General features: G+C 49.8%; 8 protein-coding genes and 1 long non-coding RNA gene across 11 annotated transcripts; 4 read left to right on the top strand and 5 right to left on the bottom strand.

The window, feature by feature from the left end:
• The first annotated feature begins 14,905 nt into the window (after positions 1-14,905).
• Positions 14,906-21,326, top strand: Mrpl4 (mitochondrial ribosomal protein L4). Its single transcript, XM_034510782.2, has 9 exons — positions 14,906-15,149; positions 15,236-15,302; positions 15,426-15,576; positions 18,054-18,105; positions 18,972-19,089; positions 19,641-19,747; positions 19,839-19,948; positions 20,030-20,106; positions 20,721-21,326. Exons 1-9 carry the CDS (start codon positions 15,093-15,095, stop codon positions 20,864-20,866), a joined length of 885 nt encoding a protein of 294 aa, XP_034366673.1. The 5' UTR covers positions 14,906-15,092; the 3' UTR covers positions 20,867-21,326.
• Positions 21,327-28,809: 7,483 nt separating this feature from the next.
• On the top strand, positions 28,810-38,802 carry Icam1 (intercellular adhesion molecule 1). The gene is made up of 7 exons (XM_034510900.2): positions 28,810-29,028; positions 31,630-31,887; positions 35,469-35,783; positions 36,199-36,486; positions 36,963-37,220; positions 37,317-37,565; positions 37,656-38,802. The coding sequence occupies exons 1-7, from the start codon at positions 28,965-28,967 to the stop codon at positions 37,826-37,828; spliced, it is 1,605 nt and encodes a 534-aa protein (XP_034366791.1). The 5' UTR covers positions 28,810-28,964; the 3' UTR covers positions 37,829-38,802.
• A 613-nt stretch (positions 38,803-39,415) lies between these two features.
• Icam4 (intercellular adhesion molecule 4 (Landsteiner-Wiener blood group)) lies at positions 39,416-40,588 on the top strand. Its single transcript, XM_034509654.2, has 3 exons — positions 39,416-39,838; positions 39,943-40,248; positions 40,390-40,588. The coding sequence occupies exons 1-3, from the start codon at positions 39,469-39,471 to the stop codon at positions 40,506-40,508; spliced, it is 795 nt and encodes a 264-aa protein (XP_034365545.1). The 5' UTR covers positions 39,416-39,468; the 3' UTR covers positions 40,509-40,588.
• Positions 40,589-41,530: 942 nt separating this feature from the next.
• On the top strand, positions 41,531-49,006 carry Icam5 (intercellular adhesion molecule 5). Its single transcript, XM_034509653.2, has 11 exons — positions 41,531-42,293; positions 43,184-43,453; positions 43,582-43,902; positions 44,432-44,719; positions 44,935-45,189; positions 45,283-45,531; positions 46,036-46,278; positions 46,358-46,636; positions 46,727-46,966; positions 47,480-47,743; positions 48,527-49,006. The coding sequence occupies exons 1-11, from the start codon at positions 42,212-42,214 to the stop codon at positions 48,787-48,789; spliced, it is 2,754 nt and encodes a 917-aa protein (XP_034365544.1). The 5' UTR covers positions 41,531-42,211; the 3' UTR covers positions 48,790-49,006.
• LOC143443405 (uncharacterized) lies at positions 44,714-47,636 on the bottom strand. Its single transcript, XR_013112364.1, has 4 exons — positions 47,550-47,636; positions 46,218-46,951; positions 45,032-45,152; positions 44,714-44,861 (listed from the first exon to the last, which is right to left on the bottom strand). It is a non-coding gene; the product is annotated as an uncharacterized LOC143443405 (long non-coding RNA).
• Positions 49,007-70,136: 21,130 nt separating the features above from the next.
• Positions 70,137-75,477, bottom strand: Zglp1 (zinc finger GATA like protein 1). 2 transcript variants are annotated; one of them, XM_034511059.2, is made up of 5 exons: positions 74,992-75,477; positions 74,084-74,434; positions 71,034-71,116; positions 70,612-70,705; positions 70,137-70,432 (listed from the first exon to the last, which is right to left on the bottom strand). In XM_034511059.2, exons 1-5 carry the CDS (start codon positions 75,309-75,311, stop codon positions 70,303-70,305), a joined length of 978 nt encoding a protein of 325 aa, XP_034366950.2. In that variant the 5' UTR covers positions 75,312-75,477; the 3' UTR covers positions 70,137-70,302. The 2 variants fall into 2 exon arrangements, 1 of the variants encoding a protein (XP_034366950.2); XR_013112363.1 differs by having other exon boundaries at positions 70,375-70,432; positions 70,612-71,116.
• A 104-nt stretch (positions 75,478-75,581) lies between these two features.
• On the bottom strand, positions 75,582-81,295 carry Fdx2 (ferredoxin 2). The gene is made up of 5 exons (XM_034510313.2): positions 81,133-81,295; positions 81,008-81,062; positions 80,812-80,918; positions 76,107-76,194; positions 75,582-75,990 (listed from the first exon to the last, which is right to left on the bottom strand). Exons 1-5 carry the CDS (start codon positions 81,278-81,280, stop codon positions 75,834-75,836), a joined length of 555 nt encoding a protein of 184 aa, XP_034366204.2. The 5' UTR covers positions 81,281-81,295; the 3' UTR covers positions 75,582-75,833.
• A 628-nt stretch (positions 81,296-81,923) lies between these two features.
• Raver1 (ribonucleoprotein, PTB binding 1) lies at positions 81,924-97,870 on the bottom strand. Of its 2 annotated transcripts, none has more exons than XM_076939793.1 (13): positions 97,591-97,870; positions 96,112-96,178; positions 93,084-93,553; positions 88,362-88,553; positions 88,153-88,282; positions 87,832-87,932; positions 87,237-87,321; positions 86,729-86,940; positions 86,337-86,642; positions 84,300-84,374; positions 83,714-83,857; positions 83,326-83,409; positions 81,924-83,237 (listed from the first exon to the last, which is right to left on the bottom strand). In XM_076939793.1, exons 1-13 carry the CDS (start codon positions 97,807-97,809, stop codon positions 83,091-83,093), a joined length of 2,232 nt encoding a protein of 743 aa, XP_076795908.1. In that variant the 5' UTR covers positions 97,810-97,870; the 3' UTR covers positions 81,924-83,090. The 2 variants fall into 2 exon arrangements, with proteins under 2 accessions (XP_076795908.1, XP_034366198.1); XM_034510307.3 differs by having other exon boundaries at positions 87,237-87,324; positions 97,591-97,863.
• Positions 97,871-111,191: 13,321 nt separating this feature from the next.
• Tyk2 (tyrosine kinase 2) lies at positions 111,192-137,854 on the bottom strand. The gene is made up of 25 exons (XM_034510094.2): positions 137,733-137,854; positions 134,456-134,606; positions 132,993-133,212; positions 129,859-129,982; positions 129,484-129,631; positions 128,966-129,129; positions 126,488-126,854; positions 125,506-125,706; positions 125,263-125,420; positions 122,309-122,417; positions 122,010-122,205; positions 121,819-121,922; positions 121,542-121,718; positions 121,362-121,449; positions 120,319-120,446; positions 118,084-118,219; positions 117,845-117,999; positions 117,285-117,435; positions 116,971-117,068; positions 116,250-116,442; positions 115,814-115,932; positions 114,785-114,957; positions 114,407-114,524; positions 112,409-112,519; positions 111,192-112,328 (listed from the first exon to the last, which is right to left on the bottom strand). Exons 3-25 carry the CDS (start codon positions 133,198-133,200, stop codon positions 112,194-112,196), a joined length of 3,561 nt encoding a protein of 1,186 aa, XP_034365985.1. The 5' UTR covers positions 133,201-133,212; positions 134,456-134,606; positions 137,733-137,854; the 3' UTR covers positions 111,192-112,193.
• Positions 137,855-138,254: the final 400 nt, after the last annotated feature.

The raw sequence follows: 138,254 nt of genomic DNA, 5'->3' as shown, positions 1-138,254 counted from the left end.
GAGCACACGGCACAGCCTGTAGGCACCTCCACAGGTTAAACAATGTCCTTTCCAAGTGCCCAGTTACTCTAACCTTCTTCTAGGCAGCTTAGCTAGTTTCTATTACTTACTCTGACCTAGTGAATCTGGTCAGTTTTAGGGACTTCCTGAAACTATTTTGAGTTGTTTATTTATGGAGCTTCACTGCAGGATGGATGGATTGTTCCAATCTCAGAGGAACTGTTACAGAAGTGTGGTGTAAAGACTACTTTGGCCTTGAACTTTTACTGATAGGCTTGCCTCTGCTTCTTCATGCTAGGGTTAAAGGTGTGCATCACCACTGCCCAGCTGGTGGTTAATCTTGATTGTCAATTTGACAGGACCTAGAATCACTTAGGAGACAAACTTTTGGGCTTGGCTGTGAGGTTTCTAGACTGGTTTAACTGAGGCAGGAAGTCCAGGAACTAAATGTCAGTGTTACCATCCTTTGGCTGGGATCCTGACTCCAATGATAAGCAAACAAACTGAGCACTGGTTCTTGCCTTTGCTTCCTGACTGTGGCTGCCCCGGTCCCTGCCACCATGCCTTACCCTCAATCTGGGAGCCAAAATAAACCCTTCCTTTCTCAGGTCGCTATTGTCAGGCATTTCTCCCCAGCAATTGTAAAGTAACTAATACACCAAATGTTGGGGAGCCCTTTGGCTCCAGAGTGACCGTCCTGAGCCCAGACATCATCACAAACTCTTCCAAATCATGAGGCCTAAGTCTGTTTTCCATCTGTGGGCCTCCACCGCCCTCCCGCCCCTGCTTTCTGTTCTTTGGTGGGAGGATCATGTTGGACATGAGTCTGTGCTTGGTCTTCCCAGCCCCAGCATGGGGAAAGAGGCCCAGGGCTGCAGAGAAACCTTCCAGATGTTGGTCTTGGCGGCTGCAGAGCAGAAGATGCTTCTCTCAGCCGGCTGTGGGCTTGGTGCCCATTTTCAAGTGAGGAGTGGATGGAGGGGAGAGTCTGGGTGGAGATTAGGCTGCCACGTCTGCACCAGATGTGATCTTGGCCCTGGGAGCCTGGAAAGGGTGGGATTTTGTGTTCAATCCCAGGGAGGAGGATGCGGTGGAGGAAGCAGAGACATAGTTCGCAGTAAATCCCCACCATCCTTACCCAGTAAAAACAACTGAGCTGAGAATAGCCGCACATCAGCTCTGAGGAGGCTGAGGAAGGATTGTGAGTTTGAATCCAGAGGAAACTACATACAGTATTCATGTTCACACCTTGTCTCAAAAATTGAAAAAAAAAAAAAAAAAAAGCTGAAAAGCTGAAGTGGTGGTGCACATGGTGGTATATGTCTTCAGTCCTACCACTCGGGAGACTGAGGCAGCCTGGGCTTCGGCTACACAGTGAGTGCCAGGACTACACAATGAGACCCTGTCTCAAAAAAAGTTAATGCATCTTAGAATTTTTACTCCTGTGTGTTTGCGTAGGTGTGTGGGTACTTGTACCACAGAACAGCTTTCTGGAGCCCGTTTCTTCTTGCATTGGAGGGTCACCAGGTTTGGAGGCAAGCACATTCACACACCGCATCGTCTTGCCAGCCCAGGAAGGTCTGATTGTGTGCAGACAGACACCTGGCTTCCCAAAACCGCAGTCTTTTAAAGTTCACTCTCTGCCTTGCCAGTTGCTCAGACAACGGTAGCTAGTGGAAATTATTATGCAAATAGGTCCCCCCAACTCCTGGGCCTGCAGGAGGCTCCTCCGCCCCAGGTTTGGCAAGTCACCCACAAACTGAGCCCAGAACAAACCCACAGCAGGTGTTCCTTGTGGTTGGTGGGGGAAGGGAGCAGTTAGGTCAGATTGTCTCCCATCAGACTCCTGCCTCCCACCCAGTGACTGACCTCCCAGTGTCTCAACTCTGATCTCTGGTTTTAATGAAGGGATACAGGGAGCTGAGAGAGGCCAGACATTGGGAGGGAGGGTCCCTCCATCTTCCATTTAGGACCCCTAAATTGCTGTGATGCTCACAGCCAGCATAGATGGGCACTCTGAGAAACCAGGTAGGTTCTGGCTCCACACCAACAGGAACAGAGGTCACCTGCACTTGAGTCTTTCATCCACTGGTCAGGTCTGGCTGCGACTGCTTTTAACCCACTTCTCCTCTACCAGGCTTGGACCCAGGTGGTCAAACTTTGAGCTGTTCCACCACTACCTCCTGTTTGCTTGTTTATCTGTTTATTCATCTATCAGTTCACTGGGCTGGGCTGGCTGACAGCTGAGTCCCAAGGCTCTTCCTGTCTCCACCCTTTTCCAACACGAGGGTTGCAATCACGTACTGCCAAACCGGGCTTTTTATGTGGATTCTGGGAATCCAAACTCAGGTCCTGCTTGTGGATCAGGCATTGTACCTACAGAGAGGCATTGCCTCAGCCCTATTTAATGTTTGGTTTTATTTTATTTTATTCCTAGCTGTCCTAGAACTTACTTTATAGACCAGGCTGCCTTCAAACTCATAGAGATCCAGCTGCCACTGGCTTGCAAGTGCTGGAATTAAAGGCATACACTACCACACCTAGCCATATTTATGAAATTTTTGAGACAAGGTCTCATGTAGCTCAGGGTGGACACAAAAATCACTATTAGCCAAGGATAGCTTGGAACCCCCGATCTTCCTGCCTCCACTTCCCATGTGCTGGGAGGACTGTGACACAGTATCCAGTTCATGATAGCTGAGGGTGGAACCGAGAGCTCAGGCCAGCAGGGCCCATACGCTGCCAACTGAGACACAGCAGCCGGCCTTGTTTATTATCATCAGTGTATTTTTAGGCGACACTTCTCATTTTGATTGATTTCTGAGACACGTATTTATTTGCTGCATGCATGCCACAGTGCAGGTTTGGAGCTCAGAGGATAACTTGTAGCAGCTGGTTCTCTCCTCCTCCCTTCTAGAGTCCCGCATGGATCAAACTTAGGCCACCTAAATTGTTCAGTGTGCTCCCTAACCCTGGGGGACACGGTGCTGGCCCTTATTTTGGTTTTGTCTCAAGAACCCAGGCCGACTTCAAACTCACTAGGTAGACAAGGCTGTCCTGGAATTCCTTATCCTCCTCTCTTCATTCCCCCCCCCCCCCCCCAGGGCTCAGGGGTGCACCATCACCCTTATTTTGTATTGAGCACTTTTTTGTTTGTTTTTTTGTTTTTTGGAGACAGGGTTTCTCTGTGTGGCCCTGGCTGTCCTGGAACTCACTCTGTAGACCAGGCTGGCCTCGAACTCAGAAATCCTCCTGCCTCTGCCTCCCATGTATTGAGCACTTAATGGATCCCAGGCACCTGTCTTATCCAACTGGGCCCAGTCTTGTAAGAAACAAAACCCCCTACCTCAGAAAGGCTAATTTCCTAGTGGCAGAAAAAACTAAAACAAACAAACAAACAAATAAAAAACAAGAAACGGAAAAAAGCCAGGCACAAATGTACCAGCACAAATGGTCATCCCAGCACTCCAGATGCTGAGGCAGGGGAGCAGTTCTAAGCTACTTAGTAAAAGTAAAAATAGGCTGGAAGATAGTGGGGGAGGGGGCGAAGGAAGGAAGAGAGGATGAGGCTGGGGATGATGCTTACCGGCAGAGCACTAGCCCTGGGTTCATAAGGCGCTGAGTTTCAGCCTTGGTCTGAAAAGAAGAAAAATGTGGCGAGGTGGCGAGGTGGCGAGGTGGGTAGACTTGCTGCACAAGCTTGCCAACCTGATCCACACGTGGTGGTACACACCTGTCACCCAGCTCTTGGAAGGCAAACAAGGTGGATCTCCAGGGCTGGTTGACAAGCCTGTCTAGCCAAAAACAGGCTCTCCGGGTTCAGTGAGAGACTTAGTTGAAAAAAAGAAGATGGGGTCAGGGAAGTGGCTCACTGCGTAAAGTGTCTACTTAGTGACCCTGACGACCTGGCTTTGGATCATCAGAACACACATGAAAGCAAGACATGTCAGAGGTCGTCCTCAGACCTACACACAAGTGCTGTGCTGTATTCATCCACCCATGAACACACACAAGATAAAAACCAAACAGAACCAAAGCAAGAAAAGAATAGAGGGAACACAGGATGCCATCTCACACACACACACACACACACACACACACAGAGTCAGGATCAGCAAGATGGCCCAATGGGTAGAGACATTTACTTCCCACCCCCAAGTCTAATGACTTGAGACTCAGTTTCTGCCAATTGGTCCCTGACCTTCATATGAACGCCATGACACTGACATGCACACACTAAATAAATACAGTTTTTAAAAAATAATACAGAACTAGCAGTAGTGATGCAAACCTTTAAACCCAGCACTGAGGAAGCAAAGGCAGGAGGATCTCTGTGAGTTCAAAGCCAGCATAATCTACAGAGCTAGTTCTAGGACAGCCAAGGCTACACAGAGAAACCCTGTCTTGAAAACCAACCAAACAAAATAATATAAGCCTAGGTTGGCTCTGGTGGCAGAGGTAGGAGAATATTTGTGAATTCTAGGGCAGCCTAGTCTTCATAGAAAATTCCAGAACAGCCAGGAATAGAGAGCCACTGTCTCAAAACAAAAAGGAAACTTATCTGATATTAAAAAAAAATGAAATCAACTAAAAAAGTAATTACAAGACATCATTGGTTAAAATGTAATGAAAATCCTCGAGAGAAATTAAGCAGGGGCGGCAATGTGGCACGAAGGGAAGGGGTTTCAGTCAAGTTGGCCAGGTTCCAGCCATTAAGCCATTAGGGAGATTGAGAGTGGACCGGATCCAGGTGAAAAGAACACATGACCAGTGCAAACACTAGGGTGGAAATGTTCTTGGCAGAGGTGGGCGTGGCTTCAGCAGGGAGTGGGAGGAGACAGCGCCCAGGGCGTCAAAAAAGGTAATGTGATCTTACAGAAGGGTAAGGAAGGTTTAGGGTAGGAAGAGAGGCCACAGAGAGGCTCCGTAGGGGAGGCTGTGTGAGTGGATCTTTCCTACATTAGATGGCTCAGTGGGTAAGATGGTTGCCAGGCAAAACTGAGGACCTGTGTTTGGATTCCCAGGAACCACACAAATGTGAAGTGGGCATGGAGACAGAGCATCCCCAGAGCAATCTGGCTAGGAAGACTAACCATATCAAGGAACTGTGGCTTTGATTGACAGACCCTACCTCAAGATAAAAGGTAGAAGAGCCGTGGACATCAACCTCCACAAGCACCCTCCCCCCACACACACCACACACACTCACACATACCACACACTCATACATACACACACATACACACATCATACACACACTCACACATACCACACACATACATACACACACATACACACATCATACACACACTTCACACACCACCTACCACACACACTCACACATACCACACACTCATACATACATACACACACACATCATACACACACGCCACACACCACCTACCACACACACTCACACATACCACACACTCATACATACACACACACAAGTACCCACTCACATGCAACCATGAGTAAACACATTAGAATAAACAAAACAATCGCAGCTCCAAGCTTACCACTTTTCCTGAGGTTCCCAGCCAACAAGTGGCAGCCCCCTGGATTTGTCACTGAGTCTAGAAGAATCCAGGGCCGGGATGGACAGTGGTAGCACACGCCTTTAATCTTAGTACTTGGGAGGCAGAGGCAGAAGGATCTCTGCGTTCAAGGTCAGCCTTGTGTACAGAGAGAGTTCCAGGTTAGCCAGGACACACAGAGAAACCCTGTCATGAAAAAACTAAAGGACAACAACAATAACCAAACCCTTCAAGGCCATTGGGTCAAAATTCATTTGGCTGTGGTGATGGCTCAATTAGTTAAGCAGAAAAAAGTGAGGATCCAATATGTGGGGGCTGGAAAGATGGCTCCGTGGTTATGAGTACTGGTTACTTGCATTAGGCATGTACATGGCATATATATATACATGCATACACATATCTGTCATCTATCTATCTATCTATCTATCTATCTATCTATCTATCTATCTATCTATCTACATACCGACCTACCGACCTATAAGAGGAGTGAAGTGGCTCATGTCTGTAATCCCATGGTAACTCCATGATGGGAGACAGCAACAGGCAGGTCACTGGAAGCTCTCTGACCCGCATGCCTAGCCTACATGGTGAAAGACAGCAACAGGCAGGTCACTGGAAGCTCTCTGACCTGCATGCCTAGCCTACATGGTGAAAGACAGCAACAGGCAGGTCACTGGAAGCTCTCTGACCCGCATGCCTAGCCTACATGGTGAAGTTTCAGGCCAATGAGCAGATGTGGCGTACCTGAAGTATGACATCCTAGACTGGTTTCTAACCGCTACATTCATGGCCACACATGGACATAGACCCAATAATTTATTCAAATCTTATTTGCTAAGTGACCACAGAAAGCCAGACTCTTGAGGCAGTGACAAAGGCATAAGGTGCTTGTCACCAAAGCACGACCTGAGTTAGAGTCTCAGAACTCACATGGTAGAAGGAAAGAACTGACAAACAACTGACAACAAAAGTTGTCCTTTGACCTCCACTGAAAGTGACTTTTGCCTTTTAGGAGAGTCCAGGCTTTATTCTATTCCTTTCTATACATTCATTTTTTAAAAATATTTTTAAAGATTTATTTATTTTATTTATATGAGTACACTGTCACTGTCTTCAGACACACCAGAAGAGGGCGTCAGATCTAAGAGCCACCATGTGGTTGCTGGGAATTGAACTCAGGTCCTCTTGAAGAGCAATCAGTGCTCTTAACCACTGAGCCATCTCTCCAGCCCCCCATACATTTATGTGAATGACGTGTGTGTGTGTGTGTGTGTGTGTGTGTGTGGTGTGACTTGATATATATACACTAGCATACATGCACCCTCCCATGTGTCTACCTGCAGAGGTCAGAAAAGAACATTGAATACCTTTCTCTGTCGCTCTCTCTGCTCCATTTCCTTAGGACAGCTTCTCTCACCGAAGGGTAAGGAACCATTTCTGCTAGGCTGCCTGCCAGGGAGCTCTTAGGGACCACTCATCTCTGCACTGCAGTGCTTGGGTTACAGGCGTGAGCTGCCACTCCCAGCTCTCGGTGGAGGTGCTGGGTATTTGAGCTCAGGTCTACATCTGGCAGGACAAGTGTTCTTACTGGCTGGGCCAGCTCCCCAGCCCCTCCCCCAGCCCCAGCTTCTACAGCTGTATTTATTCCCTCAGCCAGGCATACATTTTATCTTCAGGTCAAAGTCCTTATTATGGACATGGGGTGGGTGGGCGGTCTGGGAACGGAGCCAGTGGGATAGTAGCTGAAACAGCTAGGGTCCATTCCCGCTATCGCCAGGGTGGAGGAGGAGTCCTCACATAGATGGTTGTCAATTACAACCAAGGAAGGCTCCCTACAGCCCTGTCCCTGGGCAGGAGTTCTTTGAAGAACCCCCAGAGTGCACTGACCCCTCACCCTGTTCTGCTCCCTCATTCTTTCCCCTGGAGCTGTCCCTGCAGGACACATCAGGTGGCAGGTAAGTCATTAAATGACTACTTCACATTCCTGAGCCAGCGGGACATAAAAGCAAGATTTCCCCCCCTCCCCCAACAGGCAAACAGGACAATCTTCCTGGGAAACATCAACTGGGAACTGGGTGTGGTGGCACTAGGCCCAGAATATAGGAAGCTGAGGCAGGGGGATTAGTATAAATTCAAGGCCAACCTGGATCAACTTGATCCCATTTCAAAAAAACAAAGGCCAACAACAGCCAAATGAACCTGTAAACCCAGAAATGGGGAGGTGGAGGCAGGAGGATGAGGTGAGGCCTTTAAGCCAGCGAAGGCCACATGAGACCATGTCTCAAAATAAAAGAACAGAAAGGGCTTGCCAAAAGCTAGATGAGCTGAGCTGGGTGCCTGAGAACCACACAGTGGAAGAGAACCAACTCCCACAGGTGACCTCTGACCTCCACATGTGTGTAATGGCCTGCATATCTGCATACATAAATACATGTAATAAAACTGTAAAGTTCATATATGCATATGCATTATGTTAAGTATAGAGCGGCTACCTGTGAAACATGTAGTAATGTGTTTAATTTTTCACAAACTAGGGAATGCAGGAGAAGGCACAATGGGTAAGGTGCTTGCCACACAGGTAAGACCAGAAGCTGGATGTGGTGCCATGCCCTTAATCCCAGCACTGGAAAGGCAGAAGCAAGAAGATTTCTTAGTTCCAGGCCAGCCTGGTCTGCATAGTGAGTTCCTGGCCAGCCTGGGCTCCATGTGAGACTCTGTCTCAAAAATAAATAAGCTGAGAGTGACTGAGGAGGACAATAGAGGTCAACCTCTGGCCTCTGCACCAGGGCCCTGTGCACGCTGAAGTCTTTATACTCTGTGTCTGTTCTGTATTTGTTTATATGGGGGCACACCATGCCACGGTGCACACACATAGAGGTCAGAGGACAACCTGCAAGAGTTGGTTCTTTGCTTTCCATTGTGTGAGTCTGAGGGATTGAACACAGGTCGCCAGACTTAGCGGCTGGACAAGCTGAGCCACTGCCAGTGATGGGGCCACAGGTTGATACTACCACCTGCAGGTCCTTTTGTTTTTGTGCAGTGTTCTTTACCATGTGTGCATGCTAGCACACGCCTGTAAGTCCAGCACTAGGGAAGTAGAGGCAGAAGTTGGAATTCAAGGCCAACCTGAGCTAAACAAGACCCTGCCCAAACAGACAAACCTAGATAACTACACACACATGGAAATGAGAGAGAAACAGACAAAACCAGTGGAATTCCACAAAATGAAGCATTCAAAAGCTTTTTTTGAAAATTATTTTTAGAGCTAGGTGGTAGCGGCATGCCCCTTTAGTCCCAGTACTTGGGAGGCAGAGGCAGTACTTGTGGTTCCAGGCCAGCCTGGTCTACATAGGTAGTGCCAGGGTAGCCAGTGCTATATAAAGAAACCCTGTCTTAAAAACAAACAGATAAACAAACAAACAAAAACATTGTAGGGGCTGGAGAGATGATTCAGAGGTTAAGAGCACTGGCTGCTCTCCGAAAGGACCCAGGTTTAATTCCCAGCACCCACATAGCAGCTTGCAATTTTCTGTAACTCCAGTTCCAGGGAATCTGACACCCTCACACAGACATATAGGTAGGAAAAACACATAACATAAAAATAAATTATACATACAAAAATTAGACTTTTTTTTCATACACATGAGTGTTTTGCCTGCATGTTTGCCTGTGTACTATATTCATGAGGTCCTTGGATGTCAGAAGAGCATGTCGTACCCTCTGGAACTAGAGCTACAGATAATTATGATAGATGACTGTGAGCCACCTTGTAGGTGCTGAGAACTGAACCCTGGTCCTTTGGATAAACAGCCAGTGTTCTTAACAGCTGACTCATTCCTCTAGCCCCTAAAAGAACTTTCGAATCACAAAATATTGGGGCTGAAGAGAGAGGGCTCCAGGTGTAAGAGTGCTTGCTGCTCTTCCAGGGTTTGTTGGATCCACATTTGGTTCCCAGGCCCTGCATTAGGTGCCTTACATCCATCCATAACTCTATCCCTGGAGCTCCTTCACCCTCTCCTGGTCTCTGTGCCCACTACTCCTGTGTATAAAGAGCCACGCATACACACATAATTAATAAATAAAAATGGCACCAGGCAGTGGTGGCACACGCCTTTAATCCCAGCACTTGGGAGGCAGAGGCAGGCGGATTCTGAGTTCAAGGCCAGCCTGGTCTACAGAGTGAGTTCCAGGACAGCCAGGGCTACACAGAGAAACCCTGTCTCGAAAAACCTAAATAAATAAATAAATAAATAAATAAATAAATAAATAAATAGCCAGCTGTGGTGAGACACACCTTCAATCCTCGCACTTCAGAGGCAGAGGCAAGCATATCTCTGTGAGTTTGAGACCGGGCTGACCTACACAGGAAGGAAAGCAATGCAAAGAAACTAAAAATACATTAAAACAAAATAAAAACCACAAGGTAAGCCGGAAAACACCATATATGAAAGGGAACCATCAGATGCAAATTGAAACCACAAGAGGAAGGCATCACTCCTCAGATAGAGGGACCATAGGAGAATAGGCCAGAGAGCGGGAAGCTGCTGAGGATACAGAGAAAGGGGAACTCACTACTGGGGAAAATGAAAGAGTAGGGCTTTTATGGAAAACAGAAGGAAGGTTCCTCAAAACACTAAAAATAAAATGAACATATGACTCTGCTGTCCCACACTGGGGACGTGAGCAACAGATATTAATTTGCTGTGTCGTGGAGATCTCAGAACGTCCGTGTCTGTCTTTATTGCTCATCGTAAAATGCATTTAACATGATTATGTGTGTGCTTGATGTGAGAGAGGTACTTGTATATTAAGGGATTCAGAAGACAGCTTTGTGAGGGTGGTTTTCTTTCTTTCTTTCTTTCTTTTTTTCTTTTTTAAGGTTTTTCGAGACAGGGTTTCTCTGCATAGCCCTGGCTGTCCTGGACCTCATTCTGTAGACCAGGCTGGCCTTGAATTCAGAAATCCGCCTGCCTCTGCCTCTCAAGTGCTGGGATTAAAGGCGTGCACCACCACTGCCCGGTGAGGGTGTTTTCTCTTCCACATTTATGTCAGTTTTGATGAACTCAGGTTCTCAGGCTTGTGTAACAAGCGCCTTTAACCACTGAGCCATTTGCTGATCTCTGGATTTTTTTTTTTTTTTTTTTTTTTTTTTTTTGAGAAAGCATCTCACGTGACCAAAGCTACCCTGTAATTCACTATGTAGCCAAGGCTGGTCATCTTCCTCCTGTCTCTGGAATTAATAAGTTTGTATCAACACACTCAGTTAATGCAGTGCTGGGAATTGAACCCAGAGCTTCAAGCAGGCTAGGCAAGCACTCTAGCAACTAAACTATAAGCATTGTGACAACTGAGTGATAAGCACCATGTCAACAGAGCTACAAGCACTGTGTCAGCTAAGTTATATGCACTAGAGCAACTGAACCACAAGTACTTTACCAACTCGACTACAAGCACTGCACCAACTGAGCTCTTTCCTCAGGTTCCTTTCATATTTATGCCGGCTGGGTGGTGGTGGCGCACACCTTTAATCCCAGCACTTGGGAGGCAGAGGCAGGCAGATTTCTGAGTTCGAGGCCAGCCTGGTCTACAGAGTGAGTTCCAGGACAGCCAGGGCTACACAGAGAAACCCTGTCTCGAAAAACCAAAACCAAACCAAACCAAAACAAAACAAAAAACATATTTATTCCAAGTTAACTGAGGTCCTTTGACAGATGAATGGATAAAGAAAATGTGGGCATAGGGTGTGGTGGTAGAGGCCTGTAGTCTCTGTTAAGCTAGAGGGTCATACAGGAGCAATATAATTAAAGAGCCCCAGCCTGGAGGCTGGAGAGATGGCTCAGAGCACTGGTTCCTCTTCCAGAGGTCCTGAGTTCAATTCCCAGCAACCACATGGTGGCTCATTACCATCTATGATGTGATCTGGTGCCCTCTTCTAGCCTGCAGGCATACATGCAGGCAGAATGTTGTATACATAATAAATAAATAAAACAAATTTAAGGGGAGAAATGCTGCATGGCTTCTTTAAAAAAATGGGTTTTTGTTTTTTTTTTGTTTTTTTAAAAAAGAGGCCAGCCTGGGCTGATAGTAAACCCTAAGGTAAGGCCAGCCATATGCTAAAACCCCACTGCTAGCCCCAGCGTTGGGGGAGTTGGTGAAGCTGAGACAAGACCCTCAGGTTCACTAGCAACCCAGCCTGGCTGACTCCAAGAGCTCCAGATTCAGTGAGAGCGCCTGTTTCAAAAATTAAGGTAGAAAAAAAAAAGTGGGCAACCTTTACTCCTGGCACTCAGGAGGCTGAAGTAGGATCGATGTTAGTTCAAGGCCAGCCTGGTCTACAGAGTGGAGTTCCAGGATAGAGAAACATTGCCTCAAAAAAAAAAAAAAAAAAAAAAAAAAAAAAAAACCCAAAACCCAAAAACCAAAAACAAACTAAGACAGAGAGGACTGAGCAGGACACTCACTTGAACCTTTGTGCATAGGTGCACTGTCCACTCGTGTGCCCACGTATACACAAGAGTGGAAGGACTAGGCATGACCTCTACAAAAGAAAGAATCCCGTGGGGCAGTGGTGGCGCACGCCTTTAATCCCAGCACTCGGGAGGCAGAGGCAGGTGGATTTCTGAGTTCGAGGCTAGCCTGGTCTACAGAGTGAGTTCCAGGACAGCCAGGACTACACAGAGAAACCCTGTCTCGAAAAACCAAAACCAAAAACAACAACAACAACAACAACAACAACAAAAAAAAAAAAAAAAAAAAAAAAAAAAAAAAAAAGAAAGAATCCCAGCACCTGAGAGGCAGAGGCAGAGGGGTTTCTAAGTAGACCTCAGCTTACAAAATGAGGCCCTGAAAGGAAAGGGAAAGGAGTGTATATAGTTGATGGAAGATTATTCAGCCATGAAAAGAGTAAAGCCCTGTTGCTATACATGGTGGGTGATATCACCTACCATGTATAACACATGTGTAAGTGACCAGACAGAAACACACGTCGAATTTTCTCACTGGTGAGGAAAATAAAAGCTGGTTACAGACAGCCATGGTGGTGCAAGCCTTTAATCCCAACACTCAGCAGGCAGAGTTTGAGATCTGTGAGTTTGAGATTAGCCTGGTCTACATAATGAGTTCTAGGCCAGCCACAGCCACATAGTGAGACATACTTTTTGCACATGCGGATCCTCCTTGACAAGCAGGAGGCCCTGGACTCCAGCCTCAGTACCACATGAACAGGGCATCGTTCCACAAGACAGTCGTGCCAGCACAATCGGAGACAGGAAGATCAGGGTTCGTGGTCATTCTCAGCTACATAGTGAGTTCCAGCCCATCCTGGGCTATATGAGACAAGTCTGAAAATACATATATCCTGAGCTATATGAGAGACAAGTCTGGAAATACATAGTCTGATTCTAAATGCAAAGACAACAACAAAAACCTACACACATTTAGCTTAATTACACACATTTAGCTTAATTCAATAATTAAATTGTTCAGGGTCTGCCCTGCCAGTGTGTCCTGGCCCTGACTGGCCTGGAACGCACTGTGTAGACCAAGGTGTCCTGAACTCCTCAAGGTCCACCTGCCTTGGTTTTCTGTTGTCTCTTTGATCTCAAGGCTCCTTCAATATTAGAATCCATAATGCTGGTTACTGCATTCTCATCTCGTGCTAGGAACTTCCACCCTTTGTATTCCTCATTTACTAAAGTCTCTCGGTTTTCCCATTATCCAGGTGATGAAAAGGAGGCTGGCTTAGACTGGAGTCCGAGCTCCTAGTGGATGGCAGTGAGCCAGGCGTAAGCTCTTAGCGCCCCCTGGAGGTCAAGTGTGGAACAGAGACAAACCATAAAGTCCATCACTTTAGAGCGATTCTTAGTGAACTAGAGGATCTGAATCTGTTCACCAGGTGTTTTGTTTTTTTTTTTTTCCTGCCTGAGAGAGTCCTAGAAAGAGTGAGAGGGGGCGGGATTCTGGCTTAGATGTGAGTGGAGGGACACAGGGCTGATATGAGGGATTTGGAGGGACAAAACCAGCCCTGGGGGATCTGAGAAATACTGAAAGCTTTCTGGAAGGTCTTTCATTTACAGAACCAAATGCCTTTGGAAAGAGGAGGCTAGAAGATTTCAAGGTTACATACTGAAGTTCTGTCTCAAATAAATAAGCCCCATAGGGGCTGAAGCAATGGCCCAGCCTGTAGAGTACCTACACTGCACAAACCTCTTTCATCTTTAGCACTAAATAAGCCGGCATGGTAGCACATACTTAAAATCCCAGGACTCTAGAGGTGGGGGGCAGGAGACTCAGAAGCTCAAGGTTGCTCTTGACTACACAGAGTTCAAGGCCAGCCAAGTCAGACTCCTTCACACACCAACAAGGGAGGAAGGGAAAAACAGATAAAATTAGATTCACCTGGGCATGTAAGCCTAGTGGTGCATACGACTGGCAATTCAGCACTCCAGAAGCTCAGAGAGGGGACTCTGAACTCAAGGTCAGCCTTGGCTACAGAGAGAAGACTTGGTTTTGTTTATTTGTTTGTTTTTGTTTTTGTTTCTACAAAGAGTAGGATGGTGTTTGAGATGGCTCAGCAGGCTAGGTGGCTTGCCACAAAACTGGATGGCCTGAGTTCAGTCCACAAGGTGACAGGAAAGCAGCAACTCCCTTGAGTTGTCTTCTTACTTCTACACTAAAAGACAAAAATAAACTAAAAAAATTAAAGCCATCTATAATGGGATCTGGTGCTCTCTCCTGGCATGCAGGCATATATGCAAATAGAGCATTCAGAATTGCAAAATATTTTTAAACAATAAATAATTAAAATAGACATCTATTGAAAAAGCAAAGAATAGAAGCCACATGTCATGGCACACATCTTTTTATTTTACTTTTATCTTAATTTTCCAGACAGGGTCTCACTGACTGTCCAGGAAGTCTCTTTGTAGACCAGGCTGGCCTCGAATTCCTGTGTTGCGCCTCTGCCTTCCGCGTGCTAGAATTAAAGGCATGCACCACCACGGGCCAGCCCAGCACACATCTTTAATCTCAGCATTCAGGAGGCAGAATCTGGTGGATCTCTCTGAGTTCTAGGCCATCCTGGGTTACATAGTGAGTTCCAGGCGAGTCAGGGGTAAGACCCTGACTCTAAAAGACAAAAATCAATTCATATCAATAATGGTAAAGGGAGAGAAAGTTAGACACAGAAAAAAAAAATGTAGGCAAAATACGGAGTGTAGCAGGAGGCTTGTCCACTGTCGATCAAAAGATTAATGCTTATTAGCCAGGTACCGCCCAGGTATGGGCGGACCCTCCATCTATCTTTGAGGTTCATTGGCTAAAGTAGAAACGCGTCTCTGGGGTCAAGCAACTTTATTGGTTTGCTTCCGGGCTCTTCGGTGTCGGGGCTTCCGGCTGTCAAGTAGCGCTCACTCACATCCTCAGGCTTCGGAGCCTGATGCTGATGGTGGCGGAATCGCCTTCGTGACGTGCGCCGGCGCATATGTGACGTTATCAGTCGTCGCCGCGAGCGTCCGTACGGGCAGTGACCGCCTGCGCTGCGAGATTTTATCCGAAATGCTGCGGCTGTGCCAGGCCGCTTCCCGGGCCTGGCGTCGACCCTCTGGCTGCCGGGTAGGGCATCGAGCTGAGGTCAAGGTCGGAGGTCAAAGGTTGAGAACTTCCGAGAGCACCTCTAACTCCCGCCTGTCATTTTCCAGGTCATCAACTCGCTAGCAGAAGACGCGGTGCGGCCAGCGGAGGTTTCAGAGCCGGGAGACGGCGCAGGTGAGACGGCCGGGATCATACCTTGACACACAGAGCTGGGGAAGATGGCACCGAAAGTATTGAGTTTTGATTCTGACCATTGACCGCTCATTTTTCACACACACCCCCGTCCTCCCTCGCCAGGTCTCCCAGATCCTGTGTTGCGCAAGTGCGAGCTCCGGATCCCGGCGCACCGGCGCCCGGTGCAAGCCTGGGTCGAGTCTCTCCGAGGCTTCGAGCAGGAGCGCATCGGCCTAACGGAGCTGCACCCCGACGTGTTTGCAACTGCGCCCCGGTGAGTGCTGGGTGCAGTGGGAGGACCTTGCTCTGGTTTCTCCACGAGACAAAAAGGGTGATCAGTTTCCCTGCTACAGGCCTGGAGGGCGAAACACACGGCCCTGTTGCCATCCTGACTTACTACTACATTCTGCCTTGCTCCCTTGTGCTTGGGTCCCCGTTTTGTCAGCCCTCAAGAAGTTGATGACAATTAGGTAGATTAATCTACCACACAGAAAATTCTCTAGAAACGTTTTATATTAGTGCTGCGGTTGTGCACAGGTGGAGGGCTTGCCTGCACGCACCTTGCTCTGGGTTCCCTTCTGTAGAATACAAGGTCATGGTGACCCACACTTCTAATCTCAGCACTGTAGAGGTGGAAATAGGGGGATCAAGAAACTAAGGGTCAAGATTGCATAGTTAGTTCCAGGCCAGCCTTGGCTACATGACACCATAAGTAAAAACAAAAGTACTAAATACTGGGCTGGAGAGATAGCTCAGCGATTAAGAGCAGTGACTGCTTTCCAGAGGTCCTGAGTTTAATTCCTAGCAACCACAACCATCTGTAACAGGATCTGATATCCTTTTCGGGTGTGTCTGAAGACAGCTACAGTGTGCTCACATACATAAGATGAATAAATAATTCTTTTAAAAAATTAATAAATACTTTTAACATGAATTGGTTGTTTAAAAAAAAAAAAAAAAAAAGACAGCTAAGAAGGCCAGATTTGTTGGCATGTGCCTGTAATCCCAGCATAGGAGAGGCTGAGACAGGATCTAAGCATCTATACAGCTGCTCACAACTGTCTGTAACTATAGTGTTACAGGAACCGATGCCCTCTTTGGCTTTGTGGACACCAGGCAAGCATGTGATGCACACACCTACTTATATATGCAGGCAGAACACACACACACACACACACACTCATAAAAAGTAAACTCATTTTTTTTTGTTTTGTTTTTTTGAGACAGGGTTTCACTGTACAGCCCTGGCTCTTCTGAAACTCATCCTGTAGACCAAGATGGTCTTGCACACAGGGATCCTCTTGTTTGCCTCCCTAGTGCTGGGGTTAAGGTGTGCACCACACCATGCCAGGCTGCAGTTTACTTTTTTACCGTCTCCATGATGAACTTAGGGTTTTTGTTTAATTTTTTAGCCTTTTGGGGGGTGGAGGTGGACTTGTATATGTGGCAGTAACGACAACTTGGAGGGCCTGGTTTCCTCTTTCATGGTGTGTGTGTGTGTGCTTGCTGTGTGTGCGTGTTCATGTGTGTGTGTGCCGATGTGTGCACACAAGTTTGCCTTGCTGCAAATGCCTTTACCCACTGAACTGTCTCATTGGCCAACGGGATTGCTTTTTTTTTTGGACATACTGCCCCACACAGTAGGCCCTAATAGTGTTTGTCCACTTTATACCTGAAACACAGCTAGTGTTGAATGCTGAAATGACAAAATACTTAGACATATCAAACTAAACATATTATAAAGGGCTGGGAGACAGTAAAGTACCTGCCTCACAAATAGGAATCCCTGAGTTTGAACCTTAGAACCCACGTAAAGCCGAATGTGGTATCTGTAATCAAAGCCCTGGTGCATGGAGATGGGAGGAGAAGACAGGAGCCGGGTGGTGGCGCACGCCTTTAATCCCAGCACTTGGGAGGCAGAGGCAGGCGGATTTCTGTGTTTGAGGCCAGCCTGGTCTACAGAGTGAGTTCCAGGACAGACAGGGATACACAGAGAAACCCTGTCTTGAAAAGCCAAAAAAAAAAAAAGAGAGAGAGAGAAGACAGGAGAGCCCCTGGAAGTTCCAAGGCTAGCCAGTGGAGCATCAGCAAGCAAGAGAACCTGTCTCAACTGAGTCAGAAATCGAGGATCACACCCAAGGTTTTCCTCTGACGCCACCTGATACCAGTAACTCTCACCTGTATATCTGTACAAGTGTTTGCCTAAATGTGTCTGTCTGTCTGTCTGTGTACCACATGTGTGATGTGTGCAGTGCCCTCAGAAGCTGGAAGGGATCTAAAATGGAGTTAAAACCAGCTGTGTGCTGATTTGGTTGCTAGGAATTGAACCTGGGTCTCTACAAGAGTAGCAAGTACTCTTAACCACTGACCCATCTCTCCAGCCCTCCTGAGTACTTTGAGGTTGATCCAGCCAAGGCAGGAGCATTTCAGAGAGAGAAAGAAAGAGAATACAACTCCACTCTTTGGTTTTTAGAGGTGGAGTCTTACCATGAAGTACAGGTAGGCCTTTAATTCTCTATCCTCCTGCCTCAGCCTCCTGAGTACCTGGATGATAGGCATAGCCATCAACCCTTGCTGGACTTGTGGTACGGAGACTAGCTTGAGTTGAGGTGGTGTCACCTGTGGTCAGAGAAGAGTAGAGGACGGAGGTCCAGAATGTCCGGAGGAAGAGCCAGGTTTCCTTTACTGGGATGCACATGTGGGTGGGTTTCAACTGGGTGTCCCTCTTAGGTCTCCCTTCCCTCTCTCCAGGCTGGACATTCTGCACCAGGTTGCCGTTTGGCAGAGGAACTTCAAGAGAATCGTGAGTGTCCTGAGTAGCATGGCAGAGCTTCCCACTGGGCTCAGTAGCCTGTGAGTGTGCTCTCTGGAAACAACCCAGCTCAAGCCTTGTCTGCCTGTTCGAGTCGGGCAGGTCCCTCCTCAGGTTGTAATTTAGCACCCATCCCTGTAGCTGTTATGGTAGAGAAGCTGCCCTGGAGAACTCAGAGTCTAGTAGAAGTGAAGGAACATCAGGAGTTGAGTTGGCACACATCCTTGGGAGCAGTCTCTCCAGAGAGAGGTACTGAGTGCGTGGGTACTGGGTACTGAGCTCAGAGCCTCAGGGGCTGGGCAGTTGCTTTGTTAATAAACCCCCACCATCCATCCCACGTGGGAATTTCTACGATGAGCCATGTCACCAGATCTCACTAGAGATTCTAGACAGGTACTCTACTACTGAGCCGTGCTCCGGCCAAAGGAAGTTTAAGTTAGTCTACCTATAGGTCTGACTTAACTCTCAAGGCAGTGCAGCTACAGTAGAGATGAGTGGGGACAGTATGTGTAAGTGCTGTGTGGAGAGGACTGCACAGAGCCTAGCATTACCATTTAGTCAGTGAGAGCCAAGTTTTGAGTCAAGAACATTCAAGAGTCACCAAGGAGCCAGGTGCAATGGTCCATGCCTGCAGTCACAGCCCTCCAGAGCCTGAGGAGGGGAATACAATTCAGAGTTAGCCTGAGCTATATATAGTGAGGCCTTGGTCCTCAGAAACCACAGCCCCTGTGAACTGCGCAGCAGAGCTCTGCTTCTCAAGGTGGGGGGACTCTGGTCTCTACGTTTCCCTCACTTTCCCCTTAACAGTCTTTACTGCCATTTGCCTGAACCCTGTCCCCATCCTCCTGTACCCACAGAGCTATGCTAAGACCAAGACCAGGGCTGAGGTGAGTGGTGGTGGCCGCAAGCCCTGGCCACAGAAAGGCAGTGGCCGTGCCCGGCATGGCAGCATCCGTTCTCCCATATGGCGAGGAGGTGAGTGGGGCCCAAACGGGACGGAGTTTCAGATGACCCTTGTTATGCAAGTGCCCAGCACTGCCATGATAGGGGACAGCTGAATCCTCAGCTTACTTAGCCCCCTGGGGCATGAGAGCCCTGCACTACCAAGCCTGGGTTATGCAGTGCTGGGGGTGGAACCCAAGGTTCTTTGCTTACTAGGCAAGCGCTCCACCAACTGGGCCATAGCCCCAGCCCCACCTTCCCTTTTGCTATCTGTTTGTTTTTTCTTTTGAGACTGGATCTTGCTGCATATCCCAGGCTGGTCTTGAACTCACTTTTTCTCCTTCAGTTTGTTGTACTGGAGTTGGATGAATGTACCTTCATGCCTGTCTACAGTCCATCTCCACCCAGTCTCCTGTCTAGTTTTTCCTTGCCCACTCTTCCATGGTACCTAGCAGGATCTTCTGGCCCCTCCCACTCTCCTGGCTACTGTTCATCACCTACTCCAACACCTGGTGCCAGCCATCCAACAGATTTCTGACATCCCAGACCAGCAGTGACTAAGACCTCACACACTGTCCCTGCAGGTGGTGTAGCCCATGGTCCCCGGGGCCCTACAAGTTACTACTACATGTTGCCCATGAAAGTGCGGGCACTGGGCCTCAAGGTGGCCTTGACTGTCAAACTGATGCAGGTATGGTGCAGTGCAGCTGGGAGGGAACATGGCTGGGCCCTGTGATCCCTGGGCTCTGCACTGGAGCCCAGGGTCCTGTTTTTCTCCATAGGATGATCTACACATTGTGGATTCCCTGGAGCTACCTACTGCAGACCCCCAGTATCTGACAGAGTTGGCCCAGTACCGACACTGGGGGAGTTCCGTGCTCCTTGTAGACTTGTGAGGACACAGGGCAGGGTGGGGAAGGGGCAAGTCCCCTGTGTCCTGCCTGCCTCACCTCTCAGCCTCCATCTGTTCCAGAACACATGAGGAGATGCCCAAGAATGTCGTGGCAGCCACCTCGGGGCTCAACAGCTTCAATCTGATCCCTGCAGTTGGTGAGTGATGGGTCCAGTCGCTACCCCAGAACCCTGGAGTAAACTGTCACAGATCCTACTGTTGATCATGGGCAGTTCAAACCCTGCACCTGTCACAGCATGGCTGAATGGCTTGTCTAAGAATTTACCATTTAGTTGTGGTGTTAAGGTGAAAACCAAGGCCCACAGCCTTATGTGCTAGGTATGTGCTCTACCTAGAGCTACTCCCCCAGCCTTCAGCTGCCCCAGTGGTGCCTTTCTGCAAGAAGTATCCCAAAGTCCTATCTGTTAGAGTCTGTTCCACATAATGCCTGCAGGGGGCGACTGTGAGCACCGGGGTGAGAGCTGGTCTTGCCTATCCTCCACTTTTTCCTCCCCTCACACTGGCTCCTGCTGATTCTGGTCTCCCAGTGATACAGTGTGTTTATCCACTTGCTGGGTCCTCATTGGGATGTGGCATGGGTGTCACACTTGAATTTCGGGCAAATGTGAAGCCACTTAGTTGTTCAGCAGCTGATGTGGGATCTGAAAACTAGCAGTATGCCCCAGAGGAGGGCAGGGTCTAGGCTTCAGGTAAGATGGGCTCGGACTGGACTAAAGGGCAGTCACACCCTGATCTTGCCCTCACATCCCAGGCCTGAATGTGTACAGCATGCTCAAACACCAGACTCTGGTCCTCACCCTGCCTTCCGTCGTCTTCCTGGAGGACAAGCTACTCTGGCAAGATTCAAGATACACAGCACTCTACCCCTTCCGCTTGCCCTACAGTGACTTCCCCTAACCCTGCCCTGGTCACCTAGGGGCCTGCCCCACTTGGGGGTCAGGTCAGCAGCCATCCTGCAAAAAAAGCAGTTTTCTGGAAGCTGTTGGACCTTGTTGCCAGGAAGGGACAAATACACAGAGCCAAGATGGTGCCTACCTGTGACCTCTTTTGTCACATTAAAAATAAACCTTATTTTTCACAAGACTTGGAAATGGAGCTGGTCACTGCTGTGGGATCCTGTCAGCTCTTAGGCTGTTCATCCAGTGCTGGGTATTGTTGATGCCTCTCCTCCAGGGCTTACAACATGACTGCCAGGAGGAATTCCTCCCCCCTGAGGCAGATATTGAAGCTTGCACAGGTGCCAAGCCAGCCGCAGCCAGTCCTCTCACCTCTAGAGGGTATGCCACCTGGATGCCAGGCAGGCTCAAAAAGCCAGTGTCTGTTCTTATGATAAAACCAATAAACCTGTTTAAAGAGACCACCCTGTATTCTCATTTTGTTCTTGTAGTTGTGATGTATGTTCTGGATAGGGTTTTTCTGTGTAGCCCAGCTGTCCTAGAACTCCACGACGATGTAGACCACGATGACCTGGAACTCACAGAGATCCTCCTGCCTCTGCCTCCCAAGTGCTGGGATTAAGGGTGTGCACTACCACCACCCAGCTGTATTACTCTCAGTTTAAAAAAAAAATGGGGAGCTGGAGAGATGGGTGGGTAGAGAAGAGCACTGGCTGCTCTCCCAGAGCCCTGGAGCTAGAGTCTCAGCAGCACGGGGCAGCTCACAGCTGTCACCATCTCCAGCTCCAGGAGAGCCAGAGGCCCTCTTCTGGTCTCGCTGTCACCAAGTACAAACATGGTGTACAGGCATGGCGTGAGCACAGAGAACAGAAAGTAAAATAGTTAAAAGTGAAAAGGGGTTACATGAGAAAAGATTTTCCTATGGTACTGGATGTAGCCACTCGAACTATGAGCTACACTCCTGGCCCCTCCTTGAGGGTTTCTCTACAGGGACTGTATCTCCCAAGTACAGAGATTACAGGCATGCATACACAGCTGTGTCTGTCTTGTTTTGTATGTATTTTTTTCTCAAAAAGAACAGATTTATAAAGGAAAAGTGAGATTTTCATTGTATATATAAAAGGGCTGGAGAGATGGCTCTGCGGGCTGCTCTCCCAAAAGACTGGTTCGATTCAGCAACCACATGTCAGCTCATAACTATCTGTAACTCCAATTGCAGGGGTTCAGACACCCTCACACTGACACATGCAGGCAAAACACCAATGTGCACAGAATAAGTCATTTAAGCTGGGTAGCAGTGGCATGTGCCTTTAATCCCAGCATTCAGGAGGCAGATGTCTAAATTTGAGGCTAGCCCCAGTATACAGTGACTTCTGGAAGAGCCAGGACTACACAGAAAACTCTGTCTCAAAAAAGTCAAACTAAGCCGGGCAGTGGTGGCGCACGCCTTTAATCCCAGCACTTGGGAGGCAGAGGCAGGTGGATTTCTGAGTTCGAGGCCAGCCTGGTCTACAGAGCGAGTTCCAGGACAGCCAGGGCTACACAGAGAAACCCTGTCTCAAAAAACAAAAAACAAAACAAACAAACAAACAAAAAAGTCAAACTAAATATAATTTTTTTAAATGAGGGAAATTGGGCTGGAGAGATGGCTCAGTGGTTAAGAACACTGACTGCTCTTTCAAAAAGGTCCTGAGTTCAATTCCCAGCAACCACATGATGGCTCACAACCATCTGTAATGGGATCTGATACCATCTTCTGCTGTGTCTGAAGACAGCTACAGTAGTGTACTCATATCAATAAAGTAAATAAATCTTTAAAAAAAAGAAAGAAAAACGGGAAATTGAGGAGTCCCCAGAGAGTGGGGCAGGGCTCCACAAAGACAACATCCAGCTCTGTCTCTTTAAAAGAAACAGTACTGAAGTTGACTAGGACCGATTTCTGTTGGTGTACGTACAGCCAGACAGCCTCAGTCACACCCCATGATGGCTGCCAGCCCTCTTTTGGCTGAAAATATCCCTGGGATGTGTTGACATTGCAACAGGAAAAACAAAAGCCACAGAATCCCTGAGTGGCATGCGCTCTATTACAATGCTTTGGAGGCTGAGGCTGGAGGACTGCAAGTCTAAGGATAGGCGAGCATGGTGGTACACACCTGTCATTCCAGCACTTGAGACAGAAGCAGGAGGTTAAAGCCAAGTCACCCTTGGCTACATAGTTTGAAGCCAGGCTGGGTTACTACAGACACAATTTCAAAAGCACTAAACAAAAGTGTTCCTGTCTTGGACTCTTTCTCCTTTGCAGTTCTTTCTCTCATATTTCCTTAATAAACCTGTTTTCTCTGCTCAGAAAGAAGCCAGGCACAGGCCTTTAATCCCAGCAATCAGGAGACAGAGGCAAGCATATCTCTGAATTCAGGGCAACTTGGTCTACAAGTGTGTTCTAGGTCTAGGTCTGCCAGGCTACAAAAATACAAAAAACAAAACAAACAAACAAAAAAAAAAAACAAACAAAAAAAAAAGCAAAAAAACAAAAAACAAAACAACCCATACAAAACCACCAGAGAAGCCACTGGGATAAGTTATGCTAGCCCAGTGTGGCTAGTCACTCCTCCATGTCTCTGTTGTGCCTCTTGTGAAGCTATAGGCACTAAAGTCAGAGAGGCCCAGCCTAAAAAGACACAGGTGCTCAGAACCGAACCTGTCCCTCCTCACTGGAGACCCTCAGCCAACTCAGGAGGAAAACGCATCTTAGGAAAGTGATGCTATGTCTAGAATGGACTTTTAAATTATTGGGACGTAGCTAGGCAAGGTGTTAAATGCACTTGGGAAGTTGAGAGGCAAGAGGAACAGGTCAACCTGGGCTATGTAGTAAGTCTGAATCTAGCCTTAACTACATGAAACCTTGTCTCAAAAAGCAAAACAGTTGGGCCGGCCGGGGCCTGGGCGGGGGGGGCCTGGGCTGCGGCCGGGGCTCATCTACAAGTCATTAAACTAGGGGAAATGTAAGCAGGGTGTGGTGGTGCAATCCCAGATCCTGAGCGTTGGAAGCACAAGCTGGGGAGTTCCAGGCCAGCCTGAGTGACAACCAAGAGCCTGTCTCAAAGTAAATAAATAAAAACTGAGGTGGCTCAGGCTGCGGGGAGGAGAAAGGAGGACAGGCGTGTGGATGAGTGGGAAGGCATGGCAGGTGGAGGGAACACGGAGGTAATGTCACAGATGAAGGCTGCGAAGTTTCTGATCCGCGTAGCATTCCTTAGTCCTTGTGAGACCACTCGGCACCAGGGAGGAAGTCATGCCCTTCCTGCAGACTGAGGCACGGGTCAGGCGAGGAAACTGCAAAGGAATGTGATGCTAGAGTGTGCCGCTCCAGTCTATTGCCACTCACCTTCTGTCCCCACCTCAGCTAAGGACCCTTCTAGTGCCTCAGACCTCTTCCAAGGAACTGCCCTTGACCCGGGCCCCAAGCCTCAACAGCTACAATGGATCTAGCCTGAGATAGCCCGTGGACCACCCAGGAAGGGGCTCCAGGTTAGCTTCTAGCCTTTGTTAATTTGTGTGAGTGCTCTGTATACCCCTGCAGGCCGGAAGAGGGCATCAGGTCCCCTTACCGATGGTTGTGAACCATCACATGTTCACATCATGTGCTGGGAATTGACCGCAGGATCTCTGGAAGAACAACCAATCCTCTTACCTGTTGCACTCTCTCTCCAGCGCCCCCAACCCCCAAACCCCTTTCAGAGGCAGGGCTTCTCTGTGTAGCCCCTGCTGTTTTGGAACTTGCTCCTCAGTAGACAACCTGGCTGTGAATTCAGATCTGTCTGCCTCCTGAGTGCTGGGATTAAAGGCACCACTGATACCTTCTTGCTCTTTTTTTTTTTTTTTTTTTTTTTTTTTTTTTTTTTTTGGTGTTTTGTTTGTTTCAAGACAGGGTCTCACTATGTAGTTGTGGGTGGCCTGAAACTCACAGAGAACCTCCTGCCTCTGCTTTTCCAGTGCTTTTTATTTTATTTCAAGTTAAATCATTTTATTTGAGAAAAGAAGACACCTGAACCCTGCCATTCTTGAGGGAAAGAGGCAGTGGCAACTTCCAGATCCAGTGGAATTGTAAGGCCCCCACGAATGGAGGACCTCACCCAAGCCTCAGGAACTCGCAGCCACCCCAATAACTGTAAGACACCAAACTTGATGTAATCAGCAAGAGGCATATTTTAATCAGTATACTGAGGTCAAGACCCATGACCCACGCAGGGGCAGTGGGGTCTGACCCCAGGGCTTTGGAGACAGAGAGAATTTAAAGCCCAAAACCACAACTGGGGGGGGGGGGGCGAACCACAACACAGGGGGAGTAAGGGAGAGCTATTGGAGAGCACCTGTGGAAAGTCCCAGCCCATTATTCAGTTTATGACAGGGTACAAGGAACAGGCTATTCTCTAAGAGCCTATACGTAATCAGCCAAGTTCCTGGTCTCCAGGGTGCACAGGCACGCTAACTTGAACTCTCAGCTCAAACCCTATTCAATCTATCTTATGGTCAGTTTTTAGTTCCTGGTACCCATAGCGCTTGGTCACGCTATCTTGAACTCCCAGCTCTGAACTCTATTCAATCTATCATCTATTTTGTCTTGTGGATAGCTAGTCTCCTAGGACCCAGAATGCAGAACAAGCTGATCTGCACTCTTGACTCCATCTGTGGAAGGTTTAAAAGATTTTTAACTCTTTCAGAATCTGACCTGAAAAATGGCAACAGGCACTCATTAGCTCCCAGTGCTTGGGGGGTGGGGGGGTAGGGAAGGAGGGAGAGGGAGAGAGAAAGAAGCAGAGACAGAGAGAGACAAAGACAGGGAGAGACAGAGAGAGGGCTTTGTAGTTAGGAGTACTTACTGCTCTTCCCGAGGGCCAAGGTTGAATCCTCAACACTCAAATGGTGGTTCACAACTGCCTGTAACTGTAATTCCAGGGGACCTGATGCCCTCTTCTGGTCTCCATGAGTACTGCATATATGTGCTACATAGATATCCATGTAAGTAAAATATCCATACACATAAAACAAATAAAATATATTAACATTAGATGTTATGTGTATGAATATGCACCGTGTGCCTGGTATTCATGAAGGTTAGAAGATATCACCAGATTCCCTATAACTAGAGTTGTAAGTCACCATGTAGGTGCTGGGAACAGAACAAGAGTCCTCCAGATCTCTCTCTCTCTCTCTCTCTCTCTCAAGACAGGGTTTGTCTATGTAGCCTTGGCTGGCCTCTGACTTAAAGATCCACCTGCCTCTGCCTCCCCAGTGCTGGGATTAAAGGTGTGCACCACCACTGCCTAACTGCGGCAGCTACTCTCAACTGCTGAGCCATCTCTCTCCAGACCCTCTTTTAATTTAAAAAAAAAAGTGTGTGTGTGCCACATGTATGCAGGTGTCTGAAGAAGCCAGAATAGGGTGTGGGGTCCCTGCAGCTTGAGTTACAAGCAATTGTGAACCTTTACATGTACTGGATCCAAACCCTGGTCCTTGGAAGTGTTGCAACGGCTCTTACCACTAGGCCATCTCTCCAGCCCGCCAACTTATGGTCACCACACCAGTTCTTCTTAGCCATCAACCTCTCTATCTCTGAATTTAGTTTTACTTTACCAGTAAATCACAAAATAATACCTCATACTTTTTTTTTTCTTTTTTGGAGAGGCCCTAAGTGTAGCCCAGGCTGGCCTTCAACATGTAGCAGAGGATAACCTTGAATTCCTGATCCTCTTTCTTCCATCTGGGCTTTGTGCTTGTTAAACAGGCACTCTACTAACTGAGCTACAGCCCCAGAAAGATTGTTTTTAAAATTACTGTATCAGATGAACTTTATTTCATATGTGAACACTTAGCTTGCGTGTGTGTGTGTGTGTGTGTGTGTGTGTGTGTACCACATGCATGCTTGCTGCCTGGCATGGGTGCTGGGAACCTAATTTCAGTTCTCTGTAACAGCAGTATGTACACTCAACCACTGAGCCATCTCTCCAACCATAAGACTGTGTGTGTATGTGTGTGTGTGTGTGTGTGTGTGTGTGTAGCTGGAGTTACAGATGGTTGTGAGCTGCCATGAGGGTGATGGGATTTGAACCTGTGTTCTCTGCAAGAGCACTTACTCTTAACCGCCTAACCATCTCTCCAGGCCCCAGTTGATGGTTTTTGAAGAGATCCTCTCATGTGGAGCTGGTCTTGAGCTCACCCAGTCAGTCATCTGGTCTTGCTCCATCTTCTAAGTACACTACAGGCTGATGTACTGTACGCTGCTAGCTTCTCTGTCGAAGTAAAGTTGTGTTCTGCGCATCGCTGCTCCACTGAGGATCCCAGCAGGACTTTCCAATATTCTGCTCTTGGAATCACGGTGCCCTCAACACAGTAGGCGCTGCTTAAACAGTCATGCCAGCACTTGAGACCTTAGAGCAACGGAGGCTCAAACAGGTCAAATAGGAACCAAAAGACTCTCAGTGACACCCGGAGAAAAATCCAATCCGAGGGGTTTCCCAGATTCCCTTGAGGTCACTCAGAAACTCCACCATAGTTGTCCCGGGCTAGAGATTGAGTGCCCCCTCCCTAGGCACCCCCCATCAAAACATCCCCGTGGAAATTCCTTAGGAATACCCAGGCTTCAGGCGTGGGTGTGGAGTGGCCTGGAAGCTGTAGGCTCTGGAGGAAGAGCACGGGCGCGCGTGCATCTGGACCTCTCCCTTCCGCATCTGCAGCACGACCTCCTGGCCCAGGGCTAGTCTCCACAGCAACTGTATAGGCATCTTAAAACAGGAAGCCTCAGGCGTCCAAGGGCCAGTAAGCAAGCCCCTGGGTCTTGGAAGACTAGGGTTTGAGATCTCTCTTTGCCCAACCTCGTAGTTCAGAGTCTGCCTCTGTTTCCCTGCGTAAAGCAAGTGAGAGAGCCTGAGGCAGGATCGGGGTTCAAGGTTATCCTCAGCTACAGGGCGTTTGAGGCAGCCCTGAGCTACTTGACACCTGACTTCAAGAAGAAACAGAAGCTGAGAGAGATGAGAGGGGAAAGGGGAGAGACTAGCGTGAGGGTGGAGGGAGAGAGGAGAAAGAGAAAGCCAGAGAGGCTGGAGGAAGTGGGGAGAGGAAAGAGGAGAAGACACCCAGAGTGCGCGCTGGGTAGTTGTGTGTGTGTGTGTGCGCGCGCGCGCGCGCGGGGGGTGGGGGGGGAGCTTGGTCTCTCTTTTCTGAGAGGTGCCTCTCTTCTTCAGAGTTCTCAGTTTCTCATCCATTATAGGAAACGGCGGTTCAGGGCTCCACGCCACAGGACCAGACTTCTTCCTTCCTTTTTGAGGAGCTGTCAAGACGCCCCAGCAGTCAAAGCACAAAAGGGGAAGCGAGGCCGCGGAGGCCGGGGTACTCGTGCGTGGGAGGAGGGACGTGAGGACTGCATGATGCCTCTCAGGCAGGACTTTCTCACCGTAGGATCTGTCCCGGCCTGCTTGGATCGCTGCTCCGATCAAGTGGGTGGGGGCATGGCCCTGGGGAGAAGGGGCCCCTCTGGATGGATGGCGTCCCCAAGCGATTCCGAGGAACCCTTATCCACCGCAAGGGCTTGTCTGGTGGGTTAAAGAGGCTTGCAGTAGTTAAGGAATCAGGGTTTGATTTCGGATCCCTGCGAAATGACGAGCCTCAGTTTACTCCTCCGAGGGGATGGCTGTCCCAATGTCGCAGGGGACTAGGCACTAGTCAACCAATTAACCTGGAGTCAACCAATTTAACCTGGAGGCCCAGGGCCTTCTCTCGGACTCACCTTCTGGTCTCTGACATCACCTCCCCTCCATTACCCCGCCCCTGCCCCCCCATATGTCATTACTTCAGTTTGGAAATTCCTGGATCCCAGGGGCCAGCGAGGCAGGACCACCCCTCGCGGCCAGAGCAGTCTCCATCCGGAAATACCGAAGCCCTCGTTCCGGAGGGGAAGGCGCGAGGTTTCCGGGAAAGTGGCCCCGACAGCACCGCCCCTCGGCCCCCCGTGGCCAGAGACTATAAAAGCGGCGCCTGCCTCAGCCTGCACCCAGTGCCAGTGCCCTGCTCTGCCGCTACCTGCACTTTGCCCTGGCCCTGCAATGGCTTCAACCCGTGCCAAGCCCACGCTGCCTCTGCTCTTGGCCCTGGTCGTCGTGATCCCTGGTGAGTCCAAGATGGGGTCGCTTTGGGGGGCAGGTCCAGGTGGACTCAGAGAGCCGTGAAAATCCCTGCTCCCCGGCCAGCGGAACATCACATGAATTGCAGCTGTTAAGTAGGATTGGAAGCCAAGGGTTGAAAACTAACAGCCCGGAGTTCGAATCCGGAGTAGCATCACTCCATGGGTGGACTGCAGAACACAAGTCTCAGTTTTTCCCTCCCTCCCTCCCCCCCTCCCCTCTCTCTGTCTCTCTGTCCTCTCTCTCTCCCTGTCCCTTCTTCCCCTCCCTTCCTTTCTTTCCTGTTTTGAGAACGATGCCTTGACACGTTAGCCTAGGCTGCCCTTTAATTCAGTCCTCAAGGCCTCGCGGCTCTTCGGGTTACTGACTCAAGACACACTACTCTCCTATAAACGTGTGCACTTAGAAGCTGGGCTCCCGGTCTGTGCAGTGGGAACTGTGGTCACAGCCCTAGTCATGGGGCAATCAGAATATGACCGACGTGGGGAACAGATGGTCTGAGGGGCTGGCCCGACCTAAGCTGAATCTTGATCAAGGTCCGGTTCCCTCCCCCACAGACACCCGTTCCTCATCCTCACCCCTGGGGAAGTCCAGGCTGCTTCTGCGCTGGGGAATTCCAGGGTTGGTGTACCCTGGAGCCAGAATGAGGTAGCTCAGGACTCCCCACCTTGCTGCAGCCTGGGGGCGGCACCTGCTGTCCTCCTATGAGAGGAAGATTCAGAACTTGCTCAGCAGCTTACTGGAGGCTCCTGACCTGGATTCCCAGAATCCATTACTCCTAGCTGGATGGCTTCTTCTTAGCCTCAGGGTTCTCCAAGGAGCCCGAATAATTCCAGAGGCGTTGAGGAGAGTGGCTAGCGGTATTACCTCCACCAGACCACCAGTCACAGCACTGAACTATTTTGGCGAGGGTGAGGGTGGGGTGGGGTGGGGGAGGAGCTGAGCTCAGCTTTTTTTTTTTTTTTTTTTTTTTTTTGCTATTTTAATATTTATTTATTTATTTGGTTTGGTTAGTTTTTGTTTTTTCAAGACAGGATTTCTCTGTGTAGCCCTGGCTGTCCTAGAACTTGCTCTATAGACCAGGTTGGCCTGAAACTCAGAGACCTGCCTGCCTCTGCCTCTGCCTCCTGATTGTTGGAATTAAAGGTGTTTTCCCCCCACCCCATGGTTGTTTTAATTAATTGATTGCATCTTATTTACTTATTGTACATGTGTGTGCTTGTGTCATGGCGTTAGTGCTGCTCAGAGGGCGGCTTGCAGGACCGCTTCCCTCCTCCCACTGCAGGGCCTCGGAGGGCTGCGGGCAGGTGGTCAGGCTTGCTGGCAAGCCCTTTACCTGCCCAGCCTCTTGTTGGCTCCTTTTTAATGTTTTCACATAGAAACCATGTAGGCCAGGCTGGTCTACAAGCTGTTCTCCAGGCCAGGCTCTTGGTCCTCCTGCTTCAGCCTCCCCAGGGCTCGGTTTACACCCTGCTGGGGGTGGGCCTCAAGTCTTTGCATAAGTTAGTGAAGTGCTCTACTTCTGCCCCCCCCCCCACTGAGGAATAACCACCCCCCCCAAAAAAAAACCCACCAAACAAAAATACCAGTGTCTCACTGTGTAGCTAAAACTCGATGTATAGATCAGGCTAGCCTCAAACTCCTACTTCTGAGTGCTGGGATTAAAGGTGTGAGCTACCACATCTGCCATTGGGAACACATTTTTAATGTGACCACCACTACCCAGAGGATCTTCTCATTTCACCCTCTTCCTCTTCTTGTTGACTATCCAGCTCCTGCCCCGCCAACTCCTGACCTTTGCATTCTGTTCCTTCTGTCTGGAATTGACTTTTTTTTTCTTTTTTTTTTTTTTTTTTCCCTGTTTGGCCATCCTCCAGATGGCCTTCTCATCCTCCAGATCTCTGCTCAAATCTGTCACCAAGAAACTATGTGTTATGTCCTATTCTTTTCTGGCTAAGTCAAAACTCTTATTAACAACCACTGTCAAGCCTGGCGTGGTGGTCCAAGCCTTTAGTCCCAGTATTTGGGAGGCAGAGAAAGGCAGGCAGATCTTTGTGAGGCCAGCCTGGTCTTCAGAGTGAGTTCCAGGAAAGCCAGAGCAACATAATGAAACCTTACCTCAAAAAACCCAAACAAAAAAGAAAAAAACAAAATAACAACAACCATCTAACCACCATCTGAGGCTGAGCTGGTGCTGGGCTGGTGCTGGGCTGGTGCTGGGCTGGTGCTGGACTGGTACTGGCTGGTGCTGGGCTCAGTGGGCACAGTGCTTGCCCAGCATGCCTGAAAACCTGGGTTCCTGTATCCAAGGCTGCTCTCTGACTCCATTTGTAACCAAGGATCATACTCAACCCCTGATCCCCCTGAGTGCTGGAATTACAGGCATGTGCCACCACACCCAGTTTGGATCTTGGATTCGGGCATGCTAGTCACTTGTTCTGCCCACTGAGCCCAGCCCCTCAACACCCATAATTTGTTACTGTGTGTTTTCAGGCACGATTGCTTTCTGCATGGGGTGCAGAAGTCTGCCTGACTCTAAAGTCACACGGATAGACCAACTTCCTCTCATCTCTCCCTTTTGTTCCAGGGCCTGGTGATTCTCAAGTATCCATCCATCCCCCAAAAGCCTTCCTGCCTCGGGGTGGGTCCTTGCAGGTGAACTGTTCTTCCTCTTGTGAGAACCCCAGCCTGGGCTTGGAGACTCAGTGGCTGAAGGACGAGCTGGAGAGTGGACCCAGCTGGAAGCTGTTTGAGCTGAGTGACATTGGGGATGACAGCAGTCCAATGTGCTATGACAACTGTGGCACCACGCAGTACTCCGCTTCTGCTATGATCACCGTGTACTGTGAGTGGTGGAGCCAGGGGGCGGGAGCAGGGTGACCCACTGGGGACATGACAACTAGCCCTGGGTGGCAGCCTTGGAAAGTCCCACAGTCACTTAGAGATCTCTTTAAACCTCTGTCAGTGGAGTGTGCCATAGGAATTTAGAACATTCCAGAATGCCACCATTGGATGCCTGGATTGTTCTGTGTTGTTTTGTTTAATTGTACTCTATGATTAATTGTGTCTAAGGTTTTGTTTTTTATTGATTGATTGATTGATTGATCGATCGTATGTGCATTGGTGTTTTACCTGCATGTATGTCTGTGTCAGATCACCTAGAACTGGAGTTACAAACAGTTGTGCCGCCATGTGGGTGCTGGGAATTGAACTTGAATCCTCTGGAAGAGCAGCCAATGCTCTTTGCGGAACCATCTCTCTGGCCCCAGTCCTTTGTTTGTTTAAAGACAGGGTCTCATGTAGCCAGACTGGCCTTGGACTCACACTACATAGCTAAAGATGGCTTTGCATTTATTTCCTGGTGCTAGGATTATAGGCTGGTACCTCACACCTGGCTTATCTGGTCGTGGGGACTGAACCAAGGACTTAGTGATTTCAAGGCAAGGACTCTGCCACTGAGCTGTAGACCCAGCCTCTGACCCTAGATCTGACCCTTAAAAACCCCTGCCTACCTGGGGCTCCCAAATACTGGGATTAAAAGCATGTGCCGCTACCACCCAGCCTGCTGCCTCTGTATTCATTTATTTATTTTTAAAGAGTGAGTGTGAGTGTGTGTGTGTACACACGCGTGCCTACATGTATGAATGTGCCCACATGTGGAGGTCAGAAAAGGGTATTGAAATCTGGAACTTGAGTGAGCCACCATGTGGGTGCTGGGACCTGAATCCCAGTCCTTTACAATAGCAGCCAGTGTTCTTAACTGCTCAGCCGTCTTTCTAGCCAGCTGTTTATTTTTTTTAAGGTGTTGTCTTTGACATCTTGCTCTTCATGCACCCACCTCACAAGTGCCCAGATTGTAGGTGTATGATTCCATGCCTGGATTGGATATCAGTTCTTTACATGTTTGTATTGTGTGTGTATTGTGTGTGTATGTGTGTGTGTGTGTGTGTGCCTGTGTGTGCCTGTGTGTGCCTGTGTGTGCCCTGCAGCCATCAAGTTCCAGTCTTGGAAATCACTGATGCATAGATCCCTCCCACAGGGAACTGGTCAGGATCTAGGCCTGCTCCGATCCTTAGGGCTGAGGATAGGACCGTCAGAGCTTTGTGCTTGGCTAGGTATGCACTCTGCTACTGAGCTCCACCCCTAAGTCATACACAGCTGTATTTGAAGGTCAAACATTTACAAACCACTCAAAGATAGAGAACCCCAGAGATGGAAAGATAAAGTTTGGTTTGGGTATACCATGGAGTAGTATGCATCTGTATAAAAGAATGCAGATGGTCCTTCCTACCTGCAGGAATGTTACACCTTAAAAGGAAACTCAGACTAATGAGTGATGTGACTGCTTCTGTATTTGTGAGCAGAAGGGGCAGGATGAGGGAGGCCGTGTTTATACTCGGAACTCAGGGCCTCGAGTGTTAGGCCAGCATTAACTGCCAACCCTCCACCCAGCTTCTCTGGGTGTCCTAGGAAGAGGCTCTTCCCCTGACCCATGCCCCCAGACCCTCACTGGAGAACTCCAGGGAGAGGTTATACTCAGCTGGCTTCGTCTTTGGAATTAGCGCCTGAGGAACTAGGTGACCCCTGGGCTTTTGACATCTTGTTTTTACTTGTTGATCATGTCACACCATGGTATGATACAGGAAAGCCTAAAGGCCATCGGTCTTTGTGGTAGCTGGACAGAAGCCTTTGAGAAATCTCAGCTTAGCTTGTGCTTTGGACGATGTGGTTGTATGTGCCAGTGCTGCCTTGGAGGGAGAGAGGGAAGTCCCCAAGCATTCCTTGTGGCCTTGGGAAGTCCCTCTGAAGAACTTTCCCAGGGTACCTGATCTTACACACCCAAGGCTGGGAGTGGAATTCTGGCTTTGCTGAATTTCTGTCACTTCAGCTGTTCAAGTGTTGTGACTTAATTTATTTGCTGTGAACACAGTGAAACTCAGCCTGATAGTCTGGTGTGGTGCGGCAGTACTTGGAAGGCAGGGTTTAAGGCTAGCCTGGTCTACATAATGGGTTCAAGGTCAGCCTGGGGGCGGGTGGAGTGGGGGTAGGGATAACAAACAAGAACCCCAAACCCAAGCAGGGGTCGGTGGGGTATTCTAGGCAGAGGGAACAACCTGAAGCAAGACTGGAGCAGAAAATTACTACCTTGCCTGGCATGAGAGCATGGGTGTCAGCGTGGCTGCTGTCAAGAGCTTTCTCTTTGGGGAGCCGGGGAGCCTTGGCAGGTATGGGAGTGGCCCCAGGATCTGTATGGCAGAAAGCTAGATTACTGGAAGCTGGCAGCAATCGGATCCAGCTGAAGCCTGCCTGAGCTTGCCGCTTGTGATCGAAGCATCCAAGATGGGAGGGGCAGATAAATATTTGAAACCAGGATTTGTTCAGTGTGTGAAGAAGTAAGACCAAGACCAAGTACCATGCTCTTCCCCATGTGCCAGTGTTTTTTGTTTTTTTTTTTTTTTTTTTTTTTTTTTTTTTTTGTTTTTCAAGACAAGGTTTCTCTGTGTAGCCCTGGCTGTCCTGGAACTCACTGTAGACCAGGCTGGCCTCGAACTCAGAAATCCGCCTGCCTCTGCCTCCCAAGTGCTGGGATTAAAGGCGTGCGCCACCACCGCCCGGCATGCCAGTGTTTTAAGACATCGAAGCAGGCTCTGCTCCTGGTTTCACACTATGGACTGATTGCCCCAGAACTTCCTTTGTAGACCAGGCTGGCCTAGAACTCAAAGAGACCCAACTACCTATGCTTCCCAAGTGCTGGGACTAAAGGTGTGTGCCACCATTGTGGGGCTCAGAGGTCAATATTTACAAATTTTGTCCAGCTTTACATGGGATCCAGGGATTGTCTGTTTTCCCAGACAGGGTTTCTCTGTGGAGCTGTGGCTGTCCTGGAACTCACTCTGTAGAACAGGCTGGCTTCAAACTCACAGAGATCCACCTGCCTCTGCCTCCCTAGTGCTGGGTACCACCTCTGGCCAGCCTAGGATCCAGGGATTGAATTTGGGTACTCAGGTTATGTAGCAAGCATGTTTACCCACTGAGCCATCTCACTGGCCCATTTTAATTTAATTTAATCTTTTTTTGTGGGACTGGGGATGTAACCCAGGGCCTCCTGTCTGATAGGCAAGTCCTCTGAAACTGGGCCACCCCCCCACCTCTAGCACACCCAGATACATATATTCCTACTTATTTGCAGTTTTCTGAAGATAGATTTTGGAGTGTATTTCCACCTCTCAGCTATCGCTGCTGGGAATGGTTGATGATGTTTGTGCAAATACTCCTGACCTCCTCCCTAGCTTCCCCAAAGCTCTCTGCATTCCTGGCTGTTTAGGTAGTAGGATGTGTTTGGGGGAGACTGAAGTCTTCAGGCAGGTGTGGGTCTGTCTACAGCAGTCCGGCTTACAGGATCCCCAAACCCCTGTTTCCCTGCAGCATTCCCGGAGCATGTGGAGCTGGACCGTCTCCCGGTCTGGCAGCAGGTGGGCAAGAACCTCACCCTGCGCTGCCGGGTGTATGGGGGAGCACCGCGGACCCAGCTCTCGGCAGTGCTGCTACGCGGGGAGGAGACACTGAGCCGCCAGCCAGTGGGCGGAGACCCCAAGTACCCCAAGGAGATCACATTCACCGTGCTGGCCAGCAGAGGCGACCACGGAGCCAATTTCTCATGCCTCACAGAACTGGACCTCAGGCCGCAAGGACTGGCACTGTTCTCGAATGTCTCCGAGGTCAGGCAGCTCCGGACTTTCGGTGAGGCCCTATTCCTGCACTGCAGGCAAGTGGGTTCTTGAGAGGAAGCCCACCAGGCAATAGGGGAGGGTTGCCGAGGAGATAGTGATCTGGATAGTGGGAATTTTGGGGATGGCGAGATGGCTCAGTGGGTAAAGGAAGGGGCTTGCATCCAAGCTTGATGACCTGAGTTCAATTCCCCAACTTCTAAAGGAGAAACTGACTCCTGAAAGTTGTCCTTTGACTTACACAAGTGGAATATATATATATATATATATATATTGTGAATAAAAAGAAAGAAAAGGGGAAGTGGTGGGTGGACCCTGAGGATCACAAACACTTCTTTTGCTCTGCCGCCCTAGAGGTGGCTGGGCAGTTGCTGTTAAAAAACCAGACCCGGGAACTCCATTTGCCCATCCCTGTCTTCTCTCCCAAGATCTTCCGGCTACCAACCCGAAGCTTGACACTCCTGACCTCCTGGAGGTGGGCACACAGCAGAGGTTGTTGTGCTCCCTGGAAGGCCTGTTTCCTGCCCCTGAAGCTCAGATATACCTGGAGCTGGGAGGCCGGATGCTGACCCAGGAGAGCACAAACAGCAGAGACTTTGTGTCAGCCACTGCCTTGGTGGAGGTGACTGAGGAGTTCGACAGAACCATGCCGCTGCGCTGTGTTTTGAAGCTGGCGGACCAGACCCTGGAGACGCAGAGGACCTTGAGAATCTACAGTAAGAAGGGGCGGGATTTAGTCCAGAGATAGCGATGTGGAGACCTGACTGACCCCAACGGAGGGGTACTAAAGGGGTAGGACTGACAAGGGCGGGATCGACACCATAGGTGGGCCCTTCAGCGCTTCTATTCAGGAGTAAGGACTGGCACCAGGGTCATGACTGGCACCAGTAGTGTGGCACTTTCAAGAGATAGAACTGAAGGGAGAGTTAGCACTGTTTTAATCCCAGCACCGGGTGTCAGAGGTAGGCAGGGTCCTTATGAGTTCCAGGCCAGCCAGGACTACATAGCGAGACCCTGTCTCAAAAAGTGTGGGGCTGGGCCTTTCAAAAGGCTTAGTTTCAGCTAGGCCTAGTTCCTGGATAGCCAATGCTGGAGCTTGGGGCTGACACTAGAGGTCCACCCTGTACTTGAGGCTAAGTGGTCAAGGGTGGGGCTTGCACTGGGCGGGGCTCACGGTGTGTCCCGCCCCCAGACTTTTCAGCTCCTGTCCTGACTCTGAGCCAGCTGGAGGTCTCCGAAGGGAGCCAAGTAACGGTGAAGTGTGAAGCCCACGGTGGGGCGCAGGTGGTGCATCTGAGCGGTGTTCCCCCCGGGCCACCCACCCCACAGGTCCAATTCACACTGAATGCCAGCCCGGAGGATCACAAACGACGCTTCTTTTGCTCTGCGGTCCTGGAGGTGGCTGGGAAGTTCCTGTCTAAAAACCAGACCTTGGAACTCCACGTGCTGTGTGAGTAGGACTGCAGGGTAGTGCTAGCCATCCCCCTAACGCTCCACGTGCCCTCCGACCTTTCCCTGATCTGTGTCTCTGACACTATTTCTCCAGATGGTCCTCGGCTGGACGAGAGGGACTGCTTGGGGAACTGGACCTGGCAAGAGGGGTCTCGGCAGACTCTGAAATGCCAGGCCTCGGGGAACCCATCCCCTAAGTTGATCTGCAGCCGGAAAGCAGATGGTGCCCTGTTGCCCATTGGGGTGGTGGAGTCTGTCAAACGGGAGATGAATGGTACCTACAAGTGCCATGCCTTTAGCTCCCATGGGAATGTCACCAGGGATGTGACCCTGATAGTGCTTTGTGAGTATCCCAGGATGTAAGGCTAGTGAAGGGTGGGTTAGGTGCCAGGGCCTTGACCCTCACCGTTCCCCTTCTGTCTCTACCACACAGACCACCATCAGAATAATTGGGCCATAATCATTGTGCTGGTTCTGGTCCCTGTGGTCCTCGTGATCTCGGTGGCCATTTACATTTATAACCACCAGAGGAAGATCAGGATATACAAGTTACAGAAGGCTCAGGAGGAGGCCATGAGACTGAAGGCACAAGCCCCACCTCCCTGAGCCAGCTGACACCTGAGCCCCGCTGCAGGGCAACATCTGCTGCTGCTTCGGAACTGAAAGGTAGACAGCATTTACCCTCACCCACCTCCTCTGGCTGTCACAGGACAGGATGGTGGCCTGGGGGGGGGGGTGGATGCACACTTGTAGCCTCAGGGCTAAGAGGACTCGTGGATGGAGCAAGATTTTGAACACGTGTGACCTGGACACATCTACAGCCCGGTGGGCCTTCGGTCAAGAAAGGCTGACTTCATTCTCTATTACCTCTGGTGAGGGGCCCCGCCTAGGGAAGACATAATATCCAGTAGAGACAAGCAAGAAGACCATACTTGCTCTGACGCAGGAAAGCTGAGACATTGTCCCCAACTCTTCCTGATGTATTTATTAATTCAGAGTTTTGCCAGCTATTTATTGAGTACCCTGTACAGATTGTAGAGCAGTGAGCAGGTGAGCATTTAAGTTATTGCGTGGACCCTGTTGCAGGGGCTGTCCACACAACAGAGTCTGGGGAAAGATCACGTGGGTCTGGGGTTTCTCCACTGGTCCGGATGCTTTTTTCAAAAGGGCCAACTTTTTCCACAAGTCATATAAATACTATTTGGACTAGCAGTGGTTCTCTGCTCGCAGACCTCTCTGGGGATCCCTGCCTCCTCTACACCCTGGAGTCTCCCACACCAGCATGAGCAACCACCTCCCCACCCACAAACATCCCTACCTGTGTTTCCAATATCAGCCACTATGCCTAAATATGGATGCTCATGCACCCCGTGCAGCTGAACAGTGGAGTCTCATGCTCATGAAATCATGGCCAGTGCCTGCATGCCCCCCCACCCGACTCCACCTCAAAGAGAAAGAAAGCCTGGAAGAAAATGTTCCAACCCCTTAGAAGGGTCCTGCAAGCTGTTGTGGGAGGTTTGGCACCCCTCCCAGCACAGAAGCCTTTCCTTTGAATCAATAAAGTTTTATGTTGGCCTGAGCGTCTTGTGAGTTTGAGAACAGTCATCACATCACATCAGTTAGCCAAAGCTGCCTCCCACACTTCCTCACAGGGTCGCCTGCTAACCTAACCCTAACTCTGAGTCTGTGGATCAGGTTGGTTTTTTTTTTTTTCCCCTTCATTTTTTTTTTCTTTTTTTTGAGATAGGCTCTCTTTGTAGCCTGGCTGTCCTGAAACCGGCTACATGGAATGAATGGGTTGGCCTTGACTTCACAGAGGTGGGCTAGCCTGTCTCCCGAATGCTGGGGTTAAAGCCACTACTATGCCTATTAAAATCTACTTTAGATTTGTTTGTTTTTCAAGACAGGGTTTCCCTGTGTAGATCAGGATGGCCTCGAACTCACAGAAATCTACCTGCCTCGGAGTGCTGGGATTAAAGGCATGCGCCACCACCCACCGGTTATTTTATTTATTTAAAAAAATTTTTTTAATGACCTGTTGGGGCTTAAGTAAAAACTAAAGAGCAGGTTCAGAACTGTGCAATTGCTTTTGGTTGATTGTAGGGTCTGGACGGGAGGAGAGGCAGGTATCTTCATCAGGACTGCCCAGGGCCTATTCTGGGGCGTGGCCAGGGTGCTTTCTTATCTCCCGGGGCCAGCCTAAACTCCCTGGCGTTCCGCCCGCACTTCAGCGCGGGTTTTGTGTCATGGAGTCCGCCCTTCTGCTCCCGTCGCTTTTGCTGGTGGCTGTCTCTTCGAGGGGTGGGAGCTCCCAGCATGAATGGATCCAAAGCCCTCCCGCGCCTTCCGTGACCTCAGCACCTTTCTTGGTTCGTCTTAATCCGGAGCTGGAGGCCGTGCCTCCCGGGCGCTCTGTGTGGCTTAACTGTAGCCACAACTGCCCCCTGCCGGTGCATTCCACCCTGCGCACTCAGCTGAGGCAGGGAAAGATTGTCAATGGATCCGGCTGGGTATCTTACCAGCTACTGGATGTGAGGGCCTGGGATTCCAAGGTGCGCTGCGTCGTCACCTGCGCAGGAGAAACCCGAGAGGCCACCGCCAGGATCACTGCTTACAGTGAGGGAGACCGGGGCTGGGGTGAGGGGAGAGGGGTGGAGGAAGCGGGTAGTTGGCAATTGCTTTAAGGGGTGCCTGTGGGGGCCTTATCCCTCTTGCCTTAGAACGGCCCAGAAGCGTGATCTTGGAGCCTCCGGTCCTAGTGGGCCACAAGTACACTCTGCGATGCTATGTGACACACGTGTTCCCAGTGGGGTTCTTGGTGGTGAGCCTGAGGAAAGGTGGCCGGGTGGTTTTTCATGAAAGTCTGGAGCGCTTCACCGGCTCAGATTTGGCTAATGTCACTTTGACCTACGAGATGCGGGCCGGACTCAACGACCTCTGGCAACCACTCACCTGCCACGCGCGCCTCAATCTCGACGGGCTGGTGGTGCGCAGCAGCTCGGCACCTGTAATGTTGACGGTCCTCGGTGAGGCACCCTGCAACCCCGGGGAGTTGGTGCGGGAGAGGGGATGTTGCCACTCCAAGGAGGGCCTGCAGAACAGGCGTGGGCTCCACGCTTGCTTGTCCTCAGACCTCCTCGTTTCTGATTTTTCACTCCTGCCCACAGCTTTAAGCCCAGCCTCCATAGCCTTGGCTTCTACCTCCATCGCAACCCTGATCGGGATCCTCCTGGCTGTGGGGGCGGTCTACGTGCGCAAGTACCTGGCCGTGCAGACTCAGTTATAGATCGGTTTTCGATGCCTGACAAGAGGGAGGGGAAAAGAACCCCAGAGTAATTCAGAGACACTTGTTGGAACAATAAAGTCTTCCTCCTCAGTCTCTGCCTTACGGTTCTTGGGGGAAGTGATTTCCTTTTTAAGGTACCCTACTTTTTCCAAATTCCTTACGTAGGGGGTGAAGATTTGTAGATTAGGGGTAGTACGTTTGCATGGCCTTGGTTTTAAAACCCCGGTACTGGAGGAAACAACACTTCATGTGTCTCTTAGCACCTGAAGTTTCTCCTTCAAGGCCGGCATGGAGTCCTAGAACCCGAGTTCCTCTGCGTAGTCTTGTTAGCTTTATCTGTGCCGGGCAGAAAGACTAAACAGACCTCCCCTCCAGCCCTCGGTTAGGAGGCTGCTGACTCTTGGTATGGCTTTTCCTGATTGGCTTCGCTGATACAGGCCGGAGCCCTGATTGGAGGCTAAGTTTCCCTTCTCCTACCTCTTTTTCCACTACAGATCCAGCGCGTTACTAGTGGAGGCCAGAGGGTGGAGCTAGACCTGGCTCCCCAAGGGTTATCATTAAGGGGGGGGGGGAGGGGAGGCAACACTCGAGTGGGCGGGACATTTTCCAAGTAGTAGAGAAAGCAGATACCCGGATAGGAAATCTAGCATAGCAACAAGTTAGAGTTGATTGCTCAGGCCACGTGAGCTGTCACAGACTTGCATCCTGGCATAGTGTTTGTTGTCTCCGAGTCAGGTATGCATGTGGGAAGGGGTGTCAAAGCTTGAGGTCAGATGTGAGGTCAAAAGTGTCCCTAGTTGATCTTTTGGTCCAGCTTGGATTGCAGAATTGCACTGGTTACACAGCAGAGGCGGCGGCCCTCCTGGGGAGGAACGCGCAGATGCTCTGCTGACAGAATAGGCTCACAACAGCGTTGTAGACACATTCCCGCTGCACTCTGGGAAATAAAGATCGGTGCCGGAGTCGACTCTAATTTAGACGCCTGCGAACGATGCGCACACGCACACGTGTCCGAGTCTCGCTGGCACTTGATCCCCTCTTTCTTCATCGCGTGCGCGGAGGGAGGTCTTAGGGGCGTGGCTCCCATACACAGCCGGTTGGAGGTCAAAGGGAAACATCAGTTAAGGAAGGTATCCTCACATTCTCATCTTAGAACTTCCTTTCCTGCATACTACGACTCCCCAAGCTAATACAAGTAACCCCTCCATCCACCATTGCTCCAAGGGGCGCCGGTGGGAGGGGCCGAGGATGGGCGTGGCTTGGAGACCTAGCGCTTTATCTCAGACTCTATACCAAGGGTGGTGGGTGTTTGGGCAGGACCTCTCAGCATCCCCCACCCTCCTTCGTCAGAGATGACGTGGGAGAGCATGGTCGCCCCTAGAGAGCTTTAGACCATTAAGCCGACCTCCACGTAGACCCTTCCCCCACGGAAGACCGCTCTTGCCTGGCTAGCTCGCTTGCACTAAGGCCGGGAGCAGCCCAGTGCGCGCTCGCCTCCAGTCAGCTCGCCCCCCATCACTGCCTCTGTCGCCGCCCCCTCCTTGGAAACCAAGTTACCAACGTTTAAACCAATCCCTGGGCGCAATTCTGCCACCCCCACACTCCACCCGCTGCGCTGCGCGGTCCTCCCAGCCCCAGCCGGGCTCTCCATCACTCGCGCTCCCCTCGCCTTCTGCGCTCTCCCCTCCCCGGCAGCGGCTGCAATGCCGGGGCCTTCGCCAGGGCTGCGCCGAGCGCTCCTCGGCCTCTGGGCTGCCCTGGGCCTGGGAATCCTAGGCATCTCAGGTAAGAAGAGCCCGCCCGCAGAGCCAGGTGGATAAGGCGGGGGCGGAATTGAAGGACCAGAAAGGGCGGCCCGGGTGTCCCCTCCAGGCTCCGCCCTCTTCTAGCTTCCCACGCTTCTGTCACCACCTGGAGCTCGGGGCTTCTCCCCGTCCTTCCTCCACCCCAGTACACCTCGATCTTTCAGATCTGAACCCAGCACCTTTTCTGGATTCGGGGTTTTGCACCCAACCTGGCTCAGGAGACACTGTGGCTCTCCTGTTCTCTCCTGTTCTGTCGTGCCCTATGGTTCACAGACTGGCATCATCCCTATTCACGATCCTCAAAGACCCCATCTCCTCAACTGTCATAACTCAGAGGCTCTGTTCCCTCTCCACCTGGAGCCCTGGCAACCGGTTTTCTAGAGCTTTCCCCGCAGTTCCTTCCCGGAGTCCAGCCTTGTGGCTTTCTGTCCAAGTTACTCAAGTTTGGGGACAATCTCCTTTAAACCATTGACTCAGTCTCATTTCTACTTTGCTTTTGCACCCCACCCTCCGCCCCAGCCTCGATGTCTTTCCCCCATTTCCTGACGACTTGTCAGGATGTTAAGAGTGACTTGATTTCCCCATCCCCTCCCCCTCAACTGGAGTCTCCTCCTCCCCACTATTGAGGTGCACATCTGAGACCCCATCCCCGCACCGAGTTTCCCCATCTCTGCTATAGAGAGCAAGGCTTCCAGAGACGCCCCTCTAAGATTGCGTCAGTCCAGAATCTTGAGTGGGATGCGGGATTCCCGTGCTACTTCTTGGCGGTGGTCTCTCCTCGTCCTTACAGACACCCCTGGTTTGGGATATGGGGGCCTTTAAGATTTTAGAGATGGGGTCCCTAGGCTGAGCCCGCGTTTTCCCGGGCAGCGGTCGCGTTAGAACCTCTCTGGGCGGACCTTCAGCCCCGCGTGGCGCTCGTGGAGCGCGGGGGCTCGCTGTGGCTCAACTGCAGCACTAACTGTCCGCGGCCGGAGCGCGGTGGCTTGGAGACCTCGCTACGCCGAAACGGGACCCAGAGAGGTCTGCGCTGGCTGGCTCGGCAGCTGGTGGACATCCGAGAGCCTGAGACCCAGCCGGTCTGCTTCTTCCGCTGTGCGCGCCGCACACTCCAAGCGCGTGGGCTCATCCGAACTTTCCGTGAGTTCTGGGTGGGCACGCCCCTTGGGTCTCTGGACCCCCCCTAAAGCTCCGCCCACCCGTCCTCTGATCCCTCCTTCCCAGACTTGTCCTGAAAGCGCTAGAGCCTAGGTTTTGGTCTCTTGCAGAGCGACCGGATCGGGTGGAGCTGATGCCTCTCCCTCCTTGGCAGCCCGTGGGCGAGAACTTCACCTTGAGTTGCAGGGTCCCGGGAGCAGGACCCCGAGCGAGCCTCACACTGACCCTGCTGCGAGGCACCCAGGAGCTGATTCGCCGCAGTTTCGTAGGCGAGCCACCCCGAGCGCGGGGTGCGATGCTCACCGCCACGGTCCTGGCGCGCAAGGAGGACCACAGGGTCAATTTCTCATGCCTCGCGGAGCTTGACCTGAGGCCACACGGCTTGGGACTGTTTGCAAACAGCTCGGCCCCCAGACAGCTCCGCACTTTTGGTGAGTATGGACCTTAACTGACAGGTTTTAAGAAAAGTTTAGGGCAGTCAGGCGTGGTAGTGTAGGCCCTAAGTCCCAGCCCAAGCAGAACTAAGGCGGATCTCTTGTGAATTTAAAGTCCAGCCTGGTCTACATAGCCAGGACTGCATAGTTAAATCCCCAAAGGGTTAGCAGCTAGCCCTTACTTCAACACAAGTAGTAGCTTAAGTGCTTTCTTCTGTAGGTTTTTTTTTTCTTTATGCATTTATTTATTGAGAGAAAAAGAGAAAGTGTGTATATGCTTTTATGCACATGCCACGGTGCATGTGTGGAAGTTAAAGGATAAGTGGGAATTAGTTCTCTCCTTCCATCATATGGGTCCTAGGGATCGAATCCAGTTGTCAGGCTTAGCGACAAGCCTTCTATACTTGCGGAGCCATCTCGCCCGCCTTTCTGTATTTTTAGAATGACCAAACGATGCATGCAAATTGGTTGGTCAACACTGAATGCTTAGTTCTTAAATTCAAGCTCTGTTCTTTGTCTACCCCAGCCATGCCTCTATTTCCCCCGAGCCTTACTGCTCCCCGATTCTTAGAAGTGGGCTCAGAAAGGCCGGTGACTTGCACGTTGGACGGACTGTTTCCTGCTCCAGAAGCCGGGGTTTACCTCTCCCTGGGAGATCAGAGGCTTCATCCTAACGTGACCCTCGATGGGGACAGCCTTGTGGCCACTGCCACAGCTACAGCAAGCGCAGAACAAGAAGGCACCAAACAGCTGGTGTGCATCGTGGCCCTCGGGGGCAAAAGCAGGGAGATCCAGGAAAACCTGACTGTCTACAGTAAGGGGAATCCAGGAGGATCTTCAATGGCGAGGGTTGGGGCCAGGGGCAGAGTCTCACAAAGGCGGAGCCTATAAAGTGGGCGGGACCTCCACATCAGAACGATCAGGGCCTGAGAGTTCGGGGCAGGAGCAGATAGAAGCTGGAAATGAATAAATAGATGGGGTTGAGTTACCTGAGTGGGAAGTGAACCCCACCCAATTCTCCTCCCCCAGGCTTCCCGACTCCTCTTCTGACTTTGAGTGAACCAGAAGCCCCTGAGGGAAAGATGGTGACCATAAGCTGCTGGGCAGGGGCTCGAGCCCTTGTCACCTTGGAGGGAATTCCAGCTGCAGTCCCGGGGCAGCCCGCTGAGCTCCAGTTAAATGTCACAAAGAACGACGACAAGCGGGGCTTCTTCTGCGACGCTGCCCTCGATGTGGACGGGGAAACTCTACGAAAGAACCAGAGCTCTGAGCTTCGTGTCCTGTGTGAGTGGATGTTCACCCTATCTCTGTGACCGCCAAGGACCCTACGGGCTCCATCTTTAACTTTATCTTATCTATTTTGCCTCATGACGGCAGATGCGCCCCGGCTGGATGACTTGGATTGTCCCAGGAGCTGGACGTGGCCAGAGGGTCCAGAGCAGACCCTTCACTGCGAGGCTCGTGGAAACCCTGAGCCCTCGGTGCACTGTGCAAGGCCTGACGGCGGGGCCGTGCTAGCGCTGGGCCTCTTGGGTCCAGTGACCCGTTCCCTCGCAGGCACTTACCGATGCACAGCAGTCAATGGGCAAGGCCAGGCAGTCAAGGATGTGACCCTGACCGTGGAATGTGAGTAGAGAGAGGTGTGCATGCTCATCTCTTTCGGTTCATAGAGTACAGGGAGAAGCCTGGGTTCACCAGGGTCGTGGTGACCGGGCACAGTCTGGCAAAAACAGGCAACTAAGAGAATGGACCTGGGAAGGTGCGATGGGTGCTTTGTGGGAATTAGTCAACAGCATCTGGAGACCTCAGGAAAGGGGCCTGATTACCTCAAGTCATCCCCAAACCCCATGTGAAGGTGGGCGAGGAGAACACCCACTTTTTCATGCTTTCCCCCCACACACATCACACAGAGTAAATAAATAAATAAAATGGTTCATGCCGGAGTGAGAAGCTGTCTCCTAAAGGCACAGAGCGGTGGTAGTGCATGCCTTTAGTACCAGCATTCAGTAGGCAAAGGCAGGCAGATCGCTGTGAGTTTGAGGCCAGCCTGGTCTACACAGAGAACTCCTGTCTCAAAACAAACAAACAAACAAACAAACAAACAACAAACAAAACCAAAATCCATTCCAGATGCCCCAGCGCTGGACAGTGTAGGCTGCCCAGAACAAATTACTTGGCTGGAGGGAACAGAGGCATCGCTTAGCTGTGTGGCTCACGGGGTCCCACCACCTAACGTGAGTTGTGTGCGCTCTGGAAAGGAGGAACTCATGGAAGGGCCACTGCAGGTGGCCCGGGAGCACGCTGGCACTTACCGATGTGAAGCCATCAACGCCAGAGGATCAGCGGCCAAAAATGTGGCTGTCACGGTGGAATGTGAGTAGAGGTGACTACGGAAAAGTTCATACCCGCATCCTCAGTCCTCAGTGTGAGCTCTTGTTTCCCTGCTTCCTAGATGGTCCCAGTTTTGAGGAGTTGGGCTGCCCCAGCAACTGGACGTGGGTAGAGGGATCTGGAAAGCTGTTTTCCTGTGAAGTTGATGGGAAGCCAGAACCACGTGTGGAGTGCGTGGGCTCTGAGGGTGCAAGCGAAGGGGTAGTGTTGCCCCTGGTGTCCTCAAACTCTGGTCCTAGAAACTCTATGACCCATGGTAACCTGTCACCGGGCATTTACCTCTGCAACGCCACCAACCGGCACGGCTCCACGGTCAAAACAGTCGTCGTGAGCGCGGAGTGTGAGCAGGGTCCCAGGTGGGCGGAAAGTACCGGGTGTCCCAGGATCCTTGCCTTCCCTGACGCCCCTCCTTATGGTGGCTGATCTGCAGCGCCGCCACAGATGGATGAATACAGTTGCCCGAGTCACCAGACATGGCTGGAAGGAGCTGAGGCTACCACGCTGGCCTGCAGTGCCAGGGGCCGCCCCTCTCCACGGGTGCGCTGCTCCAGGGAGGGTGCCGCCAGGCTGGAGAGGCTACAGGTGTCCCGAGAGGATGCGGGGACCTACCGCTGTGTGGCCACCAACGCGCATGGCACGGATTCACGGACGGTCACTGTAGGTGTGGAATGTGAGTGAGGACAGCGGTCAATGAAGACCGCTAGAAAAGTGTCTTGAGGGCTGGGATGTAGTCCAGTGGGTAGAGCGCCCCACTAGTACTCGCAAAGCTGTATATTCTATTCCCAATATTCTTTAATTTTAACGCGTGGGAGTCAGAGACAGGCAGATCTCTCTTCCAGGTTAGCCTGCTCTCTGTCTAGGACAGCTTGGTCTACAAAGGGGCTACAGCCCCCCCCCCAAGATTACGTAGGCCCCCTCTGGCTCCCTGTCTCTCTGCCCCACCCCAGCCATGGGAGGAGGAAACAATCACAAACTCATGGAAATTCAGAGACTTCTCAGACTCCCTCAACTCCCCCCCCCCGCCCCCCCTCCCCGTAAGAAGCAAGCACTTTTGTTTCCACAGCGGGTAGGTGGTGACTTGGGAGGTAGCAGTTTTGTCCTCAATCCCAAGAGGGGTGGTCTCAGGCCTCCTAGGGTGATTGATTAACGCCCAGGGCTAAGCTGCATCTTCATCTCCCGGCAGACCGGCCTGTGGTGGCTGAGCTGGCAGCCTCTCCCTCAAGTGTGCGGCCAGGCGGTAACTTCACGCTGACCTGCCGTGCAGAGGCCTGGCCTCCAGCCCAGATCAGCTGGCGCGTGCCCCCGGGGGCTCTCAACCTCGGCCTCTCCAGCAACAACAGCACGCTGAGCGTGGCGGGCGCCATGGGCAGCCATGGCGGCGAGTATGAGTGTGCAGCGACCAATGCGCATGGGCGCCACGCACGGCGCATCACGGTGCGCGTGGCCGGTGAGTGGCGGGCTCCGGGGGTACAGGTGGGGCGAGGGACATGCACCAAGGAGTGACCTAGGCCTTGGGATAACTGACCTTCACTCTGCCTCTTTGTATACAAGACCAAAGGGGGCCAATGTAGAGGCCAAGAGCTCCTGATGGATGGGGTTGTTTGGGACAGATTAGGGTAAGGAAGTGGAGAATGGGAAGAAACCGGGGCAATGCTGCTCACTTTTTGTCCCAGCACCCGGGAGATGGAGATAGTTGTTCCTGAACTTAAGGTCATCCTCAGCTATACAGGGATACAGAGAGTACAAGGCCTGCCAATGCCACATAAGACCTGTTTCAAACACAAAAGGGAGAAAGGAACTCTTAGGACAGAAGGGGGTGGGGGTGGGGTGTGTCTAGAGTGGTTGCTAGGAGATAAGAAACACGTGCCCTAGTTCACGCTTCACCATGTTACTGTGGGGAACTGGAGTCAGAGATATTGTTGGTGACCCCAATTCATGACTGTCCTGGGGCTGGGGTCTGTCAGAGCTAGAGGAAGGCTGAGCTGGTCCCTCCAAGCTGTCTTCTTAGGAAGATGGAGGAACTGGGGCATAAGAAGTTATGAGGCATAAGCCCGTCAAGGGCTTATGATCGCTTGGCCTAAGAGGGGTGCATATTGGTATTTTGGGGTTCCTCTGAGGAGGAAGAGGCCTTTCTGGGGCCTCTTCTTCCATCGGGCTAAAATGACAGGTGCATGGAGGGCTCAAGGGAGACAGGAGGCTTGCCCAAGCTGGCGAGGGTCTGCGCCCACAGGTCCATGGCTGTGGGTCGCTGTGGGCGGTGCGGCAGGGGGCGCGGCGCTGCTGGCCGCAGGGGCCGGCTTGGCCTTCTACGTGCAATCCACCGCTTGCAAGAAGGGCGAGTACAACGTCCAGGAGGCTGAGAGCTCAGGCGAGGCGGTGTGTCTCAATGGAGCGGGCGGGACACCGGGTGCAGAAGGCGGAGCAGAGACCCCGGGCACTGCCGAGTCACCCGCAGATGGCGAGGTTTTCGCCATCCAGCTGACATCTTCCTGAGCCCGTACCCAGCTCCCCCGGGGCCTCGAAAGCACAGGGGTGGACGTATGTATTGTTCGCTCTCTATTCAACTCCAGGAGCGTCGCTCCTATTTTCTACCCATTCCCTTCAATAAAGTTTTTATAAAGGAGTCTAGGTCTCTGTAATGTGCAGCAATGGGGCTTGAATCCCAATCTCAAGGTATATATTATATATCTCAGATCTGCTGAAAGGGTCATCATCTTCAGTGGAATAAAAATGCCTGTATTTATTTTTTAAAAGATTTATTTATTCATAAAATAAATACGTGAGAACACAGTTACTTTCTTCCACACACCAGAAGAGGGCACTGGATCCCATTACAGATGGTTGTAAGCCACCATGTGGTTGCTGGGAATTCAACTCAGGACCCTTGGAAGAGCAGTCAGTGCTCTTAACCACTGAGCCATCTCTCCAGCTCTTCTTTCTTTCTTTCTTTCTTTCTTTCTTTCTTTCTTCTTCTTCTTCTTCTTCTTCTTCTTCTTCTTCTTCTTCTTCTTCTTCTTCTTCTTCTTCTTCTTCCTCCTCCTCCTCCTCCTCCTCCTCCTCCTCCTCCTCCTTCTTCTTCCTCTCTCTCTCTCTCTCTCTCTCTCTCTCTCTCTCTCTCTCTCTCTTTCTAAGACAGGGTTTCAGTTAGAGGCCATAAGAGCTCTCTGCCCCAAAAGCAAACCAACAGAATGTTATAGGGGCTCAGTTGGTAAAGTGGTTGCCACAGGGTCTGAGGAGGCAGAGACAAGATCTCTGAGTTGGAGGCCAGCCTAGACTACAGCAAGAGCTCCAGAACAGCCAGGACCACACAGAGAAACTGTCTTGACAAAACATGTTCTCTATCCAAAGCACTTCTTTCCTTCTATTGTCATGAGTTCCCGAGTTTCCAGGCTCCAGGCCATCTGTGTGCCGTGAGATGGAGCTCGTGTAACCTCCTGGTACTATCCAGCTTCCTGTAATCAGAGGACACTTTGGCAGGGTGGAGACTAGCTTCGTTCCCTTTCTGTCTTAGTCAGGGTTTTACTTCTGTGAACAGACACCATGACCAAGGCAACCCTTATAAGGACAACATCCAATTGGGGCTGGCTTACAGGTTCAGAGGTTCAGTCCATTATCATCAGGGTAGAAACATGGCAACATCCAGGCAGCCATCGTGCAGGAGGAGCTGAGAGTTCTACATCTTCATCCAAAGGCAGACAGAATACTGGTTTCCAGGCAGCTAGGACAAGGGTCTTAAAGCCCATGCCCACAGTGACATACTCCCTCCAACACCTCCTAATAGTGCCACTCTGAGGGCCAAGCATATGCAAACCACCACACCTCCCTAATGCTTGTCTCTTCTGCCCAGTAGCTGGCCTCTGCTCTCAGTCCTCCAAGGTGGGAATATGGGTGGTTCTCCCAGGCCTGGTTCTAGACAGAACAAGGTCCCTTAGCCAGCATGAGCACAGCCATCTTGCCCCTTTCCTTGCCCACAGTCTGAACCCAGTCTGTAGGTTTCTGGGATGAAGAAACCCTGTTTTTCTGGTACTCTAGACGGGAGAAGGGAGGCTCAGAAGTTGAAACTAGCCCTTGGATGAGCGTTCAGTTGGAGGCCAGCCTGAGATAAGAGCTCTCTACCCCAAAAACAAAGCAATAGAGTGTTATAGGGGCTCAGTTGGTAAAGAGGTTGCCACAGGGTCTGACTACAGCACCCAACACTGACATAGAACTAGAGGCAGCTATGGGCTGGACAAACAGCTCCAAGGGTAAAGGTAGTGGTACTTGCTGTACAAGTCTGCCAACCTCAAGTTGGTCCCCAGAAACCAGAGGAGGGTGGAGACAACAGGGGTGACCTACACACACACACACACACACACACTGTAGCACTCATGTCCCTCGTAGCACACACAAGGAGTATCGCAGTCATGGGAGGTGGAGACACACAGATCTCTGTGGCTTTACTGTCCAGCCAGTCTAACATTACTGACAAGGTCCAGATCCTGGTGGGGATGGGCAGGGGAAAGTGCTTGACAACAGGCCCAATGGTGTACATTCAGTCCAGGATTTCCATGGTAGAAAGAAAAAACTGACTCAAAAAACTGTCCTCTAACCTCTAATTGCCCCCAGAGTGGCACTATTAGGAGGTGTGGCCTTGTTGGAGGAAGTATGTCACTGTGGGTGTGGGCTTTAAGACCCTAGCTGCCTCGAAGCCAGTCTTCTCCAGTCTGCTTTTGGATGAAGATGTAGAACTCTCAGCTCCTCCCGCACCATGTCTGTCTGAACACTGCCATGCTTCTTCCTTGATGATGGACTGAACCTCTGAAGCCAGCCTCAATTAAATGTTGTAACTGCACACACACCCTCAAGGCAATTTAATTATTTAACTAAAAAAAAAAAAAATAGTCACAATGTGGATGACACCTGAGGAAACCAAGAAGTACACCTGAGGTTAGTTTCTGGCTTTCACACTCACTATAACATCCATCCATACAGGCACATGCACACGGACATGGATACAGACACGCACATGCACACTCACACGCACATGCACACGCATGCACACGCACATGCCCATGCACATGGACACACAGCAATGGGTTCTAGCTTTTGAGGTGTTCCTCCACTTGAAGAGAGAACCACTGCCCCAGTGTAAACAATTTCTCCTTCCTGTGTCCACCCATGTCTTACTTTATCCCCCCCCCCCACCTGCCTTTCCACTCTGCCTCTCACAATTCACTGTAGATGAACAAGGGGATCAGCTGCAACCCCCCACAGTGCAACCTCACCCCCTCCCCCTCTGAGGCAGAGGCAGAAGGAGAGAACAGCTGGGCCTTCTCCCTGCTGCCTCCTCCTCATTTTCTGCTCCCTGAAAAGCAGGAACACACAGCTCTGGCGAGGGATCTGGGTCTCGGCAGCTCCTACCTCCATTGGTTGCTCAGATGCAAACATTTAATGAGCAAGGATGAGAACAGGAAGCAGAGCAGGAGACAGCAAAGCTATGCCAGGGACAGAAGCAAGACAGCACAGGCAAAGTGTGAGCCTCTGCTGGGCCCTCCCCCACCTCTGAATCATCTCTTCGTGCCTATCTGCCACCTCAAGCTTCCTTGAGGCTCACAAAGTCCTGGTCTAGGGCAGTTTCTGTTAGTTTGTTTGTTTGTTTGTTTGTTTGTTTTGAGACAGGGCTTCTCTGTGTAGTCCTGGCTGTCCTGGAACTTGCTCTGTAGACCATGCTGGCTTTGAACTCACAGAGATACAATTGCCTCCGCTTTCCTAGTGCTGGGATTAAAGACCTGTGCCACCATGCCCATCAAAATGGAGCTCCCAGGGAAAAAAATACACAGAAGTGTTGAGAACCTGCACTCTGCCTCAACGCTTTGGGGCTAAGTGCTCTGGTCAAGAGAGAGAGTGGGGCTTTTGGGGCAGGAAACTCGAAGAATGGAGACAAGACAGAGGTTCTGACCAAGTCTCAAGTCTCATTTATTGAAGGGAATTCTGAGGTATTCATACGCTTTTGCCACGTGCCTTGTAGGCACTTGGATACCACGTGCCTTGCAGGTGTTGATATGACGTAAGCCTTACAGGCGTCTATAGCGTGGACAGCACGTGCACTGCAATGTCTTGCAGGCGTGGATAGCACGTGCGCCTTATAAGCATGTATGGCCTGGATAGCACATGGACAGCACGTGAACAGCACGTGAACTGCATGCCTTGCAGGCGTGGCTACCACGTGCGCCTTGCAGCTGGGGGCAGTAAACAGCAAAACAAAATATGTGGGATATCAGAGTGTGCTTCAGCTGTTGTAGGCCACTGAAAACCAAATCTCTTATCAGGGTATATGGTTCCAGATGGCTGCAAAGATAATCTAGCCGCTTTCTGTTAAAAGTCGGCTCCCAACACAGAAGCCAGACTGTGTGCTGAGGAGCTTCTAGAAGGCTGAAAAACCTAGGGAACCATTCCCAGAAGACCTGGGCTAGCACGATACAGTGAAGCTGATCAAACCTGTCCCAGGGCTGGTAATTATCCCCCAGACCAAGGAGGGTCCATTTTTCTCCAGCAAGGGTTGTGTTAGAGGTGGAGGTGGTGTGTCTAGTCACAAACTCCCCGAACAGCCAGGCGTGTGAGAGGAGAGGCTACAGCCATAGTGCCAACCCAGGGCCTGTCTGACACCAGGAGCCAGTGGGAGCACAGGGGTGAAGGCAGGCCACATTCACTTCTGTCCCTGAGTAGGGCTGCAGAGATCAGGTCAGACTCACTTATCAGGGGAGTAGAAATGTGGGGAGGCTCCAGGGGAGACCCCCGGGATATGGAAAGGTAATGTCTCAGAGAAAATGACTGAGAGTTACAGGAGGTCATTAAGTTAGCGCCTCCTGTCCATCCTTTGTACCCGACCTTGATCTGTGCAGCGGGCACCTGATACAAATGGATGGAGGGTCCGTGCTGTACTAGAGCCTGCTTACGTTTGACTTTAGTATCTTCTTAGTTGTGAGCCTCTGGTATCACCTGACACTTGACGAGCACAAGTAACAGCAGACTTTCAGAGAGCTTCCCCAAGGTCACCTTTGTAACCCACCGTTTGTTATGGGATGGTGGCTAGGGATGTTGCCTTGTCCTGTTCTCTAGAAGAACTAACTATTATGTGTGTATGTATGCATGTACTTATATAATATATTATATATATATAAAGTATATGTACTTAAATATAAATCAGAATCACATACACATAAAGTAGATTATTGCAATGGCTCACAGGCTATGGTCTAGATGGTCTAACAATGCCTGTCTAACAACAGAAGCTCCAAGAACCTAGTAGTTGTTCAGTCTACAAGGCTGGATAGCTCCTCTGATCTTCAGTATATGTCAGAGTCCTGAAGAAGTAGACTCTAATGCCAGTGAAGAAATGGACTTGCTAGCAAGAACAAGGACAAGCAAGCAAAAGAGAGCTTCCATGTCCTTTATAGAGTCTGTGAGCAGAAGGTGTGGCCCAGGTTAAAGGTGGGGTTTCTGCCTGCCATTGAGGGGGCCTGGAAGAGCCAACCAACTCAGCAGCTGTCTGGGCCCAGATCCAGCCCTTTGAGTCACCCAGCCCCAACACCTACTCCATCTATATGTTGCTGGACCTTGAAGAGGAGCTGGTGTTGCAGAAGCAGATCTGAGAGCACATCATTACCACCAAAGCTGAAGCATAGCTGTGACTGAAGAAGTCTTGGTGATGGCCTGGTATTTATGGTGCTTCAGAGACCAGAGGCTTTGAGCCAGACTAGTGACTTGTGGCAATGAGTATTTGCAAGTGACACTCTGCAGTTTCCAATGTTGCTTTGCTGTGGAGGGGTGGGAAGGATGGAGGAACAGAGAAAGCAGAAAGCAGTGCATAACCGGGTGGTGGTGGCGCACGCCTTTAATCCCAGCACTTGGGAGGCAGAGGCAGGCGGATTTCTGAGTTCGAGGCCAGCCTGGTCTACAAAGTGAGTTCCAGGACAGCCAGGGCTACACAGAGAAACCCTGTCTCGAAAAAACAAAAAACAAAAAAAAACCAAAAAAAAAAAAAAAAAAAAAAAAAAAAAGAAAGCAGTGCATATAAGATGAAAAGAGGCTGAGCCATGTCGATGTCTGAGGCCTGAGGCCTGAGCTACTGCCCAGAGGTCGTGTTGGTGTGCGTGGCCTATATTGCTCCCTGAGGCCATGTTGATGTCAGTGGTCCATGCTGCTGCAGGCTATGTCTTGGTTCATGGTCCATTTGCTGCCTGGGGTCATGTTGGTGTCTGTGGCCATGCAGATGTCTGTAGTCTGTGCTGCTGCCTGAAAAAGCCATGTTGATGTCCATGGGCTGGGCTGCTGCCAAGGACTATGTTGGAGTCTGTGGCCTATACTGTCACCAGAGATCATGCTGAGGCTTGTGGCACGTGCTGACGCCAGAGGCCAGGTGGGTGTCCATGGTCTGTACTGTTGACAGACACCAAGTGGAAGTCTATGATCTGTGCTCCCACTGACCATAAAGAACAAGGAAGCTTCTTCTGCAGTGGTATCAATGGCTGCAGACTAAGCTGAGAAAGAGGGACATAGAAGGCTTCTGGGACAACCTCTCCCCCACTCCCCCCAAAAAGTAACAGCCTCGACAGGAAGCAATCAAAGAGAACTCTCTGCCATTGTGATAGGATGCTGAAGTGTAGCTCTCCACAACAGAGGGCTGCTGGTTGGGTGACCATGGGGAAGGACTCAGTTTCCCTTAAGGGGCTGGCTACGTAGGGAGTCTGACCATGCTCAGTGACTATATGAACCACACAAATTGGACTTGTTGTTGTTGTTTGGGTTTTTAAAATCTTTTTTGAGGGGACAAAAGAGTGGGGGTGGGGAGTAGGCCTGGGAGGGTTGGGAAGTAAGGGTGATCTGGGTGCATGATGTGAAATTCCCAAATAATCAATAAAAATATTATTTTATTTTTCTTTTCCCCTTCCCTTCTCCCTTTTGCTCTGGCTCCTTCTTTCTTGGTGGTGAGAGGGACCAGGTGCAATAACTTATCCTTCACCCTAGATCATGGCGATTCTAGGCTTAAAATAGTTATCAGTCATGCCATCGTACAGTTGACGTTGAGAGTGATGTCCATTACAGGTCAGGGTATTATTGACACTGCTTCTCTATGCTGCCCAGTATGATAACTGCAGTCACCTTGCATTTGGTGACTTAGTGCTGCCACTCGGCCCCTGATACCTCAGAGGCCAAATGAGCCCATTGTATTTAATTCATTCAACTGAGCAGCAGGGTCTTCAACCCTGATGCCTGTCCCAGGGGAAAGAGCAGCAATGATGCTCTTCTCAGGGACTAGTGCCCCTCTCCTCATGTTGCATTTTACAGGATTACGGAAGGCCATGTAATCTGAGTCTTTCCATCTGAAGGATTGGGTTTTACACAGAGTGCCTCTGCTAGCAGTGCAATATCCTGGAGCCTTAAAACCCCTTCATCAACAGTAAACAGGGATATGAGGCATCTCCAGCTCCTTCTCAGTAGGCCGTCTGTTAACAAATGCTTCAGCCAATCATTTTTTAAAAAGATTTATTTAGTTTATTTATGAGTACACTGTTGCTGTCTTCTGACACACCAGAAGAGGGCGCTAGACCTCATTACAGATGGTTTTGAGCCACCATGTGGTTGCTGGGAATTGAACTCAGGACCTCTGGAAGAGCAGTCAATGCTCTTAACCACTGAGCCATCTCTCCAGCCCTCAGCCAATCATTTAAACGGACTTTGACACATTGTTTTTTTTAAACTGTGAGCTTCCATATTAAACCTAGAACCTCCGCTCCAAAGGTACATATCAACAAATGCAGCCTAATCCAATTTCATGTTTATTCTCTGGAACATGCTCATTCTCCAGAAATGGCTTGTTATACAAACAACATAAAGCTAACCTCTGAGTGTTTTGCAGTTTTGGAAAGTCATGAGAGAGAGAACTAGGTATAATGGCACTAACTGCCTTGCAACCCTACTGGGGCTGGGTTAATTAAAATAAATAAATCCAAAAGGTTCCCCACATGGGTGAAAAAGGACACGCCCATAGGCAGAGGAGGTCAGTTCAGGAACTTTGGAAAGGTCACAGGACACTGGCATGATGAAAGAGGCTGATCATTCCTTAGGCCACAGGGAAGGGAACCCACCTGTGCATGGGGAAGGCCCAGAGCATGTAGACACATTCTGCAGGACAGACCAACCCTTGCCACCTACAGACAAGGGAGGTCCTTGCCACCTCATTCCCTAATGACCAATCAGTTTAAAAGTTACACTGTTCTGCCAGTCATATTGTGGCTAGTCGTTGTTTCTCTAGTCTACCCCTTAAACTGTAAAAAAACTGACCAAACGAGTCGGGTGCAGGATGACCCCATCACATGGGAACAATAAAACTCATCTTGCTTTTTGCATCGATTCATGACCCTGTGTGGTTCACTCAGAGGTTCCCCGGCAAGCTAAGACTCCCCAGAGTCTTACAAGGCCATAAGTTACTGAGTGGAATAGGGACCAGGCTTCCTGTAAGTGTTACGACTGTGAGGGAAAAGGCATCCTTTCATTCAACCCCAATCAGGAGCCAAGAAATACCACAAAGTCCCACCATACCACAAGCCTCGCACACGAGATTTATTGGGAAAGGCGAAAGATGGAGACCGTCTCTGTTTGAATGAGAAGGGCAGAGAACAGAGCAGGAGACAGGCTTATAGAGGGTTTCTTGTGGGCGGAGTTTTCCAAGGTGGAGAGTTCCAGGTTGGGAATTGGTGGAATTTCAAGTTCTGAGCTTGGAACAAGCCCAGGGATTGGTTAGAATTGGGCCCAGGGATTGGTGGGTTTTTGAACTCAGGGGTTGGTAGTTTTGGTGTGTTTTCAAACCCAGAAGTAAGCTTGGACCCTTTACCCTGTGTGGTGTTTTAAATAAGTATGAGACCCATAGATTTGAAAGGCCTAAGATTCCCTAGAAGGGGACCCCAGGGGACCCCAGGGGACCCCACTCGAATCTCAGGACAGCAGAGAGACCGACTTGTTGCAAGCACATGAGGCAGTTTAATGACAGAGTGCTCCCGGCTGCCCAACACGTGTCTCCTGCAAGAGACAGAGAGGACAACCCTAAGGCTCCAGTTTTTGGAGTCTTTATAGGTACGGAGTGGGGAGAAAGGGAAAACCTTTGCATGGGTACACACGATTGGCTGCTTTACATCAGCAGGCTGTACCGGTCGATGGGGCATGGGGCAATTCTTGCAGGCGGAAGCTTATCTAAGTTAGCACAGTATCTAGTTAAACTTTTTTTTAATCTTTTTTTTTTTTTTTTTTTTTTTTTTTTTTTTTTTTTTTTTTTTTTTTTTTTTTTTTTTTTTTTGGCAGGGTTTCTCTGTGTAGCCCTGGCTGTCCTGAAACTCACTCTGTAGACCAGGCTGGCCGCCAACTCAGAAATCCGCCTACCTCTGCTGGGATTAAAGGCATACACCATCACTGCCTGGCTAATTTTATTTTTTTAAGACAGAGTTTCGCTGGGCGGTGGTGTCTCGAAAAACCAAAAAAAAAAAAAAAAAAAAAAAAAAAAATTAAGACAGAGTTTCTCTGTATAGCCCAGTCTGTCCTGAAACTCACTCCATAGACCAGGTTGGCCTCAAACTCAGAGATCCACCTTCTTCTGCCTCCTGTGTGCTGGGATCAAAGGCATGCACCATCACTGCATTAGTGGTGGCAGCTGGCTGGTGGCTAAAAGCTCACACACTCAAAGGAAACCAGTCAGAAACAAAACATGTGGTGGCCACTATGATTTATACATTCAACAGAGCCTGGTCTCCCCTGTTTACCACAAGACTTACTGGATACATTAGAAAACATAGACCCATCTGCACACACACAAGAGAGACAGACGAAACTTCAGAAACCACCATGTCCAAGGCAACTTTTATAAGGACAACATTTAATGGGGGCTGCCTTACAGGTTCAGAAGTTCAGCCCATTATCATCAAGATGGGAGCATGGCAGCATCCAGGCAGGCATGGTGCAGGAAGAGCTGAGAGTTCTACATCTTCATCTGGAGGCTGATAGCAGAATACTGGCTTCCAGGCAGCTAGGACAAGGGTATTAAAGCTCATGCCCACAGTGACACATCTACTCCAACAAGGCCACACCCACTCCACCTAGGCCACACCTCCCAATAATGCCACTCCCTGGGCCACGCAAATTCAAAAACCGTCACATCAGGTAACTTCTTGCTTTTGCACAGATGGGAATGAAAGGATTATGTAGTTGGATGAAGAGGAGGATTATGTTACGCTATAGAGGGTGTTGGGGTACCCCATATGCAAAGATACACCTGGGAGATTGCCAAAGGAAAAGTATTTAATCTTGTATGATTTGGAGAAGGAAGGAAACAGGTCCTTAAGCCTGGGGTCAAAAGGATTGGGGGAACAAAGGAAATAGAGGCTCCCACTTTGGTTAAGAGAGGTCTCTTCCAAGCAAGGGGACAGGACAGGTTGGTACCACTAGGAAGGAGTGGGTAAGGTAAATACTCCTAAGGATACAACTAAGTGGTGGAGTTTGGTGAGTTAGATAAGGCTGTTCTCCTACCCCGACAAATCCCCAAATCTTTGTCAGGACTGTGTAGGTGGCCTAGTGTCCAGAAGGAAGGAAATGGGTTTCCCTGATATTGTGACTATCTAAGGCTTTCTCTTGAGATGGCAGTAGATGGGAAAGGAAGCCAGCACCCCAACCCCAGTTATCCATGGCCAGACCCAGGACGCTGGCTAGAAGGCAGTCTGGGCTTGATGTCCCCATGCTGTGAGGACTGTGGTGGCAGTCAGCAGCCCAATGTCCCTCCTGATGTCACCTTGGACATGGTCGGTGGAGTTTGTGAGGGTTTGGGCAGACCCAGGCCCAGTGACCTTCCTGACCATATTTGAAGCAGGGACTGGGAGGTTCTCAGGCTTTAGGAGCCTTCAGAGTTGCTTTGGCCGCTAAAACCCTTAGCCAACATCAGGTATTTTTGTTTGGGGACTTTTTCATCTCTCTCATGGGTACACCTTGAAGTCAGTCCATGGCTAAGACATTTGCCTATGAAGTCAGAGGTCCTTTCTCTGGACATTTAAATTTGGCTCCAGTGTCAGGAAAACCCTGGGAGAAGAAGTAGGTCATAAGGAGTTGTTTTCCATCTGGGGTCTTAGATCCATATTGGTATATTGCAACAGAGCCTTTGTAGAGAGGTCTAGGAATTGAGATGTGTTTTTGTATTTGTTCTGGATGATCTCTTTGACAGATAGATAGATAGATAGATAGATAGATAGATAGATAGATACATCTATCTTTTAGAGACTGACCAAGAGGCAAGTTATAAATTAGTCTTTAGCTAAAATGCCCCCCAAGGGTACTGTTGTTCCATTCAGGATCACAGTTGGGGAGCACCTTAGCCCTAAACTGGGTAAGCAGCATTAGTTTGGTGTATTTCTTCTGTATCCTCTTTAGCCTATTCTCAGACTCACCTATGCTCCTTGGGGAGAAGGCTGCTTATGAGTATCATGTAAATGTCATGGATGGTGAGACTATAAGGCTGGGTGATATATTGAAACATTTTAATGAAAGTGGAGGGGTTAGTGGTGTGAGATCCCAACCTCTTTTCTATCTGAGAGAGATCACTTAAGAAGAAAGGCACATGTACCCTGACAACCTCCTGTTGTGGATTTGATTTATTGATTGTGTTATGTTAATTGGGCTCCCAAAATTACACAGGAATTATCACACATCTGCATGTAAGACACTGAGGGTCCCTGCCCCCAGTTGGGTTTGATTGATAAATAAAGTTGCTAGCACCCAATGGCTGGGCAGGGAGACAGAGGCAGGACTTTTAGGATTCCTGGGCAAGAAACACAGAAGGGAGAGAAAGCAGGTTCACCATGCCAGGAAAGGGAGAAGATCCGGGCTTGAAAGCGGCAGAAGAGAAAGTGTGCCAATCATGTAAGAGCCAGGGAAGAGTGGCCCCAGGGCCCCTTCCCTCACTGGGTGTAGGTTAGAGAAGATAGAATATAGATTTTAGTAAGTAATAACTCAGGATTATTGGAGAGGTGATGTTAGCATTGTGAAAGTTTGGGAGTGGTCCTGCTATTGAGCTGATTAAGGCATATTAAATATAAGGCTATGTGTATGTGTTGTTGGACCCTGAGATCCAAACTGAGAAGACAGGCTCCCACAAAAACCCTCATGGACAGGGGATTCGATGCAAAAGCAAGAGGTTTATTGATCCAGTGCACTGGGGTCCCCCCCCCACACACACACACATGCAGGCTAGAGGAACTCTGAGCTACAGCTAAGAACAGTTTTTATACAGTTTTCACAGGGTTTACATATTGCAGTATTACAATCGCCTCTTAGACAATGCTAATCACAAAGGCTTACCTCAAACGCCTGGTTTCTTGGTAACATTATCTTAATGACAATGAATGTTAGCTAAGTCTATCTTACCATAGCTCCTGTTTACCCAGGTTTATTGGCTAAGGTCCCAGCTTCCTGATAACCTTTTAATTCTCTTATCTTGAGCCCTTCTCCTGGAACGTATGTGTAAGTTTTTAAAATGTGCTTCTCCCGGAATGTGTCTCTGGAGAAGTTAATTTTTAAGTTCAGGCTGAGACCTGAGATTCCTTCAGTGTGTTTCATTCAAGAATCCACAACATTGGAGCAGTAGCAATGGAGAGATTACAACTACAGCAACAACCTCCTGTAAAGTGAGAACTGGGCTGGGTTGGTCCAAGAAGGGGAAGGAAGAGGGGTCACATGGTGGAGCAGGAGTGAGTAGTGAGAGGACTAAGGGCTGCTGGTGGGCTGACCGTGAGGGCCAGGGGGATTTGATTAGGTAGCCTGTCGCTGGAAAGAGAGAAGGGAACAATGGAGAGGCCCAAGGTGAAGAAGCTGTGGGTTGAGGCCAAGGCCAAGAGGCTCCCTATGCGCAGTCATTGGCTTGGGATTCATAGCTAGGAGAAGTTAGTTGAGGGAACAGAAAGAACAGAGGGCTTGGAGCTAGGATGAGAGAGGCGGGAATGTAGGCTGGGGAATCTCTTCCTATTCTCCTGAGTATTCGCAAGGAAGGATCCAGAATAATATTGGGATCTAGGGTGGCATGAGGCAGCCATTTGGATTGCTTATCTAAAGGTTATCGAGGCCAAATTTTATTGCAAAGGTAAATAAATCTGAGGCCCTACAGGTCAGGTGCCAGGTGGAAAGGCATCCCAAGGGGGAACGAGAAGATACGGATGTCAGGCTGGGTGCCTGACATCAGAATGTTCAAAGAAACCCAAAAGTTTGCATAGAGGCAAAACAAACAAACAAACAAACAAGCAAACCTGAGCTCAGGGGCAAGGCCTCATCTACAGGAAAGGGGGTGGGGGGATAGAGTCAAACAGTACCCTAAAAGTCATGAAGGTCTTACAGAAGCTGTGGGATTACACGCAGCTCCTCAGAGTGGGAGAGGACGGCAGGAAGAGGCTCAATAGCATAGTCAGGTCTAAGGAAACTGTAGGATTACAGCCCTAAGGGTGGAGGGGGCGGGGTCAGGTGAGGAGGGGGCGGGGTCAGGTGAGGAAGGCCAGATGTAAGCCTAGAGACAGTGGCTGAGGGTACTTCTGTCTCTAAGTGTATCGGAGGGATGCTGAACACTCAACAGTCACTTCCTCAGGACTCGGACTGAAGGGGGAACTTACTGAATTACTACGGGTGGATGGGGTGCTAACTGACCGGTAACTGGAAGGTGACTCTGCTGTAGGTAGAGTGGAGATAAGGGATAGGATCCCAGTGAGGCTCAGACCCTGAGGGTACCAAAGGCACTAGAAGAACCTATCCAAGTCACAGTGAAGGGAGCTGGAGAGATGGCTCGGTGTTTAAGAGCACTGACAGAGGTCATGAGTTCAATTCCCAGTAACCACATGGTCGCTAACAACCATCTCTAACGGAATCTGATACCATCTACTGGTGTGTCTGAAGACAGCTACAGTGTACTCATATGCATAAAGTAAATCTTTTTTTAAAAAGTCACAGTGATGATATTAATAGCTCTGAAGGGAAAGGTTTCCCCAAGGGAATTAGAGCTCAGATCGGTGGAGTTTTGAGCCCAGGATCAGTAGGGTTTGGCAGGTTTTGAAACCTGGAAATGAGCTCACATCTTTTGTTTGTTTGTTTTTGTTTTTGTTTTGTTTTGTTTTGTTTTTTGAGACAGGGTTTCTCTGTGTAGTCCTGGCTGTCCTGGAACTCACTCTGTAGACCAGGCTGGCCTCGAACTCAGAAATCCGCCTGCCTTTGCCTCCCAAGTGCTGGGATTAAAGGCGTGTGCCACCACTGCCCAGCGTGAGCTCACATCTTTACCCTACACTTCCTACCTTTGAGTTGTTGGCCAGAGAAGTCCCTAAGGCCTCACGGACTATACAAGCTATTGTTTCTTCAGTAGGTGGTATGGCAGAACCAGACGGGTCTGAGCCTATAGCTGAAGACTCCGAATGCACATGCTTTGACTGTAGGACGTCGAGAGATTAAGATGGGACTGAACTGGGAACTGCCACCATGCTGCCTGGCTTTTGTAGTGTCAGAGGGGCCCATGTAGGCTGCTAGTGGAGAACTGTCCTCAACAATCCTGCTTGGCTCTGGATCCTGTGTGCTAAAACACCAACATGCCAGGCAGAATCAGAATTGCCTGATTGTGTGCAATAGTGGCTCAGCTGTCATGGGTAAGACCAACAGCTTTCCAATTGTACTTAAAACCCACTCCACAAGAGGGAGTTCAAATTTGGCTCTGTAAGCCAAGGCAAAACTAGTGGCTTGGGAGGTCATAGGTCCCCATGGAAAAGCACCTTGTATGGTTCTACTGGATGGATGTGATGTGCCTGTCAAACTGCCTTCTAAACATGTCTGTACACCCACTTGTCATCAGCCTCAAGTCACAACGCCTAGTGGGCTCCTAAGAACAAGTGGCTGTTGCTCCGGCAAGGTGGCCTATTTCTTAGCCACAGGTGGACATCTATAGTCACCCGCACCAAGGCTCTGTGATCATTGTGGAAGCGGGGGCAGAAAGAATGTAAGAGTGGGAGGAAAGCCAAACAGTTTGCTCCAAGATTGAAACATTCCATCCTGTGGTTCTTTACAAGGGAGGTAAACAACTCAGACTAGCTTTTTGGAGTCCCTAAAACTGACCAGATTTGCTAGGCTCCTCCATGTAGAGCCACAAGGCAAGGAAGGATGTGAGACCAGACCAGTTGCCTGGAAGAGGTTTAGACCAGTTGAGGGACCTGGAAAGGATACTCTCCAGCCTGTTGGGCTGCCTACAGGCTAGGCAGTGTGCTTCTCAAAGAAAGAACGGAAGGAAGGATCTGAGTTCCATCCCCAACAACACAGAAAAGCTAGGTATGAATGTATCTGTCTGTAATCTCAGCACTAGGGAGGCAGAGACAGAAAGATCCTGAGGTTCACTGGCCAGGCAGCCTCCCCAGACATTGAGTTCCAAATTCAATGAGAAATTTTGTCTCAAAAAATAAAGGGGAGGGGCTGGAGACATGGCTCAGTGGTTAAGAGCGCTTGCTGTTCTTGCAAAGTGCTGTTCAGCGACTCTAGTTGCAGGTGATCCAGCATCCCCTTCGGACCTGCACAGACTCCTGCATGCACACATACATACACATAAAAATAATAAATACATCTTTTTTTTTCTAAACAAGGTTTCTCTGTGTAGCCCTGGCTGTCCTGGAACTCTCTGTAGACCAGGCTACCTTGAATTCAGAGATTCACCTGTCCCCACTTCCCAAGTACTGGGATTAAAGGCCTGAGCCAACACTGTTCAGTTTAATAAATAAATCAATCGTTTGTGGTTGTTGTCATTATTTTTGTTTGGTTTGGGGAACACAGTTTCTTTGTGCAGAGCATGGCTGTCTAGGAATTAGGTTTGTAGACCTGGCCTCAAACTCAGAGATCTACCTGCACCACCACTGCCCAGCAATGAATAAATTTTTAAAAATTTTAAGTAAGAAGACAGCTAGGGATTTAGTTAATAGAGTGCCTAACTGACACCATTTAAAACCAAGTGTAGTGACACTTGCTAGTAATCCTAACACTCAAAAATAAAGCAGGATGATCAAAAGTTCAAGGCCAGCCTTGGCTACATGAGACTGTGTCTCCAAAAAAGAAAACAAAGAAAGAAAGAAAGAGAGAGAGAAAGAAAGAAAGCAAAGAGAAGGAGGAGTGGAGAAGGAGATGGAGAAGGAAGAGGAGGAAGGGGAGGAGGAAGAAGAGGAGGAGGATGACCTGAGTGAGTTGGTGCATGCCTCGAATCCTAGCATTTGGGAGGCAGAGTAAGGGAATCTTAGAGGGGCAGAAACTGGAGGAGAGACCATCCAGAGACCTCCCCACCTGGAGATCCCTCCCAGATGCAATCACCATATGCAAACACTGTTGTGTGTGTCCAGAAGTGCATGCTACAGGAGCTGATGATCGTGTCTCCTGAGAGGCACTGCCAGAGCCTGACATATACGGAGGTGGATGCTCACAGCTAACCATCAGACTGACCACAGGGGTCCCAGTGGAGGAGTTAGAAGACTGAAGGAGTTGAAGGGGCTTGTGGCCCCATGGGGAGAGCGACAATACCAACCAACTAGAGCTCCCTGGGTCTGAACAGCTAGCCTGGGAACACACATGGAGGGTCCCATGTCTCCAGCTGTATATGTAGAGGAGGATGGACTTGTCCAGCATCAGTGGGAGAGAAGGCCTTGGTCCCTTGAAGACCGGATGCCCCAGTGAGGGGGAATTCGAGGGAGGAGAGGTAAGAGTGGATGGATGAGTGAGGGCAATAGGAAATAGGAGGAGGGAGGGTGGGTTAGGGGTTTCTGGGGGTGGGGAAAGGGGGTAACATCTGAAATGTAGATAAATAAAGTACCCAATAATAAAAAAAAGAAAAAAACAAACAAACAGATAACGGAACTGGCTATGCAGTCGAACATTTGAGACTCTTTAGCAGCAATTAACATTACCCATATTACGGGGATTCCTCATAATTGTCGAGGACGGGAGACTGTGGAAGGGGCCCATGGAAATTTAGAACAATATCTTCATAAAATAAAAAAGGGGAGATATATCCCTGTATACCACAAATTTATTTAAATTGTATTCTTTTTATTTTAAAGTTGTTTTTTGTTTTTGTTTTTTTTTTTTTTAATTGGATGCCAAGGAACTTTCTGCCGAGTGTCTATGGCGCTCTACAACTAGGCAGACTTATGCATAGGTGAAAGGGAAGGCTCCACTTACTGGTATAAGGCATAATCCTGATCAGGTATTTAATATGGGGAAGAGGGCATGTTTGTGGGTTTTTTTTGCAGGATGCTGAAGGAGCAGGGTGGCTGCCAGAGCGATGGGTGAGACATGCTGATGCTGGGACAAAGAATGATGCTGACCTGTGAGCTTGCTGCGTGCCCTGATAGTGGTGATTGGGAAGCTGTATTAGACATAAGTTCCCGACCCACCATTGCTTAACTGTAACCCTAATGGGACAAGCTGCCTTGCCTCAAGTTCTTAGACCTTGTGGAACAGAGAATCAAAAAGAGAAGTTATAATGGTTCTTGTATTGTTATTAAATGTGACCAGTTATTCAGACTCAATCATGGACTGGTCTAACAAGAGTTCAAGGCCATCCTGATCTCTACTGGTGACTGTAGCTTTTCTTGGCAGACGTACACTTCATGCTCTTGACACTGTCCAGCATCCTGAGGGGCTTGACTGCAGCCTTCCCTTCCCTCCTCAGCTTCCACAGGTCCCTTCAGACACTCCTCAAATGCAATCTGTCTTTGCCTCCCACTGCCTGGATCCCCAGGCTTTCCTTTGAATCTGGGAGAAGTCTCTGTGGTGCTGAGATCCTTGTTGTGAACATGCTGTGCAAACCAGCATCCACTGGACCACACCAAATTCTGACACTGGCTTGAACAGCACTCTGATCCCTTGGACCACAGCTATAGCAGCTTCTAAGTGCTTGTTTAGCTGAACCTAGAACCACATTTGTCTGAGTGGCCCTTGAGTGCAGAGTATCCAGAGCTCTGGTCTTAAAGCAAAGCATTTCAACTGAATTGGAATCCTTTTTGGTTTTGGTTCAAGATTTTATTTTTATGCGTATGTCTATACGCATATAAATATATGGCACAAGCATGTGGGTATGTTTTAGTTATGGTTACTGTTGCTATAACAAAATACTATGATCAAAAAAGTTGGAAAGGAAAGGGTTTATTTAGCTTACGTTTCCAATTGTAGTCCATCAGTGAAGGAAGTCAGGACAGGAACTCAGACAGGCTTGGAACCTGGAGGCAGGAGCTCATGCAGAGGCCTGGGATGGGTGCTGCTTACTGGATTGCTCTTCCTGGCTTGCTCAGCATTTCTTCTTATAGAAACAAAGAACTGGTAGCTCAGGGATGGCCCCACTCACAATGGGCTGGGCCCTCCACCATGAATCACTAGTAAGAAAAGGTTTTAAAGCTGGATCTTAAAGAGGCCTTTTCTCAATAGAGGTTCCCCTTTTCAGATAACTCTAGCTTGTATCAAGTTGGCATAATACTAGCCAGAGAACATGGGTTTCTGTGGAGGCCAGAGAGGGCCTGGAGCTGGAGTTATAAGCAGTTGTGAGCCACTTGACATGGTATTGGAACTGAATACTACAGCAAGTGTTCTTTAACTTCTGAGCCATCTCTCCAGCCCCAAGGTTAAATGCAATTTTTGTTACCTCTATTTGTTTGTGTGTGTACCAAACCTCTGAACCTGTAAGCCAGCCCAGTTAATTTTTTTTTAAGTGTTGCTGTGGTCATGATGTCTCTTCGCAGAAATAAAACCCTAACAAAGGCAAAAGCTGATATCAGGAGTATTGCTGCAATAGGTTGGACCATGTTTCTGTTTGGAGGAATGTGGAACACTTTGGGTCTTTGGACTAGAAAAGCAGGGTTTAGTGAACCATCCCAGTAGGAACATTGAAGATAGTGGTGCTGAGGGGGATTTAACTGTGGGGGTCTAGCTCAAGGGAGAATATTTGTATGTGGCTTAGAGACCATTCTTGTGATATTTTGTTGAAGACTGTGGCTGCCTTTTGCCCTTATGCAAAGAGTCTGCCTGAGGTTAATTTGAAGATTACAGGGACAAGTAGGTAGTTTCCTTTCAAGCTAAGTTTCAATTTTGCCCTCAGGTCTCTGCACTGACAACATTGTCTGGATCTCTTTCTGCCTGGGGAAATCCCTCTAATCTCCAGCAAGATGCTTCCCCTGCTGGCCTGGGCTTGAGGCCTACCCCTCCAGAGGGAGTCAGCTTAGCACTAGGGCTGACTGTCAACTTCTTAAGGTCCTCTGCTAAGATTCTTGCTTGAGTTGGCTAAAATCTCAGGGGTATTGTCTACCTAGGACATCTTAAAAGTCCTGGAGTCAGGTTTGGTTTTAACATTTGTGATGGGTTCTGCAGCCACGGGCGGAAGCCTCAGAAACTAGCTCCGATTTCACTGGTGAGATGGCTTGGTGGCAAGCACCTTTACCCACCAATCTTTACCTGACAATCTGAGTTTGATTCCTTAAGACCCACTTGGTAGAAGGAGGATAGCAACTCCTGTGAGTTGCCCTCTGACCTCCACACCAGGGCTGTAGTGTGTGTGCCATGGACACCCACGAAGACACAACTAAATACATGTAAAACAAAACAAAAACAGCTTTGAATAAGATTGCTTAGCCCTGGAAGAGATCAAAGGCTAAACTTTAACAAGCAGTGTGAATTGAATACACTGCAGCTGTCTTCAGACACACCAGAAGGCGAAATTCGATCCCATTTCAGATGGTTGTGAGCCACCATGTGGTTGCTGGGAATTGAACTCAGGACCTCTGGAAGAGCAGAGTTCTTAACTGCTGAGCCACCTTTCCAGCCTTCTTTCCCTTTCTTTAACTCTTTCTCTCTTTCCTTCTTTCAGTCCTTCCTCTCTTCCTTTGTATGCAGGCATGCGCTACTGCACACACACCACATTTGGAAGTCAGAGGACAACTCAAGGACTCTGGCTCTCTTTCACCATGTGGGCCCCAGGGATGTAATTCAGGGCAACAGGAACCTTTGGGGCTTCTGCCATGACAAGATCACAAATGTTTAAATCAACTTTGACCCTCTCCCCTCCCCTCCATTTTTGAAGTCTTCCTTCTTCTGTTTCTTTCTTCCTCCTCCTCCTCCTCTCTTCTTCTTCTTCTTCTTCTTCTTCCTCCTTCTCCTTCTCCTTCTTTTTTTTTTCAGAGCTGAGGACCGAACCCAGGGCCTTGCGCTTGCTAGGCAAGCAATCTACCACTGAACTAAATCCCCAACCCTCTTCTTCTCTTTCTTTCTCTCCATTCTTAACATAATCTTGCTGTGTTGACCAAGTTGGTCTCAAAGTCCTGGACTTAATCCTGCCTTAGCCTCTTTAGGAATTTGCTAGAATTGTACTTGTGCACCCTAGGACCCTCTTCCCCTATGCGGGATGTGTTCATTTTAGTATTGACACAGCACTGCTTGGCCTGGATCTTACTGTGTGGACCAGGCTGGCCTAGAACTCACAAAGATCCACCTGCCTCTGCCTCCTGAGCACTAGGATTAATGGTGTGTCACCTGCCCTGTCTTCACATTACACACCTGTATGGGAGCTAGAGGTTAGTGTTGGGGGATCTTCCTCAATGGCTTCTTCTCATGTGTGTGTGTGCTCACATATGTGGGGGGACCTGTGCCATATGGAGGTCAGAGCACATTTTTTGGGAGCCTCTTCTTTCTGCTGGGGGGTGGGTGGGTGGTCTGGAGTCCATGCCAACATCCCTAGTTTAAGAATCTGACTTGAAAACTAAAAAGATGGGGCTGGGAGGCCACTTGTCTGTAACACCAGCCCAGGGAAGGCAAGGTGGATCCTTGTGCCTCCTGGATGGTCCAGGTCAGTTTAGCTAAAGTGGTAAGCTCTTTGTTCTGGGAGAAGACTTGTCTCAAAAAATAAGGTGGAGGGCAAGCAAGATGGTTCAGGGCATAAAGGCCCTACCTAATGGCCTGACCTAGGACCCACACAGTGAAAGGAGACAGCCGATTCCCACAAGCTGTCTGCCTTCTGACCTACACAGGCATGCTGTGTCTGCATTTGCAGACACACACATGTGCACACACAATAAGTATCAAAACAGCAAGGAGTGGTGGTGCATGTCTACAGTTTTAGCACTGGGGAGGTTGAGGCAGGAGGATCAGGACTTACGGTCAACCTGAGTTATGTAATAAATTCAAGGCCAGTCTGGGCCACACAAAACCCTGTCTTAGAACATAAAAGAAAAGCAAGTATTGAGGTAGCCCTGCTACACCCAGGCCAGTCTCTGGTTTGCAGTCCTTTCCCAGTTTCCTGGAAGAGCTGCCAATGTCTTTACTGACCCATTTCTCCCCAGCCACCCTCTCCCCCTTTAAAATGTCGCTCACTCTGTGCCACAGTATATACTGACTGTATATAATCCATGTTTTTACCACCCATGTTATGTTCCCAGGCTGGGGAGGTATGTGGAGGCACACAGGGTGGGGTCCGAGCTCCTCAGTAGCTCAACCTCCAGCATAGTGTTAACAGCAGTAATGAGCACTGCCTCGGCTGGGATGTATAGCTCTGCACGTAAAGACGTTGGCAGCCAAATCTGATGACCTGAGTCCAATTCCTGGAATCCACATGGCTTTGGACAGTGAGATCCAACTCCTGAAAGTTGTCCTATGTTTTCTAAAACAACACCACGATATATACACACACAGGCACACACACAAACACACACACATACATGTAAAAGCAGCTCTAAAGTAAAATAATTAAAAATAATTATTTCTGAAATGATTTTCTTTTATTTGGGGTTCATCCAGAACTGAGTGGAGAAGGGGAAGCCAGAAGGTGGGTGACCCCCCACAGGTGGGACTCTGGGCCTGAGGCCTGACTCTCCCATGGGGGTCCCTGCCAGCCTCCCAAGTGATACCTCCTTAGAGAAACTGAGACAAAACTGACTCAGCTAGATAAAGAAGGGTTTACAGTTCCTGAGTTGGGTCTAGGTGGGGGTCCTGGGACATGCCACACCTGCCACACAGCCTTTTGGGTTGGATGCTTTTCCTTGGAACCAGCCAGCAACTGGAACAACGAGTGCCATATTTCTTGTACCTGGAGGTGAGAATGAGGGAGTAGGGTATGAGAAACCACCATTTAGGATGCAGTGGAGAACAAGAAACCACCAGGAGGAAACTATTTTCTTCAAAAGGTGGCTGCATTTCTTTCCCTAGTTCCCATACCAGCTGAGCTCAGATTGACTGCCCCACCTCCCACACCCCTAGGTTAAGGACCTGATGCCACAGGCATTGCAGAGGGGGGTCCCATCTTCAGCATCTCTCCAGAGTGGAGTCCTTTGGGTCTTACAAGAAGCACACCGCCTGGGCCCTAGAGGGTCAGAAGTCAAAAGTCACAGGGTCAAAGGCAGGAGGTCAATTCCAGAGGCCTATGTAGGGCTGAGAATTTGGTAGCGGTGGTGGTGTGTGGGGAGGTTCTGTTAAGGTTTTAGTAGCTCTGGGTGTTGTCAGATAGAAGGCAGAGGGAGAGCTAAGGAGCCAAGACAGATGGTGAGTCAGGTGGTAAGGCTCCATGAGGAGGAAGCTGGGGGTGGGGTGACTCAGTCCTGGAGAGAGGCTCCTTTGAGTGGGTCTAAATGAGGAACTGGGATGAAGAAGGGACATGGAGAACGACGGAGAGGATGTGGCAGTGGCCTCACCGAGGGTCTCAGTGTTTCCTGGGCTGGCAAGGGCCTTGGAAGGGCTTGCAGGGAGCTTTTGAGAACAACTTCTGCCAGGCAAGCTGTGAAAAGGACAATACGTAGCATTGGGGGGTCTGTAAGGTGGTCCCCAAATGACAGTTCCCAGGCCCTCACATGCCCAAACAAACGTCACCAAGGAGCTGGCTCCAACCCTCTCTCTACCTTTTTTAAATCAAATAATTTTATACACTTATTTATAGATATATTAAATCACAACAGAATAAATTTAAAAGTAAAGTAACATTGTCACAGGAAAAATAAAAATTATTAAATTCTTTTTTTTTTTTTTGAGACAGGGTTTCTCTGTGTAGCCCTGGCTGTCCTGGAACTCACTCTGTAGACCAGGCTGGCCTCGAACTCAGAAATCCACCTGTCTCTGCCTCCCAAGTGCTGAGATTAAAGGCGTGCGCCACCACTGCCCAGCTTAAATTCTCTTTACTTTTCATTTTAAGACAAGATCTTAGTGTCTAGTGTGCTTGGACTACAGGCCTGCACTATTTCTTGCTTTTCTTGCTGTTGAGACAGGGTCTCTATCACTAAGGCTAGCCTGGAACTTGCTCAGCTTCCTGAATGCTGGGATTGCAGGTGTGTGGCATCAGACCTGGCTGGAAACAGCATGACCTCATGGAGCCCAGCCTGGCTTGAACTCCCCATTGGCTCAGAGTTTCTGTTCCATCTGGTGCCATCTGAAAACTGCTGATTACAGGCATGCTCCCTGTGTCACTGCCAGCTGACTTAATATGTACAGCTGGGGATATAACCCAGGGACTTTGGAATGTTATGCAAGAGGTCTACCCACTGAGGCACAGCCCAAATTTATCACCAAGGTTAACAGGCACTACTCAAGAGGTATCTGATATCGCAAAGTCCTGGCTTTGTACCTCACTAGTAGCAATGAAATAATTAGTATTGTATTTAGTCTGATATATTATATCCCTGCAATTCCAGTTTCAAGAGGCTAAGGATACCATATGGTGAAATTCTAGGCTAGCCTCGTCTACATGAGACCTTGTCTCAAAAAGTTAAAAAAAAAAAAAAAAAAAAAAAAGCTGGATGTGGTTACCAGGTAACCCAGCAGGAGGGAGGGAGGGAGGGAAGAAGGGAGGGAGGGGGAAGCAGCAGGATTAGAAGTTCAAAGCCTGGCTGGGCTACATGAAATCCTGTTTGAAAAAAACAGTAACATAAAGAGAATCCCAGGGCTGGAGAGAGGGCTCAGTGGTTAAGAGCACTGACTGCTCTGCCAGAGGTCCTGAGTTCAATTCCCAGCAACCACATGGTGGTTCACAACCATCTGTAATGGGATCTGATGCCCTCTTCTGGTGTGTCTGAAGACAGCTACAATGTGCTCATATACATAAAGTAAATAAATTAAAAAAAAAAAAAAAAAAGAGAGAGAGAGAGAGACTTCCATTCAGGGCCTTTGTAGTAGCTCAGTGGGGAAAGGCGCTTGCTGCCAAGCCTCAGAAGCCTGAGAATCTCAGTTTGACCCTTGGAACGCACGATAGGAGAGAATTCCTGTAAGTCGTCGTCTGACCTACACTCTCTCTGACCTACACACCTATATGTATGTGCGCGCACACACGCCGCACACACATGGCACATATACGCTCCCTAAATAAATAAATATAATAATAATAAAATATTTGGATGGGTGGTGGTGGTGCAAGCCTTTCATCCCAGCACTTGAGAGGCAGAGGCAGGGGGATCTCTGAGTTCAGGGCCAACTCAACTGAGTGAGTTCCAGGACCTCTGGAGCTACACAGAGAAAATCCTTCTCAAAAAAGTTTAAATAAATAAATAAATAAATAAATAAAATGTTTGCATGAGGATGTGTTCTAAGCAAACACAAACAAGCGTTTTAAAGGCCTTCATAACATTTATGTGTATGTGAATATCTGTGTACCACAGTGCTTGTCAACGTGGATATGAGTGGAGAGCAGAAGACAACTTTTGGGAGTTAGTTGTCTCCTTCCACCACCTCCGTCTTATGGATGGAACTCAGGGCATCAGGCTTAGCCACAAGCACCTTTACCCACCGAGCCACCTCACCTGCCTGTATCTGTGTACTTTTGAGACAGTTCTTCCGCTCAGGTTAGCCAGCTTCAAACTCAAGTTCCTCCAACTTCATCATCCTGGATGTTGGGATTACAAGCTCTTGGATTTAGGGTGGGTTTTTGTTTGTAAAGATTATTATTATTATTATTATTATTATTATTATTATTATTATTATTATTATTATTTTGGTTTTGATGGCCTCAGATTCAGAGATCTGCCTGTCTCTGCCTCCCAAGTGCTGGGACTAAAGGTTAATTTAGAAATTATTTGTATTTATCTACATTTGCCTGCTTGCATGAGTTTATGGAAACTCATGAGTTATGGAAAATGTGCAGGAACCCGGGAGGCAGGGTCCACTAGGATAGGAGCTGCAGGCAGCCATGAACTGTAAAGGGGGTACCAGAACAGAACCAACATCCACTATCTTTGCAAGAGAAGTGCTTTTTTTTTTAGCTCATCGGTGTTCTGCCTGCATGTATATGTGTGTGAGGTGTCAGGAGAAGACATGGAATCGGACTAACAGTTGTGAGCTGCCATGTGGTTGCTGGGAATTAAACCTTGGTTGTCTGGAAGAGCAGCCAGTGCTTTTAACCACTCAGCCATCTCTCTGGCCCAGGAAGTAAGCACTCTTAGTTACTGAGCCATCTCTCCAGGCCTGAGGTGGGTTTTTTGTTTAATGTTTTCTAAGCCAGGCTAGCTTTCAGTGTGCTTCAGCTCTTTCCCAACATGCCCCTTTACACCAGGCTCCCAGACATTTACTCTGTCTTGAGACAGTCTCGTTAAGTTGCACAAGCTGGCCTTCAGCTCACTGTGCAGCTTGGGCTACCTTTGAACTTTCCATCTCCTTCCTCAGTCTCCCAAGTAGCTTGGATGACAGGCGTCTACTACCAACCCTGGCCCGAGTCTACTGTTATTACACATAGGCATACATTATCATGGTTGAGAGTGCCTACCTGTAGGTGGGTACAATCTGGAGGCTAAAATCCGGCTGGATCTGGAACTCCAGAGTTACCCCCTTGAACCTGGGGTCCTCTTTCTCAATGCCCCTTCGGGGGTTCAGCTGCTTCCGTGGTCTTCTCTGCAGTGAGGCAGAAGTGGCGCTGGAAGCTTCCAGGTTAGAGCACTGTGTACTCTTGGGATTCCTGCCCATACTTAGGTGGTCTGACATCCCTATGACCATCAGCTCCCAGCACGACCCCAGGACCTCAGTGGCCGGCGAAGGGGAACCCGGCAGCCCCTTTTCTTTCTCTTGGAGGAAAGGCAGTGCCGTGCTGACCGAGTTCTGGCATGCAGGCCACAGAGACCTGGGGGATAAGAAGCAGTAAGGCGTGGCTACCCCTTTTCTGGGGGCTTGAATTTGATATGTAAGGAGGGGTGTGGAGCGTCACTCCGTTGGTACCTCTTCTTTAGTAACCCTGTGCTTCACCTAGGGCCACATTCTTGGGTTATTAGGTTTAAAAGTTGCAAAATAATTGTTAGCCGACACCGATTCCCCTGTGGCTATCAGCCCTCCGTCAGCCAAACCCCACCATGAACAAAGCAGGGTGCCACCCTAGACAATCTGCTCAAGTCAGGCTGCTGTCTGTAGCAATCATTAGTCAATCAACCCAGGGACTGTTGTTTTTTAGTAGGTTACCCTCATCACCCCACAGATGATCCCTCAGTGGCACTTCCTTGGGCCATACAGCCACAGTAGAGTGGGTGGAATGAAATCGCCTGTCCCTTTCAGTGCGTAGGGGCTGAAACTTGTTACGTCCCCGTACCCAACAGGGGAAGAGCTGGGATCGTGACCCCTCCGTCTCCAAGCCTGGTGAGGAGGCATTAGCTGGGACTGGCAGTGGAAGAGTCTCGCACCACGCACCTGCCATTGGGAGTGAGGCATCTCAGGGCTCCAGGCTCCAGCGCGGGGGGTCGACTCTTCCGGAGCGACTCCGTGTCCAGACAAGGTGGCGCCAGAAGTTCCTGCCGGCGCGTCAAGTCTCGAGCTTGTGCGGCCTCCATGCCCACTGTGGGCCCAGCTGTGGAATCTCTCTGTCCCGCCCCTCTCAACCCCCTCCCCCAGGGATAAATAAACCGAGGATGAGAGAGTCGAGGGTGATGAAGATGGGCGCCACCTGGGCGGAGACGGGCGGCGCAGGTCACGTGGGGGCGCTGTTTGCATCTGGGAGCACTTTTTGCCATGGCTGCCAGGGGCCTCAGCTGTGTGGCTCATGATCAGGAAGTCCTCCCTAGATATCCCCCTCTTTGCTACCTATCCTCTATCACACAACACAGCCTTGAAGGTCGAGGGGTGCTGTGGATCCCTTTTTTGCAGCCGGGGCGGGGCCTGGCCACGCATGGGCATCCCCAGGATGAAGGGTGTCCCGGGCGCTATCACAGGGGTGCGGGGACTCAGAGCTGGACAGATCAGCACCCACCCCCCACCCCCCACCCCCAAGGATACAAAACATGTCGGAGATGGGTATGACTTTTTATTGCAGCTCTGGTTTGAGTCCATCCTTAATTTATAGTTCGATTCTCTCTGGTAGACAGATAGATCCAAGACCCATCCCCCTCAGGGCTCAGACACTGGCTGTCCCCAGTGGCAGCTCTGGTCTCACACTGTGGGTCCAACTTCTCTTTCTTAGGCAGTCCGTGCTCTGTGGTAGGAAGCATGGCTTTTCTTTTCAGTTCAATGGCTCTAGTCGGTCCGGTGGCCTCATGTCAGTGGGGCTTGGGAATGTGGCCATCCACATAGAAGTTCCTGGTGATCTTGGGAAGAGTAAACTCGACTCCTTCCAGCTCAGGGGTCAGCACAATCTGGCAGCCCAGCCTCGAGTTCTCCTGGAGCAGTGGAGCCATGTCCAACATGTCGTCCTCCCTGGGACAAAGGACAGTGGTCAGGGTTGGGGTAACCTGAGGCAGCTGGAGGTGGATAGCAGAGCCTTGGGCACAGGGAGGCAGATGGCTGCAGTCTAGCTGGGGACTGGCACTCACCTCTCCTCAGGAGGAGGCAGGAGATTCAGGTGGGCCTCACTCACATACACATGGCAGGTGGAACAGGCCAGAGATGCTTCGCAGGCCCCTGGGGACAGGAAGGGAAAAGCATAGCCTTATTGATGAGCAGCCTCCACTCACTTCAGCTTCACAGCCGTATTGTCCTCATAACCAACTGTTTCTAAGTTGTCTGTAGGCTTTTGTTCAAGACAGTCTGATGTAGCCCAGACTAGTCTTAAATTCACCATGTAGCCAATGCCGCGTCCCACACTGACTCTCAATCCACCAACTCGTGGACCCATGGCCTAGAATGTTCTCTACTTTGCTTAGCTGCATTCATTCAAGACTCAACTGTTTCCCCGAGTTTCCTCTCCACTTGTTTTGTGGCATTTATCACCTTTTAAATTTTTCATGTATCTGTCTGTCTGTCTATCTACCTAGATTTTTGAGACAGGGTTTCTTTATCTTATAGCCCTGGCTGTCCTGGAACTCACTGTGTAGACCATGCTGGCCTCAAACTCAGAGATCCACCTGCCTCTGCCTCCAGAGTGTCGGGATTAAATTAAAGGTGTGCTCCACCACTGGTTTCACCCTGTAACTTTTTTTAAAAGGGTACTAGGGGTTGCTTCTAGAGTCTTGAACAAACAAGTGGTCTGCACTAAATTCCATCCTCAGTTCTTTAGAAGCCTTTTCTAAACACCTTTTGTTATTGTGTATGCAAGCATGGGGGGTGGGGCATGCTTGCCAGAGCATCCATGTGGACATTAGAGGACAGCGTGTAGAGCCTCTGCCCTCAGTCCACCTTGACCTGGGAGAACCAGTGTCTTTATCCACTGAGTCACCTCATCATCCTCCCGAATTTGTAATTTCTGAGACAGAAACTGCTAGTAAATTATCCAGGCTGGGCTGAATCTAAAAAGAATCTAGAGCTTAGCTTTTTGAAAATTGTTTTAAAGACGGGGTCTTACCATAAATTCCTGGCTGTCTTGTCCTAGAATGGACTCATAGACCAGGATGGCTTTGTATTCAAGAGATCTGCCAACTTCTGCCTGCAAGTGCTGGGACTAAAGGCATGAGTCACCATGCCCAGCTCTTGAGAGCTTTTAAAAACATGTACTTATGTGTATGGGAATCTGTACACCACAGTGCACATGGGTAGGTTGGAGAGCAACCTGAAGTGTTGTTTCTCCTTGAGTGTCAGTTCTGGGATTGGATTCAGGTCATCAGGCCTGGTGGCAACTGCCTTTTACTCGATAAGCCACCATGCCTGGTTCAGCTTCCCAAACTGCTAGGACTACAGGCCTATGCCGCTGGGTCTTGTTCTCTTTGTTTAAACTAGGTCTGTGTGGCCCAGGTCTGTCGGGAGCCAAGTCCTGGCAGAAAGCAGCTATTATCTTTGCAACCATCTCAGGCCATATACCCTGACAAGAGACTTGTTTTTCAACAGTCTACAACAGCTGAGCATACTCTTGATAAACATCTTGTTTTTCTCACACATTATTTTGTTTTGTTGTTTAGTGTCCAGAGCTGCAAGGCGCACGTGGTAAAGTGTCTCAAGCTGCACTCCCCTGCTTGTGCTTATATACCCACAATTGCCTTTCAATAAATGGACTTAGATCAGACACTCTGTCTTGTCTCCATTCTTCATGTCTCTTGCCCCTCCATCCCCACTCTCTCTCTTGCAAACCCTGTTGACTGACCTGCGCTGCCGCGTCACAGGCTGGTCTTCAATCTCTAGGCTCAGGTAGGCCTTCTGATGCTCAACTTCTCAAGTGCCTGGAGCCAAAGGAGTGTCCAGCATAGAGCTCATGTGCCTTCGGCCAGGTCATCTATAGCCACCCTTTATCTTGGGCTAGCGTTCATCTACCCTCCTCTCTACCAAGCATCAGATACCTTCACTCTCACAGCAAGCCATTGAGAGTGACGCTAAATCATTTGTTTTGTTTGTTTGTTTGGTTTTTTTTTTTTTTTTTTTTTTTTTTTGGTTTTCTGAGACAGGGTTTCTCTGTGTAGGCCTGGCTGTCCTGGAACTCATTCTGTAGACCAGGCTGGCCTTGAACTCAGAAATCGGCCTGCCTCTGCCTCCCAAGTGCTGGGATTAAAGGTATGCGCCACCACCGACCGGCTAAATCACCGTTTTATAAAGAAACAAAAGGCTCCAAGAAACCCACTCAGAGTTCACAAACCTGGTGAGGCACCAGAGACATGGACTGTTTGCTTCTGAACTGTTTACAAATTCTGTTCTGCACAGTGCCTGCTGGACTTGGGAACAGAACCACCCATACACTCCCCACCCCCCAACCTCTCTAGTGCTTTTTACTGGTTTGGAGTTTATTTTGAGAAAGAGACTGTGTGTGTATGCTGTCCTGGAACTTGCTATGTAGACACCAGGCTGGCTTCAAACTCACAGACATCTACCAGCCTCTCCTCCCGAGTGCCGGGACTGAGTGTGCAACACCACAGACATCTACCAGCCTCTCCTCCCGAGTGCCGGGACTGAGTGTGCAACACCATGCCTGGCACCTCTGCCAGCTTTCTTTTACTCAGGCCTCCTATCTCACTAACCTAGCACCGTCCCTGCCAATTGGTCTGACAATGAAACCCTAACAGTGTCTTTATTCTTGGGCTTATAGTTCATGTTAGGCTCAGAACGGCATGATATGACAGAGGACCTGCCACTTTGGTACACACAGTAGATAGTATTCACACAAAGACTCTTGTCATTTTGGGGAGTGGTGGTGGTGGTAGCATTTTTTTCATAATTTGTCATAATTTTTGAGACAGGTACTGTTGCTAAGTTACTCAGGCTGGGTGTGAGTCTAAACAGGGTCTTGTCATTAGTCGATGGTTGGCCCGGAACGCACTCACTGGGTAAAGGGGTTACTGCCAAGTCCAGTAAACTGAGTTCAGTTCCTAGGAAAACAATATGGAAGGAGTGAACCAACTTCCTCATGTCATCCTTTGATCTCTACAGACGCACGCACATTACATAAATACAGTAAGGAAAACACTCAGCAATACTCAGACAAGGGCAGGGTACAGGAGAGGACTAAAAGCCCCATGTCTGATCAGGTTTTCCATGTGACTCTTGCTTCTGGACCCTGCCTACCATAACACGGTGCACAGCTCCCTTCTCTGCACGGTGGAGTACTGGCTCCTCTATTCCTAAGCTGTCCCAGTAACTGGCACTCACCATACATTGATCTCACACCTGCTTACATGGAGGACCTTGGGAGGCCACAGGTGGTGTGAGTGAAGCTCACTGTGGGACATGTCATCGAGCAAAGGAAACCCAAGCTCTAGGTGACCACTAAATACAGACAGACATGGGCTCTGGGGCTTAAGCTGGGTCAAAGGATGCCAGGCTGTCAAGTCTGAAGAATGACAAAGAGCCAAGCAATTTTCTGGGCAAACACTTCTGACAGAGAACAAGCACAGAGGTCCTAGGATAGGACTGAGCTTTGAGGCCCGAAGAACAGCAAGAGGGCAGTGAGGGACGGAGCTGGGATCTGTGATCCCAACCCTGTGAGTCCGAGATCCTGCCTCAATACTGCCTCTCCCCAAAAGGTAGTGAGTAGCCGGACTAGGGAATAGAGGGCCAACATCCAGAATCCGCGCGCTCCAAGAGAGCAGACTCTAGCAGCCTGTAGTTACAGCTCAGAAAGGGCTGCTTCAAAACCAAGCTTTACTTTAGTGCTGTTTTTTCTTTTTTTTTTAAAAAAAAAAAGATTTATTTATTTATTTTATGTATATAACCAGTGTCCGTGAAATACCAAAAGAGTGCATCAGATCCAATTACAGATGGTTGTGCATCACCGTGTTATTGCTGGGAATTGAACTCATGAACTTTGGAAGAGCAGCCAGTGCTCTTAACTGCTGAGCCAACTCTCCAGCCCACATTAGTGTTATTTTAAAGAAAGATTTTGAAGTGTTTACATGTGTCTCTGCGTGGGTTGTGCATGCGAACACAGTGCCCATGGAGGCCAGGTGAGGGAATGTGCCTGGGAGTTATTGTCACAGAAGGTTGTGAATTGCCTGGCATAGAGCTGGTGGTAGGAAGAAAACACAGGTCTTCTCATGTGCCATCTGCCATCTTCAGCACTGGAGACCTTTCCAGTTCCATTACTGCCACATTACTGACTTTAGCTCAAACAATGGAGACAACCTGTACTCTCAGAATTCTCAAGTTAAGGCAGTACAATCAGCCAGTAGGTTTATGGGAAAGTCACTCTTAACCTTTTTGGCACTAAAGAGGTGGAGGGAGGGGAATCACTATAGTGGGTTTGAGCCTAGCCTGGTTAAGTTGCTGGTTTCAGATCAGTCTGAATAACATGAACTCTATCTCACACCCCACCTACATGGTGAGATGGTAGCACATGCTGTAGTCTCAGGACTCAGGATGTGGAGGCAGTAAGGTTCACTGTAATGAGTCAGAGACTAGCCGGGATTACCTACATAAGTTCCTGGACAGCCTGACTAACAGAGTGAGCCCTGACCCACCCATACCTCACCTAGACAAAAATATTGGATAGTGGTAGTGCACACTAGCTCTCAGGAGGTGGAGGCAGGAAGGTCAGAAGTTCAAAGCCACCCTCTGATGCTTAGTGAGTTCAAGGCCAGCCTGACCTATATGAAACCATGTCTCAAAATTACAAAAATGTATAAAAAACAATGCCAAGGGTTTCCCTAGTTTCATATGACCTACCTTCCAGGTCCACCCCGTGGCGCTGGGCCAGGTACAGAACATTGTCCCCGACTCTGCCCCTCACCGGGATCCGCTTGCCAGAGCGGTCCACGAACACCACGTTGACCCTGGGGACAAACAGGGTGCAGGTGCTGAGCCGGAGGCTGGCCTGAGAACGAGTGACAGGGCGGGGAAGCGTGGCACGGCGGGCACTCACACATCCCGGGGCACCTCCGGGCCGTCCACCTCGTCCTCGCCAGCACGCCGCTCGCCTGTAAACACACGAGTGGGTGAGCGGCTGCGGCCTCGCTGCCCGCCGCGGCCCGGCCCAGCCCTATGTACCTGTAGCTCCGAACGTCCTAGATGTTACTGCCGCGTGCCCGGCCCTGGGTCCCCAAGATCCCCCAGCAGCCCGTAACAGGACCCGGGCGCTCACGCCGCGGGCCATGGAGGCGGCCATGATAGGCCACGTGACCGGAAGACCGAGCATGCTCTGCGCGTCCGTCCGCAGCGACCGTAGTAAGCGCAGCGTTTGGACGCCGTGTGAGGTCAGAGGTGATGTGCCGGGATCCAGCTGGACTTCCGGCCTCGCCCCGTGGTTGGTTTTTTCCCTTAGGCCTTATTTTATGTGTTCTGCTTATATGTGTGTAGGAGCATCAAGTGGGTGCCTGCGGGGCCCAGAAGAGTTTTAAAGGGTAGTGTGGGGCCTGGGAACTAGACTCCATTCTCCATTGCAAGAGCAGCAATCGGGACCAACTTCTGAGTCTAATTTTTAGACAGGATCTCCTTGTTTGGCTATGAACTCTGAACGCCACTGCTGGAACTAAGGGTTGTGTGCAACCATGCCCACTATTTAAATTTTGTTTGGGACAGGGTCTCTCTATGTAGAATGAACTGTTCTACAATTCATAATGTAGTCCACATTGACCTCCAAGCCCGACTTAAATTTTAGGGACTGTGTGTGAGCACATGTGTGTAGGTCAGAGGAGTGTGGGAGTCCATTCTCTCCTTCCACCATTTGGACCAGAGGGAGAAAACTCAGGTTGTCAGGATTAGTGTCAAGTGCTGTTCCAAAATACTGAGCTATTTTTGCTGGGCCTATGGTTTATATCAAGAACCAGCCAGCGCTGACATTATTGTTAAAACCGTTTACTTACAAACTTTATTTCAGCAAAGGTCTGTGTGGGGAGGAAAGAAGGGAGGGGATACTGGAGTGGGTTTGGGTCGTCAGGTTTGGGGAGGGAGGCTGGTGGTGGCTCAGCTGGCCAGGGGCAGAGTCCCTAGGTCCCCTCAGATGGGCAGAGAGGAGGCCTGCTCCGGTGATCCAGCCTGGGGATGGTGATGATCTGGGTTTGAAGGAACATGGTAGAGGTCCAGTGGCCTGGGTACAATGGTCACCTTTCACAGACAGTTAAAGCCAGCAGAAAATACTGGTCTCTGCACCCAGGCTTTGGGTAAAAGGGGTGGTTTGCCAAGACCAAGACTTTGGCCTTCTGTCCACAGGGCAGACACCCTGGAGAAAGGATGAACCCTAGGCCAGAGCTCTTTGGTCCTGAGCGGAGCTTTTGGAGCTCCGCATCTGAGAGGCTCTGACCCAGCAGGACATGTGGCCCAACTTTAAGGCATCAGAAGGCAAGGATACTGGGGCAGAGGCTGGAGATCCTGGGGCTTAGGGTACTGGCCAGAGTAGGCAGGCAGGGGCATGAGACAGCTATACCTGCAGCAGATGGCTGGGAAGAGGGTTAAGCTGTTGGAACCTGCACATGTGGAACAGAGGCCCGGGCAGGCCAGACCCTGAAGGAATCAGGTTGGGGCTTTTCTAGAGGGGTGGGGGAACGGATGTGGTCATCATCCTGGTTGTTAAAAAAGGAAATCAAAGTCAATTGTCGAAGTTTAAAAACGGGGACTGTCTCTGATCCTCACAGGTCAGGGACACCTCCAAAGGCACTCAAAAGGCCAGAACACAGGAGTGACGAGGCAGGAGAGGAGGCCTGGAGAGCTGGGCACAGAAGGCCGGGTGCTGGGGAGGGAAAGAGAGCAGGCTAGGCCCCTCTCTCTTAAGGCTGCAGGGTTTGGCTCCAGGAGCAAGCCCACAGGTAATGGTGTGGCCCCCAGATACCCCACATTCCTTGAGCTCCAGGTGGTTGGTCAGCGAAGTCTTTTGCAGAGATTTCTCTATTACCCAAAGAAAGGACATCAAAAAAATAAAAATAAAAATAAAATCCCACAAAACACAAATACCAGAAAAAACCCAAAAGCAACTTGGTGCAGGCCCTTGGAGCATCTCTGGCGCCGACCCCTTAGAAAATCCTCTTCCGCTTCAGGTAGGAGTCCGCGTAGTGGCCGCCGAGGCCCTGGGAGTGCTGGCCCACGTAGCTGCCCTCTGGGCTGGGCTCAGGTGAGGGCAGTAGGTGGGAAAAACTGCGTTTCTGGCCACCCAGTGGGGTCTGGAGACAGACAGCAGGGGAGGCCGGGTCAATGGCCTCCCAGGGCCAGGGCTGCCCAGCCCTGTGCCTCCCCTCCTCCTGACCGTACCTTCAGCAGGTGATTGTGACCATTGGGCCCAGGGCCCAGGCCCAGGAGCCCTTCACTGGAGCCCATTGGGGAGGAACCGACAGCCTAGGGAGTCAAAGAGGTGGGGCAGGTCACCCTGGGGCCATCTAGCCTTGTGCCTGCAACCCACAACTATGAAGCCTGGTGGTAATCCAACTGTTTCTCATCTGTCACCTTGAGATGAGGGGAAGCTCAACAGTGGGAACCAGTGGGGCCATTACCACTGTAGCATGAGCAAGATTGAGCCCTGCCACCAATGAAGCTATGGCTGAGACCCCTTGGACGACAAGGTAACAGAGACATACATAGACACACAGAACCCGACATCCCAATGGTCCCTAAAAACCAGTCCCTGGTAGGGCAGACTCACCTTGTTCAGGTGGCTCTGCTTGAGGCCAGCCTGTAGGCCACTGGTGAAGTAGGAGGTGGGTGAGCCAGAATAAAAATGAGAGAGGGGTCCCCCACTGCCTCCACCACTGCGAGGCTCATTGAAGCTGCTAGGTGGGGGGGACATCTGCAGAGAAAGGGTCAGCTGAGTGAGACAAGTCATGCAGGTACCCTTTCCCACCATGACTCCACCTGTCCAAGTTTATCTTCTGGGAACCTCTGGGCCCACAGCCACTGTAACCCACAAGAGGATAAACTCTGAGTGGCTCAGGGAGACATCACGCTCTGAGCCCAGTGACCTTCACTTCAACAGATGACTGACCTCCTGGGTGTGGCCATGGGGTGAGCACCTGGTGAGCTCCTAGGGAACCACTTACTGCCCCACTGAAGGGTGATAAATGATTGAGCCTAGAAGTTTGAACTGGACAACACAGCAAGATTGCCTCCAGTTTGTGGAGTTCAGTTACAAAGGGAAAGCACTTGTTACACAGCTAGTGCTGACTGCTACATCCACTTTATTACATAGCCAATACTATATGATGCAGAACACAGGTTATCTTGGCTCTTACCTTGTGTCGGCTGGGGCCATGAGGCCCTAAGGTTGGTTCCCGAGGGTGGGAGAAGAGACGCCTAGGTCCCACATCCTAAATGAAAAGGATAGAAACATGGAGGAAAGGGATTGGTGCTTGCCAACTTTATCCTGGGCCAGGCTCCACACCAGTTAACACTAGGGATTCATCACCCATACTTGGGCCTGCAGGGGCTTCAGTAGGATGGCCCAGCTGCAGCCAGAGCAGATGTGTGCTCTGTCCAGGGGACAGATGTGTCTGGACCCCAAGGATGGATGCTGTGAAGTGACTGTGTATTGTGCTCATATGGGAAGAGAGAGATGGACGGACGGACGGACGGACGGACAGACAGACAGGATGCTAAGCCCCTTCTCAAGGGAGAAGGCATGCCTTGGGACTGCCCAGCTAGGATGCATGAAGTCCTGGTTTCTATCCTCATCATCATATAAACTGGGTGTGATGGAGAAATCCTGAGCTCTCAGCACTCAGGTGGTAGAGATAGGATAAGACATTCAGGGTCATCTCTGCTGCATAGTGAGCTAGGCCAGGCTGGGCTACATTAGTTCTTGTCTCAAAAAACTCCAAAACCAAATAAAAAGCCAGCGTGGACTAAAGTCTGAAAGAGACAAAGATGGACAGGAGACTCAGGAAAGAAAGAGTATCAGGCACAAACTCGTGCCTGCTCACTTGACACTAGAGAAAATACATCCACCTGATACAAGTCCCAGGACGCAGGATGCTCCTGACTCCTGGCCCACCCTGGATGTTGGAATACTCCATAGAGAGACATGGGGCAGAGAGGTATCCTTAAGTTCAATGAGAAACTCATTTTAACATTTTAATGACACTTTTGTGCCTATGTGTACCATGATGTCACAGGCCTAGTGTGCAGCTGAGGACAACTTGGGGAAGTAGGTCCCTCTACCGTGTGGGACCAGTAACAGAGCTTAGGATTCTAGGCATGAAGACAAGCACGGTTGGCGGCTGGAGAGCTCAGCAGCTCACACCTTTATTTTAATTTTCTTTTGCTTTTGAGGGTCTCATGTAGCCAGGGCCACTTTTGAACTTCTGATCCTCCTGCCTCCACCTCCCAGAGCTGGCACCACACCTAGCTGACAGTGTGTGCTGTGACTCACCACACAAAGGTCAGATGTGATATGTCCCACCTGCAGAGTCAAGCAGGGTCTCCAAGACTTTTGGAATTTAAGCCTGGATGAAGCCCATGCTCAAACACCTGCCTCTTTCATGGATGTGTGTGCACATATGTGTGTGTGTGTGTAACTGTGTATATGTGTGAGGCTGTGTGTGTATAAAGGCCAGAGGATGATGTTGGGTCCTGTTCCTCAGGAGCTGTCCACGTATTTTTCTAGTTTTTAGTCAGTGTATTCATGTGTGTGCAGATGTAAGTATGGAAGACAAAGATGACATCAGGATCTTTCCCACCTCATTCACGGAAGCACGCAGAGCTCGCCAGCTCCATCACTCTAGCTCATCAGCTCCCTCCAGAGATGCTCTTCCCATCTCACACTCGCTGGGATTACAGGTAACTTGCCACACCCACCCAGTTTTTACACTGGGTTCTGAGGATGCAAATGCTAAACCATTGATTGTTCCAGCCCTGTTCACCTTTTTCGGAACAAAGTCTCACTATGCAGCTATGGTTTGTCTAGAACTTGCTATGTAGACCAGGCTGGCCTCAAACTAAACAGCAATCTTCCTGCTTTGCCATCAAACCCAGTTGAAATAGGCTCTCTTGCCTGGCCTAGAGTTTACCTACTATTAGACTAGAATGTCTTCCTGTCTCTGCCACTTCAAAACTGGGGTTACAAGCACTCCAGCACTCCTGGCTTTATAATATGTGGATTCTGAGATGAGACTTAGGTCCTCATGCCGGAGAATAAGGGCATTAGATACACTTCACATTTTGGATGTTTGGACCAAGAAAGCTCACACTGCATGGTTTGCAGATGGACCTGCTCTTGAGGTATAAAGGACCACCCTCAAGAAAGGTAGAATACAGGGCAGCCCAGTACTCACGGTGGGGTAATCAAAGCCATAGCTGTCAGGCAGCCCTGGCTCAGGGGGCAGGCGGTTGCTGGCGATGGGGCTGAGCAGGCGGGACTTCATTTGGAAGGCTTTGCTGCCATTGCTGCTACTACTGCCTCCACCAGGAACTGCAGGGCTAGGCAAGGGAGGCTCAGCTGGGCGGCGGCCTCTCCCAGAGCCTCCCCAGCCCCGGGTCTCCTTGCCTGCCAGGTTACTGGATGGAAGCAGGCTGTGTAGATTCAGGTAGGGATTGAGGGGGATGCGGTAGTCCTTTGGGGGCTCCCCCAGCAGTGAGACCTGAAATAGGAGGGTTGGTTTTGCTAGGGACCTGAGCACAGGAGACCTCAAAGGTAGGGGAGGCTGAAAGCAGGGTAGCACCTTACCCCAGGGGGCGTTGGCAGGGGCCCACTGTCCTTCGGGAGGCCTCTATGACTGGAGCCTCTGAGCCCCATAGGGGCTGGGGGTGGAGTGAGCTGGGATGCTGGGGGACCCAGACCCATAGGCTCCCGGTCACCCCCAGAGGGGCCCAGCAATGGTGGTAGTAAGGGTTGTGGCTTCCCTCGGCGGGGCGGCAGTTCCGGGGCCAGGCCTCCCCCTGAAGAGAGAAGGAAGGTGTCAGCTAAGGGCCCAGACCTGAAGGGCCACTCTACCCATGGTCCTGAAACAAGGGACAAGAACCCTGTGCCCTAGAGGCAGTTCATGACTCAGGGTCTCTTTGAGTGCCAGCATTCAAAGACACTGCCAGTTGCCCCACAAGGTGAGCACCAAAGCAACAGACAGAACAGCACAGGCAGAGTAGATCACCTGCCCAGAGCCACATACCAGAATTCACTGGGGCAGGGGAGGGGGACAGTATTTCTAGAGCGGGAGAGTGGCAGGGTCTGACTTTACCTGCAGACAGCTCCCCAAGGAGGGAATTGGAAGGCTGGGCCCCGGCCTGGAGGGTACCCAGAGGTGAGTCTCCCAGGATCCCAGGCTTCTAGAACAGAGCACAGTCAGCTGGGGACAGGGACAATATGGACCGGGAAGCAGACACAGGACACCCAGAGTCCTGGTAGTCACAATGCCCAGCATCACCAACTTGAAACTTAATCACAGGTAGACACACACAGGGAGTCCCACACCAACCCATCACCTACTCATGTGGTCTATGGACTCCGACATGCCTATGCACTAGGGATATACAGGAAATGCTGAGCATGTCAGGGCTGTCGTTCCACAATTTCCACCACTGTCACTTATACCCAATGACAGTTCTTAGCATCCAGCCCCCTTGCTCACCAGAGAACAATTTTGACCAAGGATAACTACACCCCAGCTGTTCAAGGTTGGGCTTTCTTAGTCATGTTTACTTCAGGAATAGATATGCATGCCCTGGCCACCAGGCCCAAGCATTTCTCCAGAGCAGAGGGAAATGTAACTTCTGACATAAGGGTTGGGCTAGAAAAGGAGCCCGGTGGGGCTGCCCCCAGCATGAGGCTGTTACCTTCTGGCTCTGGCTCTGGCTCTGCAGGGCTAGCTGCAGCAGTGCAGTGGACAGGGCAGGCCCGGTGAGCAGCGGCATGGCAGGGGGCGCACCCAGGAGGCCTGAAATAAAACATGGATGCTTTGTGATAACCCACCCCCAAGCACAACTGCAGGTGCTCAACATGCTAGATGGTCCTGAGGGGTCCAGGCAGGGAAGGGTGAGGCTTGCCTGTTGGAAGCCCTGCTCCCTTTTGGGACCTCCATCCTCATGCCACAGCCACCAACATGGGAGGAGTGGCCTCTGCGTGATGCCCCTGCCACCATACATGGCCTGTCTTACCCTGCTTGCCACTGGCGCCTCCTTGCAGCAGGGGGTTGAGGAGCAGCTGGAGGGAGGCAGATGGGCCCAGGTTGTTCAACAGCTGCAGGATATTTGGCTCAGGCAGGAGTCCCTTGCCTCGATTGAGAGCCTGAGAAAGAGGCCAGAGGGTGGCTCAGAGCAAAGGCCACAACGGGGAGACACTGGTGTTCAAGGGGTGCCCTACTCACCGTGGCCTGGGCAGCAATGAGTGCTGCCAGCATGCTGCGGCCAGGGGGACCTGGGGCACAGAAAGACACACGGAGGTGGCTGCCTCCCAGGGCCAGGCCATCTGCCCGCTCTTGTGCTGCCTCTGCCATCTCTGCTGTCTCGTACTCCAGCACCGCGAAGCCCTTCAGCTGCCCATCCTGGCCACATGCCAGCTGTGGGAGATTCACTTATGAGCACCAGGTAAGACCACAGAGACCAGACACTCACCCCAAACACACAGTGAACCCTAGGAGAAGGTGACTCCTTGCCACTCATTGTCCCCAGCCTTGTGCCCATTAACTGGTCACTAAATCTGTACAATGACTACAGGAAGCCCTAGGTCAGTTTGCACAAGGCCACATGGCTAGCCAGAGGGATGAGAAAGGACATATCTCACCTGTAGCTATCATAGCATTATTTGTGCTGACACACTGGGAACAAACTCTGACAGGGACTACCAGGAAATCAGGAGGTAAGAAACAGCTGTGCCCAGGCCTGCCAGGTAGCCAGGACCTACAGGCTGCCTATTCAAGGCTGTTATTACTACTGAGTGTGGAAGTCCTGGAGCCAGTGTAGAGAGATACTAAAGTCACAGGCAAAGCTATTTCACTTCACCAGCCTCCTCCACAGCAGCCCGTGGGTTGTTGGGCCCATACTCCTCATCTTCTACAAAAGTCAGCCTGGGCGTGCTCCAGCAGTGAGACTGAACGGAAGCTAGATTAGGCCAATGCTACCCATACTGTGTTAAAAAATTTTTATTAAGACTCAGGATCTTGGGCTGGAGAGACGGCTCAGCAGTTAAGAGCACTGACTGCTCTTCCAGAGGTCCTGAGTTCAATTCCCAGCAACCACATGGTGGCTCACATCCATCTGTAATGGGATCCGATGCCCTCTTCTGGTGTGTCTGAAGACAGCTACAATGTTCTTACATACATAAAATAAATAAAAAAGACAGGATCTCACTGTGCTGCCCTGGCTAACCTGGAACGCATAGACCAGCATGGCCTTGAACTCAAAAGAACTCTGTCAGCCTGTGCTTTCTGGGTCCTGGATTAAAGGCATATACCATCACACTCAGGCCTCAAAGAAAAAAGTTGCTCTATGAGAGAGGGTGTGTTCTCTGGTCAGTCTCCATTCCTTTGAGGCAGGCTCTCTCCCTAAACCTGAGGCTCACATTTTTCTGGACAAGGGTGGAAATCAGCAAGGGATTTTCCTTCAGTGCTGGGTTTACATAGTTACATAGTCTCTAAAGGAGGAAGGAAGGAAAGGAGGGAGGGAGGGAGGAAGAAGAAAAGCTAGATAAGTTGGCATACCCCTGTAACCAAAGCACTCAGGAGCTACAGGCAAGAGGGCGGGGAGTTCAAAGCTGGCCGGGATTATATAGCAAATCTTAGCTACATCAAAGTAATTTGTCTCCAAATAAGTAAGATATCAGTTCTTGCCCTGTCAAAAATAATGTGGCCTCAGTGAAATGTCCAGTAAGGCTGGAGATAACTCAGCATGTAAGTACCAACCCTGCTCTGACTGAGGACCCAAGTTTTGCTCCCAGCACCCGGGAGAACCCAGATATAGAATCAGCCACCATAAACACCTGGCATGTCCTCCAAACTGCACTCTAGTCCCAGACAGTGGCTAAGTATGTTTCCATAGCAACTCCCCTGCATAAGAGCCCAGGCAAGTAGAGCCCTCAGACCAGTTTTCTTACCTTTTTAAAGACATGGATCACTATGTAGCACAAACTGAGCTGGAAATCAGAGAACTTTTTGCCTTCCAGAGTGCTGGGATTTAAAGGCATGCATCTCAGCCAGGCACAGTGGCACATGTGAAGTGGGTTTGGCTAAATGCTGTTTGTGTTATAATGTTAATTTTGGTCCCCAAAACTGTTTACATGAGAGACTACATATAAGGCACTTGGGGAACCCTGCTCCCAGTTGGTTCCGATTGGTAAAGATGCCAGCAGCCAATGGCTGAACAGGACAGACAGACAGAGGTGGGACTTTTAGGATTCCCTGGCTTGGGAGAGGTGGGAAGAGGCAGAATCACCTTGAGACGGGGTGGAGGACGGACCACCCATGTAAGAATTTGGGTAAATGGCCCTAATGGGCACCTCCCCGACTGGGTCTGGGGTAGCAGAAATGAAATACAGATTGTAAAGGAGGTTAACTCTGGGAATGCTGGAGGGGAGTGTCTGCTAGCCACAGGAAGGATTAGAAAATTCCAGCCTTTGAGCTGGTCAAGGCTTATCAAAATTAACAGCACATGCATGCATGCGTGCATGTGTGTAGCTTTCATTTGTGAATCCAGAGGGTTCTGGCTGGTGGCTAAAATAACAACCCACTGGGAGCCAAAGCCGGTTAACTAATTCACTGCTACAGATGGTGCCCAATATGGGGCAAGAACTCACTATTAAAAATTATTTAAAGATTCTCGGATAGAACACACACACAAATGATATTAAGTCTCTAGGGAGGGGGGAAGAACTGGTTTCTCAGCAAGCTAGCCAAGTCACATGGTTCTCATACAAGTTGTATAACTACCCCTGGCCCTTCTAAAAAGATTCTAGCTGCCTTAGAGAGCCTTAGCTCAGAGATGCTGAGAGCCCTACTATATACAAAGACAGGCTGGCTGCTCCAAGGCAGAGTCAGATGGTAGATGCAGCCTACTTCTTACAAGCAAAGAATCAAAGGATAGGGATAAATAAAATTTGATTTAATTGTTTTTAAGGATAGAAGGGAGTATAATGGTAATTGTTTAAATGTTCTTAAATATACATAAAACAAGGAAATCTCAGCCTTTGATCTCAAATGTAGAAAATAAAGGTAAGAAGGGAGAATTTATGGAAATTAAATTTAAAAAAAAAACTTTAAAAAAGATTTAAGAGTGTTGCTAGAGCAAATACTCAGAATCTTTGAACATGGTCTACATGGGAGTTTTGGGATTGTTTTGTCCGGTATGACAAATCTAGAGCTGAGAATTAGGTGTATTCAATAAGTAGAGGGCAATTTATTTATTACACAGATAAATCATTTCAGGCTTTTGATCTTAAATTGTAGGTCATAAGCAGGAGACAGGCAGCCTAACCTATCTCAGACAGTAGAAACCTAGGCCTTGAAAATTATATAGAAAGAAAGGGGCCATAAGTACCCACAGAGATATTAATAATCTCCATAGAAGGAAGAATTTACATATGCATAGATGTATAAAGAATTGAGGCTTTTGATCTTTAAAAATTAGGTCAGTAGGCAGAGGGTAGGAAACCTAACCTATCTCAGACATGCTACACACACATGCCTTTAATTCCAGCACCCAGGAGGCAGAATCATGTGAGTTCAGGGTCAGCCTGGTCTACAGTGTGTGTTCCTGGAAGGTCAGGACTATATAGATAGACCCTGTCTTTAAAACAAAAACAAAAAAGCAGACCAAAGATACAATAAGAAAAAATGTGTTGCCTATGTCCCGTGCTTTACTACTTGAAAAAAAAATTAAATTGCATTTTATTATGTTATGTGAATTCATGTGTCATGGGCATATGCGGAGGTCAATAGACAACTTGAGAGAGTTGGTTCTCTCTTTGTACCATGTAGGGCCTCAGAATCAAACTATATCATCAGGCTTGATCTTATCAACTGAGCTAAGATGCTCTAATGATGGGATGGAATACAGCTGTGGTAAAAGCACTTGCTGGGCAAGGCCTTTTCCATGGCCAGTATTAGCAAAATAAATAAACAAATACATGGACACTGAGACTGAAGGAATCATTCATAAGGCAGCAAAATGGCTCAATAGGAAAAGACACTGTTAAGCCTCACAAGCTTAATTTGATCCTCAGTACCCACATGGTTATAGGAAAAATGACTCCTGCCATTGTGTGAACACTTGTATGCACGTACACACAGCAGCACACAGATAAGTAAGTGTACAAAAGTTATTTTTAAGATACTTTAATACTTAGCCTATGTAAACTAAGTACTGTGTTGTGTGTCTTTAATCCTAGCACTCAAGAGGTAAAGGCAGGCAGGTCTCTGATTCAGGCTGGCCATAATTATACTGGAGCCCCTGTCTAGAAAAGAGGTGAAGGACAGGAGATGAGAGTAAGGTGCAGACAAAAGGACTTGCCCCCAACACCAAGGAGGGCTGAAACCCATCCAAGCCCAACTGTCATGACTCTGGCCTCTTCCATGCCTCGCTTGGCCACAGATGCTCTAGACACTGTGATGGGGGCTGGGGCTGGGGCTGAGCAGGTAGAGCTATATTGCCTAGAATGCAGGAAGCATTCCAACCCCTAGGGAATTCCAGCCCCCACACCACATTAACTTAGCATGGGGAAGCATGACCAAGTACTTGAAGAGTAGGGTCCACAGGACCTAGAATTCAAGCTCATCCTCAGCTACATGACAAGTTCAGGATCGGGCCGAGTACCACCTACCAGTAACCCTGCCAATCATGGGGCTTAGGCAAGAAGATGGTGTTTCTAGGCTAGCCTGACCTACATGGCATAATTAAGCGTAAGTAATGAGTATGTGAGTGATGAGGTGTGAACAAGACCCCCCCGTCCCTTACAACAGATGAGCCAAGGAGGATCTGCACTCTGACCTTTGGAACATTTCCACATCTAGGCTCTTAACCAGCATATCCCAGAGCCTCTCCCAAGAGCCCGATTCCAAGCTTTATGACAGCTGCCTCACCAAAGGACCCAGACCTACCTGACAGAAGGTGGGGGTATAGACTGCTGACAGAGCCCGGCGCAGGGCATCCACATCGCTGAAGCCAGGTGGCAGGTGGTCCACACAGAGGCACCGAGAGTGCAACAACGCAGGGGTCAGCTGCCCAGCATCTGTCCAGTGCACGTATAGTGTGCGTGGGCCCAGTGGCTTGCCCAGCAAGTCAGACTTGGCCCTGGCAGCCGAGTCTTTCTTCATGTACTCTGCAAAGCCATAGCCTTTAGAGTGGCCAGTGCGCTCACTGTACACTAGGAAGCAGCGTTCCAGGCTGCCAAAGGGCCGCACCAGCTCTTCAAATTGCGCCTGCGTCAGACTAGGTGGCAGGTTGGCCACACACAGCAGAGCATCAGTAGGCTGCAGCTGAACCGACAGCTCCCGATCTCGAAGATGGCTCTGGTGGAAGGTGTTGATGGCAGCTTCAGCCTGCTCCCCATTCAGCAGGGTCACAAAAGCTGCAGAGTACGAGAGAACCTGGGGTCAGAGTGACCTTCTGTCTCTCTACCTTGGGCCCTCTAAACCAGGTGTGAGATCAGAACATCAAATACTATTAGCAAGCACAATTCAGTCAGCTGGAGCCTTGGATTTCCACCAGTTCCCTTCTGACATCTCTCCACACCACATATGTTCTTGGTGCCTGTGGAGACCAGAAGATGGTTTTCGATCCCCTGGAACTGGAGTTATACATGGTTGTAGACCATGGTGTGGGTGCTGGGCATCGAACCTGGATCCTCTGGAAGAACCATCATCAAGTTCCAACCCCAAACTCTCTTTAAAAGATTTATTTATGTATTTCATGTATATGGGTACTTTATCTGCATATATATCTGCACACCAGAAGACAGCAACAGGCAGGCATGAACTGCCATGTGGGTGCTGGGAATGGAACTCAGGACTGTTGGAAGAACAGTGAGTGCTCTTAACCATCTCTCCAGCCCCCAAACCCCAAACTCTTAATGGTTCTGTCTTCTTAACTGTCAAATGGGAATAGGTTACCCCTCACACCCACCATTTTTGGTAGAGAATCAACAGGCCCAGATCAACACCCAAGAGCCAGGCTGTGGCTATAATCCCAACACTTGCAAGACTGGAGCAGGAGGCCAGACTTCAAAGTCATCCTGGGCTAGCTGCTCAGAGTCTGTCTAAAAACCCAAGGGCTGGGACTAGGAAGAGCTCAATTGTAGAGTGTTTGCCTAGCATATATGAGGCCTTGGGTTCTATCTATAGATAGACCAGGCATGGTAGCATCCGTCTGTCACTTCAGCACAAGACTAAACCAGGGGTATCAGAAATTCAAGGTCATCTTTGGGTACGTAGTGACTTACACTGTCTCAAAAAACACAAATTAAGGCCTGAAGATGGAGTTAAAAGTGTTTATCTTTAGCACTACAAAATTACAAAATGAAGATGGGGACTAAGGCTGCACTTAGGCAGCAGAGCATCTCCTAGCATGCACGAAGCCCCAGAGTCAATCTCTAGTAACACACACACACACACACACACACACACACACACTCACACACTGTCCCAAAATCAAGTAAGAAACTAGAACACAGAAGGGCAGAGATGGTTCAGCATGTAAAGGCCCTGCCACCAAGCCTGATAACCTTAAGTTCAATCTCCAGGGACATGGTGGGATGGAGAAATGACTCCTGTACCCACACATCTTAACCATTGCCTAGCCTGTCAGGTAGGTCTTAAAAGGGACACATTCCTCTGCACATTAACTTGTCAGAAGGTTCTACATGGTCTAAACACCTGGCACAATACTAGAAAGCACCAACATTCAATGATGGCCTCACACAGGAAGCCAGCGCTGCCAAGTCTTACCCAAGGGCATAGGGCTGACCATTCCATACAGGGGCAGATGTGCCAGCCTCAGCCTATAATGACAGTAGGGTGCCCAACAGGCCTGAGTCAGGAAGGGATAGGTAAGAACAGTGGGGGAGCTGAGTACAGTGATACATGGCTTGTAAGCCTAGCACTTTGGAAGTGGAGGCAGGAGGATGTCCTGATGTTCAAGGCCATCCTCACTTATACAATAAATTTAACTCTAGTTTGGGTTATATGAGACCTGATTTAAATAAAACCTGAAGTTCAAAACCAAAAATGGGGCTGGAGAGACGGCTTAGCACTTAAAGAGTACTTGTTGCTTTTGCAAGGATGGGGTTTGGTTCCCAGCACCCACATGGTAAAACACCCATACACATCAAATAAAGATAAGTAAAACGTAAAAAGACAAACGAGTGGTACAGCTAAAGACTGCTATAAGCTTTAAGATGGCTGGGCTGCATCATGGACTCCAGGACAATGTGGGCTCAAAGACAGGAAAAAAGGCTGGAAAAAGGAGTCTGCTGCCATACCTAATAACCTGAGTTCTAGCCCCAGACTCACATGAGTATATGCATGTTCTCTCTCATATGCACCTGTCATCCCAGCTCTTAGTCTAAGATGGGAGAACTACCCAGAATATACAGCAAGACAGAAACCCGAGAGATCCTGCCTCGGTCAGGGTACACTGACTTCAGAACGTTGTCCTCTAACCTCTACACTTGTTCCTATGCTCACACTCTCACACACAAAATAGATAAGCTGACAGGGGTAGGTGGTGCATGGCTTTAATCCCAGCACTCAAGAAGCAAAGGCAGGAAAGTGTATCTCTAGGAATTCAAGGCCAAACTGAGCTTAATGTGAGTCCCTGACTCAAAAAATTAAGCCATGAGCGGGGCAGTGGTGGCACACGCCTTTAATCCCAGCGCTTGGGAAGCAGAGGCAGACAGATTTCTGAGTTCTAGGCCAGCCTGGTCTACAGAGTGAGTTCCAGAACAGTCAGGGCTACACAGAGAAACCCTGTCTCGAAAAACCAAAAACCAAAAAAACAAAAAATTAAGACATGGACAGGATATTTCCTCTGAGACAATATGGGACCCACAATTCAGAACAGATGCTGGGCCAGGTCCTGTCACCATTGGGGGACTGTCCTAACTGCGCTGTCTACCCACGGTCTACAAACCTGTCCCTTTGTATTTATCCACGAAACAGTACTTGAGTTCGTAGTCGCTCAGGAGGTCGTGTACTTCCTGCAGAGACACAATCAGAAGCCAGGGAGTCACTGGGCAAGCCTGCTTACAGGTGGATCCTCCATACAAGTAGATAAACTAATAGCTCTATTTGTCCATACAGCTATCTTCTACCCTTCTACAACGTATCCTGTAAGGGCAAGACTGCAGATTACATGCTAGGAACACCAACAGTTCAAACTGCATGCCTTCAAGGAGGTTGCCGAACTTGTTTGATTTCCCCCATGCAAGGTTGAAACAAGTTCCCAGCTAATTACTAAGCCATTTTCTCCAAAAGGGAACTGTAAGCAGTGAACCACATACACTGTCACAACAAGGGGCATGCTACCCAGGGACACCTGACCAGGGACTCCACTCACTTAACTGATCCTACACTGTGTGGTTGCACGAGCCACCCAAACTCCCTCCTGTTGACAGGGCTGCTGTTCTGAATGCTGGCTTCCAGGGCAAGCCTCCTGGCTTCCTCGCACCAAATGACCTGTGTGTGAGCCCAAAGAGATAGGGCGGGCAAGTCCAGATATGCATGAGGTCATACACACCAGTGTCTACTCCAGGTCTGTTCCCTTATTCTGTTTTCTGCTCCCCAACACCTCTGGAGCTTCACTAGCCATGTGCCTACACAGTGGTGGGTACTAGGATGAGCCAGTAAGCAGAGATTCTTAGCAGCAATCACAAAGGGCCTATCCCACCACCACCGGGCAGGGCAACACAGATACCACTTTCTTGGGTCCAAAGAGCATTGCACACCTTGCTCTATGCAGGTTCCCAATAGAAGGGCACTCCCAGCAGACAAGATTAGCCATAGGGAAGTGCCACAGAACACACATCCCACCCCACCCCCCATCATGTTAACGTCAAAGTCGAAGGGAGACTTCATTTTCCCAAATCCAATTCTAGTAGGCATTTGAGGGATGCAGCTCCATTTTCTGGGTCTACCTCTAAAAGGTGTGGATGTATGCTTGATAAGAAAGGCTATGCTCTTAATTCTGAAACTTCCAGATCTGAGCGCCTGTCACCCTAAGACAGAGGAAGGAAACGTACCCTCTGAATATGCATGGGTCAGTTGGAATCTATTTCAATCAATCCATTCACAGTCCCCCGCACATATTTCAGCGGGGCCACCGCTGCCTGCCCCTTCCAACTACCTGCACCCTTCAACCACTTGGCCTCTCCCAAGCCCTAGGGTCACCCCTAGCAACATCGGCCCGCACTTCAAAGTGAGCTTTTTCCTCTTCCTGACCATGCCCTTTCCACTTTGTTCTTAATGTCACACGACCCTGGGAGAGGCTACGACACTAGGGAGAGCCCCCACGCACAGCAGCGTTGGTACCGCCCGGTTTCCATCCCCCCCCCCCCCCCGCGCACGCGCACCGTGGTATTTCCCGCCACGCTCTCACCCCCACCCCCCATACCTGGTTGGTCACGTCCCCCGGGAGGCCTCGGATCAGTATCTTGCGGCGGTTACGGAACTGGCGCTCAGTGTGTTCCAGGCGTTTCCGGATCTCTTCCGGATCGAGCGGCGGCAACTCTTGTTCGGGCGCCCGGCGATCGACGGTCTCAGGAGTTTCCGCTTCGGCCTCCGCCTCCGGGCTGAGCGGCGGCCGGTGAGTAACGGACACGTCGGCCGCCATCTTGGGAAACCCGGCGCCTTCTGGGACCAGCGAGCTCAGGGCGGAGCGACATAGAGCGGCAAGGAGGGCGCGCGTAGTGATTGGTTGGTGGAAGCTCCGCCTCCCTCCTGGCCCCCTTTAGCCTATTGGCTGGAACCAGCGCCGCGAGCGTTGCCCCCTTCCCCTGACTCTGGGCCATTGAGTAAAAGGGCGGAGCTGCAGCAAGGAACCGCCTTGCAAGATAGGAATGAGAGTAGGCGTTCTATCCCTAACTTCCCATAAAGAGCTGGTCAGGCGCACTCACCTGTAATCCAAGCCCTCGGGAGATGAAGGCCGATCCTATGTCACCCGCAGCTTCACGTAAATCAAATTCATAGGGATCCTGTCTCAAAGGGAAAATAAAACGACAAAAATTAGGTGTGCTGGTGTACACATGCAGTTCCAGCACTTGAGAGATGGAAGCTGCAGGATCAGAAGTTCAAAGTCTTGACCATACTTCACAACTCAAGTTTGAGATAAACCTGATCCAAAAAGGAAAAACAAAAACCAAATAACCAAACCAAAAAAACCTGGTGTTATTTCCAGCACTCTGAAGACCTAGGCAGCCTGGTCTACGTAGTAAGACACGGTTTCAAAAACTATGAAAAGGACCGACTACTAAGCATGGCAGTCCCCGAGTTTCATTCTCTGCAAACTTGGTAGGGGTACTAGAGACAGCCCAGGAACCAAAGGTTAAGCAGGAGCTGAAGAAGGAACTGGCAAAAGTTACAATCAAGAAAGAAGATCAACAGTTTATAACAGACATGAATCTCTCTAGCATCAGAAAGCTACTTTCAGGAGTATATAGACAAGTGCTAATCAATTTATACACACACACACATTTTTGTTTTGTTTCATGACAGGGTTTCTCTGTGGCTGTTCTGGAACTTACTCTGTAGACTAGGCTGGCCTTGAACTCACAAAGATCCACCTATCTCTGCCTCTAGAGTGCTGAGATTAAAGGTGTGCATGATCACACCCAGTGGAATTAGAAGGTTTTATTGATCTGGAACTTGATACAGCCCAATCCCCACTTAATCTGGACCTTGATCTTCCCCTACCTCAGGACAACTTTCCCTGGGCTGAGAGACACAGGGGTACTTCTGTTTCTCAAGTGGTAGTTGCCACTCTGTACACTGGAGCCACTGCAGTGGTTACCATCCCTAGGGGCATGATCAGCCCTGTGATGATGCTGGACATCCTGGTCCTGATTGGCACAGAGAGACTCAAGTGCATATGTGTGCCCTGGGCTCCTGCTAAACTTGCCCCTGTAGACCTTGCAAGTTCCTCTCTTACCTTGAATGTCTGTCACTGTGAACAAAATGTTCTTGTGCCTTGCCTTGGGCCAGTTGCCTGGCAGCGATAGGTGCCATTGTGGTTTAGGTTGACAGGTAATGAGGTACCTCATGCCTGGTGCCCTCATGCTGGTGTTTCAGAACTCATCACCCTGGGCCTGGGGCTGCAAGATGTGTAAAACTCTTGAGGTACAAGTGGCCAGGCCCTGCCCCCTGGCTACTCTAATGGTGGGTGGGGCCTAACCCCTGGTATCTGAATAGCCAGGCCCTTTCCCCAGACAACCAAGCCCTGGCCTACAGAGGGAAAAAAAAAAAAAAGCCCAAGATTATGCCATAGAATCCCACCAATCTCTGAGCTTCCCCTAAGATCAGGCCACAAAATCCCACCAAATCCTAGGACATCCTGGAAGGCCTCCTTTCCCAGGAAACCTTATATAAAGCCTGTCTCCTATTCAGGTCTTTGCTGCTGCTTCTCTCCTGAGCAGAGGCAGCCACTCTCTTGTGTTTGTCCAATAAATCTCTTGTGTGAGGTTTGTTGTAAGGTGTGACTTTGGTATTCCTTTGCTTCTGACTGCCAAGATGCCTTTCCCCTAACAGCTGTAACTATCTTTGCAACACAGAGTGCTGGGGACATTTGGCACGATCAGTCTTGGAGTAATCTCTAAAAGCACCCGTGATCAGACACTCCAGAACTCCCCAGAAGAATATCAAAGCAAGGGAAAAGTCAAGACTTTCCAACCAGAACAGAGGGATGAGATCTTAAAAGGTCTGAATGACTAACTCAATGGGATACGCAGGTGGACAGTGGTGCTCTTGTGCGAAGCCAGCCACCCACCTCCAGAGTGGCATTGCAGAAGACATGCCCATTGTTCCTCTGGGTGTTCTGGAACTGAAGCCGGGCTAGCTTCCAAGGAGAAGGGGCAGGATCACTTTCCAGCAGGACCAAGACTTGGAGCCCACATGTGCAAGTCACATGGACCATGGACAGCTCTATAATGCTGGTCCTGCTCGGTCTTAGAATAGGCCCTGGGAAACAAAGGAGAAGACGTAACTCAGAAACTACTACTAACTCCATGACTTCCCATGGTTCAAGCCACACCTTGCTATGGCCTGGCCTACCTACCCTTGGTGCAGTGCAGTCTCTGGCCTCGTGGGCCCTACCTGTGTGGCTTCTGAAGTCCTCTGTCTTTCTTACTGTCATGGTATCCCTCCATACTTCTGCATCTGAGGCTCAGGTTACAGACTGTCTGGTTGACATCTTCCTGGTTCTGTCAGGCTTTGGCCTGAGCATATCCCCATGGCTTTAGACTATTGTGTTGAGCAGCTTGTCCCCAGTGCCATTTGGAGCTGCTTCAAAACCCAGGAACAGACCACCCAGGAAACAGTCTTATAGGCCTCTCTGTTCCTACCTCCGAGATACTGGGGGCTTAGGAGATGTGGAGGACTCACCAGCAGTACTAAAAATAAGAACTCACAGAAGCAGAGGAACCCTAACCAGGGCCCTCCTAATCAGGGTCCTCCTACCCAGGACCCTCCTAACCAGGGCCCTCCCAACCAGGGTCCTCCCAACCAGGGCCCTCCCAACCAGGGTCCTCCCAACCAGGGCCCTCCCTACCAGGGTCCTCCTACCCAGGGCCCTCCCAACCAGGGTCCTTCTCTGGACAGGTTCTTTCATCCTGTATCCCGTACAACCATACCACACCTGCAGGGCCTTGACAAGGACCTTCTCACAAGTCCACCCCAATTCCACTTCCATACTCATTCTGCACTTGCTTTTAGAGCCAGCCTGCCCAAGACATGCATATACTTCCCAAAAGCCCTTTAGGTCTTGGATATTCACTGCCCTGCCTCAGCTCAAACCCACCTTCTACAAGCAAGCCCCTTCCTTTACCAAAGTTCCAGGATGTCTTGGGGCTGAGGTATTCTGGTACAGCCTCACCTGTGTGACTGGAGGTTCAGTTCTGCATGGCAAGAGAAATTGGCCCCATGGTTCAGGTCAGTCTTCCTCTCCAGGGAGTAGGACCATGGTGAGGTGGTCCCAAGGCTCCCACCCCACAACCTGGTAATGCAGTGTAACGTTCCTGCCAATGGGCTGCCGGGAGAATGGAGTGGGGCAGCTCAGTACCCTCAAAGAACCCTGCAGAAAAGGGCCAACACGAAGCCTAGAGACCCTTCCCACAAGAACTGGGAGGAAACAGGGTGTGCCAGCTGCAGAACTATGAATTAGGCCTTTTTAAAAAAAAAAAATGCTATTACAGGCATAACCCCAAGCCATGGCCTAGCCTGTCACTGGGAGAGTCTAGACAGGGACTGAGCCTGGCTCCCAGCTACTCTCTCAGAGGGGAAATTCTAGGCAGGGATTCCTGGTGCTCAGCTTTATTCTCAGCCCCTTTGCTGTTAGCCCAGGAAACAGTCAGAGGACAAATGAGAAATTTCCTTTTGTTCCTGCGCCAGGCAATAAGATAAAAGATATTCAGTTTTCAAGGACATCATAGTGGAGGAAAGATGTCCATTTATAGGATTAATATCCATTGCTATAAGAAACAAAAAAGAGGCCAGAAGTGGTGCATGCCTTTAATCCCAGTACTCAGCAGGCAGAAGGAGGTTGATCTCTGAGTTCAACATCAGCCTGGTCTACAGAGTGAGTTCTACAGAGCCAGGGTTCTACACAGAGAAACCCTGTCTCAAAACACACACACACACACACACACACACACACACACACACACAAACCGAGAGAGGGGGGGAAAAAACAAGAAAAGCAAACATTCTTCACATTTTCTGTGTAACCCTCCATATACTGTTCAGTTGTCAACCAACTTCCAGCAGCTAATGAAACCTCATTCTTCTTCCTTTCATACTTGGGGAAACAGAGCAGTAAAGTGAGGGGATTTACCTGGAGACCCACAGCCAGAACTGACAGAGCCTGAGTTAGAGTGTATGTCTCTAAGCACATCAGAGGCTAAGGTGGGAGGATCACCTGTTCTAGGCTAGTCTGGGTTACAGAACAACAAGACCTTGCCTCAAACAACTGAAAAGAGAGACCCAGAATATGGCTCCGTTGGTAGAGTGCTTCCTTAGGACTCATGAAGAGCTGGAGTTCATCCTGGTAACTATTAAACCAGCATGGTGACGAATACCATCATCCCAGCACTCAGGAAGTAGAGGCAGGCAAGGCCACAGGCATGGCTCAGTGGTTAAGAGCATGGGGTTCTCTTCCAGAGGGCAGGGTGTGATTCCCAACACGCACATGGCAGCTCACAATCGTCTGTAACTCCAGGTCTGGGGGAGCCAATGCCCTCTTATGGCCTCTGTGGTGCACAGACATGTATGCAGGCAAAACACCATACACATAAAATTAAACTAAAAAAAAAAAAAAGTGGAATAGGGACCCATAACGTGCTTAGTAAGTAAAGATGCCAGCCTGAGGCCATGAGGCGAATGCTTAGAACCAAGGACCAGGCTACCGCTCATGGTCCATTGCCCCACACCACATGGTGAAGGAGATCGCCGATTGCCACTGTGTCCTCTGGCCATTCACTATCCCACACACAAGTCAAGGTAATTTTAAGTGGGAGGGAGAGGAGCCGGGGATGTAGGAGGATAGTAACCCAAGGTCATCTTTCCCACGGTCGGTGAGTTCAATGGCAGCCTGGGCCACCTAAGACCTTGTCTCAAAAATGGGGTCAGGAGTGCAGAACAGAGACAGAGGGACAGCTCACAGACATAAATGTCCTGGAAGGAACACTCAGGAATACAGATCTATAAACACACATGCGCTGGAACACCCAGACACTTACAGAGACTCCTACATAGACATCTACATGGCCACACAGAGGTGCACATAGACATGAGACATGCACTCATGGAAGGCATGCAGTGACACCTTGTACCGTATTATATACAAAAGCGTCTCAGACTGGTCACCGTGCGCAGAGCGGTGTACCTTGCTGTTTGCTGCTCTTTTCTCTTTTTTTCTTCTAATTTCTTGAGCTAAGGTCTTGCTATGCTGCTTGGCTTTGAATACCTGGGCTCAAACAATCCTCCTGCCTCAGCTTCCCCTAGAAGCATCGACAGGCACTGCCACCACATCTAACTTTCTAGTCTTGCCTTTTTGTTGTGAGCTTAACCTTTAATGGCTAAGTCATTTCTCCAGCCCCTATTCTCTTGCCTGTTTGTATCATTATTATTGGGGTCGGGGTTGAGACAGGGTTTCTCTGTGTAGCCCTGACTCTCTTGGAACTCACTCTGTAGACCAGGCAAGTTTTGAACTCATAAATCTGCCTGTCTTAGCCTCCTATGTGTTGAGATGAAGGCTTTATTATTTTATTTTATTTATTTTTGGGGGGGGGGGTTGAGACAGGGTTTCTCTGTGTAGCCCTGGCTGTCCTGGAACTTACTCTGTAGACCAGGCTGGCCTCGAACTCAGAAATCTGCCTGCCTCTGCCTCCCAAGTGCTGGGATTAAAGGCGTGCGCCACCACTGCCTGGCTATTATTTTATTTTTGAGACAAGGCCTCATTGTGTATCTCTGACTTGCTTAGAACCCACTATAATCATGAAGCCGGCCTTGAACTTACAGGGATCTACTTGCCTCAGCCTCCTGAGTGCTAAGATTAAGGAGATGCGCCACACACAGCTTTAATTTTTATAACTCCATTTACTTAATCATTAGGTATGTGTGGGTGGGGGTGGAGTGTGTATGAGTATCAGAGGCAAAATGCAGAATTTGGTTTTCTTCCACCATGCGGATCTATCCTGGGGATCAAACTTAGATTGTCATGCTTGACTGCAAACACCTTTACCTGCTGAGTCACCTCGGTGGCCCACAAACTGTAGAGTCTCTGCAACAACAGGGCTGGCAGAGCAATGAGCCATGATCTGCTCGAGGCAAGAAGAAAATCCAGTTCAATATGACTCAGTAGCTGGTCTTGGTTCAAACTTCTAGAGTCTGACAGCAGGCAGTTTATTTTAGGCATTTTAAAGTACAGTACAATATGGAAATGTCTTCTGGTTTAACGAAATCCTGTGGGGACAAGGAGACATAATGACATTGAAACTCTTCTCAAAGTACTTGTCACTTCTTCCATGAAGATGGGTTCTAAAGATAGGCTGGCTACATGTGTATGACAAGGGCCTCGGGGAGGGCCTGGTGTGATCTCTGTCATACAGATAATGTAGAGGTCATCTGAACTATTAGCCACCTCCGGTCCTGGTTGTGGGAACTTAGGAGAACTACGTGTGGCCCGCCCCTACAGATAGTGCAAGGACCACCAGGTTATTAGCCACCCCCATTCCCAGGACTCTGGACAGAAAACAGGTTGTACATCTTTTTCTTTGAAAATACAAAGCTGTGTGTTCAACATTCCTGGTTTCCCTAGAGCTATCTGTGAGTGCAGGGACCTCTGTGCCCCCAACAGCAAATGACAATACTAAGGCACTCAAGACTAATCCCCTAGACACCAGCATGAGGGGCAGCAGAAGACTTTGGCTGTTAAAACCAGAGATTCAGGGGCTGGGCATGAAGCTCAGTGGTAGAGTGGGGGTCCACTCCCTGCCCTGAAAACCTAACTGCTCCTTAGGCTGAGATGGCTCAGTCTCTAAAGCACTTGCCTTACAAGGGTGAAGACTTGAATTCAGTTCCCAGAATCCATGTAAAATTCATACATCCCTGTGTGGCCCCTGTAAGGTTGGGTTCTGAAGATATGAAAGCTTCTAAGAAAGTGCTTCAAGGGTCTGGGAAGGTGTTTCAAGGTAAATGCAACTTATGAAGGATTTATCTTTTTGTAAACATAAAAAGATTCTTGTAAGCTTCAGGGAATCCACTGAAATCCACCTCCCACAACCCAATGGACTCCAGATAGGTACTGTCAATCAACAGCCTGTTTCCCTCCCCATCTGCCTATTCTTGAAGGAGGAATCTATTTCCCTTTACCTGATCCTGAGACCTTCCCAACCCTTCTCCAACTAACAAGACCATGGGCCTAAAAGTTTCAAATGTACACCTAAGAAAAAGTTTTTCTCCCGAAACTCCTTAACCCTATCTTCTGACCCTAACAGATGTTTCCTCAGAACCTGCATCCCAACAGCTGCTTCCAAAGTGGCAAAACAGTTACCCACAAGTGCTCTGCCCACCCTCACAGACTGCTTCAACTGGGTCTGCAAACTGGGCCTGCATACTCCTACCCACAGACGGTCCCACAACCTGGAGAGCAGTGAAACAACCAGCTCTTCCTGGACTTGGCCAGCATTCCAGCCTTTTGTCCACCTATCATTATGGATGATACCCCAACATCAGTGGGAAGTAGTCATAGATGATTAAGTGGTCTCTTATTCATTTATTATCAACAAAAGGCTAGAATGTTTGGTTTTAGACAAGGGACTGAGGTGTATATTTTACATGCCAAAGCAGACCTGGCCTCCAGATTCTCCCAGCATCCCTCAGTCCCTACCTGGTAGACCCTGCCCCAACCTTGAACTTTCCAGCCCGGGGATTGGGTTGCCTTCTTGCAGAGGCTCCTTCCTACATAATCCAGACATTTTGGTCTCCCAGCTCTCTCCTTTTCTCTTTCTTTCTATCTTCTCTCTCTGCATAAGCTTGCTTTTTCTCCCCCCTCACCTATCTCCCTTCCCAGGGTTACTTCTCTCCTTGGGGCCAGTGAACTCGCCTGCCCTTCAGCAGCTTCCCAATAAGCCTGCATTTAATATATTCAGTCTGACTTGAAATGGCTCATTTCACCAGTGGAGAGATAACTTATTGTCCCCAGGAAAACTAATTGTAGCTGCTGCCCCAGAATTCTGTTGCAATACAGTCTGTCTGTCATCTGTCTGTCTCCCACACAGGTTACGTTTGAGCTCTGGGTCAGTGCTCTAGCTCATCCATCCCTATAAATTCAGGATCTGTCTATCATGTAACCCTTGGCCACATCCTGGCAGCACAAGCTAGACGCTCATACAATGTCGAGCTGCCTTCATTCTCTATAAATGGTGATGCTGAAGATATTGGTTATCTGGGAGGCACCACAGCACCAGAGCACAGGATTGACTGTTGCTGGTCACAGCATGTGGTGGAAAGCTGCCCTGCCCAGGGCCTAGCTAATGGGCTTCTTTGATAGAGATGTGTCCAAGGCTGAGTGTCCGACAGTCCATGCTGCTTGTTCAAGGAGAGCAGGCCTCCCACGGGAACTACAGGATAATGATGCTTCAACCAGAGCAGGGCTTTTGCTCTCTGCCCCTTTAGGAGAAAAAGAAGTGCCGTGGTGCTCTGGCGCCCAGGACCCAACCCCAGGAGGCCTCACCTAGTAATAGGGTTTTTTTTTTTTTTTTTTTTTTTAAAAAAAATTATTTATTTATTTTATGGATGTGAGTACACTGTCCCACCCATCCCATTACAGATGGTTGTGAGCCACCATGTGGTTGCTGGGAATTGATCTCAGGACCTCTGTCTGGAAGAGCAGTCAGTGCTCTTAACCACTGTGCCATTTTTTCTAGCCCCTAGTAATAGGATTTAAGGGTCCCTGTATGGCAGATTCAGCCCAGTGGGAGAGATCTGTAAGGGGCTGGGGGCAGCTCAGGAGGCTGAGATACATACAGATGCAGCCTCTGAGAGAAGGTAAGTCAGCTAGTTCAGTGTCCTGCACCTTTAATCTTAGAACTTGGGAGGCAAAGGCAAGTTCTCTGTGAGTTTGAGGCCAGTGCGGTCTACACAGAGCCAGGGCTGTAGAGTAAGACCGTGTTTCAAAAATAAAATGAGAGAGGGAGGTGTGGAAGACTTGAGGGGAGGATTTCTGGAGGAGGAGAGAAAAGGAGGGCAGGTTTTGAAGACTAAGCAGAAATTTGCTAAGTGAGTCTGAAGCATGATTCTGGCTGAACTACACAGATAGATGCTGGGAGTGCAGAGGCAATTAGGAGGAAGATGAGGGAAAGGATGCCACAAAGGGGGCGGAACTAAGAAAGCTGAGTGAATGGGTGCCACAAAAGGGGTGGGGCTAAGGAGTTCAAACTTTTCTTCTGCAGAGCCTCTGTCAGACAGATCTCAATTACCAAAAGACTTGTGTAGTGGCCAGAGTCGCAGGATGTAGGAGACTCTGCTGTCTTCAAGCCTGGAGCCCCAGTTCTGCCCAAGGAGACAAATCTCACCTGACAACAGACAGCAGACCAGCAACTGGACAGATGTCATGGTAGCTAAGCTGTGGGAGAAAAGTTCAGTAGTAGGGACTGCAAGGAGTCAGGAGACAGAAGCATGTGGTCGATATTTCACAGGTCCAGGATTGATGGGAAGCCTTAGGATTAGGACCAGGGGTACCGAGATCACATGAGGACCAGAGGCTGGAGAAGGGTCTCGTTGTACAGCTATGTCTCAAATGTGCCCACAGGAAATGCTGACAAAATAGGCAGATAACTTGGTTGTTAGTATTGAGACAACTTGGAGGAGGGGAGGAGTCTGCATGTCCTCTCTCTCTCTCTCTCTCTCTCTCTCTCTCTCTCTCTCTCTCTCTCTCTTGTGCATGCGTGTGCATGTGCGTGTGCATGTGTGATACACTTTCTGGCTCAGCTTAGGTACTAATGGCCCAGACAGGAAGTTAACAGCAAGACTCCAGCAGTGACCTCCAGTGCAAAGGGGCCATTCCCTTTTCTTTTAGCTTTGAACCTATGATGTAGAAAAGGCTGGTCTCAAACTTGCAGCCATCTTTCTGTCTCTGTTTCCTGGGTGCTGGATTTTAGTCTGGTACCGCTATGCCTGGGTTCTTTCTTGTTGCTTTTCTTTTCTTTCTTTTCTTTTTTTTTTATTCAGAGTATCATGTAACCCATGCTGACCTCAAAATCATTATGTAATCAAAAAAAGATTTTGAATATCTGATTCTCCTGCCTCCAACTCTTCAATTCTGGGAGTGTGAGTGTACACCAACAGGCATAGTTTATGGATGCTGGAGGATCAAAGGCAATTCATTGTCAGCCAGCCTGGGAATCTGAGTTACAACTCTACCCAGGTAGAGTTTAACCCCTGCTACCACAAGTGCTGGGACTAAAGGTGTGTGCCACCATGCCCAGAAAGATAGTGACTCTTAGTCACTGCTGTGTCTGTCCATGGGCTGAGACCCTGGAGCGTCTGTGTGCAGCAGACATAGTGAGCACTACACTATAAAACCAGTGCACATTTTTTTGTTTTGTTTTTGGAAACAGGGTTTCTCTGTGTAGCCCTGGCCATCTTAGAACTTGCTCTGTAGACCAGGCTGGCCTCCATCACATAAAGATCCATCTGCCTTTGCCTCTCGAGTGCTGGGATTAAAGGTGTGCGCCACCACTACCTGGCTCCCAGCGCACATTTTTTTATTAATTACTTTATTTATTAACATCCCAAATTCTGCCCTCCCCTTCCTGGTCCCCAGTGCAATTTTTTTTTTTTTTTAAAGATTTTATTTTATTTATGAGTACATTGTAGCTGTCTTCAGACATACCAGAAGAGGGCATCAGATTCTGTCATAAATGGTTGTGAGCCACCATGTGGTTGCTAGGAATTGAACTCAGGACCTTCAGAAGAGCAGTCAGTGCTCTTAACCACTGAGTCATCTCTCCAGCCCCCAGTGCAAATTTTTAAAAAAAGGAAAATTTAAATCAAATCCACACTGTGGTTGGAGGACTCACCCTTGTTACCCAGCTTTTAGGAGGTAGAAGCAGGAGAGTGAGAAGTCCAAAGATAGGACCAGAAGTGCTGGTTACACACCTTTAATTTCAGCACTTGGGAGGAAGCAGGGGTTTTGTGAGTTCAAGGTCAACCAGTTCTATATAGAGGACCCCAGGCCAGCCAGGGCGTCATAATTGAAACCCTGTCTCAAAAGTACTTAAAAAAAAAAAATCTCTAGACACAAATTTCCAACCTAGCCTGAGCTACATGAGACCCTGTTGTGGAAAACAAAAACAAGAAAACCTGGAATCAGCCAGGCAGTGGTGGTGTATGCCTTTAATCCCAGCACTTGGGAGGCAGAGGCAGGCCAGCCTGAACTCTGCTGAGTTCAAGGCCAGCCTGGTCTACAGAGTGAGTTCCAGGACAGCCAGGGCTACACAGAGAAACCCTGTCTTGAAAACCAAAACCAAAACCAAAACCAAAACCAAAACAAACAAACCCCCCTGGAATCCTTGGTGGCTGCAGAAGTAGCTTGGTGGTACAGCCCTTACCACCTTAAGGCACTGTACAATAAGGGACCCTGCTTCTGCGTGGGATCTGGACAACTGCCTACATCACTAATAAAAACCGTGAGCCAGGAGTAGTGGCGTATATATATGCAATCCCAGAATTTGGAGGGCAGAGGCAAAAAGGCTGGGATTGTGAGTTGTAGGCTTACCCTTGGCTACAAAGATACAGTCTGCTTCAAAAGAGAAAAGGAAGAAAAAAAGAGAACTGAAAGCAGGGAGACAGGAGACAGCCACTAGCTGGCTAGAGAGTTGAGAACACAGCACTGTCCAAGAGACGCAGTCTTAGGCCAGGCATGATGGCGCATCCTTAATCCCAGTGCTCAGGAAGCAGAGGCAGCTGCATCTCCTTGAGCTTCAGGGCAGCCTGATCTACATAATACGTAGTTCCAAGATAGTCGGGGCTACATAGAAGAACCTTATCTTAAAAAAGAAAAGAAAGCCTGTTCCCTACCTCCAACAAGGTAAAGAGTTAGGATTACCCAACATAGACATAGAAACACTGCCAGCACATGCATACATATACAGAGGGCTGGAAAGCTGGCTCTGCAGTCAACAGCACAGGCTGTTCTCCTGGAGGATGAAGTTAGAGTCCCAGCACCTGCAAGGATGGCAGGTCATGACTGTCTCCAACTCGTGTCCCACTCAGACACAAGGAATATGCGTGGGATACATGCAGGCAGGCAAAACACTCATATGCAAAATAAAAATAAATTAAACTTTAAAGACTTTTTACAGGAAAACCAAGTAAGTCTTGGGTGTTCCCTGTGGAAGGAACCGTCCAGAAATAAGTGAATCAGACACATGAATGTTCTGTCATGTTTGGTGGACAGAAAAATGCAGTTTAACTCTGATACATAGCTGGCCTGTAGAAAAGTCTACTACACACCCTGGTTTCAACAACAATTATGTTGCAATTGGAAAAAAAGAAACTAGTGGAACCAAGAATTGGAAAGGTTTAAAATGGCAAGAAGCATAGGTCTGTGGCATGAGCATGTCCCAGGCCTGTGGAAGACACCCCCATGCCATAAAATATAGCACACAAGCAAACGAGTCCATAAGTAAATTGCCTTGCATTGATGCAACAATGAATTATTATTTTTTTTTTGAGACAAGGTCTCTCTCTCTGTAGTAGTGGCTGGCTTGGGACTCAGAGATCTGCCAGTGCAGTGCTGAAATTAAATGTGTGTCCCACCATGCACTGCTCAATGATGGATCTTATTTTAAATCGTGTGTGTGTGTGTGTTTCATGCCAGTTAAGACTACTTGATGAGATCTTGTCTCAAAAAAAAAGTTTTCTTCTTTCAAGGTAGGCTTTCTTTGTGTAGCCCTGGCTGTCCTGAAACTCACTCTGTAGACCAGGCTGGCCTCAAACTCAGAAATCCGCCTGCCTCTGCCTCCCAAGTGCTGGGATTAAAGGCGTGCGCCACCACTGCCCGGCTTGGCTTTGATTTTCTAAAGTGTCTTCCAGAGCTAAGGTGGGAGAACAGCAAGTTCAAAGCAATACTGATAGAATCTGTACTGATGCTGACGTGGTATCATTAAACAGCAAGCTTGCTAGTGAGCACCAGCATTAGAAAGTCACCCTTTGGACTTTATGTGGCTTAAGAACTCAGTATTGATGTTTTAATTCACTTATGATCCTTGGGATGGAATCAAGGGCCTTGCACGATGTGCTATGAGCTCTATCTCTGAGCCTCTCCCCCTGCCCATCGCTGCCTGGTGGGATTAAGAACATGGCAGCCCCATGGCCGGCCTATGTGAAGTCTTTAGAAATCCTTGGAGAGAGAATTATTTTCCTGACTCTCACAAATGCCCGTGTTCCTAGAACCGATCTGAATCTCACCCCTTCATCCAAAATTCAGGAAAACACCAGAACAGCAATAAACATAAACTTTATTAAACTCTTATCTGTGTCTCTCCAAAGCAATTTAAATGCCACTCATCATCAGCCCTATGAGGTAGAAAGCCTGACCATCCCCATAGCTGAGATGTGAGGCCCAGAGAGGTCAAGACATTTTCCTGAGGTTACACAGGAAGGGAAGGGTAAAATTGGCAGAGTCCTACGTATGTGACAAATGGCCTTCCTGTGTATGTATTCAAATTTATGTGCAGGCGTGTGTGCACACACGCGTGCAGAAGTCAGAGGACAACTCCGGGGATCTTCCAAGGCACTGCTGCAGCATTCTCTTTTGAAGCAGGGATTCTAGTTGGCCTGAGTGTCACTGAATAGACTAGGACTCTTGCCAGTGAGCCCCACAAAGCTGCCCATCTCCACTTCCCCAGGACTGAGGTGACAAGCATGTCCCCCGCATACAGAGCTAACATGAGTTCTGGGAATTGAACTCACAGCCTTGTGCTTGCTCGCAAGGCAAGCACTTCTGTTTGTCTTTCACTGACCAAGCCTCTAACAAGAAGCTACTGAGTGCCTTCTGTATACCAGGAACTGATCTAGTTGATGGCTTAGCCAACTAAGGAACCCATGCTGAACACAGGCTCTCCCCGGCATAATTCAGCACGGCTGCTGGTTTCAGGGTGATCAGAAATGTTACAGCTTCTTTTGAAGTCTCATTCTATCTACACATCTTGCTAGGCTACCTTGCTGAAGATGGACCCCCAAAGTCCTCGGGCCTCCAGCAAAGCAAACAGTTTCTTCCCAGCTAAAAAAAGACAGTGGGTCTCAACTTTGAAAAGATGGATGGGCCCAAAATGAAAAAACTCAGGAATCCCAGCTGGCCCCTTTGCACATCCAAGGTCTGTTCAGGTCACAGCCAGGCTCAGGACCAAGGAAGGAAACTTAGTTCACAGGTGGGGTTTCAAGGCACAGTACAGTATAGGCTGTGTGGAGGCCTCTGTGTGGGGCCCCGCATGCCTTTGACTGTCAGCACACGCTGAACACTGAAGGCACCTGGCCTTGGTACTTCTCCTGTGCTGTTTTGAGGATGGGTACAAGATTCTGGAAGGTGGGGCGGCAGGAGGCCTCTGACTCCCAGCAGTTCTTCATGAGGTGATAGATCTGCGGGAGAAAGGGGGCTGTGGGGCCATTCACCTTGTGTCTTGAGGGTGGGAATGGGGAACACCTGTCGGTGGACTCACCTCACAGGGGCATCTGTCAGGCCGAGGCAGCCTCTCTCCTCGTTCCAGCAACTCTGTGAGCCTCAGAACAGCCATCTGGCCCTGGGTGAGGCCGATGAGCTCAAGGAATTTCTAAAGCACAATTGACAGCAACTATTTGCACAAGCTGTGAACCAGTGACCCATGAGTGCTTCCTAGTGTGTGTATGTGTGCACACGCACATGCATGAAAGGCAGGAGGATGACAAAGATGCCCCACTCCATCCCTGTCTGTCTTAGTCCTTTGAGACAGGGTCTAGATTCTGTCTCCCTCCCACAGTTCTGGGATTGTATGTTACAGACTCATACAGCCATGCCCAGATCATGTGCATACATGCCTGCATGTGTGTGGGCACGTGTGTGGGCCGTGTGCTCTAGCACATACATTACTATGGAGCTATGAGCTTGAGTTCAGGAATCATGCCAGATCTTATCTTCCACCTTATCCACTGAGGCAAGGCCTCTCAATCAAACCCAGAGCTCCCTGATTTGACTAGTCTGGCTAGAAAGCTTGCTGTAGGAATCCCATCTCTTCCTTCCTAGGCAGGATTTAAAGCAGGTCAACACGCCTATCTGATATTCAAGTGAGTTTTGAGGATTTAAACATGTCCTCATGCTTGCAAAGCAAGTGCTTAACTACTGAGCCATGTCCCCAGCCCTGACACTGTTTTGAGACAGGGTCTTAGGTGGGCATGCCCATTTTATGCTAGGCTGGGGATGAACCCAGGGCTTCATTCATGCTAGCCAGTGCTCAACCCACAGAGTCTCAGCTCTAGCCCACTTTAAAATCTCCTGAGATAATGATCTTGCTGCAGGCTGGTCTTCAACTGTTAGGCTCAAGGGATTCTCCTGCCTTGACCTGCAGAGCCGAGGAAAAATGCTGTCTTTGGGGCTAATGTTCTCCTAGCTCCTCCCCCTAGCTCTCGGCTCACCAACCACTGTGGCCCAAAGCCTTTCAGTGATTCACTGTGAAATGGACACATGAACTGGTTGGGCCCATCAGAAAAAGTCACAGAAGCCGGGCAGTGGTGGCACACGCCTTTAATCCCAGCACTTGGGAGGCAGAGGCAGGCAGATTTCTGAGTTCGAGGCCAGCCTGGTCTACAGAGTGAGTTCCAGGACAGCCAGGGCTACACAGAGAAACCCTATCTCGAAAAAACAAACAAACAAAAAAAAGTCACAGGAATTTAGAGCAGAAAGAGAGGCTCCCTTGGTCTCTGTGGCTGAGGGATGTCAAGTGACAGCAGGATGGGTCACTGTGTGCAGAGCAGCGAGCTTCAGACACCACACAGTGAATGTGGGATGAAGCTGGAGACACTGACTCCTGGCAACACCAGAGGTCTCACTCACATGGGGTCTGAACACAGCACAATAAATACCGGCATTTCTGCCTGTGTGCATTTTGAGTGTTTGAGTTATAAACTCCCCTGCAGGGGGAGCAGGCTCGGTGGCTGGAGAGTATTTGTTGCTTTTGCAGAGAACTGCATTCAATTCCCAGCACCCCATAGCAGCTCACAACTGGCTGTTTCTGAAGTGCTCATGTCCTCACTTCATACATCTAGTGCCACCCTAGCCCCACCTCCCATGTGTGATGCAGCACATGGTGCACACATACCAACACACAAGAAATGGGTGGGAAAGAACCTTCAAATAAACTCCACGGAAACAAAACAGCTCCCCACATTGCCAAGTCAGGCAGGGCTGGGCAAACAGGCTAGTGAAGATGGTGATGGTGGTGGCACACGCCTTTAACCCCAATACTTTAATGCCCAGCAGAGACGGGTAGATCTCTTGAGTTGGAGGCCAGCCTGGCCTACAGAGTGAGTTCTAGGACAGCCAGGGCAACACAGAAAAATCCTGTCTTAAAACGCCCCCCCCCCCCCCAAGAGCCTGAAGTGTTGGGGGCTGAACTTTAAATGTCTGCTTTTCTAGAAAAACTCCCTAGCAAACACAAGGGTAGAGTTGGGCGTCTGTCACTCACCGAGGGGGGACTCTGCGTAGAGTCACAGTATGTCAACAGCTCATACAGGGTTACCCCGAAGGACCAGACATCAGATGCATAGTAAAATTTGCACTCCTTCAGGCATTCTGGGGCATACCTGGAAACAGAGGAGGCTCAGGACTAGCTGACTGGACTTGGAGTTCACGGATCCCTGAGTTCCAGTTGGGACCTCACCCTTCAGGACACAGCCTAAGGGGTTACAGACCTACTAAGCCAAGTCAAACTGGCTTAGTGGGCTTCAGTCAAGTCCCTTTCATCCTCAAGCCCCGCCCATTGGGCTTTAGCCACACCCCCTCGTCTCTAAGTCCCGCCCGATTATCTTCTGCCCCATCAGAAAATGCCCGCTCCTGCCATCACCAGAACACTGGGCTGTCCCCGTCCTCGCGCACTCGGTAGTACTCATGGCCTTCAGGTACAGCCTTGGCTAGGCCAAAGTCTCCAATCTTGACCAGCCTGTCGTTGTCCAGCAGCACGTTGCGCGCAGCAAGGTCTCGGTGAATGTAGCGCTGAGCATGCAAGTAGGCCATGCCCTGGGGTGGGGCAGAGCGAGTCAGGCTCAACCCTGGCCTGAGCAAGCAAAAGGAAGAGCCAGGGCAGGGCTTGGAGCTAAGGCGGCAAAGCTAGCTGGCCGGATGAGTTGTAAAGGACAGTTGTGGGTAGGGTCAAAGGGAGGAATGTGCAACTCTCTACCACCACACTGGTTCTCTGTGCGACGTGACCCCTGGGGTCCAATGAGCCTTTCACAACGGATCAGATCGAGTATCAGATATCCTGCTTATCAGATATTTGCATTGCGATTCACAACAGTAGCAAAATTAAAGTTATGAAGTAGCAGTGAAAATAACTGTACGGCTGAGGGCTACCAGAACACGATAATACAGTTATGGGAGCTGTATTAAAGGCTCGCAGCGTTCGGAAGGCTGAGAACCTCTGCTCTGCAAGGTTAGGGGTGGGGCTTTCAGAGCCAAGCTAGGCTGGGCAGAGACTGACAGAGAGGTGGGACTAGGTGGTGGAACCAAGCAGAGATGGCTGGTTCTAGGAATAGGTAGACCTCTACAGGATTTCAGATAGGGCTTGCAGCTACTAGGCCAGGCGAGGTAGGCTAAACAGGGGGGGGGGGGGGGGGGGGGGGGGGGGGGGGGCAGGAAATGGCTCCCTGGGTTCAATGGGAGGAGCTAAAAAAGGTGAGTGGGTCCAGTCCTAAGGAAACTGTAGGGGTTAAGGGTGAGGCCTACGGGGCTGTGTCCAGGTGACCAGGACACAAAAGAGAGGGAAAGGAATCCAGTCTAAGGACAGGAACAGGGACCTGAATAGAGCCCATCAGACCCAATAGATCCTCAGCAGCAGAAGTGTTCTGCTCTAGAAGGAGGGGCGCAGCCGTCCCACCTCGCAGATCTGCTGGGCAAACAGCAGGAGCTGGGCCAGCCCTACGCTGTGCCTTGGCAGGTAGTCGCGGAGGCTGCCCAGAGGGACGTATTCCATGACCAGGTGTACAGACTTCTCTCCTGTGAGGCAGAGACCAAAGGGGATGCTGCAGGAGGGGTGGGAGTGTCTGGATCCTGGAGCCCTGAGCCCGGCACAGCTCCCTCCCATGTATGGAGAAAAGTCAATGTCCTATGGACCCACGTGGAACCCTGTGGCTGTGCCGGGGCTCCTGTTCATCCTAAACCCATAGGTAACACCCCCAACCGAGAAGAAGGCTGCCCAGCCACACCCCCACGGAGTGTGAGTAATTCTAATTGGTCAGGCCAGGATGGTTCCCGCCTCCACCCTAGTGTAGAGATCTTCAACTGTTCGCTCTGCTGCGGGCTACCGTGCACACCTTGGTCCTCACAGCAGCCTTTGTACTTGACAATGTGTTCATGGTACAGCGTCCGCAGGATTTCGATCTCCCGCTGCCAGCCTGAGCGGAGCTGCGGACCACATCCCTCCTTCAGGGCTTTCACGGCCACCATCTCACCAGTGCCGTCATTGTTTGGATCGTAGCAATACAGGCTGACCTTGCCAAAGTGACCCTTGCAGAAGAGGGCAGGAGTGTCATTCGAGGCCATAGAGCTTGCTAGGGCCTACTGACTCCAGGTTGAACAAAATCTTGGACTTACTTAGGTATTTTTCCAATTCCCTAGGCCTTCTTTCAAACCTGAGGAATCTTTACCTCCCCCATGTCTGAAAACTATACTTTTGATTTTGAGGCTCACACTATGTAGCACAAGCTAGCTTTGAACCTGATATGCAGACCAAAGTGGCCTCAAACTCAGAGATCACTTGACTCTGCCTCCTGATTGTCAGTACAAAGTATCATGCCTGGCCCTCAAAACTACTCTTAAGACTTCCTTAAGCCCCAAATTGCTCCCGAGTGGCCCTGACCCTTGGTTTCAGGTACTTCCACAGCTCTCCAGATACACCCCAGCCCCGCAGGCTCCATTCCATAGCATCTAAGCTCCAAACCCAGCTCTCCCTCCAAATCTTCAAGCCCCTCCCCTCCATCTCCATCCTACACCCCAGCTACCCACTCCTACACCCCTCTCCAGCCATGGCCTCACCTCACCCAAATCCCGGATTTTTTTCAAATAACGCTTGTGGAAAACAGTGGGGTCTGACGCTGGTGAGTCTGAGTTCACAGCCGAAGTACCCACTAGATCTGGGAGAGCCAAAGCCTGCAGTTAGACCCTGGCTGTTCCCCCAAACAGTTTCACATGCCCGGTGCCTGATACCCAGCATCCGTCTTACCTAGAGACCCTTAGTGAATATGGAACTACCATGCACCAAGCCCCAGTGAGAGACCTTAGATGTACAGCGCCTGCATCAGCAGGGACCCCCCAGGCCGAACCCGTCACCTCCCAGGGCCCTGGCTCACTCTGTGGCTGCAGTCTTGTGAGGTCCCGCAAAATGGTGCGAAACGAGGGCCGCTGTGCTGGTTCATAGGTCAGGCACTGGCGGGTGAGCGTGGCCAGCTCTGGGCATGAGGGCTCAGGCAGCTGATGTTTCTTTGTGTAGAAACGCTCTTTCTGTGGGGGTGTTAACGTCAGCAAGTGAGCACCCCATACCACCCCATATCTTCCCCCAAAGGCACAGCAAACACCAGGGTTAGCTCAGGCCAGTACCTGGTCTCTTTATGCCCATTTTACAGAGAAAGTGGCTTAAGCTTGGCAAAGACTATAGAGTCAGGAACTGGCTCTGCAGAGTTGGAGCAGGTAGCTACCAAGCTACTCCCAGTACCCTGGCTTCCTCCCCATTCTCACCTCAGCTGCTTTAATGCCCGCTGGGCAAGCAAAAGCTGTGTCTGGAATCAAGGCAGCTCTTCCTGGTCTGGCTCATGAGCCAGATTCTGCATTTGATGAACACTTCTTTATGAACCCCTTTCAGCCACTTAGACCTGAGAATCCTCCCACACTCATAGAAATTCTCAGGACATACCTCGGAGGGACCACGACCCTGCAGGGGTGCCTCCCCATCAAAGCAGATCTCAAGAAGGGTGGCACCAAAGCCCCACATGTCCGTGGCAGTACCCAAGCTACTGGCCCCTCCAGACAGGCACTCAGGAGCTGTCCAGGGGATGCGTTCCACCCGCTCTGAGGAGCATAGATCACAGATCAGCAATAGTGAAAAGGACAGAGAAAGGCCATCCCTGTGCCCAGCCCCACTCCAGGACTCACCTTCCCTGGAGAGGGCACCTTGTCCCACACCAGGATCACTTAGCTTGATGAAGGGGTTGGTACCCTCCTCCAGTCCCAGGCGGGCCAGCAGGATGTTCCGCCCACATACGTTCCCGTGAACCAGATTCTTGTCCTCCTTGGGTGGCAGAGGAGAGAAAAGTGCTTGGTTTCCATGACTGGGCTCAGATCCCACCCACCAGCCCCACCCTATAAGGCTCCTCCCCAGAGGGATAGCCATGTAAAAATGACAGCTGGCAAATGACAGTGCTGGTTTTCAGGACAAGGTCACACTGGGAGCCAAGGTTCTTGGCCAGGAACAACAAGCCAGAAGACCCACTGTAGACCCCAAACAGGCACACTCCTGTACACAGGCTGCTTCAGCTCACACACTTGAAAATAATCTTCCCAAGATTTCCTCACAGCAACCCTTCCTCTTCTCCATCAGGTGAGGCCAGCCCCACCCATCTGTTTCAGATTCTACCTCATTCCCAAGCTGTAACTGTGCCTTACCACCACATCAAGCAACCCATCTGACCCTCAGTTTGTTCTGCTATGTGTAGGCTACATACTGCTTTGTGTGCATGCATGTGGAGGTTAGGGATGGATGCTAGGAGTCTCCTCACCTTATTTTTTTGAGGCAGGGTCTCACATTGAATCTGGAGCTCACTGATTAGGGAAGCTAGCCAGGCAGGGAACCTCCTGTCTTTGCCTCTCCAGTGCTAGGGATACAGGCTTTTAGTGTGGCCAAGGGATATGACTCACGGCAGTACAGCAAGCATTTGTCGCTCTCTCTCCAGATCCGCCTGCTCAATTCCTAAGGCTTCTATTGTGTTACTGTTTTTAGTAGAGTTAGCCCTCTTTAAACACAGGCTGCCTTCAGACTGAGCCATGATCAAAGTGACACTCGTCAGGAATGAGTGTGCTCCTGTCCTCTCCAGAGGTAGAGGCAGGGATATCAGGAGTCCAAAGCCAGTCTTGGTTACATATGCATTTGAAGCCAGCGTAGGCTAGATGTGAGACCTTGTCTCAGAACAAATGTAATTAGCCAGGCATGGTGATACCTCAACACTCCAGAGGCAGAGGCAAGTAGATCTCTGGGAGTTCAAGGACAGCTTGGTCTACATAGCAAGTCCCAGGCCAGTCAAAACGATACAGTGAGACCATGCCTCAAAAAACAAAACAAATGCCGGGCAGTGGTGGCACACGCCTTTAATCCCAGCACTCGGGAGGCAGAGGCAGGTGGATTTCTGAGTTCGAGGCCAGCCTGGTCTACAGAGTGAGTTCCAGGATAGCCAGGACTACACAGAGAAACCCTGTCTCGAAAAACAAAACAAAACAAAAAACAAAAAACAAAAACAACCCCCCCCAAAAGTAATAAAATTTTACATGATTTTCATGGCATTTATATGTGAAAAAGATGTGTTGTGACAGGAAGACACCTACAGTAACAGGAGAGTCTGCACTGGTCTAAACACACTACATACTTTTGTTATTTTGAAAAAAGGTCCCATGTGGCCCAGGCTGTCCTGAAACTTGCTATATAGGGCTGAGGGTGTGACTCAGTGAGTAAAGTGATTGCTATCCAAGTGTGAAGACCAAGTCCAAGCCTCAGCACCTGTGTGTTAGGCCAGATGTGGCAGCATCTGTACTCCCAGAGCTGAGAAGGTGGAGACAGGAGCACTCCCAGGACCCACAGGCTAGTTAGTCTAGCTATCTGAAGAAGTCAAGTCAGTACTGAGGAAGACATCCAGGGTCTGACTCATGTGTGCCCGCAGACAGACAGACAGACAGACACATACACCCCCCCCCAAAAAAAAACCCTACTACTTAGTAAGGGATGGCCCTGATCTAGATCCTCCTGTAGAGGATAGCCTTGATCTAGACCCTCCTGCCTCCACTTCTCCAGTGCTAAGGTTGTAGGTATACATCACACCCTGTGTATACAGAGCTGGGGATGGACTCCAGGCTTTGTCCATGCTCGGCAGGTGCTCTAACAACTTAGCTACAGCCCCAGACCCCATTTTAATGCTTGCAACAGGGTATTGTATAGCCCAGGGTATTGTATAGCCCAGGCTATTCCCAAACTCACTATATAACTGAGAATAACTAAATTCCGAATCTTCCTGCCTCGACTCCTGAGTGCTGTGCTGGCAGGTATGTGTCGCCATGTCACCATTCCTGGCTTCACCTGTATTCCATTCTCTGCAGGATAAGTGTCCCCTCAGGTCCACGTACCAGGTAGCTGAGGGCGCTGGCCAGCTGCTGAGCCACAGCCATCTTCCAGGTCATGGGCACTCGGCCCCTCTGTCGCCGTAACCAGACATCCAGGGGACCATGTTCTACGAATTCTGTCACAATGATATCTGCAAAGATACAACTGCTAGATGCTAGACAGGCAGCCACCTGGCTCTCTCCAGGACCAGGGCAGATGGTGGAGGTGAGCTGAGTTTGGATGGGGGTGGTACTTTGAAAACAGAGAGAGAAGCACAGGCAGAAGTGGAATGGGGACTCTAGGCATGGAGGAAGGACAAGATGGAGCGTAGGAACTGGAAAGGATTGTGTGTGGGGTGGAGTGGGTGGGGGCGAGCTGATGTGTAGCAGGGGGCAGAGGTGACATCGAGGTAGAGGAGTGGGCCAGGCACAGGTTGGAATACAGGATCAAGAGGCATACACAGGATGCTGACACCGGGGTCAGCCTGCGCAAGAAGCTTGGAGGACAGGCAGAGAGAAACAGAGATCTAACTAAGCAGGGCGGACACACAGGGTGACTGAGGATACGACAGGGCTGGGACCTGCCTGGGGCCACTGTGCCTAAGAGATTAGAGGATGTATGGTGTATGCAAGAAGGAATTCTGGGAAGAATGGAGACTCAGATGGAACACACAGGGCAGAGTAGGTAGAGCAAGGAGTCAGGGTAAGAGGGAGGGTCAGAGTATGGTTCAGGGTTAAGGTGTGAGCCGAGGGCTGGTATTCGGTGAGGAGTGGGCACGTGCTATAGGTCAAAGGCTGGTCTCAGGGCTACTGGAGAGACTGATGGTCAATTGACTGGGGTGTGGCTTAGAGGCAGAGTCCCCAGTGAGGGTCTGGGGATGTAGCCGGGAGGAGCCCCTGCTTGGAACACCATAGTAAGGGGCTTTGGGGTGTCACTCATGGTTTGAGTGTTTACCCTATGCTGAAAACCTGGGTTCCATCTCCAGTGCCATTTAAAAAAAAAAAAAATGATGAGCTGAGGAGGGGGGAAGGGCATGCAAACCCAGCTGTGGAAGGGGTGCACTCACTCTCTGAGCCACGCACGCAAACACCATGCAGGAAAGCCAGGTGCATGTGTGACACCTGGCTCATGAGGCTAGCAGTCTCATAGAAGGCCTGTGGAGACAGGGCAGGTCAGGTCTGCAAACCCACCCCATCCCTCCCAATTGTCCTCTCCAGATACCCCAGGGTCAGCCTTGCACACTTACCAAGGCGATATCATGGTGACTGGGGTCAAGGACTTTGAGCACCACTCGAAGCTGCTGCCCACTGCCCCCACCAGGCTCAGGGGGACATCCACTGTCCGCTTTGCCCTCATCGGGGCCCCCCACTCTTAGCAGGCCCTCATACACATTGGTTCTTGTGCCTTGGCCCAAGTGGGAGAGCTGTAAGAAGTGGTACAGAATGCAGTGTGGGTGGCACTGGATAGCAGGTGCCCCCCGCCCACCCCCCCCAGGCCTGCATGCCCTGCCACAGAACACCCACCTGGGTGATTTCATCCTGGTGAACCCTGTGGAAGCTGAGCTGACTGAGGTTGAGCGGCTGGGTGTGGGCCCTAGATCCCCGCATGATGACAAGGTTGGAGATTTCTAGGCATAGAAGTGGACATCGCCCTTGTGGGCTGGCTTCAGAGCACAGAGTCATCCCTACCCAGTGCCTTTCATCCTCCCACTCACCTCTTGGCCGGGGCAGGCAGCAGTGGTGCAAGGGAAAACTGTCATCACCAGCCCGCAATGAGCAGCCTTGCAAGGCGAGCCGAAGGTCCCCCAAGTTGTCAAAGGAGCGGTCCCAGCCATCTAGCACAAAGGCTCCAGGCTGCTGGGTGATGGGGAACTTTCGGAGGCGCAGGCCCCTAGGGCCATTCCTGGGAGCCTGGGGAGATGGGGATGTAGATGTGAGCAGCGGGCAGGCGGGGCTTAGATCCTGCCCGTGAAGGGTGTACCTCCCTAGCCCTCTACCCTGGCCCCAGGCCCACCGGGTTTCGATGGGCCACAGTAAGGATCAGGCGGTGCAGGTGGCTGGTGCTCCACTGAATCAGGTAGAGGCCATCCTCTGGCCACAGCTTGGCCTGTACAAATGGATCCCTGGAGAAGAGGACAGGGGCACCATCAAGCCTCTGGTAGTCACTGTGGGAATCATGCCAGACAATGTCCCAGGAGACCTGCCCGGAGATACACATACCAGCTGGGACACAAGTCAGACAAAGGAAGTGTGGTAGTACACACATGCAACTCCAGCACTCAGGAGGCTGAGGTCACAGGAGTACTGAGAGTTCAAGTCCAGCCTGGGCTACATGATATAATTATGTTTCAAAAAGAAGTAGAGTGGATGGGGACCTTGGAAGATCTGGGTTCAGATACCCAGCACCCACATGGGAATCTGGGAGTGGTAGCATGCACCTGCAATCCTGACCCTGAGGCTACAGCTCAGCTAGTCTGGCCAACCAATGAGAGTCCCTGTCTCAAAATATAAAGTGGAGGGGCTGTAGAGGCCACTCAGTGATAGACAGCATTTCCCGTCCTTATAGAGGACCAGAGTTCGATTCTTAGCACCCATATCAGGTACCTCAAACCACCCGGAACTCCATTTCCAGGGAGTTCCATGCCTGTTCTGGGCTCCTTGGGCAACAGCATTCACGTGGCATACACTCACACAGATAGATAGACAGATAGACAGATAGACAGATACATACATACATACATACATACATACATACATACATCACACACACACACACACACACACACACACACACACACGAAAAATAAAAAGAAACCAATGGAGAATGACAGAAGAAGACATGAAGGGCAACCTCTGGCCACCTTATGTGTGAGCATGCACACGAATAAGAAACCTTCAGCGAGCCTGTAAAATGCTCAGTGAGGAAAGGTACTTGCTAAGAGCCTGACGACCTGAGTTGAGCATCCAGGACTCATGTGACAGGAGGAGAGACCTGCCTCTTGCAGGTTGCCGGCTGACTTTCCCACATACACTATGGCATAAGTAAATAAGTGTGTAAAAACCTTCAGAACCGCTGACAGTAAGTCCATACATCTGTATATATGATATGACTGCTGCCATAGAGAGTCAGATGAGTGTCCCTAACATCAAACACAGCCACAGACAATGTGACAGACGCTGAGGCAGGAAAACAGCTGTCTGGTGTCACATGGGTCACACCCAGACACAGCCACTAAGGGACAGAGTGATTTACAGTAGATAGTCACATGTCCCCAAAATACAGATCATAGCTGCCATTTGTCACCCTAGGTCACAGGGCTATGTGGGGGACACCGTTTCGATGTGATCTGTCCCCTCTAAGGCTCATGTGATAAGGGGTTAGACATGATGGGCTGCAGAGACAGCTCAGAGGCTAAGAGCACTTGCTCCTCTTCCAGAGGATACCGGTTTGATTTCCAGCACCTAGAAGGGCCCCCACGACTGTTCTGTGGCTCCCAGCCTTTGTGGGTAGCAGATATGCATGTGGTGCAGACGTATATACAAGCAACAAAACAAACAAAAAAATGGTACACATAAAATTACAACAACGACAACAAAACTTTAAAAAAAAAAAAAAAGGTAAGCCCCATGTCTCTAGTCCTAGCATGGGGAGGTAGAGGCAGGAGGATGTGGAGTTCAAGGTCACCCTCAGCTATATTGGAGCCTAATCCGGGCCAAATGAAACAGTCTCAAAAACAAAACAAAAGGCCAGCAAGATGACTCAGTAGGTACAGGTGCTAGCTGTCAAGTGTGATGACCCAAGTTTGATCCCCAGCACCAAGATGGTAGGAGAGAACTGACTCCTGTAAGTGGTCCTGTGCCCACTACCCACGTGCTGGGAATACCTGCATATACCACCATGCCCAGTCCATGCAGTGCTGGGGATTGAACCAATGGCTTCACACACTAGAAAGCACTACAGCTTGCTACAGTGAGCTAGATTCATTACTACATCTGTGCATGTGTGAGAATGTATGTGTGCAAGACACTGTACTCATGTCAGAGGATAATCTCAACTATCAGTCCTTGTCTGCTGTTAGAGGCAGGGATCTATTGCTGGCCGCCATGTATGCAGGAGAGCATCAGTCTCCAAAGGGTCCATCTCTGTCTACCACGGCACCGCAGGAATGCTGGGACTCCACACAGCTGAGCCATGTGTCTTTTAGAGGTCAGATACAGATAGAGCCTCACACTAGAAGGCAAGCACTTTATCCAGAGTCATTTCCCGTAGACATGTTTTTACATTTTAATTTTAAAAGCTGGAGAGATGGCCCAGTCACTAAAGGGGCTTACTACTCTTCAGGAGGACCCAAGTTCAGTTCCCAGCACTCACACCGGGAGGCTCACAACCACCTGTAATACCAGCTTCAGGAGGCTCTGATGCCCCTGGCCTCTGTGGGCATCTGCACTCAAGTACGCACACACACACACACACACACACACACACACACACACAATTTTAAATTAAAAAAAAATCCTCACAATTTAATTTTGAGTAGGTTTGCACTATGCGGTCCAAGCTGCCATGCTTGGATTGAACTGTGCAGCACCTCGGCTAACCTCGGCTAACCTCTTTTCTCCTTGTCCATCCAGGTTCAGGTATTTTATTATAGTAACAAAAAACGACCTAGTGTAAGGGCCTTGACATCCTAGAGGTGGCAACAGCAATAATAAAAGGGGAGTAAATGTGTCATATCCAGAGGCCAGACAGCTAGACACACAGTGACACACTGATGTGGCCACAGTTAACTGGCCTGGAGGCAGTACCTAGGTGTAAAGGTAGTTGTGTGCAGGTGCACACACACACTATGTGGGCTGCACGAAGCCCCTGTGTGCATGTGCCCCGTGTATGTGTAACTGTCTCCTAGAATTCCAGCTTCAGCTTCCTGCAGTGCCAACCCCTAGCATCCTCGGGCCACCATCACTCACATCAGAGGCCCATGGACACCGTTCTGGATGCTAGTCACCAGCCTCGGGGGTGCCACCTCGTGGCACAGGTAGTGGCTGGAGTCAGCAGTCAAGCGGAAATAGCCATCGACCAGGGCCACAAAGGACAGGGCCTCAGCCTGGGAACAGAGGCACAGCAACTGTGGGGCCAGGAGGACATGGTCAGGGAGCCCGGCAGGACACGTCCCAGCCCTCCTCCACCAGCCTACTGTCCAGGGGTCCCACCAAGCACTTGTTGTCTTGAAGGTGGATGTGCACGCGGCACTCCTTTAACACCACGTGGGAAATGTCCTGGAAGTCACAGAAGTAGGTCCAAGGTAGTTCCTGAGGACTCTCTGCCAGGCGCTCTCCAGCCTCAGGGGCCTTGGGTTTCTTCCCAGAGCGGCTGCCTTGAGGATTCCCTCTGCTGTTACTTCTCTCAGATTCCTAAACACCAAAGAGGGGACGGGGAGGGGGTAGGGGGAGAGACAGAGCAGGGCAGGGATAGTTTGACTTCCCTTCAAAGAACAGAAGGAAACTGGGCTCAAGCCGCTAGCTCCAAAACTCTCTCGGAAAGCTGTCGGGGGAGTGGCATGAGTTCAGGGTCAGCCTGGGCTACAGTACAGCTCCAGGTCAGCTGGCACAGTACAGAATAAGACCCTAACTCAAAAGATAAGAATAAAAACCCCTCAGCTGGGCAGCGGTGGTTCGTGTGTGCGCGTGCGCACGCTTGCACACACACACACACACACACACACACACACACACACACACACACACATGCTTTTGATCTTAGCAGGGGAGGCAGAGGCAGCCAGTGTCTGTGGGTCTGAGGCCAGAGTTCCAGGACAGCCAGGGCTATACAGAGAAACCCTGTTTCAAGAAAACCAATAAATAAATAAATAAATAAATAAATAAGAAATACCCCTCAAGGGCCAGTGAGATGGCTCACAGGTAAAGGTGCTTGACTCCAAGGCCCGATGACCTGGGTGAGCTCCCGAGAGCTCACATGGTTGAAGGAGAGGAACCAGCTTCCCCAGGCTCCGTATCTTATTTCCACATGGACACTCAGGGACACCAGTGCCCACTCCCACAAATAAATGGAGGGACAAAAATCAAAGGGACAGAAACAGAACAGACTGACAGGCCTCTAAAAGCCAGGTAGAAAGCCAGGGTAACTCAAGTGAGGCAGCTGCCCCGAGAGGCTACAGCTATGGGGACTGCTCACCTGGGTCTGCAGTAGACGCCACTGGATACCTCCGGTGCCTGTCACCAGTACCTCGTGGGTGGGGGGCCCGGAAGCCAGCTCTGGGCCTGGGTCCCCAGTGGTCTGCCCACTGTTCTGGATGTAGCAGGAGTCCCTCTCAGGCTGGGCCAGGACCTCCAGATGACACACAGGTATGCGCTCTGAGCCAAAGCGAGGAGCCAGCCGCTCCAGGGTGGCCAAGTACTTGACCATCACAACCTGCTGGGAGAGGTGGCCAGGCCGGAAAGCCCGCAGGAAGCGGCGGAAAACTCTGCGGAGACGCAGGCGCGTAAGCACATTGTGCTGGCGGATGTGCTGGCGGAAGGAGTGAGGGATGCAGTTCTGGAAGCTGGAAAGGTGACAAGGGGGACAGGTCAGGAGCAGGTGCAGCTAGACAGGCTGGGTGACATGTGACATGGTGAGTGGCTTAGCCTCCCTGCTGCCTAATGCAGACAATAAGGCCTACGTCATGAATGTGGAAGTGAAGACCCCAATCCAAAGTACCAGGGCTTCTGCCTTGACCCCAGCACTGTATAGTGAACCCCAGCACTGTATAGTGAACCCCAGCACTGTATAGTGAAAGTCTATAATCGTGAAACTGTCTCAAAGTTTTTAATTTCATTTTTATTTTTCTCTCTGTGTGTGCATGTGTGCACATGAGCCTGCACACATACATGTATCCGTAATGACAAGAAGACAGCACCAGATCCCTTGGAACTGGTTGTGAGCTGACATGTGGGTGCTGGGAACTGAACTCAGGTCCCCTGCAAGAGCAGCCAGTGCTCAGAAGCAATCAGCCATCTCTCTAGCTCCTTGTCTTGGTTTTTATAGTATATAATTTAGCCCAGGCTAGCTTAAAACTAACTATGTAGCCTAAAATGACCTCAAACTTGAAGAGATTTTCCTAGTTCTATGTGCTGGGTGTAAGAATTACAGGTGCACACTACCACATCTCGCCCTAATTTTTTGTCTTCTGTTTTGGGGATAAGGTCTCACGTAGCCCAGACTGTTCTTGAAGCTGCTGTGTAGGTGACACTGACTTTGAACTTCTGATTCTCCTGGCTCTACCTCCCATGTGTTATAATTACAGGTCTAACCAACTACTCTTAGCTAATTTTAGAGTTGGGGGGACTAGGTCATATACACTGTAGCCCAGGCTAGCCCACGACTTGCAACTCTCTCATCTCAGCATACTGTACTGGTTGCTGTGATTACAGGTCTGTGCCACATGCTTGGCCAGAGACAGACCCTTCCTGAGCTTCCAGAAATTGCCTAGGATTTGAAGATTTGAGTCCCCACAGTGCCTTCCAGAAGTCTGCACCGACAGGGAACCCCACTTCTGTAGGATTGGCTCTTACGGGATTAATTCTTTCTTTTCTTTTTGAAACACAGTCTCTATGTAACCCTCATTGTCCTATAACTCATCGTGTAGACCAGGCTGGCCTTGACCTCACAGAGATCTACCTGCCTCTGCCTCCGGGGAGTTGGGATTCAATGTGTGTACAAGGGGCTAGAGAGATGGCCTTAAGAGGTCTGTTAACTGGTCTGTTCTTCCAGAGGTCCTCAGTTCAATTCCTAGCAACCACAGTGTCTCACAAGCATCTGTACTGGAATCTCATGCCCTCTTCTGGCACACAAGTATGCATGCAGATAGAGCCATATACATGAAATGAATAAACACTACACTCAGTTTGAAATAATGTTTTTAAAATACAATAAAGCGGTTGGAGAGATGGCTGCTCTTCCAGAGGTCCTGAGTTCAATTCCCTGTACCCATACATGGTTCACAGCCATCTATAATGCGATTTGATTCCCTCTTCTGGCATACAGGAAGGTGTACACGCAGAGAGAGCACTCCTACATAAAATAAATAAATCTTTACAAAACCAAAACAGGCCCAGCAGTCGTGGCACACACCTTTAATCCTGGCACTTGGCAGATCTCTGTAAGTCTGAGGTCAGCATGGGCTACACAGAGTTATAGGACAGCCTGGGCTACAGAGAGAAACAAACAAGAATCCCCCTTCCCTACTTAGTCTTTCTACATTTAATATTTGTATTTCTTTAAGACTCTACATTGTTTATTTTGACTTCTGTGTACGCCATGCGTGTGTGGGTGTCAGTGAAAGTCAAGAGGGTTTTGCAGCCCCTGGAGCTGGAGCTATAGACAGTTGTGAGTCACCCAATGGAAGTACTGGACCTGACCTCAGGTCCTGTGCAAAGGTCAGATCTGCTGCGCCATCTCAGCCTCGGGGCTTGTACTTTCTTTACGACCCAATCTGCTTCACAACGTAAACTCACAGAGCTGACATTATGTCCTAACACTTAGAACTAGTACACAGTAGGCTCTCAATACATGTTTGCTGGATGAATGAAGGCAACATGAGAGGTCCACTCTGGGACCCCAGGGCATGGGGACTTTCACCCACTTACTCCTGGTTCCCACTCCATTTCCAGTCACCTGATCTCTCTGGCCATCTCCTCCAGGGGGACACCTCGGCAGAGAGCAAGGTGGCAGAGGTGCAGAAAGGCCATGCCCAGGCTCTCATTCTTAAAGTGGTGGATCTCTTCCTCACTAGACAGGTCCCGCAGAGACACCACATCGTTCATGAACTCATGCTTGCCCTGAGAGGTAGAGGGATGGATAGAAAAAGAGGTGTGGAGAGGTTTTTGCTCTGTTGTCAACAAACTCTAATTTCCTACTTCTAGGCACCTTGTGGGGAAGGAAGAGACAAGCATTTTCCTAAGAAGACCAAGATACACATACCACCTCTGCAGGAGGGTAAGACCATGGCAGACATTACTAATCAATCCTAGAACACATTCACCCCAAGTTCTTTAGGTAAAGAGAGCTAAAAGATCCCAGGTGGTATGTATGAGCTGAAGCCTACAGCTGAAGTGGAGCTGGAAGTGGAAGGGAGTCCTTAACTGTCCCTTTGTCGCCCTGAGATGGTCTAAGTTCCCCATCCCCGCTCATACCTGCTCAAAAAGGTATTCAAATGAGGCAGAGTCCAAGAGCTGTACGCCTTGCTCGGCCCGGTCTGAGGAAGTCTCTGCCCCTGGGAAGCCACATCGGTATACAGCTGGCTCATGGGGATTCATGCCATGCCAGTTCCGGAAGTAAAACCTGCAAGGAGGGACAGAATGAACGGAGGCAGGAGGAGGTAGTGGGGACAGGTACTTGCCAAGATCAACCTGTGCTTGATCTGAGAGACCATGGCACAGTGGACAGACTGGATTTCCTTCCACACTGGTGCTGTGGTTTATGGATACATGGGTGGGTGTGCACACACACATGTACACCCACACCCAAGCACACAGACACACACTCTCTCACACACGCTCTCTACTCACCTCATTCGAAAATAGAGCCTCAGGCTCACATCTTGGGATGTATCCAAAATGTGGTTTGGGGGCAGCCAGACCTTGGCCTGTGCATCGTAGAGCGCAAAGAGATTCAAGCAGGGTGGAGTGATGCCTGGAACACAGGGGAGGATGGGAGGGGGAAGTTAGAAGCCACATCATCTGCAGGTCCTGTGGCTCCTACAATCCACGGACTCCTCACACATGTCCCAGGTTCCCTCCCATGCAGGAGCTGTCAAACGCTGACATACACATAAAGCAGTTCAGCATTTCCACCATGCAGGCTTCCCAGAACTACATTTCCCAGCTTCCTTTCGGCTTGCATAGCGGCACTGGATTAAATGACATGTGATCCCAGAACTCTGGAGGCCATCCTGAGCTATATGAAACTCTAGCTCAAAAACAAAACAGAATAGGCTTTTTGTTTTGAACACAGGGCACATCCTAGCACTCAGAAGGCAGAGGCAGGTGGATTTCTGTGAGTTCCAGGCCAGCCAGGGCTCCATAGAGAGACCCTGTTTCAACATACAAATAACAAAAACAAAAGGTTTCAATCTGTCAGGGAAACACAAATTGTTCTCCAAACTTACTACAAGTTAGCGTCATGGAGGGCTTGATAAAATATGGTGCCTCGCTTGTAAAGCAGCTTTCTTACATGCTTTACTCTCTGGCTTAAGCCTTCCATGGCTCCCTGTTGCCTGTGGAGAAATCCCAGCCCCTTCAGTACTGAGTCACCCCAGCCTGGCTTCAACTCTGATGCCTGCTTTCAGTTCCTCTTGTTTGACACAAGGCTCCCAGGGCTCAGGCTGGCCTCAAAGTCCATATGTAGCTGAGGCTAGCCATGGATTTCTTTCTGAGCTTCCCTGCCTACACTTCCCAGAGTACAGGGATGACAGGTATGCCTTATCACACCTGGTTCTTGTGATGCTGGGGTATAAGCTAGGGTTCTCTGAGTGCCGGGCACATGTTCAGCCAGCCAAGTGACAATCTCATACCCGAGTTTCAAGTTTTAGTTTCTTTTTCCAGTTCTTAGAACCAATACCCCTGTCAGCCTGAAGGTCTTTTGGTTCCTTAAACAGAGCACATACTCTGGGCCTGTATGGAGACTATTTTCTCTGAGGTGTAGAGAGAATCTTCTGTGCACTGTGTGGAAGCATCATCTGTCAATCAAAAGCTGATGGCCTCTTAGCAAAAGGCAGGAAGTAATAGGTGGGAGTTCCAGTTGAGAGAAAGGAACTCTGGGAGAGTCAGAGGTAGGAAGAGATTTGCCCTGAACTCTAAGGAAGTCTGATGCTTGAAACTGAGAAGAGGTGACCAGCCATGTGGCACTCAGAATAGAATAAAGGGGTTAGTTACATTATGAGCTAATCAGGGAACAAGCCCCAACTTATGGCCTGGGCATTTATTCATAAATAAGTAAATCTCAGAATTGTTATTTTGGGAACTGGGGTGTGACTGGAAAAGTCCGTAGTTACAATAAAGTGCAGGCCCTGTGGTTCATGCCTACACAACAGAAAGGTGGTGAGAGCTGTCACGGTCCAGCTGCCAGCACATTCCTTGTGATGGTTTGACCATGTCCCACTTCACAAGCCGGTATCACAAAAGTCATGTGTTAATGGAATTTAAGGGTGGTAACACAGACATGTGATTAGGACCAAGGAAGCTACAGAGGGACAAGGAGGAAAGTATTCCTGCCTGTCCTCAGCCAGCACAGCCACAAGTGAATCCTCTTTTATTGAACTAAAAACAATATCAACAAACCAGACCCCCTCCTACCCCCCCTCCCCCCGAGCTCCCAGGGACTAAACCACCAACCAAAGAGTACACATGGAGGAACCATGGCTCCATTCTCATATGTAGCAGGGGATGGCCTTGTAGGGCATCAATGGGAGAAGAAGCCCTTGGTCCAGTGAAGGCTCAATGCCCCAGTGTAGGAGAATGCCAGGGCGGGGAGGCGGGAGTGGGTGGGAGGGGGAACACCCTCATAGAAGCAGGGGAAGAGGGGATGAGAGAGGGGGGTTCCAGAAAGGAAACAAGTGTAGTGAGCTGCTGTTTCAGTGGCTGCACACGTGCGTTTTCCAACATGGCGCTGGCCACATGTTTCCCCAGCAGTAAACAATCATTCTGTGCAGCTGCTAGGCAGAAAGAGCGCCAAGCCACTGGCCTATCCCGAGGCGTAATATTGGGTAGTGAGTGAACAGCCATTCAGAAGTGAATACGTCACTCTAGGGTGTATTTAAGGGACCCTCTTCCGGTTTCTTGGGTCTTTCCGCTTTATCGTATGGAGCAGTAAAAAAGTTCCTCGTGGCAGTAAACCCGACTAACGCCTCCTGTCCTTATTCGCGGGCGAAAAGGGATTTTGGGGGCGCGCGTTACAAACAGGGAAAGGGGATAACATTTGAAATGTAAATACATAAAATATCCAATAAAAAAGAGAGAGAAAGTAATAATAATAAACCAGAGAGAGAGAGAGAGAGAGAGAGAGAGAGAGAGAGAGGAATCTCTGGAGATGTGGCCTCATGGTGTTAGTAACTTGATTTTGGGGGACACACAAAGGACAGAAATCAGAACTTTGCACAGATTGGAAAACACCATAACCCCTCACTGGGGGACTCTATGTGGCAGCTATACCACTAGGTCAAATGGCAGGCCCTTGCTGGGGATTCTATTTTTTCTTAAGACTTATGTATGTGCACTGCATTTATTTTACCTGCATTTATGTTTGTGTGAGAGTGCCAGACTCCCTGATATTGGAGTTACAGAGAGTTGTGAACTACTATGTAGGTGCTGGGAATTGAACCCAGGTCCTCTGGGAGAGCAGCCAGTGCTCCTACCACTGAGCCATCTCTCCAGCCCCTTCACTGGGGAATTCTAGGCAGTGTCTTCTTGTGTCATTAGTGTGGCCTAGAACTTGTGAGGATCCTCCTGCCTCAGCTTCCCATGTTCTGGGATCATAGTCCTGGCTCGGCAGCACTCTCTGCCCAACACCCCCTCTTCCCCCTCACCCCCCAGAACAACAGCCCCTATTGGCCCTGACTTAAGCTGGCCCTTGCGTTGCACTTATTCCTTTTTGCTCAGCGATGGTGAAACACAGCATCAGCCCCTCCCTGGGGCTGTGTACTCACCGACTTTGTGTGCGATGTGGATGCAGACCTCCTCTGCAGTCAGAGATGGCTGGCTGAAGGTGACCCAGGGCTCCCCGCCCTCAGGCCCAGGCCAGTGCAGCAGCACCATCAAGTGTCCTGTGGGCACCAGGGGCTGAGCTTCTGTGCCATCTGCCTTGCTGTCTTCCAAGGTGGCTCTCCGCCCACACAGAGGCATGCTCGTCACCATTCACTGTGCTGGCTGAGGACAGGCAGGAGGATTTATCTGCCAGCCACCCCTACTTTCAGTGGTAGCAAACATATCTTAATATTTTGGTTTCATTTTGTTTTTTAAGACAGTCTCATCATGTAGCCCAGGCTTGCCTCCAAGCCACTACTGTACTGTTTCTTAAAGAAGCATGCGCATCCACTGAGGTCCTGAGTCCCACAGAGCCGCAGTCACAGGCAGTCATGACCGGCTTAAACCAAATTCCAGTTCTCTAGAAGAGTGGCACACACTCAACCTCAGACTCTGAGTCAACTAACTAGGCCCTATTTGTTTTCTTTTTTAGAAACAATTCTCAGTTGGGAGGCAAAGGCAGGCAGATCTCTGAGTTTTGAGGCCAGCCTGGTCAAGTTCCATGACAGCCAGGGTTATGCAAAGAAACCCTGTCTCAAAAAACCAAAAAGAAAGAAAGAAGAAAAGAAGGAAGGAAGAAATAAAGAGATATGTGTCACCTACCACCTGGGAAATATTTATTTAGTTTGAACAAGATCTTACTATACTTATCCCAGACTGGTCTCCAATACCTACATTCAAGCAATCCATCTGCCTCAGCGCTCCAAGCAACTGTAACTACAGATGTACAACAGAACCAGCAGACTAAGCCTCCTAGCTGGTTTCTGGAAGGTCAGTGAGGCTCACACGGTCCATCTGTCTAGCTCGAGCTGGTCTTACAGGCCTCCGACTCTGCCTCCTGACTGCTAGAGCAGGAGGCACCGACAGGCACGTTCTCCTTCAATAATCTTCCAACCGTCTCAGAAGCTGCCCTGAGGTGTGCAGTTAGGAGAGCACTTCAGAGGGAGGCGGGAAGATCAGGAAATCAAGGTTATCTTCGGATATATAAGGTACTGAAGGACAGCTAGGCTACATAAGGTCCCGATCTGTCAGGAGAGCTCAAGGGTAAAAGGGGCTTGCTGCCAAGCCTGCCAACCTGAGCTCTCTTCCTGATACCCACATAACAGAAGGAGAGAACTGACTGAAAAAGCTGTCCTTTGACCTCCACATGTGTTACACACATCCTTATAAAAATCCTTGAATAATAATAAACAAAAATTCAAGCCTGGCACAGTGATGGATGCCTTTCACTGATAACTCTGTGAGTTCAAGGCCAGCTTGGGTCACACAGTGAGATGCTGTCTTAATCAGTTCATCAATCAGCCAATCAATCGGTATCTGCTCTAAACCAAGGTCCCTGAGGGGAGGCAGGCTTGATGCAACAGACCTGGCAGTGAGTCTTGGAACTTTCGTGTGACCTCAGGCAATGAACTTAACCTCTCTGGTCCTCCATTTCCCCAGGTGAATAAAAGATGCTTAGATGGTTGCTATGCAAAGATCTTCCAACCTGGTTCCACATGGTACTGGGTCAGCAGGACCTGAGTTAGACAGGGATAACAACAACCAAATGTGACACAATGAGAATCCACTGCGGGTGGAAAGGTTGAGAGCAGTCCAGCATGTGTCCTGCATGCACTATGTCCTGGGCATCATCCCCTGACCGCCAAAAAGCAGTACTACTGTGGGGCCAGTGAAATGGTTCAGCAGGTGAAGGGGCTGGTGGCCAAACGTGACAACCTGGGTTCAATCCCTTTAACTCACATAGTAGAAGGAGAGAACGGCTGAGTCACCCTCCACTTACGCTGCATAAGTACATGTGTGCACACATGATCAAATACACACGTCCACACACGAACAAGTACACACATGCGCAAATAAGTACATACGTGTACACACAAACAAAGAAAAATATGTGCAGCTTAATTACGTCATGAGCTTCACCATGTCCATTTTCTTCAGTGCAAGATCCACCCTGTAAGACACAGGGGCTGCTCTGACTTCCTTAGGGGGGTGCTCACCTGGGTCCCCACATTTAAGGGACAAGACCCTACACAAACACACCTTTAATCCTAACACTCGGGAGGCAGAGGCAAGGGCATCTCAGAGTTCAAGCCCAGCCTGGTCTAGAGAGAGTTCCAAAACACCTGGAATTACACAAAGAAACCCTGTTTTACAAAACCTCCCAAAAAAGTGTGAACATGGTGCATATGTGTGCATGGTGTATGTACATAGTGTGTGTGTGAGAATGCGTGCGTGTTGTAAGTGTATATATTCATGTTGTATGAATGTATGTACAGGCATATGTGTGCATGATATATGTATGTATGTACATAAATTATAGTGTATACAAGTGTATACATATGTAGGCATGTATGTGCATTTGATATGTGCATGTGTATGGTGCATGGGTGTGTGCATCGTTTATGAGTGTGTCGGCATATATGTACATATATATGCATGTGTACATGCACAGTATACATGTGTATGTACATGAGTGTGAAAGTCTGCTTCCCGTACATATATATGGAGGCCAGAAGTGGACATTAGGTCCTTCCTCTATTACTTTCTACCTTTTTGTGCTTTTTAAAGACAGGGTTTCTCTGAGTAGCCCTGGCTGTCCTGGAACTTACTCTGTAGACCAGGCTGGTCTCAACTTCAGAGATATGCCTGCCTCTGCCTCCCAAGTGCTGGGATTAAAGGCGTGCGCCACCACCGCCCTGCTACACCTTATTCTTTTAAATATGTGTGAACACTGTACCTACACATGTCTGTGTTCTACCTCATATGTGCCTGGTACTGACAAAGGCCACAAGACAGAGTAAGATCCCCTGAAACTGAAGTTCTATATGGTTGTGAGCTGATATGTGCGTTGGGGGCCGACTTTTAGCAGAAAGCGGCTATCAGCTTTGTGGCCATCTTGAGCCATATACCCTGACATGAGACTTGGATTACAATAGCCTACAACAGCTGAGCACACTCCCATAATCTTGGTTTAGATACCTTGAGATTAAAGGTGCGTGAGATTAAAGGTGTGTGAGATTAAAGGTGTGTGAGATTAAAGGTGTGTTACTTAAGAGTATGACTTAGAAGTATAGAGATCAGAGTTAGAGACAAGACCTAAGGGCATGATTAAAGGTGTAACTTAGAGGCGTGGCTTAGAATCAGACTATAGAAGACAGAACCAGACATCAGACCAGAGAGAGAGATTCATACACATCAGACATTAGGTAGAATCTGCCCTCACCCTCGCTCTTGCTGAACCCCGACCTGCAGACCGGAGCAGCAGCTTGGGCCGGGATACAGTGGCTGCCCAAACGTGGGTCAGCCCAGGCCTCAACATTTTGCCTGGGCTGCAACATTTATTTTGGCTGCCCCAACGTGGGACTAGTGTGGACCCCAACATTATTTTGGCGCCCGAACAGGGACTCGAGCTTGGGCCCCAACATTATTTTGGCGCCCGAACAGGGACTCGAGCCTGGGCCGCAATATTATTTTGGCTGCCCCAATGTGGGTCTAGTGTGGACCCCAACATTATTTTGGCTGCCCCAACGTGGGTCTAGTGTGGACCCCAACATTATTTTGGCGCCTGAACAGGGATTTGAGCTTGGGTCCCAACATATGTGGGTGCTAGAAACTCAATCTGGATCCTCTGGGTTAAGATGAATTTAACCCTGAGTCATCTCTCCTGTTCCTTCATCCTATTTTTTGAGGCAAGGTCTTACAAAACCAAGGTCACTGTTTTGGCTGGGCTGTCTTGGGAACGAGGTCCCTGTCTCTATCCCCTAGTGCTGGGGTGACATGCCTGCTGACAAACTCCAGTTTATGTGAGTACTGGGATTCAAACTCCGGTCCTTATGCTTGCATAAGAATATCCATCATCCTTTATTTTATGTTTTTGATATTGGTCTAACAGTATAGCCCAGGCTATCCTGGAACTCACACTGTAGCACACACTGGCCTCCAACTCGTGGTTATCCTTCTGCCTTAGTCTTCTAAATGCAGGGATAATGCACTATACTCAATCTCTCTCTCTCTCTCTCTCTCTCTCTCTCTCTCTCTCTCTCTCTCTCTCTTACACACTTACACACACACACACACTTTTTATTTCGAGGCAGCATTTTACTATAGAGACTAGGCTGGACTAGAGCTCACAGCAATCCGGTCTCTGCCTCCCAAGTGTTGAACTCGCAGGTATATAGGTCAGCAAACCCAACCTTGAGCCCACCAGCCTTAATAATTTATGCGACTGTAGATCTGCCGGAACCTGTCTCCTCTCTGGGCCAGGTTTCTCTCGAGGAAAGAAGGCAGACACCAGTGGCTACCTCCAAGGCTCGGAAGTGTTTGGTACACAGTAAACAGTTAATAGTTGTGGATCATATGGTCAAGATGGCATCCTGGGGACACGGGCTTTTAGGAGAGATCCTTTCCTCCTTCCTGGATCTTCTCAAAGATCCAGGCTCAGCTTTGAAGACGAAATCCAGGTAGTCTGTACTTGCAGAAGCTGCATCTCTCCCCACCGACTGCTCGAAAACTTGCCTACCCATCTGGCCCAGGCGATAACTGCACTGTGCACTCTCACCCGTCCTACTCTGGGGAAGTGTTAATGTTGGCAAGTTCACAGCCTTCTCCCTGGCAGCTTCCCAGAGGAGACCCTCCTCACTCACCGTTTCCGGAGTTCTCAGGCTTGGGACCCTGGACCCCGCCCCACTGCCGCAGGGAGCCGCTGGAAATCCACCGCCTACACGCAGCTTTGCCATTGGTTGCCTGAAATGCGCATGCGCTGTGGCTGCAGTCCGTCCCGCCCAGCTTTCGGTCCTATTGGTCATTGTACAAGAACGGCGGCGCTCTGAATGTTGATGGCGAGGGATTGTTTTAGTCGTGATTTGTTGGAGCGGCGAGCGGAACCGATGAGGCCTCTACGATTGGATGTCCGAGGTGAGGGCGGAAACGCAGAGGAGGGCTGCAGGGTCGGGCGGAAAAGTGAGGTCGGTAGGCGAAGAGCCTGCAACCTGCATTGCCCAGGCTTCTGCCGGCCCATACCAGGGCATCGCGGCACCGAGTCACCCAGGCTTGAGGCTCCCACCACTACCACCCCCTTTTAAACACAGTAGCCCAAGCCCCACCACACAGCTTCCTTGAACAGCTTTCTCAGTTCAGCTTTCTCAGTTGGTAGCGTGTGTGGAGTT

The sequence above is a fragment of the Arvicanthis niloticus genome, chromosome 8 (assembly GCF_011762505.2).
Source record: "Arvicanthis niloticus isolate mArvNil1 chromosome 8, mArvNil1.pat.X, whole genome shotgun sequence".
Lineage (NCBI taxonomy): Eukaryota > Metazoa > Chordata > Mammalia > Rodentia > Muridae > Arvicanthis > Arvicanthis niloticus.
Note: the sequence above shows the minus strand (reverse complement) of the source record. Positions and strands in the feature narration are given on the sequence as shown.

Excerpts from the sequence above, each read along its gene's own strand:
- Mrpl4 (XM_034510782.2), top strand. The coding sequence starts at position 15,093 with ATGCTGCGGCTGTGCCAGGCCGCTTCCCGGGCCTGGCGTCGACCCTCT. Across the intron at positions 15,303-15,425 it reads AGAGCCGGGAGACGGCGCAG|GTCTCCCAGATCCTGTGTTG; the intron begins GTGAGACGGCCG and ends CTCCCTCGCCAG. Across the intron at positions 18,106-18,971 it reads AGAGGAACTTCAAGAGAATC|AGCTATGCTAAGACCAAGAC; the intron begins GTGAGTGTCCTG and ends CTGTACCCACAG.
- Icam1 (XM_034510900.2), top strand. The coding sequence starts at position 28,965 with ATGGCTTCAACCCGTGCCAAGCCCACGCTGCCTCTGCTCTTGGCCCTG. Across the intron at positions 31,888-35,468 it reads TGCTATGATCACCGTGTACT|CATTCCCGGAGCATGTGGAG; the intron begins GTGAGTGGTGGA and ends GTTTCCCTGCAG. Across the intron at positions 37,221-37,316 it reads CTTGGAACTCCACGTGCTGT|ATGGTCCTCGGCTGGACGAG; the intron begins GTGAGTAGGACT and ends CTATTTCTCCAG.
- Icam4 (XM_034509654.2), top strand. The coding sequence starts at position 39,469 with ATGGAGTCCGCCCTTCTGCTCCCGTCGCTTTTGCTGGTGGCTGTCTCT. Across the intron at positions 39,839-39,942 it reads CGCCAGGATCACTGCTTACA|AACGGCCCAGAAGCGTGATC; the intron begins GTGAGGGAGACC and ends CTCTTGCCTTAG. Across the intron at positions 40,249-40,389 it reads TGTAATGTTGACGGTCCTCG|CTTTAAGCCCAGCCTCCATA; the intron begins GTGAGGCACCCT and ends TCCTGCCCACAG.
- Icam5 (XM_034509653.2), top strand. The coding sequence starts at position 42,212 with ATGCCGGGGCCTTCGCCAGGGCTGCGCCGAGCGCTCCTCGGCCTCTGG. Across the intron at positions 45,190-45,282 it reads CTCTGAGCTTCGTGTCCTGT|ATGCGCCCCGGCTGGATGAC; the intron begins GTGAGTGGATGT and ends TCATGACGGCAG. Across the intron at positions 45,532-46,035 it reads TGTGACCCTGACCGTGGAAT|ATGCCCCAGCGCTGGACAGT; the intron begins GTGAGTAGAGAG and ends AATCCATTCCAG.
- Zglp1 (XM_034511059.2), bottom strand. The coding sequence starts at position 75,311 with ATGGCAAAAAGTGCTCCCAGATGCAAACAGCGCCCCCACGTGACCTGC. Across the intron at positions 74,435-74,991 it reads TGCCTCACTCCCAATGGCAG|GTCTCTGTGGCCTGCATGCC; the intron begins GTGCGTGGTGCG and ends CTTATCCCCCAG. Across the intron at positions 71,117-74,083 it reads CAGATTGTACCCACCTACAG|CTTGCCTGGCAGAAGTTGTT; the intron begins GTAGGCACTCTC and ends TCCTTTTCACAG.
- Fdx2 (XM_034510313.2), bottom strand. The coding sequence starts at position 81,280 with ATGCTCGGTCTTCCGGTCACGTGGCCTATCATGGCCGCCTCCATGGCC. Across the intron at positions 81,063-81,132 it reads TAGGACGTTCGGAGCTACAG|GCGAGCGGCGTGCTGGCGAG; the intron begins GTACATAGGGCT and ends GTGTGTTTACAG. Across the intron at positions 75,991-76,106 it reads CTGCCTCCTCCTGAGGAGAG|GGAGGACGACATGTTGGACA; the intron begins GTGAGTGCCAGT and ends CCTTTGTCCCAG.
- Raver1 (XM_034510307.3), bottom strand. The coding sequence starts at position 97,809 with ATGGCGGCCGACGTGTCCGTTACTCACCGGCCGCCGCTCAGCCCGGAG. Across the intron at positions 84,375-86,336 it reads ATGGCTTTGATTACCCCACC|GATGTGGGACCTAGGCGTCT; the intron begins GTGAGTACTGGG and ends CTTTTCATTTAG. Across the intron at positions 83,858-84,299 it reads ATGGCCCCAGCCGACACAAG|ATGTCCCCCCCACCTAGCAG; the intron begins GTAAGAGCCAAG and ends CTTTCTCTGCAG.
- Tyk2 (XM_034510094.2), bottom strand. The coding sequence starts at position 133,200 with ATGGTGACGAGCATGCCTCTGTGTGGGCGGAGAGCCACCTTGGAAGAC. Across the intron at positions 122,418-125,262 it reads GGTGTCCATGGGCCTCTGAT|GGATCCATTTGTACAGGCCA; the intron begins GTGAGTGATGGT and ends CCTCTTCTCCAG. Across the intron at positions 120,447-121,361 it reads TTGCGTGCGTGGCTCAGAGA|ATATCATTGTGACAGAATTC; the intron begins GTGAGTGCACCC and ends GTATCTTTGCAG.